The following is a 144,179-nucleotide window of genomic DNA, read 5'->3' as shown; positions in this document are numbered from 1 at the left end:
TGTGGGAAATAACAGCCAGACACCAGCTGATCTGAAGGCACTTTTAATGCTCCTGCATTCAAATGGAAAAAAGTAGTCAAACACAGGTCTTTTTCTCATCACAGTGTTCCACAACACCTTCTCCCTCAAAATCCAAACAGAAAGAATGCGATGGAGAGCATGGGAAAACCCTTCACAGACTATAGTGGCATTATCCATTAATTTGACCTTTTAAACCTCGAATTAACATTCAAAACAACAATCCATGAACTCAATATGTTTAACAGTAAGGATAATAGTTTACAATTTAATTCATAACACATTAGGTTTGAATAAAAATAATAATTTAGAAACAGAAGTTAACTGCTGCCTTACAATGGATCTGTCTTCTTTTCAAAATAAAATCTGCCGGTGCTCACATATTTTCCTACCACAATAACTTCTCACAATCTAGTGCATTTACATCACGCTGCTACACTAGCTTTAGGGATTGATCTGAATCCGATTTGCATTAAACAATGAAGTGTCCTTTCATTGAGTACCAGATTTAATCTTCAGATTAAATGGAATTTAAACAACTTTATAATAAAACAATTTGCAAAAAAAAGCAGTTAAAACAAAATGACTTCTTGATAAATGTATCCTGATTATTTTCCCTTCCTTTTTGACAAACCAACATTTTACTATTCTGTATTTGTTTCCCCTTGTAGAATTTTTTTAAACACAGCGGGCATTCAATTGTTTCTTTTAGAGTGGTGATAGTTGTCACAGATTTTGGCTGCAACACTTATCATATCTAAGCCAGAAGAGAGTGCTGTAAAAAGTTTGGACTAAGACATTCTACAACGAGGGCTAAGGCCACTGGTCAAAATTTTCAGTGGGAAAGAAAATCAGCATTAGGTTGGGAGGACCAGTAATGTTTTGATAGGTAAAAGTAATCTTTCAGATTCATAAAAAAGAAAAAAACATCTAATTTATTAAGAGTATGGTAAGAAGCTTAAAAAAGTATGCAAATATTGAGGTAAAAGTTTAAGCTAAAAGTTGAATATTACTTTTCTCTGCTGAACTAATAAATGTAGTAGTTAGCGTAGCTTTAGCAAAAAAAGATGTTGGTTCTCACACTGTCCTCGTTATTGGTTGTCACATTAGACAACCAAAACAGAGGAGATAAGCCATGCTATTCTACTGTTCAATTTTGAAATGTACCTCTCTATTTTATAGATAAAATGGGCAGAATATACATTAGGGAGACAGAGAGGGGCCAGACACCAGAGGTTATGCTAATGGAAGTCAAGGAGGTGAAACTGCATAATAAAAGAATCAGAGGCACAGCAAAAGCAGTTTAAACTGACTTCTGGAACTTAGCTCGAAACTGCAGTAAGTTCAGTAATAATGAGATTATGGGACAAGAAAACTAACCCACACAGGCTGTTGGTTATATCAAGAACCTTCAAGCTCTCACAGCTGAGCAAGAAAGGGAGTTGGTGGATTACTGCCTCATAATATTGAAGATATACTTTGGACTCTTCCCCAATGGAAGTGCAAAAGCTAGCTTACACCTTTGCCATTTACTGTCAAAAACCCACCAGTAAAAACTGGGAATAGAATAAGATGGTCAGAGCCACTCAGAGACACAGGGAGTCATTCCAAATACAGCAACAACTGGTATGGTATTTTTAAAGATTCCGCAGGGCAGGGTTTAAGATTTGATATCAGGGGGAAGGGCTATGTCAGAACACATCAGAAATATTATGTAGGAAGACGCCTACTAAAAAAGCATGTTCAATTTAATATAGTTGACAATGGACTTTTGAGACACATTTGTAAAGGGTAATTTATTCAGTGGTGTAAAATACATATATGGGGGTGGTTTTTAACTCTACCTGCCTGTGTTAAAAGGTTTCCTGTAGCCAAACAGTTTAAAACATCATTGGGCCTATGGTAGTCACTAAAAATTAATGACCTATTACAAGGGCATAAAATTGTCATTAACCAAATAGACGAACGAAAGCAGGAAGTCCCTGGCTGCTTACTGTAGCTATCTGACTCACTTGAAAAAGAGTGTGGCTGTGGGAAGGACACAATTACCACAGGTCATCTCCGGTCGCCCGACCAGGAAGACTTTACTAGAACTCTTACACAGGGTAAAACTCTGTAGGTTGATAGTCTGCCTACTGGTTTCACAGTCTAAACCCAAGAGTAAGTTATGTATGAGAGACTAGATTCTTGCACAATAACAGAGTGTTGCAGATTGAGTTGCTAATATCCATAAAAATTGTTATAAAATCAGTGACAGACTCCAGCAAATGAGATACACCTTGAGATATATTTTTCTTTTCTTTTTGGATCTCTATACTCTTAGTCCCTAGTATTGCCCTGTGCCTGTAATTCATTGAGGCATGACTGATAAAGGAATGCTTTCCTCCTCACCTTTACCTCTCAGCTTTCCCTAAAGCCTCTCCATCCTCATTTTACCTGCTGTCACCAGATGGCTCAAAACCTGCTTCTAACAGTCAACCAAAGCCACAATTATCGGTTATGTCCAACGAAGGAAAAATTATACCGGAAATTGAAGAGAGCCCATAAATTCACATGCAAGTTGGCATATTTGCGTAAGTTTGCTGCATATATGTTTCCAATTCACTGTTCAGATTATTTAAGTTCCTCTTCTACCAGGGCCACCTCAATTAGGAAGGTCATCATAAAAAGCGAGGAGGCTCGACTTCAAATAATTATACACACCATTAAAATATAATTACAGTTAGTTTGGAAGTGGAAATTTTATAACAAAGCAGGATTTTACTTGAATACGTTGTTAGAACCAACTCAAAGAATGGCTTTTCTGAGACATCTATATATTTGCTCACGTTTGCAAGTTAAATCCTAAGAAAAGTAAAATCTTTATGTTTAAGAGATAAATCATTGAAAATAATTTCAAAAATAATGCTGTTTATGCAAAATGTCTCATTAAAACCTCAGACAGTTGAACACGGGGAACATGCAAGGACACACACATTCATATATACACACCAGCACAACTGAGCTAATGATGGGTAGAGGAACCAAAATTTGTTAGAACTAGAAGCCTGTGTCTTTATACCTTAATGACAGTCATTATTCTGTCATACTGTGACTCTCACTATGCAGACACGCTACTGACTGCAAGATATTTTCCTTGCCGCACTATAATTACACATGACTGATTATGCACACACGTGGCACAGTATGTTTGTGAGTCATTGGGTTTGCAGGCAATTCCTCTTTGCTGCTCTTAATGACAGTGATGACTGACAGCTGTAATAAACAGAATCTTAGCTATATCTATTAGATTTGATGGCCCTTGGCAGCCAGAAATCAAAAGGAAAAAAAATAGAGATAAAAAGTAATTGTAGAGAAAGAATCTCTATAAAATATACATTTATCATCAGAAAAATTTTTATTGAAAGGAAACACAAAGAAAATATAACTGCAAGCAGCATTTGGCTGCCTTTGACATAAACATTTAAAATGCAATAAATAAACATTCAATATATAATAGGCCTTCACAGGGCTTGAGCCTAATAAAGGATGAGTATGGAATATGATATGCATCATTTATGTCCTCTTTTATTAGGAATGATTTCATCCTAATCAGCAGAGGTTATGAAAAAGTTTACGAGTAGGGAAATTCTTTAAAAATGGTCATGGACGTATCTTTGTCACTCATTGTCTAGGCATGTTTAAGAATATATGTTTTTTTCTTCACCTTGAGGTCTACTGGATGTTTTCCAGAACATATTTATTAACATGTTTGCAACAAACAAGGTTGGAAACAAACAAGACAATATGGTCTTCTTTTGATAATTTAGTGGGCCTAAAATGACTCGATTTCAGAGTAGTTGAAGAAGTATCTGTACAGTATCTGTTATTTTGCTGCCTTTTGATTGATGTCAGATGCACTTAATAAGGTTGCCATAAAGAAATTGTAATAAAGAAATATTTCCTACCAAATATGTGGCACTCAACAACAGTTTGAGTGTATTTAGCCACTTGCTGGTCACACAAACTGTGAATAACACAAGGTAGACAGATTTTTTATTAAGTGAAGTACTGCTGCAGTGACCAGTATGGCATTAATTTGAACACCTTTAATTATGAAACACCAGGAATGGTGTTGTTACATTCCAAATAGACATATACACTGACAGTTTTACTAATGATGTAAAAAAAATCTATGTCAGACTATCCCTTTATTAGTTAATTGGATTTAGCATTTACGATAAAAAATGTGCTGTGCGCTGCAGTGCCTTTCAATTAACTCAACTTCTGTAAATTCATGGCTGAGTAAAAACTGATTTCCACTTTATTGAGTAGTTTGATGCATGGCCTATTGATAACTTAGGCTGCCAGTGAAATCTCCAAGAGGAAGTAGAGTATGAGAACAACAAAAATGGAAAAAAGGAAAAAACATCCTGTACATGAACTTATCTCAATCCCCCTACCTCATATGATTTATTCTTGCTGATGGACATGTTAATCATGATTTATCTCCTACAATTTTTTTTACATCACATCTGCTTTTATATTCCTAAACATTTATTTTATTGGAACTTACTGCTTAATAATGCAAATTTGGTCACATATATGATTAACCGTAATATATTTTTTGCTGAAGGAGACGACTTAAATTTCCCCTGGTTCTAGAATTACCCAAAGCCTTATTACACTTGTTAATCATGTAATCTTGTGAACTAATGATTAACTTGAAATAGAAAAAGAAAAATGCATTTTGTATTTTGACATCTAAGTGATAAGATGCAGTACACATCATATCTTCTATAATTGTGTTTATATAATTGACACTGCTGACATACTTTGTACCCAGGCTGTTTATCTTTCAAACATCAATGTGTCTTAGTTCCTGCTTGCAGAGGGATTTGTACCTTCCCTTATTTTTTTTCTGTCCTTTTTGCCTTGCTTGTCTGTATGCTTGTTCCCTGTTGTCTATTTTTCTCTCTGTGCTCTTTTCGGGCATGGCCTCTTGATCCTTGGCAGTGTTGCTGTTGCTCATCTCTATGTCTTAGCAGTCTGTATCTATGCTGGGTTACCTTTTCCCTCTTTGCCAAGCTATTGAATTTTGTTAGTTGGTTAAGATTCAGGTTTTTGTGACTAATATTTGTTTTTTTTTCACCCAACTGAATTTTCCAAGCTAGGATGAGTTCAATGATTTAGCTTTTAAATGTACAAGTCAATGATGCTACTTAACTTTTTTGATTGTTTTTTTTTTTCTTTTCATCTCTAATATTTCTAATTTTCATTTGTTTGCAAGGAAAAAAAAGATTAAAGCAAATGTTTAATCTTTAATTTAACTTGTTATACTACAAGGATCTCTGAGTTTTGTTTCTTTTTAATCAAGGCCTTTTTCAGGGTATCACAGCTGACGCTCAAATGTTTAGTGGCAATAAATCCTAAGTCTATTTTGTTGGTTTGCTTTGCGTAAACACAGTCATGTATAAACAAACATTTGAGCTATTATATATGTGAGCCACCATCCAGAAACAACAGGATACACCCCTTTTTTCCTATTTATCTAGGATGCTTTGTTTACAGGGGGGGCATAATTATTTATAGGCGACAGTGGTTTCTGATGTAGGAGTTTGCCCTAAAATTGAAGGGTTGACCATTCAAGCTCTGGCTTTCAGTGTCTTTTGTCCTTGGGCAACACACTTCCCCCGCATTGTCTACTTATGGTGGTCAGAGGGCCCGGTGGCACCAGTGTATGGCAGCACTGCTTCTGTCAGTGAGATCTAGTGCAGATGTAGCTACAGTGTAGTTTGCCATCATCAGTGTGTGCATGAATGGGTGAATGACTGACTGTAGTGTAAAGTGCTTTGGTCAAGTCCTCTGACATGAAAAATTGCTATATAAGTAGAGGCCATTTACCATTTATAGAATGAGAAGTTGAAATATCACAGTGGTGGTGGATTGCGCTTAGGTACCAGGGAGGGTATCAGAAGAGATTACCAAAGTAAATATAAATTCAGAACAAATATTTCTCAATGTCTTTGTACAAGTAATTAATGGAAGTTATTCATATGGCCTATAAAAAGGGATCAATAAAACATTATAATAGTCTAAAAAGGCATTGCAACACATGACTTATTAGATGTCGAAACATTGTCAGGATAAAATAAACAGAAGTCCGGCCCTCTGGTGGTTGGGTTCCTCCTCCCAAGATCCAGCCTAACCAGGCTAGGAGAAGGGATGTGAGGCCATTCCATAGCTGGGGAATTTTTTTTTTTTTATTTCTGCATTAAAATCTCTAGTTCCAGTGGGGTGAAACTGGCACTTCTTGTTGCCTGTCGTCATGGTGACTGGTCAAATCTAGGATCCACTGATAATGGTTTGTGGACCTACTCAGCGTTGATTAAACTAACTCACAGCAGCTTTTATGAAACTTAAAACTCACAGATTCCAACCTTAGGCTAGATGGATTCAGAGTTCAGGATTTGAGTCTGAGTTTGTAAACCTACTTTTTGAAACTGACCCCTGTTGTTGATTTGATGCATTTTCCTGGTTTTGGTTAGGATGCTGGCAGCAGCATTTTTGGATGAACTGCAATTATTAAACTCTCAAACCTATAATTTACATCACGTTCGTACCTTTATGGGGATTAAAGACTGAAATAAGTTCTCTAGGATATAATGGGGTGTAATATAGTCAAAGTAATACACTTTCGTGAAGACTTTAGACATACCTTGGAGAACATAAGTAAACAAACAGCAGCACAAAGACTCAGAAGTCAGGCTGGTCAGGTTAAACAGGGCTAGATTATCTAATAGCATTTACATTTTTATCGTCTCAAAGAGCTTTATTTGATTAAGCTAGGGGGGAAAAATTAAGGTCAATGCACAACTAGCAAATGGCCAATGAACTGAACAAACACACTCAGCAAGAAAAGCCTTAAAGAAAAATACTTTGTTTTAGTACAGCACAGTCTGTGGTTATAGTATGACGAAACTTTAATAGGTTTAAGGGAATGGATACGTTTGCAAGATACTGATCATAAGAGGAATTAGCATTAAACATCCTGTCTCCTGGAAATACCAGCAAATTGATTGTTGCTGGGCTTGTTTAAAAAATGTGTTAATATAAATTTCTTTTTTCTTCTTTTAAAGCTGGTATTTACTATATTAGAGGAAGAGGGTTTGTGCTTTTTAGATTAAGTGCACTCTGCAACAGCCACTGTGGAGACTTATTTGGCTTTGAATTGGAGTGTAAATTCAATTAGTTGTCCATTGTTTTTGACTAGTGAATCAGCTAAAAGTAAAGTGGCTGTTTCACAAGTCAATTAAATCCATTTAAGAGGTCAGTAATTCTTTAAAACTGCCTCGGTTGATTGCATTATAAAAAATACAGTCAGCATCACCTGAACAGACTGTATGTGTGAAGTTGGAACGGCGTTGTGTGGGGATGGCTATTTGCAGTCAATAGCATATGCATGTTTGTATCTTTACTTTTCATTTATGTAAAATGTGCTGAAATTAATTCAGTGTGAAGTAGCTCGGCTAATTGTTCATCAAGTGCCAAGAAGAACAGATGCCCTGAAAAACCAAAGCTCACGGCAGGAGAAGTAGATGTGTGATTATAAGCGTTTGGCTAGAATAAGTAGGCATGCAGTTTTTCTCATGCTATTTGCATTTGCACATCTTCACTGCAGTAAAAAATGTTGGGTAACGCTTTACAATTACCATCATAACAATAATTTATAACATAAATTATTTATTCATGATTAACAGAAGGTCAATAGATAATATTACCCTGCCATGTTAGGTTAGCCCTAACCCTTACATCAGTGTACTTAAGAACTGAACCAAACCTTTATTTTTGATTTATAACTCTCTGTCATATTGGACTTCAATGGACTTACTTATCTGTTAATCATTAATAAATTGTCTCATTACTTTTTATAAGTGACTATCATAAAATATGACCAAAAATCTCCTAACACATGACAGTTCAGCTGGTCTGTATATCCCTTTTCCGCTTTGGCTTTATTGGTGCACAGTTAGCAAAATACATACAGTTTCCTGCAAATTCCTACAAATATTTCAATATAAGATTGTTGTGCAACTTTAGTATAATTATTGCCAAATATAAGAGTCCATAAACAAAAATTATTCAGCTTCAAGTAAAATATATTTATTTAAAACCCTTGACCATAAATAGTGAAACTAAACTAAGCTACTAAGTACAAAAAAAAGATAAAACATGGTTGAAAACCATAAATAATGAGATGATGCTGTCATGTTGATTTCCAGTTTCCTAACCCACATGCAGAACCAAAGGAGCACAGGTAGCAGATAAATGAGGTTTATTTGAACAGTTGAACAAACATTCAGAGATCAGAATTGGTTCTTTGCCCAAGGGGGTTTCACGGAGAACATGGCTGAGCAAAGAGAGAGAGCGGATACGTTTTGAGGTGGTTGGCAGCTGGATCTTAAAATGTTTAAAGAACAGATCTTACTTGGCTTGAGGTCTTCCTTCATTCAGAAGGAAGGAGGATGGCAGTTATGGTTTGGTTCATTTGTGGTTGTCCAGGATCCAGAGAGGATTTCTTTTTCACTGAGTGAATTCAGGTTCGTTTTGTGAAGGCTGCGGTGGAGGGCGGATAGGTATGCACAGGCTTGGAGGAGGAGAGAGAAGCAATCCGACTGCCAGCTGGAGATTCCAGGAACTGCTTAAGGTTAAACTAAGGAGTTAAGGGTGGAACTCTTGACTCTTGAACCATTGTGTCACTAGGAGAGTGGATCCAGAGCTAGGTCCTCACAAGGAGGGTCCACAGCATCACAAGGAAACACCTGAGGAAATGGCAGACAATGAGACACAATTACTAAGGGCTGTCTACAGGGAAAGATCACAGAGAAGTTTTTCCTTGGGAGGCTCAGAGTAGCATAAGTGACAAATACTCAGACAACGAGGTACGCAAAAGTAGCGCAATAGTTACTTTTACTAGTAACTGGCTACTTTTATTGTGGAGTAACTCAATTAGTAACTGTTACTTTTTGGGAGAAGAAATTAGTAACTATAACTAATTACTTTTTCAAAGTAACGTGCCCAAGACTGCTTTCAACAAACCTTTATTGAATAGCTCTACAGAAAGGCACATTCGAAATTACTTCCCTTGACAGTGCACTGCTGTGTGAGGTCCATATTCTCCTTCTGTCAGGTTGAGGGGGCGGTTTGAAGAGGACCCAAATGCAAGGACTGAATGTCACATTGGGCAACATAAGCAAAAGTCTACAAACAAAATACTTAAATTCAGGAAAACGGACATAAAGGGCAAAGAAATGACAAAAGAAAATCAGCAGTGACTGAGCAGGAGGTGCATATATGGGAGACAGAAACAAAGACCAGGCTAATCAGCAGATTGGGAGCAGGTGTGGACAGAGGAATCTAGAAGGGAGGCCTGGGAAAAGGAGACCAGCACAAGAGGGCAAATAAGAAATACCAAAGAACTGAAATAAAATCAGATATAACTAGAACCACATAATGGAAATAAAATGAACGAAAACGCAAAGATGAAACTTAAACAGAACCAAAACCATGGGGTAGGGTTAAGTTACCTTTGGGTCATAACTGGTCGCATATCCTTAGTAGTGTAAATGACCATGCAGGGGAAAATCAGATAAAAAAAAAAAAAAGGCCTTTGGTGTAACTGTTACGTTAGAGTGGACCCAAGGTAACTATTAGCAGGCAGAGGCAGCTCAATTAGTAAAAATATATATTTGTTATAGCAATCAGGCATGGAGTGGGACACAAGTGACAACCAAAAACAAACACCTCAAAATCAGGACTGTTCCAGCCACCATAAAATCCTAACTCCCTCTGTAGGGTCCTTTTCTGGGATAAATTTCTATGTTGGCAATTTATTTCATTGGAACACAAATTCAGAATGCATTCCTAATGAAAAAAAAATGCCTAAAGCGGCAAATTACTTCAGCATTTCATTTGTGCTAAATAAATATATTTAGTTCCTCTAAAGTGAGTCTAAGTTATTTTTACTCTTCCCCTAGATTTTTACTGAGAGTTTAAGAAATGATAAAAATAATGGTTTCACGTAGCATTATCGGATTATCTGAAGATACACAATTTAATGGCTGTTAAGGAAGATGTGAATATTTTTTTAACATTGTTCAAGCTGGTCATGGGGTTATTCATACTGTAAGTGAATCGTATTTACTGACTTAAATCACAAGATTCAACAATACTGTTTGGAAACAATATCTGCTCAAGTGATCTATATATTTCAGAAAAATATTGTTTAATTTTAACAGAATTTAACAAAATGGTCACAACTACCATAGAAAATGTACACCAGAGACTATAAATAAGAAGAATATATAGTGTTTGATCTTCAGGGATAGTAAAGCTTTCTCACAAGGTGATAAGACACTACTGAAACACTATAATATCTGCATTTGTATGACTAGGACTGTGATAATCTTAAATAGCCATCAGTCTCCAAAAGAAAATAATTATAATTAGCTGTGGGTAGCAGGTTAATGCAAGTTTCTATTTGTTTATGTGAGCCTCTATGTGTCTTACTTTCTGCTTTTGTGATGGGAATGTTTGCCCTTGAGAATATAAATCAATGTGTCATGTAATTGCTTGAGTGACCTTTGCTGATAAGAAACGGTAGCCTTTTGAAATCTCTATATGTCTCTGTCACTTTGGCCATCTTTCACCCCTCAACGACTGCTTTCTCTCCTAGACATTAGACTTGCATGCAGCCAAACTCTAAGAATTACTTCTATAAAGAAATCTTTGCAATAATTTGTTATTGTTAAAATATAATTTGATTATAATTCCACAAATTCAATTTAAACATTTCAAAGTCTGGGAACAATAATCTTAGCAATAAGGAGAAATAAAGACTTTTTGAGATATAACAATAATCACTAACAATCCAAAGACAAATACAATGATTAAACAGTATGCAAGTGCAAATTCTCAGTCAACGCACATTATAGCTGTGGTGTGGGCAGGGTAAAACAACCCAGATTATTAAAATCAAGTTTACAGTAAGATCAGCCAAGGGAAAATGAAATAAAATAAACAGACAAAGCAAACTGTCAGGCACAGATAGCCTAGGTCTTAGGCCAACGCCAATGTGAAATGTGTTAATTGAGTTAAACCTTACTTAAGTAACACTTAAAATGAAGTGACAGCAGAGGTCTGTATCAGGAAATAGGATTACCAGTTGAGTAACCCTCAACTGAGTGACATAACTTAGGTTAGGAAGAGGTTTAAGGGATATTAAAAATGTTGCAAAGCTTTGTTAAAAAACTCATATATCTCAATTGTTAGTGAAAAATACAAACAAACTGTTTCTATGATGCTGAACTAAAGGGCAAGTTTTATAAAGATCATTGAAAACCTTTGATGAGAGCAACACTGAAATACTTTGGCTTTTTCCAACCCCTTTTAGACTACACATGTAGAACGCAACCATCAAATAAATATCTACAAACATAAGGTCCTTTTTGTTACTTTACAGGAGCATCCAGAGATTTGCAGTGTTTCTCACCAGAGAATTGCCACCTCTGGTAAAAGGTTGTAATGAGACCAGTGCTGTACGCACTCAGAAGAGAACAAAGCACTGCAGTCTGCCACTGCAATTGTATTATGTAGGTGTTTTGGAGTAAGAGAGTTTTAAATAATGAAGTTACATTAAACAAAGCATCTTACCTTTTCAGCAAAATATTACAATTTATTGTGGAGATCTGAATATTCACTCTAATCTTATTTCCTCACTGATCAGACTCCAATTTGGCCCTTATTGTCACACTAGACAAAAGTTTTATTGTCTTTATATTATTCTAATTCTGTGATGTTTGAGGTGACACTACAATGGCTTGTTGTTCGGCTAAGGGTGCATCAAAACACTATACTTTAAACCACGATATGATTTGTTACAAACTGGGGGTCAAAGTTGATATTTGGCTTATATCCCATAAGCCAAAAGTAATTCTGAACGTCTGTTTTTAAACAGGAACAAAGAAGTTTAAAAGTATTTAGTTTACTACTCCTGACCAACATTCAGCTTAATCAGGAGAGTGTGCTTCATATACAGTAAGTGACCTCACACTGACATGGTACAAAGCCACTTCTTGGTAAGTATAATTTATATCAACTTCTAAGCCAAAAAGAGTCTGTAACATTTGTCATAATAAACACTTTCATATTTCAGAAGACACAACAATCAACAGACTAAAGACAACATTATCTCTTGTATATTATCTCTTTATTAACTCATGTTACATAAAGCTGAATGTTGCAACAACCTGGAAAACTGAAAAAAAAAGGAAAAACTGAAAAAAAAGCTGAATGTTGTACAAAAAAGCTCAAAACCATTCTCTGCATCAACCTGACCACATCAATTCGGATTTTCTTTGTTTTTTTGCGGCATGTTTTTCCCCCCCCAATGTTTACATTTGATTGCTGCTGCGCTTTAAGAAATGGAAATTTCATGAGAGACGTGACAATTTCGTTTACACTGTGAATACAAAATGACAATAAAGTTTGTCTAAGTCTAAAAAAAAAACGCTAATAGCATAAATGTTTTCTCATTGTGAAATAGTTTTGAAGGGTTTGCTACATAACTAAAAACAAACAAAGAAAACAAAACAAATGTACACTTTGACACCACAGAATATGTATTAAAGATGCTTGTTGCCAGTATGCGGCCCATTGAATTGTGAATTTTTCATATGAGCCTTGGGTTCAGCATTTGGTCAACACTGTGGAGAGCTCCAACAAAAGTGATTTATCAAAGAGTAAGCCTGAGGGCACAGTGCATATGAAATAATATCAACAGAACACTGCATTATTTGGTCTCAAATACTCCATGATTTAAAGTAATGTTGATAGTGTTGAATGTGGGTATTTGTGTATAAATGGCAAACTGAAGAAGGTGAGCACTCTGTTTTTATCTCTATAGTAATACATTTTTATTGTTAGTTAGTTATAACTAACAAGTCCACATTGGCCCATTAAGTTCTAAAAGTAATTAAACCAATTCATATATTTCCTTGATAAACATAAGAATAGAGTTTAAAGCTTTTTTCTTAATTTTGATATAAGTAGAATAAGATAGTGCTACACATCCCAGCATTAAGATCTGACAATGGCGTAACGACACAACAATAGGCCCATAAGCAACATGATCTGGGTGAGCCCCATATGTAGTACAACGATCTCTGTAACCTGATGTTTTTGAATCCTGATTCTAACCTGTCTCCTGTCTTCCTCGGTCCGTTGAGCTCTGGATTTTGCACCCGCCTGTCTCCCTGCTCTGAAGACTAGATGCTCAGATTGTGCTCTGGCATTCCCCTCGAGGCCCCTTGGTGCTACCGAGCCAGACAAGAGATGCCTTTCCTGGATTCATACTGCTTCTTTCAGCTGCTCCTCAAACCTGCCTCCACTGCGGTGCTGTTCCCACCTGTTGCTCAGCCACAGAACCCTTTCCTCCACTTACCCTCCCCAGATAGGTTATACATACCTGGAGGTAAGCAGAGCAACAATAACGCAGGTTTCTTTAGCTTTTTTTAGTCTTAATCAGTTTCCACTTTCCTCCCGCAGAACCCGAACACTGACGTTCCGAACCTCACCTACGGCTCCTGTTCTGAACCATTCTTATTTGTATGTAATCTATTAAACATCTTAAACTGCTCCTTGTTTTCCCATCTGTTTCTGCATATGGGCCAACGATCTTAAACCTGACAATATCAACAGTGCCCGCCAAACATTTTTGTGCAAGCACAAGAGGTGCAATTTAATTAACCTGATGGATAATTTAACAGAATTACGTTGTTTCTGAATGCTAAACACATTCCTTTAGGCCAGAGGTCAGGGATTGGCGGTCCAGATTCGCACCCACCTGCCAGCTAATCCCAACCAACCTGATTTAAAACATTTATAAATTACTGCATATTTTCCGACGACAGTGTCTAATTTTACCAGTGCTGCTTCTTCTGTTTGTACAGTAAAGACATCCAGAGCTTCCGAGACCAGGCTACACATGATACAAATTGGCCAATGAGCTGTGTCAATCTGGGCTGCTGTTGCTAGCTACTATTCGACACAGCAGGCAAACCTGTGGCTAGCCAGAGGTGGGAAAGGAGAAGACTATGAGAAAAAGTGAAAGGAAGTGTGTGGACTGCTGAAAGAACCGTGGTGAACTGGTGAAAGAAAAGTGCAATGGCATGCTCAAAGATGACACTGCACATTTTGAGTAGTTTTGCTCAACCTACTACTGTGAAGCAGGATTCTCCACCATGACCATGATCAAAAATAAATATCAATCCAGACTCACGAATGAGCACCTTGATGTTTGCATGAGAATGGATTTTTCATCATTCAAACCCAGGTTTAAAGCCTTGCAGGGAAGCCTAAAGCCCACTTCTCTCATTAAGCCATAAGCAAAATAAAGAAAAAAATAACAGTCAGTTCAGATGTTTTATAAAATATGTGCATCAGGAAATTCCCAATATACCAAACTGAACGATTTTTGTTCTGTACTTAAAAAAAAACACTTTAGATTTTAAAATGTGAAAAAAAAAAAATATTTTTTAAAATATTTTTTTATTCAAAAAATCAATTTTTAACATGTATGTCTAAACACCTAATTTTATTTTAGCGTAAAATTATGTTTAAAGTAACAGATTATAAATAAAAATGTCTCCAGACCTTTACTGGTTGTTGATTTTCTTTATTTGGACCCAGCTGACTTTTAATTGGTTACCCCTGCTTTAGGCTAATTTACTAGCAATCCAGAGGTTCTTCAAGCCCCACTCCCACAGACTGCCGCTTTGGCTCCCTGAGCAAGACCCCTAACTGCTCCCCAGGTGCTGCACAATGCGAGACCACCGCTCTCTAAGGGGATGGGTTAAATGTAGAGGTGGATTTTTTATTAACTATTATTAACAACTGGCTGGTAGCTACTGACTGCTTTTCACAGTCTGCTCTGTTTGAACCTGATCCGCCCTCCACCATGCTCTCATAACCTCTACAGCCACAACCGCCTGGGATTCAGTCATTTACCTCCAACATCAAGATCCAATCTCAACTCCTCCCTGGTGGATCCACCTCATCTCCCAAGAACTCTCACACTCTCTTCTTCAAAATCAACCTGCTGTCCATAAACCCTTTAAAGACAGGGTTGTCTACCTAAAACTATGGCACTGGCAAGCTGAGGTCCATTTCATGAAGCAGGTTTAAGTTTAACTTAGATTCAAATCCGCAACTCTAGTTTTGATTGATCTAGCCTAAAGCCGGGAACTCTGTGGTTTAGATTTCACAACAGATGCTATGTTTTACAGTACTTCAATCAACTCAGAGTAGAACCATGTGCGTAACAAGTATGATAAGCCATTATCAGCGTGGCACCCATTCAACGAGTCACCATGACAACAGGCAACAGGAAGTGGCAATTTCGCTCGATAGAACTAAAGATTTTAATGCAGAAATGAAAAAATAATAATAATAAAATAGGAGATAGATAAACACCACTACAGCTGTTGTTGCTCGAGTTATGAAGTTTATATGAAGTTATGGCAGGCAGTTTTTACACTTATTAAAAGCACTCTTTTCTCTGTTGTTCCATTTGGAGATCACTAAAATAATATTCTTTCTGATAAAAATGACACCCCTAGACTGAACTGTAATAACATATTTTCAAAATTAAATTTTTGTAGCAGAAACAAAATTTTAGAAAGTAAAAAAAAAAAAAAAAAATTATACTAGTAAAAATTAAGTTGTGTATATCTAGAAATGTTTACAAAATTTAAGTGGCCGTTTTGACATTTATAAGCTTGACTTAATATCTATTTATGATATCTGAATATTTTTTTGAACATCACTTTCTTTTAAATGGTTGTTTAGACAGAGAAACTTTTTTTTTCAAGTATCAGGAATACATTTTCAATAAAACTACTACATATCACAACACTTGCCATAGATTGTTATAACCTTGATAATATTACGGGATTATTTCTTGAATGGTATTAGATCAATGTATCTATTTAGATCAAATCTTCTAATTTTCTAGAAGATTCTAATATATAGACCCTTTGCATAATTACATGAGTCCCTCTTTATATTGATTTAGTCTTCTTTTACACAGTAAATACTAAGTGGCTGACTGCAGCCGTGCTTAGGATGTTATCATCCCACAAATTGTCATTATTAGCAGCTATAAGGCCCATAGAATGGCTTCAAATTGTAGGCTCATTAGGTTGTTATCATCGAGCGAATCCTAATCCTAACCTTAAAGTAATTCCTTTTCCCCCGTGGAATTTATACATCCATCTATCAGTAGGTCTTCATGTACTGTAGATAAAACTAAATAAAAATAAAATGATCCTCCTCTCTCCCATATTAAACAAACCAAAAAAAAGTAATCTCATGGCCTGTCAACTGAGTAGTAGATTTCTCTCCCTAAAAATATTTAAGTCTCTGTGAAAAATGCCAATCATTTTAAAAAGAAATCCTTGTCAAACGGTGTAACGGACCAGGTGAATGAATCAGGAAATAAAACACGATTGGCTGTAAATGAGAGCGGACACAGAGGACATTCCAAGTTCACTGAAGAAAACCTTCTACTGACAAGGTTAGCTCAGGGGAGAATGTTACTACAGTGACTAAAACAGAGGTTGCGAAAACTCTCTTTGTAAAATGGAAAAGTCAGAGTTGACCTGTTTTCAGGTTTAGAGAACTTATTCTCGATAAACATGCTTTGTGAAACAGACCCCTGGTCTCCTAACTACTGAAAGCACATTTCAGCACATGGATAAATCTAAGAGCAGCACTCTGGGGAAGGTTGCAACTTTTGTGTCTCTGTCTCTACACACCTTAATCAAAAGTTGTGTTTCCATTACAAATTTGCAAAACTATGTCAATTTTGTGCTAAATTCAAAAATGCTGAATTTAAAAATTGCCATGTTCCATTAAATAACAAAAACAATTAAAACTGCAAATTAATGTTTTTCACAAAATAACCCTGAAAACAACTAGCAGTGGATGTAAACACATAAAATATATTCATATTCCAGTCACTGCACAATTGGGTGCCAATCTCAAACCAGTTTTATTCTTTGCCTTTTTAAAAGCTGAATGCAGATCATGTAATAGGTCCATTCCAGTTTTGCCACATATAATTTCAATCCAACTGAAAAATGACCCCAACGATGCATAAACCCTTTTTTTTTTTACTTGAGTTTTTGTTTCCAAATTGAAGTGTTTGTGGTTAATGGAAATGCAGCTAGTGATATACAGGGAGGAAACAATTGTCAGGGAGTTCACCAGAACACCTTTTCTTTGGCAGCTCAGGACACGACTGTTTAGAATGCAAATTGTTCTCCTCCTGTTGTCATCCCCAAAATTTTATTTTTACTGGTTTTCAAGCTCAAGTGGAACAAATCTCTTTTGGAAGATTTCATCATTTCCAGTGGGTTCTTATTACAAGTTTATGTTCAGCATTCCCTTATTTGTTTGATTTGGTGGGATTGCATTTTGCTGTCCCTATTTCAAGTAACTTTGTATATAATAGTCTCCAAACTGCACAAACATACTGTAGATGTTTTCACCACATATGGAAGTTCAGTTTATTTACATAGCTCCAATTCACAACACTTCTTCTCAAGGCACTTTACATAGACATTTCAACCAGATCATAAAGGGTTAACGGGAGTCAAAAGTTAAGAGGGGCTAAAACAAATAAATGAAATCATGCCATCTGTCACCAAATCCATGGTGCATACATATAATCACAAATGTTAAACCTACTCACCATTCACACACACTCTTGCCCACATTAATAGAACACACAACCAAAATTGCAGAAACAGTCAGGCCACCTGTCTATGCATTTGGGGAACTATTTAGGCAAGTTGGGCAACGATCTGTCTCATTCATCTCCAACGTAAAAAAGAGCATTTGCCAATGATAACAGGTCTGTTCACATACAAGCTCTCGAGATTTTGAGTGACTAAGTAGTTGTTCTTTGTGTGCTTTTTATGTGTATGTTTGTATGCGTTGTCAAGCAATGATGGTTAGTGAATAGACTGAATTGAGAGGAAATTTGTTCTTGCAATAGCCCTTTTCCATTGCAGAAACTGTTGGCCATTACATGGTAATTGGAAAGCTCTCTGCATGTTTTAAAACCATTGGACTTTAGTAATTTTCTTTCCAGAATGAACATTTCCAGGATTAATGATCCCTGGTATTGGGATTAGACTATCATTTTGCCAGGATTGTTAATGGGTGGGGTCATGTGCCATATGTTATGATTCATTAAGGGCTGTATAGGATGGTGCAAACTGAAATATAAATAGAGGATAAGAATGATAAAAATCTTGATTAAAATTCAAAACATATTTTTTGTCACATAATTAAGTGGATTGTTTTACGGCTTAGCTCTGTCTTCACTAAAACAGACCTGTGCATTTGCATTACTGCTGGTTGAATGTTACAGATCAGACTGACAAGAACAAAATGTGCATTTGATAAATTGATTGCAATCTCATTAAAATTTCCTCTGACTAGAATGCTGAATAAGTCTCATAACCTAAATTTTGGTATCTGCTCACCTTTACCATTGCTGAGTACGATCTTAACAGATTTTCTTCAAATGTAAGTAAAAATTTGACAGTCTATCATTAACAGAAAGTAGAATACAATAAACATGGAATACAATAAACCACTGAAGGTCCCAAAAGGAAGAAGGTAAATAAAGAGATTAATAATACAACTAGCCGAAATACTTGCTTATATTCTCTAGTGTTTAATTTTCTACAGTTGAGTTAAAGCAACAATGAGCAAACTTATATGTGAAGATTCTCTGTCATCCAGGTCATTGTCAAGCTTGGAAACGTTCAGTCTAGGCAACTGGACTTCTAGAAGACTTTCTGCCTCTCAGCCAAGAGGCTTTTTCAGTTCTAAGAAGTGGTGGGGATTACTGAGATTAATATACTGTAGGTCTAACAAATAGCTAGGGGTGAAAAAAGGTGGGTTTGATTCCTCCCACTGGATTGACCTAGGAGGTCACAATGGGGGGTGTTAATCGTTGTTGGGGGGGTTCTGATGTGTCATGAACTCCCTCATCAGAGTAGTTTTGGTCATATGCCTCATTGAAGTGTGAGTCAGGTGTGGATGGATGGGAGGTGAATCTTCTGGGTAATGTTCTTTAAAGTGCTGTGTAGATGGGTGGAATATGCTGGTGAAGATTCTTAGTCATCCAGTTCATAGTCATTCCAATTGTTTTTTTTTTTTTACTTTTTGGAACGAATGGGTGGGTGAAAGGTTATGTCTAAGTACACCTCATCTGTTGAGGGATTTTTTTCCAATGTTAACAAAGATGGCTTCCTTAACCCTTCGCTCAAATCATCTTTCTTCCTATGCAAGAATATGGATGTTGTTGTCCTATAACGAGTTTCCTTTAGCCTCCAGGTGTAGGTAAACACCTAAATCCTGTAATGAGGAGTTGGCGCTCCTGTGTTGAGCCATGTGCATGTGTAGTGGTTGCCTAGTCACTCCAATGTAAAGGTCTGTGAACTCTTCACTCCACTGAATGACATAAACATTGTTGTTGGTCTTGTTTCTGGTAGTCTTGTCATTGGGGTGAACCCGTTTTTGTCTCAGGTTGTTGCCAGGTTTGAAGTGCACAGGTATCTGGTGCTGGTTAAAAATCCTTCTGAGTTTTTCAGAGACTCCAGCAATATTGGGAATGATGATGTTCCTTCTTCTGTTTTCTTCCTTCTTAACAGACCTCTTCTTGCTGGTTTTTAGAACAGCCTAAAGTGTGGGTTGTCATAATGTGTCCCTGTTCTCCCATCCTCCCTCTGTTGGTTGTTCATGATGATGCATAGTTTGTCTTCCAGTGGGTGGTGTAAGTAAAAACGAAGGTACTGTTCGGTGTGTGTGGGTTTCCTGTAAACTTCTATGTTGAGTTGTCTGTCTTCCATGATGTGAAACGCATAATCCAGCAAGGCAAGGCTGTCGTCTTTCACATCTTCCTGGGTGAACTTGATATTTCTGTCTATTGTGAATTTTTTTGCATTGCCTTTCATATTTCCAAATATATGCGACTTGTATGTGAACTCCTGTGTGAACTACAGTCATACAACGCAAGTGTCCCGCATGGGCAGTAGAGGACATGATGATGTCACAGGCCAGCGTGCTCCATGTTTACTTCCGTAGAAGTAGAACATCCAAACTTGATGAAGAAAGATCCTGTTTCTGAGATTCAAACCCAAGACTGCTCTGTACTATCAACTTTGCAACCATGTAGGTTTATTTAGTGTATGGAAAAACAGGAGGTAAAAAAGGTCTTCTTCATTGTGTGTTTAATTTAAGGAAAGCTATCTATGAATCAACATCCAAAATCAGTTATTGCACTTTCTTGGCCTCCCTGAAAAACCTGCTTGACTTCTTCCACATTGCTCTGCCAAAACCATGTTTATGGATGACAGTAGCACACTTTGTATACCAAAAGCCAAGCATTTAATCGCTGCATCACCAAAAATTGTATGCTTGGCAGTTTTATAAATGAAAACTGTTCTTATATCCTAAGCATCATCAGAGTAAGGGAAAATTTGCATTATGACGTTCAAATAAAATCAAAATTTCCCTTGGCATTGGAAAATTACAAGATCTTCACAAATCCTTATGTTTTATTCAAAAAGAGTCTCGGGTTGGACAAACTTGAACAAACTTTATAGGAAATTGCAAAACCAATAATGTCAACTAAGCTATACCAATGTTGCATAATAACTCAGACAGATAAAAAAAAAACTGCTTTGAAACAAGGATGCAAATAGGATGAACTAAGAAAACGGAGAATTTTCAGTAAATATCTAATTCATATTTAAAACATACTTTGTCAAGTGAAAAAAGTTTTTTTTTTTTTTTTTTTTTTTTACCTACAATATATAGCTTTTTTTCAAAGGGTTGTTGTTCATGTTGTCCACCTTTGGTCTCCTGCAATGGTCGGCATGAAATTAGATCAGAAGAAGCCTTTTAATAAGGACACTGTTGTTGTATTGCTGTGATGAAGAAATTGTCACTCTAACTAAAGTTATAGGAATTAATCAGGAAAGTTTTTAGCAAACTGTCTTAAAATGAAAATACACTACTCAAAAAAAATAAAGGAACACTTTGTAATCAGAGTATAGCATCAAGTTAATTAAGCTTCTGGAATATTGATTTGGTCAGGTAACTAGCAGAGGGGGTTGTTAATCAGTTTCAGATGCTTTGGTGTTAATGGGATTGACAACAGGTGCACTAGAGAGGCAGCAAAAAGACGACCATCAAAACAAGAATGGTTTTAAAGGTGGAGGCCAATGACATTTTTCCCCTCCTCATCTTTTCTGACTTTTTTTCACCAGTTTTGCATTTGGCTAGGGTCACTGTCACAACTGTTAGCATGAGGCGCTACCTGGGCCCTACAGAGGTTGCACAGGCAGTCCAAGTCCTCCAGAAGTGCACATCAATATGTACCTCTGCCAGAAGGTTTGCTGTGTCTCCCAGCACAATATAAGAGCATGGAGGAGATTCCATGAGACAGGCATTTATTCCAGGAGAGCTGGACTGGGCTGTAGGAGGTCTAAAACCCTTCAGCAGGGCCGGTATCTGCTCCTTTGTGCAAGAAGGAACAGGAGGAGCACTGCCAGAGCCCTACAAAATTACCTCCATCAGTCCACTGGTGTGAATGTCTCTGAGCAGACAATCAGAAACAGACTTCACGTGGGTGGCCTGAGGGCCCGACGTCCTCTAGTGGGCCCTGTGCTCACTGCTTGGCATGGTGGAGCACAATTGGCATTTGCCACAGAACACCGAACTTGCCAAGTCCACCACTGGCGCCCTGTGCTTTTCACAGATGAGAGTAGGTTCAACCTGAGCAAATGTGACAGTTGGAAAGGGTCTGGAGAAGCTGTGGAGAACGGTCTGGGATGGGAAGGCATATGGTCTGGGAAGGCATAACCATGGAGGGACGCACAGACCTATACAGGCTAGACAACGGCACCCTGACTGCCATTAGGTATTGGGATGAAATCCTTGCACCCATTGTCAGACCCTATGCTGGTGCAGTGGGTCCTGGGTTCCTCCTGGTGCATGTCAATGCCCGGCCTCATGTGGTGAGAGTATGCAGGCAGTTCCTGGAGGATGAAGGAATTGACACCATTGATTGGCCTCCACGCTTGCCTGACCTAAATGCAATAGAACACCTCTGGGACATTATGTTTCGATCCATCCGCCAGAATCCTGGCAGCGTTGGATTTCTATACAAATGCTGTTTAAATAATCCGTTTATAGTACTCAAGACATATGCTTATAGTGTTAGTTTTTGGCCATTTTATGGATGTAAACATGTGCAAGAATAATTAATAAGTTGATCAAAGTGATGACAGTACTCCAGTGTCAGAGACCGTGACAGATGAGGATATCATTGCAGATGTACAAGAGTGCTTTGGAGCGGGTACCAGTGCTGTGCGCAGCGAGGAGGGGGAGGATGTGGAGACTGTTGTCCCTACCAAGTTTCAAAAACTTTGACCTTTGACATCGTTTTGAAAAAGAAGTGAACTCGGTGTTGGACAACACTATGATCCAGGAAACCATGGATAAATATGTTAAAGGATTTTTTTAATGCGGCGCAGCATATCCGCAACACAAAACAGATATAGGCCCAGCTTTAATTTTCTGTAGCCTATGCAGTTATCTTCTCTGTTGTTGTTCTATGAAACCATTTGTTTCAAACATTAGACTGCACTGGTGGCACCAGGCTACCAGAGTTATGTCTGTGCAGTATACTGGAATTACAGATACATGGTACTGTAATAAAATTCAGTAAATGCGGACCCTATTCGTTTCATTTCATTTTTCTCATTGAATCCACAAAAATGGCATTTAGATGATATACTGCATAATCAACCTCTTATAGTATTCAAATTGGACCAACGTGATCACTATAAGTAGATTCCACTTTATATATGTATATATTGTATATCTATTGCATAAAATCTGTTAAGTTTTTCTGCTGATGCTCAGAGGTATGTCAGTTTTTTTAAATAACAATTCCGATGTGGTTCTAAAAGCACCTTGCTAATTCTCAGGGCTTTTGTCTTAACCCTTAGCCTGACGTAGTCCTACTCAATTCTAGTCAGAATATGAGTCTGATACTGCTCCATAGAGCTGTGATTATGGGGCGTGTTTTGAACGAATCAGGAAAAAAAATGCCTCTGCACTCAATTGGATAGACCTACAATCAATAAGAGCAACGGAGTGCGTGACGTATGTTAAGCGAAGCATAGTTGTTGTCAACAAAAATCAAAGCGTGCAGTTGCACGCCTAGAATAAGAAGATGAGCCTTGATCGCGTTTCTCTGTTCCTCTTTTTAAATTAATTTGCTGTCGATATCTTCTAGAACAGACCTAATAGCAGAATCTACTCATCTCAACTCTCTGGCGGCAGCCATTGTTGTCGTCACCCAAGCGCGCTTTGGTCACATGGTTGATTGCGTTACTGTTGATCATCTGTCCATCATCGTATAAAGCCCGCCCTGACAATTTGATTGGATCGCCAGAGAGTGGGCGATCATACTCGCGCTACTATGGAGCAATGCCAGACCGAACTTCCCGACCTCAAACCTTGTGGGCGGGATTAAGTTCGGAATGGCACCCAGGCTACTTAACCCTATCAAGTATGAGAAGAGCTGATAAAACTACTGCACCAAATGCAAAGCTTCCATAATCTAGAGATAACCCATAAATCATATCTAGCGTAGATTTCTCTGCTCCCCAGTTATGAACAAACCTTGGTGTGCATTATTAATCTTTTCACGTTTAAGGTCTTGCACTGTAGCATTAAATAGATCCCGTTAATTATGCAGCAACATCGCTTGTGGTGTTGGCCTCACCCATTGCCAAAAAAATCAGCAAATAATGTTGTATTGATTTGCACGTCTTAAACTCCTTCAAATGCTGATTATTTAAACTTAAAAATTTTGTTTTCTAACAGTTTATAATACTCTAGGGATACATTTTAACTCCAGACTGTACCTGCAGGAAGGTGTCATTTGCTTTGTGATGTTGTAATTTGACTTCTCAGCTAAATCTTGATTCAGCACTATCAACTCGCTTTCTAACTCAGAGAAGCTCAGACTAAAAGGCTTCTAATCTCTCTGTAAGAATGACTATTCCAATCTGTTAACAAAACCTCAAAATGAAAAAAATAAAACAAACTGTAAATAGTCAAATCACAAGTTGTATTTGTCCATTTTTCTCAGTTTTGTCTTGTCTCTACCCATTAACTGTTTATATAAAATGAAAACCAAATACAGCCACCTGGTACATAGAGATGATGTCCTTTGACTCAATGACCTTGCACAGATGCCTTCTAGGATCATGTCAACTCCCCTCCATCAATGTGATTAGACATCACTCAGCTTCTTGACAGTAAGTTGGGGTGAAAGGCAGTCCTGGCCTGTCTACTTGCTTTCCCATGAACTCTTATTGAAATCTTAAGCTCGTGGTAGGAGACAAGTAAATAAAACAATATTCAGACATCTGAAAAATGCAACACGAAGGGGTATGGACTTCCAACAAATGGACAAAGGAAAAGACAGAAAGAGGGATGACTAATATAGATGGAAGAAAGTTAAAATCAAAAGAAGTAGAAGTACCTCGGTCAAACAACAACTTTGTTAAAGAGAAACATACACTGCACAAGAGTAGAAAAGGATGGTGTAAGAGAATAGGTGAAACATGGAAAATACAATCTAAAATCTAGTTCACACTGTGAGATTTTAACATTGCTTGATTTTCAAAACTTAAGAGACCCCACATGTGATAAAAAATCAGTGATAGAAGAACTTTGGTCTTACAGAATGTTCTCGCCTGCCCCAACACAAGCACACTACACCACAGCCAAGCCCATTTTTGCACTCTTGACATGCATCAAGCAAGGTGTATAGATGCATCAGATGTGCATCTGAGCCTTCATTATTCACTTTGAAGAGTGGGGAAAAGGGTATTTTAAAGGTTTTTACCATGAAAGTGGACCGCAAAAGCTCTTCCGTGCAGTATGTGTATTAGGATTAAGATCCTACTTTTAAATATTATGTTGATGTTGTTTTTAGCAGCAGAACCACACATAGAGCCAGGATATTGCACTGGTATTCCTGAACAGTATTGACACATGTAATTGAGGAGTGAACATTGTTAAGGGTTAATCAAATGGTTAATCAAAACATTAAATATTAAAGTGCTCAGGAAAATTGAAATGGAAGGTTCAAGAGTCATCGATATAGTGTGCTGAATAGAGTGCTCACAATGTGAAGTGGTGGAAAACATAGTGATAGTTAGAAGGAAAACTTAAGTCCATTTATTTGTCATATTATTCTAACTGCAGAAATGAACCAGAAATGTTTAAAATGGGTAGAAGGCGTTGTCACAGCAGCAGGTAATGAGTAAAAATTTATTTGAATTTAAAAAATATGGATGCAGTTCAGTAAGGTACGTCTCCTCCACTTAATATTATAACCCCTATACAAAACTATGCACTATTGTCTAAAGACAGATCAATATTGAATTATAATATGTCATATCTTAAATCTCCTTTCCTGCATAAAATGTATTCTAAAGTCTCGTAAGCATCTTGGGCACAAATTTTCTATACCACGCCACCAGGCTTAAGAACCTCCTCATCATCCTCTTTGTAGTTGGGACTGGAAAGGCTTGAAAAGCATCCATCTTATCCACTTGCGGGTTTAGTCTGCTTAACCAATCATAAAACCCAGGTACTGCACCTGGCGATGGGCACAGCACATTTGTGGGTGTTTACAGTCAGCCCACCAGCCCTAATCCGAGATGGTGTAGATGCGGCTGAAAATAACCACATCAGCTAGGTAGGCAGCCTTAAAGCCTGACACGTCCCTCAGGACATAGTTGATCAAGCGCTGAAAGGTAACTTGGACAGAACTACTTTCCCGGCTACACAAAACATCTGCCAATTTGACACAGTGTCATTTAAAAAGCCATGTGACCTGCCCATGAGATGGAGTGGTCCAGTTCCATAACTAGCTGTCTGAATTTGTGAGGTAAAGCCAAAGCCTCAATTTTGTTGTTAATTTGAAACAAAATGACATTTTTAATTATGTATCTGCTTTTCTCCAGTTTGTGTCTCCCTTTTTAACTCCCTTCCATTGTGTCACCTTTTAAAAACCATGGTGTAAGAGATAGATCTTGTTTCTGCATGGCACCAATGTCACTGGGAAAGTCAAAATCAAGTGGACCATAGGGTTTTGGTAAGTTGACCTCATCTTTCAGATAACCAAGAAATTTATGCTTCCTTCTCTGAACTTTTGTCTTCCTAGGCTTTCCTGCCTTGATCTCAAACTCTTTCCCCCGGAAGGGAAGCTCTCTCAACATTGCCCTAGCACTCTGGGCTCTGGTGAGAACATGCACAGAAACAGGGACAGGTAGGGACTCTACAGGACAAACAGTATCAGCAACCCGGCTACTATCTTAATCAGTCCTTAGGTCTGGGAGGGTAGAAGCATCATTGCCAAGGATTACATCTAGGGTAAGTTTTCAGCTAGGGCTATATTCAACAGATATGTTTGACACTCACTGTCAGTTAAACTTCAGCTGTTGGGTCAGTATGTTCAACTCCATGTATACAAATAAGTGTTTTTTTCTCCCTAGACCACTTTTTTTAGGAACCAAACTAGACAGGACTACAGATAGGAAGCAACCAGAGTTACACAGTGCTTCTCTTCTTTAGCTATTTATAAGCACTGGTGTTGTGCACCCTTTCTTTTCCTTTGTCAGAAATACAGCTGGCCTTGGAACCAAACATAGTAAGAAAGGTTTGATTTAGGTGCCAGGCAAAATTGCTGTGTGGCCCAGAGATATTAAGTGACGAAGTACAAATACTTTGTTACTCTATTTAAGTATACTTTTTAGGTATCTATACTTTACTCCATTACTTATTTTTCTTCCTACTTCTGACTTCTACTCATTACATTTTCACACAAGTATCTGTACTTTCTATTCATTACATTTTTAAAACAAACATTACTCGTTACTCTTGGCTTCGGTTTAATGCAGAAGTCACAGATTATTTTTTTTTTATTTAACCTTTATTTAACCAGGAAAAAAAATGAGATTGAAACCTCTTTTTCAAAAAAACACATATTGGCATCAGAGAAATTTTGCTCAACATTATTGATGTACAAGATAAATAAGAGGGGGCTCAAAACAGAACCTTGTGGCACACCCTTGTGAAAAGTAATAAATTCAGAACAAAGCTCCTCACATTTTATACACTGGGACCGGTTTCCTAGATCATTTGAAAACCAAGCAACTGCATGCTCTGACAGGCCAATAAGAAGTAGCCTGTGTTTTAAAATAGCATGGTATACAGTGTCAAAAGCTTTTGAAAGGTCAATAAAAACTGAAGCACTTTTTATTAAGTGGTACACTTTTTATTAAGTGGTACAATTATATCATTTATCACCTTCATAGTAGCAGTAATAGTGCTGTGTTTTTTTCTGACACCTGATTGATATTTAGAAAGGATTTCATTTTAACGGAGGAACTCTTTCAATTGATCACAAACAAGAGACTCCAGAATTTTAGATAAAACACATAAATTTTATATTGGCTTATAATTGGTAAGAACTGATTGATCACCTCCTTTTAATAGAGGAAGGACAAGAGCAGATTTGCAAATAGATGGGATGTCCTTGTTTTCAATTGAAAGAGTAAAAAGAATGGACAGTGGCTCTGCTATGAAATCAGCTGCCAGTTTTAGGAAGTAAGGCTCAATCAAGTAAGGTCCAGGGGGCTTTCTGTGGTCTAATGCTTTGTGTACTTTGCTGCAAGAAAAAAAGGAGCAAAATTAAAAGGCTCTCCACAAAACATGAGGGATTCTGCACAAATATTCCTTGTGGTTGTCTCTTTTGAGTCAAATAGAGAACCAGATGATAAAAAATGCTGGTTAAAACAATTCAAGATTTTAGTTCTATCATAAACTGGGACTGAGTCTTTAAGTACAAATGTCGGAAGAGTCTGTGAATTTTTTTAACAGACAGAGATTAGATCACTTTCCAGAATTTCAGTGAATAATTGATGTTTTCAGTGATCATGGACAAAAATAATTCTGTTTTAGCCTTTTTAATAAGCAAAGTGCATTTATTTCGAAGCCGTCTAAAATATGACCAATCAATGGCAGAGTGACTTTGTCTTGCCTTGTCCCATGCTTTATTACGTTCATGAATGCCATTTGCCAGCTCTGGAGATAACCACAGATTTTCTCACCCCTTTACTCTGAATTTCTTCAAAGGTGCATGTTTATTTATTACTTGCATGAAAATGTCTGAAAAAAGTCCAGGCTAGCTCTACATCTGGAATTAGATTTATATAGATCGACAGATCATAATGAAAGGCTTGTTCATTAGAATTTTTAAGATTCCTTCTGCAAACTATACGGGGTTTGCACTTTGGAATCCTAGTGCTTCTACATGCAGCAACCACACAATAATCACTTAGGTCATTACAGAAGAGACCCAAGGAAGAGAATTTATGAGGTACATTAGTTAAGATCAAATCAATCAAGGTAGATTTATCTGGACTTTTGGAATTAGGCCTGGTGGGAGAATTGACTAACTGGGTGAGGTTACTAGAATTACAAAGCCTTCTAAACTTGTCAGAAGTTGCATTTAACCAGTCCCAGTTGAAATATCCTGCCTAAAGCAGTTCAGTGTAATTTAAAATATATAAAAGCTATTTTAATGAATAGAGTGCCTCTTTTCAAGCAGATGGGAGCCTGTAACACCCAGCCACAGTAATGTGCAGAGATTTAGCTAGCATACCGCTGTCCGGTGTTATGCCTAAAAGTGCATGCTTGCCGAGATATGCATCCCCAGTCGCGGGAGTGCGCCTCGCTCTTTACAACTGCGAAGGTCGATGAAGATAACAGATTAAAATATGACCAATGGAGCTACTTGTTGTTATATTAATGATATAAAAACGTTCAAATATACCTCTCGTGGGAAAAAAATTGTGGTTATTTTGCAGATTCATTTACAAAAGTACGGGTGTTATGAACAACATTAAATCCAAAGCTTTTGTGCGAGGTATGGCTGATTTATTTGTTGTAGTCTCTTTTTATTCACACACAACAATAAACAGTGATAGCCGACATGAGTTTTGAAACTGCAAAGCTTTGTCTCAAGTGGAAAATCAAATGTGCATCTACACAGCACACCATTCACAGACCAGTGTAATTCATTCCTGAGCGTGAGATAGCTATGGTGCATTTAGGAGCAGGTGACATTTAATGCCTAAATCATGGCTTAAAGTATTGAGAATGACACAAATATTATATTTTCACATGATCTGCTGCCCTCTGTTTTTCATGTGTGTTTGTCAGACGTTGTCATCACACACAGAAACACAATTGCAATCATATTATGAGTAACAAAAGCTTTTATTGACAGAATGAGTTAATGCAGCAAGTCAATATTTGCAGTGTTGACCCCTCTTCTTCAGGACCTCTGCAGTTCTCCCTGGCATGCTCTTAATCAACTTCTGGACCAAATCCTGACTGATAGCAGTCCATTCTTGCACAATCAATGCTTGCATTTTGTCAGAAATTCTAGGTTTTGGTCCACCCGTCTCTTGATGATTGACCACAAGTTTTCAATGGGATTAAGATCAGGGGAGTTTCCAGGCCATGGACCCATAATCTCTATGTTTTGTGCTAAGCTAGTTAGATATCACCTTTGCTTTATGGCAAGGTGCTCCATCATGCTGGAAAAGGCATTGTTCATCACTAAACTGCTTTTGGATGGTTGAGAGAAGCAAAGCTCTCGATTTACCAGTCGATCTACCTTCCTACCCTAATCTATATTCATGAGCTTTGGGTCATGACGGAAAGAATGATATCCTGGATACAAGCTGCTGAAATGAGTTTTCTCCATAGTGTGTCTGGGCTCTCCCTTAGAGATAGGGTGAGGAGCTCAGTCATCCGGGGGGGACTCAGAGTAGAGCTGCTGCTCCTCCACATCAAGAGGAGCCAGTTGAGGTGGCTCAGGCATCTGATTAGGATGACTCCTGGGTGTCTTCTTGGTGAGGTGTTCCAGGCATGTCCCACCGGGAGGAGGCCCAGGGGGAGACCCAGGACACCCTGGAGGGACTATGTTTCTCGGCTGGCCTGGGAGCGCCTTTGGATTCCCCCGGAGCAGCTGGCAGAAGTGGCTGGGGAGAGATCGGCCTGGTCCACCTTACTGAAGCTGCTACCCCCGCGACCCGAACCCGGATAAGCGGAAGAAGATGGATGGATGGATGGCATGGGGTTTCGTACAATACTGAATGGTCTATAATTGTATTTCTGTTATTTTTGGATTATGTACTGTACATCTGCTAGCTTTTTATTCTAAAAATTCTATAACATTACAGCAGCAAATATCAGTTTTTCAAAAGCCTGTTTTAAAGCTCCAAATAAGGCTTCAGATCAGACAGCTGTCATTTTTTTACAGGGCACAATGTTAATGGTTACCCCTGGTTTAATGTTTATGAATATTTATTTCACCTCATGTGCGCCATCCAATGCAGATCATTGGCACCATCCACATCTAGTGAAAGCTGGTGTCATTGGATGAGTCATATAACGCAAACACACATTGGTTAGCTGTACGTCAAATTTGTGCTGACACCAAAGGAAATCCAAAAGGAAAGCAAGCAGGTGTTCTTCAAACTGTAAACATTAATTGTCTATGCCATACTACAATGACAGATTCAGAAAAAAGATAATAAAATGTCTGAAAGGTTGGACACAGGTGAGAGCATAATGGGAGACGAAGACCAACGAGACCTCCCTCATCCTTGGCCCCATCTCAAAGAATTTTTCGATTTGCGAAAAATTGAGCTTTCTATTCATATAGTGACATCTGGCTGTTTTTTTTTTAAAGGTTACTTTATACTTTTATACTTTAAGTAGTTTTTGGAACACAAACTTTTTGACTTTTACTTGAGTAAAGAGGTCAAGTTAACACTTCAACTTTTACCAGAGTGTTTTTAAACTGCACTATTTATACTTTGCATAACACATAGATGGAAACCAATCATAGACTCAAATAAGCATTAGTTACTTATTCTGCTGTTTGACATGGTAGTTGTTTCTGTCATAAAATATATGCTGTGGTCTTGTAGCAACCCCTCATGTAACAAACAGAATTACAACATGAGCAGTGCAGTACTGGGAAAAAAGACCTGTCAGTGAAACACTTCTGCACACTCCTTTGATGGCTTGGCTGGTGGCTGCGGTTATGCGCAGCAACAGTCATGTCACTAATGAGTCTAATTTCCCCATCCTGCTTTTAGTTCCTTTAGCTCATTTAAAAGCAGGGTGCATAGACAGGTCATGAAGCGAACCTCTGCTTTATAGCCAGGGACGTGGCTAGACCTATTTTAGGGTGGCTGAAGTCATCCCTTCGTTGGTATTAGCCACCCCATAATTATTTTGCGATTTTTATTGTTATTTTTTTATTTATTGATTTTTTTTCCATATAACCCCAAACAATTGCAGTAAAGCACTGAAAACGAGCCACCAAGAAGGCAAGTTAATCTGAAGATAAGTTCCTGTTAGTTTATTTACAAACACAATTATTTATACAATTATTAATATCGTTAGGATATTCATTTCCTTCATTGGCTCCGCGTCCAGCGTCACGTCACGTGGTACACGGCCATCAACTGGACCATAGCAGCTGTGCAGTGCAGCAACAGCGCGCCCTTTGAATCTCCACACAGTCATCGAGCTTGATTAGGAAAGTTATGGTTGCGTGCAGATACATACGGTGAGTTTGCCATTTGATGTCAGCGGTTTACATTTTCTTCACTTTACCTGGAGTGAGGAAAGAGACAATATAGGCCTAATAGCTTGTCTGATTCAGTAGGAATTACGTTACCATGGTGAACAAAGTCAGTGGTGTGGGAAAACACGATGTTGTTGTAGCCTACTAGCATCATTATAATAGTTTTGTCACAGGAGCAGTGATGGGCAGTAGCGCCGCTACATGTAGCGAAGCTATTAGTTTAACTACATTTTCAAGTAGCTTGACCGTAGCGTCGCTGCTTTATTTATCAAGTAACTTTCCTGTAGCGACGTTATTGTTTTGATCAAGTAGCGACGTAGCGTCCACAAACGCTACAAAATCCAGGGCAAAACTAAGAAATGAAACCAGGTTTTCTATTTCTAAACAACAATCAGCCACAAAACTACTGTAAATAGCAGTTTCAGCTGACGCTTTATAAGTGGCGTAGTAGCACAGGCACACTCCGTAGGGTTAAACAAGCGCACCTTTTCCGAGGCTGTCGTTCTATTGGCTGGAAAGGTTGCTAGGCAACGATCCAACTGCAGTCTGAGAGAGCAAAACAAATCCGCAAGCAGAGCGTAACTGAGACCCGTGCAGAGCGGAGATGGAGGCAAGCGAGAGGAAAAAATATCTGTGATAATATAGAAAATATCTGTTTAAATCTGAGAGAAGAAACAAAGATTTTTGAGAGAAGAGAAAATATTTGAGAGAGAGCGCATGTTTTGAGTGTGAGCATTATAAGTTTTGAGTGCAAGAAGATGAAATTCTTTTCTCTAATTGAAGTTATGTGCTCTTGCATTATGGCAGGATAATTCTCCCATATCTATGTGCCACCAGTCTGATAGGGCGACACTGTGTGATATGGTAGTGCTTCCTTGGGTTGACTATAGTTCTAAGTTGTACGTTTCATATACTGTTGATTTTGTGTTTTCATTAATACATTGTACTTAAAAATACTTCCTTTATTTGCATTAAAACTTTGTCAGACTGATGTGAAAAAGTCTCAAGGATATCCTTCTTTGCAATGATGCTATTGCCTATTGCCTACTGTCCATTTATGCAACTTGTATTTTGTGGTTAAACTTTAGATTAAGCAGAAATCTATCAAAGATAATGCTGCATTTATTGTTAAGTTCCTCACATATATGTGTTTCTCTCTGTGCCAGGTGTAGAGAAAGACATGCCAAAGTCCAGGTCACACACACACACCAAGCACACACACAGAAACAGGGTTATTGCAAAGCAGACAGGGGTTCCTGACAGGTTGTGGGTGCAGGGGAGATGGGGAAAGATGAATGGCCAGGTTAAGGGTTTATGAAGATGTTGGGAGTCTGTTGGTTAGACAACTGTCTTCTGTAGAAGGTTTCCATTATGATGAGTGGCGAACCACTTGCCTTCTTCCATTTATGCAGTAATGCATGGCACCTACCATTTACTCTTTGTAATTTAGCACATTTTAACTGGTGTAGTTTAGTTGGTGAAGTAGCATTAGTGAGGGAAGTGTTTCCCAGGTATGTTGCTCTTAAAATAATGAATTTATAGACAGCGCCTTAGAAAGTGCACTGAAAAAATTTCAGCGCGCGCTTCGCGCGCGCAATATCTTACCTAGGGGCTAAGCCACCCATGTCTCTCAAACCTAGTGACGGCCCTGTTTATAGCCAAGTTGGCTGTCAGGTTTTTTTGTGTTATTTTACTTTTCATAATAGCGCCCCTACCCAGGACTCCATTATTTTCCTTGGGGACTTCAACACCCATGTTAGAACCGACAGTGACACCTGGAGGGGTCTGATTGGGAGAAACTGACTTCCAGCTTTAAACCCAAAAAGTGTTTCATTACTGGATTTCTCTGTATGTTCAAGAATAAGGATGTCCATCTGTTCCATGGTAGAAGAAGAGATGGGGTGCTGGATTCTACCATCACCCAGGTTAAAGTTATAGAGTTAGTCAAAAAACTCCAGATTGGCAAGGGGTCGGAGGTGGATGAGATCCAACCTGAGTACCGACACAAGAGGCTGACACACCTCTTGACATGCCTCATACCAGGGGACAGTGCCCCTGCATTGGCATTGGCAGTTTTGGGTGTTTTGTGGATTTGAAAAAAGGTGTGGATCTGGACAAGGTATTCCAGCCGCTCCATTTTTTCCCAGAGTATGCTCTAATGACTGTTCTGGGACCAGAAAATTTTAGATGTGCCAGCAAAATACGGCAGCAGATTGCCAGAAAACAAGGCGAACATTCTACTTCATGATGTGTTAGTAACGCCACTAGATTACTTGCATTCTGCTGCAGTGTGTTACTTAAGTGTACTCAAGGCACGTTACAGTTCACCAGATCATACAGTCAAATTGATTCAAAGTTTTCTATCTAAGGAAAACCAGTTGATTGTATCGACTCAATGACTCGAATGCAATCCCTCACATTGAGCATGCTTGTAACAACAGTGGAGAGGAAAAACTCCCTTTTAACAGGAAGAAACCTCCAGCAGAACCAGGCTCAGTGTGAGCGGCCATCTGCAGAGGCCAACTGGGGTTCAAGGAGACAGAAGCAGAGATAAAAAAAGCAGCTGTAAAAGGCGGTCCCGTCCAGGAAACACACAGCCAGGCAGACGAGCTCTGAGCCAGCTCCCATGTCGGAGGATGAAGATAGCACATCCAGTTAGTCACAGTCAGGGAAACAGGACTACACTGTAAAACAGGCCGATCTCAAACATCTACAAACAAGGGTGTTGATGGCAGCAGCACAGCTGATATTTCGCTCCAGGATGGTGTCATAGCCAAACAGGAACAGACGGGGCAAAAATACTATGAGAAAAACCTTTATATATTTGCATTAATTATTCACACTTTTGGTAACAAATAAAGAACTTCCACTTATTCTAGGGAGTTTAAACTCATAACACAAGGAGAGATACATATTTAAAGCATTTATTTCTTCCTATCATGATGAATTTATGGTAGCTTTACATTTCTTGTCTTAGAATGGTCTTTTTTTTGTTATATGTGAAGGCACATTTCTGCATCTGTTGACAATAATAATCAATGTTATTCTTATTGTAAAACACGAAACCAACAAATGAATCTGTTTTAAACAAGACTGACAGGCTTCAGTAATTTCTTTGCATTCAGTTATGTTTTTAGGCTTCCTCCTGCATCAGTGTGTCAGCCTCGGTATGATCAATCTATAGCACTGTCAAGGTTTAAAGGAAACCTAGGTTGCTTTCATTGTTGTATTTGGTTATCTGTTATTGGGTATTATCAGTTAGTGGGTAACTGCCATATCTTTTTGAGGTGTTGTATCTGGTATTTTTTTTTATCCTACTCTTGACAATATAAATTGTCCATTGGGGTTAAGATGATGTTTGATGACCATCAGGAATTAAACTTAATTTTGGAACAATTTGTTTTACAGAAAAGTTTTACAGAAAAGTAGAATCAGCCTCTTTTTCCGCTAATCTTCATTTTTGTTTATTTTTTTACTTTTTTATTTTTTATTTTCTACATATACTCAAACTTATCTTACTTATTTTATTAATTTATTAACCTAATTTGGAGTTGTTTATAATGTATGAAGTATAAACCTATCAATGGCAAAGAAAGGCTTAATGTATTTGCAATTAATCAATACAATGAGTTTAACTGACATCTGTGACAAAAAACTTTATTTTTTTATTTCTACTATTTATATTTTAAAAATATATTGCAAATTGCAGACTTTGTTCCTCTTTTTTTGTGGCTTCAGACTTTGTAACAATCATTATTCAAAAAATATACATAATCTAACAGCAACTTATTATATTTTTATCAAAGTGATTCAATACTTTAATAAAGTATTATCACTTCTATACCAGTTATTCAGTGCATTGTATTTATTTATTTTTTTTTTTTCGAAGAAAAAAGTTTTAAACTCAAGAAAATAAAAATGAAAAAAGCACTTGGGAGCCTAAGGTGAACTTAGATGGAGAGGGCATACTTCTGACTGATGCAACAACTGACACCCTAAGCTTGGTATTATTTATTTTCCCTGAGAAAAAAGTGCTGTCGTTCCTCTTTTCCGGCAATTACTTTTAATTGGATAACCTTTTCGTTTGCTGAGGAGCACTATTTTTAACTTTGATAGCACAAGATGTTAAAGAGCCACGCTTTCCCTCAGGAGCAGCTCACACAGATAGCTTGACTCTTAATATGGAAAGGAGATGCAAAAAAGGGGGAGGTAGACGAAAAGAACCATCAAACACATGGAAATTCCCTGTTTGAGGGTTTTTTTCATTTAGACAAATTGGCAGAAATATAAAGTTTGAAGAAAACATGATGAAAACCCTCAAAACATTTAATTGGTTGAATAAAAGATCACTAGCACAACATATCTGTGTTCAATGAAAGTAATTGTAAATACCACCCTGCAATTTCCTTATAGTTTCTTAAAAATTAAAACATTTTGAATAAAAATGAGTACCTGATTTTGAGTTTAAATGGCCTCACATTATAAAAAGTATCAAATGATGGTTCAATTCAATTCAGTTTATTTATATAGCGCCAAATTCACAACACGTCATCTCAAGGCACTTTACAGTTCAACCAGATCATACAGTCAAATTGATACAAAGTTTTCTATCTAAGGAAAACCGGTTGATTGCATTGACTTATTGACTCAAATACAATCCCTCACACTAAGCATGCTTGTAGCGACAGTGGAGAGGAAAAACTCCCTTTGAACAGGAAGTTCCAAAGAAACTGTAATTCAAAGTAAAAAGGATTGGTTGGTCCTAAGAAGTAGAACATAACATCAAATTTGAGGGTCTATTTGAGGCTCTACATTGGACAAAAAAGGTTAAAACCCAAGAAGATACAACTTGTATTTTCTTTCTGTATATGTGAAAGATATGGAGCATATCCAAAAATATGCAAGAAACTTTCAGGGATCCAACGTCCGTATATCTCCGGATCAGCACCATTTTATATCCGGAGATATGCAGACTTTTGATACTTATCCCTGCAGTATATGAATAAAATGTAGCACATATATTTTTAGAGGATCCATTTTAACAGGATTTCCAGAAGATCCCTCGTGGCAACCATATGTGTATGGTAATATCCTCAAACATATTCTCAGAGATCCTGGTGAGCATTTCTTTGGATGCGCCTAATTCATTGGACCCATTGTTTTCATTGTATTAGCTTAATATGCTATATAATGTAGCACGTTTTTCTAAATTTTCTCTTTCTGCTATTGGGGAGCTACCTCTTACACTTTCTTATGCAGCAATGCTTGCTCATTTTCATGTCTCTACAGTCACATTTGTCTTGTCGCTCTCTATTTTTCTGTCTACATGCAGTCTCTCACTTTCCCTCTTGATGAGGGCACCCCCTTCATGGTGATGAGGCAGACAGAGGGTGATTAAAGTGATGTCTTATCAGGTAGAAATACTGACCTCAATCAGGTCTATTCTAGCAAAAGTACATTCCCCTCCACTTTGTGACTTTCCATCCATCCCCAGAACTCAGTATGTCTGACTCCAATCTACAATCCTTTATTCTACCTCATCCACTCCTTCAACATGTCACTGCTTCTCATCTCTCACAGTTTCTTGCTTTTTGGACCTCTCTTAATTTCCAAATATACTTTTTTCCTAGATTTACTTTCATGACAAACTGACTTTGAGTTTTTGAAACTTGTTCTACAGAGAAAGAGAAAGTTTTTTTTTTTTGAAAGGAAATTTATGTAGACAGACATCCACCATATTTTTCTTCATCTCCCCTGCATTTTTTAATTTACAGTCATATAGGTTTAAATTTTAACGCATACCTTTTTTTTTTATTTATGCCTTTTATTAAAAAATGTGACCGAAATAAATGTGTTGAACACATGTTCGTTTTTACCCGTAAAATTGGTACAGAGTGATAGTTTATGGTTTGAAGGAGAAAATTTGTGAAAAAGCAGACTCAACAAAGAAACAAGGCAGGTCATAAATAAATATTAATGCAGGGTTAACTTATAAGGCAGTCAAAATAACATCTAATGTGGCATTGTGTAGTACATCACACAAGAAAAATATGAGGGCATAGTGTAACTTTAAATCTACCACAACATACAGTAAATGAATGCATTACTTATAAGAGCAACACAGAAGCTTATGGTAGTATTTGAAAAGCTGCAGACTGAAGACTGAAGCTGAAGACTGTGACTAAAGTAGGGGACTCTAGCATGAATGGAGGGGAGGCAAGAAGAAAGCAGTTGGAAAGAAGAAAGCCAGTTAACCACAATCACTCTAATGGAAACCAAAAAACATCTGTAATAAGAGGCTCTGCTAAGATAAGGCCAAAATAATTTTTTTTTGCCAGGGAAGATGGTTAGGGTTGATAGAAAAATAGATGACGCTATATAGAGGGAAATACCAGAAAACAACAAGTAGAGGGCTTTAACGCTGGGTTCACACTGACCACAGCACCATTTCTGTGTGTGCACCAAACAGAGCCAAAATCATTAAAAGCTGTGGCGCAGTAAAGTTGTGGTTATCAAAACCATTCAACGCAATGTATTCTGCTAGAAGAAAATGTCATCACATATCATGGATCAGGCTCTTGAATTAAAAGAGCCAAACAAAAAAAGTCAGGTCTATGACCAGTTCCAGTTATTTTCAGAAAATAATCAACCCGCCACCTTAAGTTAAGAGAGCATAGCCAAGGGAACTTTTCACAGGTTGATTTTTCACAGGTTTTTTCATGGCTTAGATGGGCTGGCTGCAGTGTTAGTGTCAGCAGCCCTTTTTAAGGCAACCCTACGTTGTTTGATCAGCACTTGAACCTAGCACGTACCATTAAACACATACAAGTATAATTGTAATGAAAGGTAATCCAAACATGTTTTGCAAGCTTTAGAGTCAAAAAGAAAAACAAAACAAACTGAAGCTATATCTCACTCTCCTTTCTGTTCAAGATTTCGTCCAGCTTAATATTGGTGTGTAACATTAAATACTAGTAAAAAGCTTTGAGGTTTTGGGCAAACAATTTTATAAAGTGGAAATGCTTTTGCACAGTACTGTACATCTTAGCATGCCCCTTATGTTAATTAGGGAAAGCATTATTATACAAACTAAATAAAGCGTTATTTACCAGCCCTTTTTGAATTGTACTCATATTTGTAAGATTTGTAATTGAATCCTGTATTTTTATTTATTTATTTTTTCACATACCAGGGATAATTTTAATCTACAATGAAGCAAAGACATGTTATTCTGTCTATGTGTTTCTAATGACTTGCAGCAACCTGATATGAAAGTATGAAAAAAGGAAAAAGACAAACTTAAAATAAACTGAGTAAACAGAGGGATATCACCTCCCACTGTGTATTTAATGAGCAGAGATATTTCATTTGTATATGGCATTTGGGAGCAGCTGCCACATCATTTTTCCCATATTCAAATGAGGCAATCTTAGAAACAAACTGTAATTCAGAGGTGTAGCTCCTTATATATTTAACTTTCAATGACCATGATGCCTCCGCGCAACCAGCACACACCTTATATCCTTGAAGACAGCAGCAAGTAATTTGATTTGGGTTTACAGGTGATCATGCATGCAGGGTTATTTGTGACATTATGCATACTGTCTGAGGTATTGAATTACTTCGTCACCAGAGGCATTTGACTAGCTCTGCTGAATCGGAAGTGATGCAATCAGTGTGGCCCCATTTTCAGTGATATTTAAATCCTTTTCTGCATGGATGGTCCGGCCAATTGGCAAATCTTTGTTCTGTGCATGCCCTGTTTCTGGTTTAATGCGTAGGGAATGTTTGCATTATGCGAGTGTGTGGGTGTGCCACTGTGCCCTTTGATGAGATTTGTGAATTTATGCGCGTGTGGCCATCCTTTGGTGCTTAATTCACAATCATTTGAAAGAAATGCATTTTTCTCATCAGTGCTCTATCCAGACAGGAAATCTTTCTCAATTTGCTTAGACATGTAAGTAACCTTGCAGCTTCATTTGCCAGTAACAATGTGCCTATTGAAACTGTGACCTGTTAAGAACAAAGGATGCCAATGCCTGTTTGCTTTCAAGTTACTTTTAATGAAAGTATTTAAAGTTTCCTCTGACATTATCGGTTGAAACTACAAAGACAAAGATGAAACAATTGTTATTCATGAATTGTTGTTCATGTGTTATTATTATAGTTTTGTATCATTATCAGTCTGTCTCTCCTTCTGTCTGTCTTCTGTCCGTCCGTCCAGTTCAACTTTATGATGACCTGAAAGTGGCATAGTTCTATCAGTAATAGAAATTAAACTCAATCTTCTCTATACAGAAAATGTAAAACTCTTACAAGCAATAAATAAAGTTATATGATTTCTGACTCCCAACAAAGCCAATGGTTGAATAGCCTTAATATGTGATTAAATACAATGAATATATGTTTTTTTTGTGCTCTTATGATTATCTTTTTAATAATTCAAGTATTGTATATATATATATATATATATATATATAGTGTATACATATATATATATATATATATATATATATATATATATATATATATATATATATATATATATATATATATATATATATATATATATGTATAAGTATTAGCCCAGATAACTTTTAGTTGCCATTCGGGCCATCCTGAAGTGGCAATGCTGGATTTTTATTTATGTCTAATCATTCATTGAATAAGTCAAAAACCAATATACCAATGGGTAAAATGTTCAAATCAACCTAAGACCTGCCAAGTCAGATAGCAAGAAGATCTCATTTAAATGTAAATCATTGTAAAATCCTCCACACATTAGCTAATATAATTATTTTTTTCCTGTATACAATTAAAAGAAAAACAAATATCAAGCATCTGTCTATTTTTATTTTTAATAATTATGCCCCAAATGTGTAAGAGAGAATTTTAGATGATTGCAGATTTTAAAGACTTTAAAAAAAAAACCACCTCTTTTTATAATATTTTACCACGGGGGCTTAATTATGAAACAAATAATAAACATTTAATAGGCAGCTGTTACAATTTCTAACAGAAGATAGTTGGTGCAGTGAGAACAGCATACGGTGGTTTATGTGAATGAGAGTAGCATATTAGTTAAGAGAGTTTAACATGTGAAATAGCTCATAAAAACAGGTATGTTGTTCGAGTGTTTGTCTTGGTGAGCTAAATGTGGCAGCCTATAAAAAAAAAATATGGAGGAAATAAATATGGAGAGTACTTCAGATAAAATGTAATGTCACCGTCAAAAACAGAGAAGATGACAGAAACAATTCAACATGAAACAATGCAACATGCCAAATTGATTATGACTCGTTTTGTCTGTAAAATGAGAACTTGATTGCTAGAGAATGCTTTATTTCACTGCCAAATTTGCAAATGCACACTGTAAATGCTTACATCATAGAAATAATGTCTGAAATATCTGCAAGCCTGGAGATGATTTGTTCTTTCATTATTTTTAACATTTTCTAGCCCCTTGATGGTGAATTGGTGAAAGTTGTTAAACTCTACTTAGTTCTGACAATAAAAACTAATGAAATGACTGATTGAAATGAAATATTTTTAATACATAAAAGCTTAAAAGATCACTTTACAAACACGTTACCACACACGGCAATTTTGACAACCTTCAGATTTTCTGAAGGTTTCTATTATCTCTTTTATGTTCATTTATGTTTTTGTTTCCTTCTTCATCTATGACACGCTTAATTGCAACTCATCTGAAATCATGTTGTCTGATCAGTCTCCATGAAAAAGGCATGGAAAATATTTTTATCCACTAAAAATTAGGGATAAAATAGCTAGTATGGGAAAAAGTTGGGACCTATTTTTTTTTTTTTTTTTTTACAAAGCATCAGGATATGTATGGAAGAAAAGCATTATAAATGTACTGTATTTGGATTGTTCCCATGAAACTTTTCTTTTCTTCATTGATACGAACCTTACATCCTGCAAGGTTCAAAGGCGGAGTGAAAATATCTTTAACTGTCAAAAAGATAAAATAAAATTATACAGTGTTGCTGCACAATAGCCATAGATATCTATTGTTGTATTGTGAGTTATGGTTTTATTTTGTTAAGCTAGCCTTTAAAGACCTGATATTCAACACACAAGAGCAGACCTGTACCATAGACCCTAAAAGCTTAAATCAAAAACAGCCATATACTTAAAATCAAGGTGTAGCCCTCAGCTCCTAAGTCCTTTTAATTTGACGGGCCACGCCCTGTGCGACATCACCCCAACTCTATTTACCTGCGGAGTCAGAGTGCCACTCCCTCCTCCATTCCCCACCTGTGGCTGTTGCATGCTCTGTTGGCGTCTCGTTTCAAAAAAAAAGCTACTGGATCTTCCTAAAGATCTAATATTATAAGCTGTCTTTTGGACTCGCTTCTCTCTCACAACTTGGGCCAAACCGCTCATGTTGTCTTTCATTAATACCACTACACAGACGGAGATCAACTTGTCATCCCTTCAACGGTCAGGTTTTTTTTTTATGCCAGAAAAAGGACATCACCCTCACTACAATCTGGTTCATAACAACTTTTTTTTTCTTCTAATTCAACTGAAGATGGCGAGCTAAGACCTCTACCTGTGCGGTAGGATACAGACTCTTCTTTCCTATAAGGATAAAAACTATTCTCTTCCCAACCCTGGATTACCATAGCGTATGGACTAACAATCTAACCTAACTGAACCTTGGGGACAATTAATCAAAAACTGTTTTGTTATTAATGTTTGTGTGTTTGTTGTTTTTTTTTTTGTGTGTGTCTTGGCCACTTTAATACAAAACTAGTTAAACCTTATTTTTGTCTCTGTGATTATTCACACCTCGGGCTCCTCAACGAACCCTCTTCTGGTAACATCTTTCTACATCTATATAGTCAGTTCCTTGTCATTAGCCTTTAACAAGCGTTACATTTGGCGAGCTAGCCAGGAGTCTGATGTGTGAATATTCATTGTGAATTACTGAGATTGTTTTTTGTTTTTTGACTAAACTTGCATCAGAAGTGTCTGAAATGGATTTCATTGAAAAAACAGGGGTTGAGGTTTCCCATTGTGTTTTTGCTACCGGTGTGACTAACACTCAAGCAGATGATGAGTTGATTGATTATTTGCGTACTTATGGGGATTTAAAAATGGCATTTACTGTTACAGATTCTGACAGTTCTTTTTACAAAAACCTGATTGTTGAATATGATACATACGCAGCTTTGAATAAATTGAAGCCTCTTTTGCCATATAAATTTGAATCACAGAGCAAGTCTGGTTTAGTCTGTGAAATAAAACTACTTGCGGATGAACTTTATGCCACAGCCACAGGGGGGAGTACTGCCATCATTCCTGCCCCCACTGTACCTTCCACTGATTACCTCCATGAGCTCAAACGCATTGCTTACCGATGTGGAAAACCCTTTGAAGAAGTTATTAAAGAGGTAATGGATCAAATAAGTGGACATCTGGCAGAAGTCGGAGGAAATGATGATGATGATGAAGATGAGGAGAGACAAGAGACTACAGTTGATGTACTGGAGACGGGGCAGACCATGTCAGGTTCAACCCTTGTGTCTCAGATGCCATCAACTTCTCAGTCGGTGGGTCATTCTTCCACTGGCCAATCAGCAGACCCTCCTCTAGTCAATACAGCTGCCAATCCAGGACAGCTGATTTCTCTTTCTGGACACGACTTGAATCCCCCAGAAGTACAGAGGGTTGTCGTGGAGCACATTGTGAGAAAGGACGACATGAGCCTCCAATCCTTGTCCCCACTGCGCCTACGAACATTTTCTGGAAGGATTCCTAAACCAAGTAATGAGGCAGATTACGACTCATGGCGTTCCCATATTGAACTCTTGCGAGCTGACCCTACCTTGTCGCCACTGCACGTTACAAGGCGCATTCTAGAAAGCCTGCTCCCTCCAGCTGCCGACCTTGTTAAAAGCTTGGGGCCCAACTCTTTACCAATCATGTTCACCCAAGTGCTCGACTCAGCCTTTGCCACTGTCCAGGATGGAGAAGAGCTCTTCGCTCAGTTCCTAAACACTCTTCAGGACCACGGAGAGCGAGGGTCTTCCTTCCTGCAAAGACTGCAACTGACACTGAGCACAGTTGTGAAGCGGGGCGGAATCCCAGCAAGAGACACTGACAAGCATCTATTGAAACAGTTCTGCAGAGGATGCTGGGACAATGTTGTCATTACAAAATTACAGCTTGAGCAAAAAAAAGACAATCCACCTACCTTCTCCGAACTTTTGTTCCTGCTCCGGACCGAAGAGGACAGGCAGTTGGCCAAAGAGTCCTTAATGAAGAAACACATTACATCCTCGAAACATCGTGCCAACCTGCAGTCTCAGAGTGCATCCTCCTGTGTCTGTGGCCGCACGGACACCAGCGCCATTGATGAACTGAAACAACAAATGGTAAAACTGCAAAATCAGATGTCTGCTTTGCTGGCGAAGAAAATTCCCGCCTCTGCACCAGATTACCGGCAGAGTAAGTTAAAGCCAAAAGTCAATGTCTCCACCAGGCCCAAGCCTTGGTTTTGCTTCAAGTGCGGCGAAGATGGACATATTGTTCCTGCCTGCACAAATTTAGCCAACTCCAGCCTTGTTGAACAAAAGCGCCGACAGCTGAAACAGAAGCAGCAAGCATGGGACGCTAAGAACTCCAAACAGTTAAACTAAATGCAGCTTCTTCGGAGGGACAGGTGGAAGCTGCTACTGAATTGTGTCCCCAAAATCAACGTTTTACACCACGAAACTCCTTTCCCAAAGGATTAATTGGAACAAAAAGTATAGGACAGGTCAAGATAAAAGGCTCAAACTTTCATTGCTTGTTTGACACCGGATCCCAGGTTACCACTGTCACTCACTCCTTCTATAACACATATTTGTCCGACCACGAGATCAAGCCCCTAAATAACCTGCTGGAGGTGGAAGGTGCAAACGGACAAGCTGTGCCCTACTTAGGATTTGTGGAGTTGGACATTACCTTTCCTGCTGAGTTCCTGGGACAGTCAGTGAATGTGAACACTCTGGCATTGGTGGTACCTGACTTCAGATCATCACAGCCCTCAGTCCTCATTGGTACCAGCACACTGGATGTGGTGTATGAGAAACACTCTGAGATCAAAGACTCCGAATTCCAACCAGTACCATATGGGCATAGAGCTGTGCTGAAGATCCTAGAGCTAAGACACAAGCTTGCCACTGATGATCACCATGGCATTTTAAAGCTACAGACCAACAGTCCACAGACCTTCGCAGCTGGAAAAACCATTGTCATGGATGCTATATCCATCGCTCCAGTGTTACAAGGTGAGAGGTCTGTCGTTATCCAGCATCCAACATCTTTCTCCCTGCCCGGCGGCCTGATGGTCCAGTCATGCCTGGTGGATCTTCCCTCAGTCCAACCGTGCCATCTCCCAGTTGTCATCACAAATGAGTCTGACCACGATGTCATCCTTCCAGCCCGTGCTGCTATCGCAGAGCTGTGTGCCTTCCAGTCAGTCCTCCACAAGCAACAGAGTGTGTGCCAGCAAGACAGCCTAAAGTCATCAGAGTCAAAGCTGAACTACAATTTGGCTGATTCACCCATCTCCCCAGAGTGGAAGCAACGTATTATTTCCAAGCTCGATAGCATTCCTGAAGTCTTTGCTCACCATGACCTTGATTTTGGTTGCACTGACAAAGTAAAGCACCAGATCAAACTTGCAGACCCAACACCTTTTAAGCAAAGACCCAGGCCCATCCACCCACAAGACCTGGATGCTGTCAAACAACATTTGCAAGAGCTGTTGGAGTCTGGCATAATACGTGAATCAGACTCACCATTTGCTTCCCCCATCGTTGTGGTGCGCAAAAAGAATGGCAGCGTAAGACTCTGCATAGACTACAGAAAGTTAAACACTCAAACCATCAAAGATGCATATCCTCTGCCAAAGCTAGAAGACACCTTTACGGCCCTGTCCGGATCAAAATGGTTTTCCGTCCTAGATTTGAAGTCCGGCTACTATCAAATCGAGATGGAGGAATCTGATAAATGCAAAACCGCCTTCGTCTGTCCTCTAGGCTTCTGGGAGTTTAACCGCTTGCCGCAAGGAGTTACAAATGCGCCCTCCACTTTTCAGCGGTTGATGGAGAAGTGCATGAGCGATTTAAACCTCAAAGAAGCACTCGTCTTCATCGATGATTTAATCGTGTTCGCTCCGACGCTGGAAGAGCACGAAGAGCGGCTGATGAGGGTTTTGCTGCGGTTAAAGGAGTTTGGCCTGAAGTTGTCTGTGGAGAAGTGTGTCTTTTTCCAGCCATCTGTGCGGTATCTCGGACATGTGGTGTCGAGGAATGGAGTTGAGACAGACCCAGAGAAAATTGCCACCCTAACATCTTGGCCAGTCCCACAGAACCTCAAGGAACTTCGCTCATTCCTCGGATTTGCCGGTTATTACCGACGCTTTGTGAAAGACTACTCATCCATCGTCAAACCACTGAATGAGCTGACCTCAGGCTATCCACCAAACCAGAAAAAACGAAAACCATTGATAAAATCCCAGACCTACCTGAACCCAAAAGAGCCTTTCGGTGGCCGCTGGTCCCCTGCATGTCAGACTGCCTTTGAGACCATCATTCAAAAGCTCACTTCAGCGCCTGTTCTCGCCTTTGCCGATCCTAGCAAGTCGTACACCCTGCATACAGATGCCAGCTGCACAGGACTTGGTGCTGTTTTATACCAAGAACACGACGGCAAGAACAGAGTGGTTGCTTATGCCAGCAGGGGCCTGTCTCGGAGTGAAGCCAGATACTCTGCACACAAGCTGGAATTCCTAGCATTGAAGTGGGCGGTGACCGAAAAGTTTAATGACTATTTGTACGGCACACCTTTTACAGTGGTCACAGACAGTAACCCTTTGACCTACCTCCTTACCTCTGCAAAGCTGGATGCAACGAGCTACAGGTGGCTCTCTGCCCTTTCCACCTACTCATTCAAGATTATTTACAGAGCAGGAAAGCAAAATGCTGACGCAGATGGTCTCTCTCGTCGACCGCATGAGGTGTTGCCAGATGACCACCTGACACAAAAAGAGCGTGAGAGAATTTTAAGGTTCACCCAACATCACCTACAAGATTCCTCACCTGTCTCCATAGACCAGCACACAGTCCATGCCATTTGTGACCGACAGCTTGTGTATGGTTCCACTGCTGAAGACCAAGTTCTTGCTCTGGTCCAGACACTCACCACTGATCCAGGAAGTCTGCCAGACAGTTTTGTTGATGACATACAGTTTGCCTCACCCGTCATACCTGCATTCTCTCCTGATGAAATTGCAGCCAAACAGCACACCGATCCCGTCATACAGCATGTTGTTGCACAGTTGGAAAGAGGAGAAAGTCCACCTACTTCTCTGAGGGACGAACTTCCAGACTTACCTTTACTCCTGCGAGAACTAACAAAACTGGAGCTCCACAACAATGTTCTTGTACGGAGAAGGCAGATTGGGAGTGAAACCACATACCAGCTTGTGCTACCTGAAGAATGTCGCTCTGAAGCATTATACCAGCTGCATGATCAGATGGGACACTTGGGCATTGAGAGAACGCTTGACCTTGCAAGATCACGGTTTTACTGGCCTCGTATGTCTGCAGATGTCCACAACAAAATAAAGAACTGTGAAAGATGTGTCCGACGGAAAACACTGCCAGACAAAGCAGCTCCGCTGGTTAACATCAAAACGTCAAGACCTTTGGAACTGGTATGCATGGATTTCTTGTCGTTGGAACCTGATCGGAGCAATACCAAAGACATACTCGTGATAACTGACCACTTCACAAAGTATGCAGTCGCTGTTCCCACGCCAAACCAAAAAGCGAAGACCGTAGCAAAGTGCTTATGGGACAACTTCCTGGTACATTACGGCATCCCTGAGAAGCTCCATAGTGACCAAGGACCTGATTTTGAGAGCCGTATTATCAAAGAACTCTGTGCAATGGCAGAAATCAGCAAGATCCGTACCACCCCATACCATCCTCGGGGTAATCCAGTAGAACGGTTTAATCGCACCCTTCTGGACATGCTGGGAACTTTGAATGATCACGACAAGACACACTGGAGAGATTTTGTAAAACCACTGGTGCATGCGTACAACTGTACCCGGAGCGATGTCACAGGATTCTCCCCTTATGAGCTTATGTTTGGACGTCAGCCACGCCTCCCAATAGATCTCGCTTTCGGACTGCCATTGGGAGAGAAAACGCACTCCTCTCACTCTCAGTACATTGAAAAGCTGAAAGCCCACCTCGAAGAAAGCTACCAAATTGCCATTGAGAACTCTGAGAAGCTGATGCTGAAAAACAAAACCCGTTTCGACAAGAACATCACTCCTTCAGAGTTGTCGGTGGGAGATCGTGTGCTGGTGAGAAATGTGAGAATAAGGGGAAAACACAAAATTGCTGATCGGTGGGAGCCAGATGTGTACACAGTCATCAAAAGAGCCAGTCCACTTCCAGTCTACACCGTGAAGCCAGAAAACAAGGACCGTCCTGTACGTACACTCCATCGAGACCTGCTATTACCCTGTGGTTTCCTCTCAGCCCCTGCCAAACAAATCAAACAGAAAGTGACACATTCCCTACCGTCAGAAAGCACACCTCTCAATCCTCCTGATGATGGTGGTGAAGATATCCTGTCGGAAGAAGAACTGATTCCTGTTAAACCTCTCTCCATCTCAGAACCAGTCAGATTCACATCCATAATCGAATTGCCCACTTCTGCTCATCCGGCTGAGTCAGCTGTGGTCCCGCCTGGCCAGCAACCACAGTCTGCCCGGACTGAAGAACCTCTGATGGAAGTGGGGCCTCGTGTGATTGAGAGTGAACCGGAATCTGAATCGTCACAAGAAACCATTGACCACTTAGCTGAAGCTGTAAATACTCACTTAGACTTAAGACCTGCTGCTAACCTGGAGCCTGAAGAAAGCGCTTCCTCTGATCCGGAAACTCCAGACCCCGTCAGCATTGTCTCTGAATCTGACTCACCCTCTGAGCTTGAATTGTCCAGTCCCGGGTCCGAACCACCAGGCCATCGACCTATCCGAACACGTCGTCCTCCTGAGCGGTTCCAATACTCCAGGCTGGGCCATCCACTGCTCCAAAGTATCCAATCTTTGTTCCATGGACTAAGCACCGCCTTTAATTATGTTGTTGAAATTGATGAGGTCCAACCTTCCCTTACCAGTAAACAAGCCGTCTGCCGTCAGCCCGCTGCATGTACAGGGCCGTACATGAGTTCAGGGGGGGAACGTGTAGCCCTCAGCTCCTAAGTCCTTTTAATTTGACGGGCCACGCCCTGTGCGACATCACCCCAACTCTATTTACCTGCGGAGTCAGAGTGCCACTCCCTCCTCCATTCCCCACCTGTGGCTGTTGCATGCTCTGTTGGCGTCTCGTTTCAAAAAAAAAGCTACTGGATCTTCCTAAAGATCTAATATTATAAGCTGTCTTTTGGACTCGCTTCTCTCTCACAACTTGGGCCAAACCGCTCATGTTGTCTTTCATTAATACCACTACACAGACGGAGATCAACTTGTCATCCCTTCAACGGTCAGGTTTTTTTTTTATGCCAGAAAAAGGACATCACCCTCACTACAATCTGGTTCATAACAACTTTTTTTTTCTTCTAATTCAACTGAAGATGGCGAGCTAAGACCTCTACCTGTGCGGTAGGATACAGACTCTTCTTTCCTATAAGGATAAAAACTATTCTCTTCCCAACCCTGGATTACCATAGCGTATGGACTAACAATCTAACCTAACTGAACCTTGGGGACAATTAATCAAAAACTGTTTTGTTATTAATGTTTGTGTGTTTGTTGTTTTTTTTTTTGTGTGTGTCTTGGCCACTTTAATACAAAACTAGTTAAACCTTATTTTTGTCTCTGTGATTATTCACACCTCGGGCTCCTCAACGAACCCTCTTCTGGTAACATCTTTCTACATCTATATAGTCAGTTCCTTGTCATTAGCCTTTAACAAGCGTTACAAAGGCATGGTTCTATAATTGAATTTGACAATATTTTTTTTTGAAGAATACTTAACTGGGCTGGGGTTAAAGTTCTTTACTATTCACTTAAAATGTTGCACTTAGATTCTTTTGTTAAATAGATTTGAGATATCAACAGATAGGAAAGAAAGTGAAGAGGTTCATCTTAAGTATCTTAGTCTTTCCAATCATTTAAAGCATGCATTTTCTTCATTTTACCCAATGGTGGAATAATTTCAAACTAAAACAACTATAACTAATATGTTTTCTGTCATCTAAAAAATGTGGGCCAATTCGTTTTTAATCTATAACAAAGCATTTTAATCCACATAAGTGCCATACACTGAATATTTAATTTTAAACTAATGGCTTTTAACCTGAGGGATGCTTGGGATTTACAATCCAAATAGATGAGCAGGAGCTCATGTACTCAGGGTAGAGTCACCAACCACTGTTTAAGATTCAGTTACTTAGTCCCCTCTTATTTCATGAACCACTGCTCGACTTGGAATTTGTAATGTTATCTTAATGATATGTAGATACATTAATGTATCTAAGTTGATGCCCTGCGATTGTCTAATTTACCAAATTTGGTGAGATGAAAAACAGGTGTATCAAAATTCAGGCTGATTCTCCAGACATGCAAGAATCCTCATTGTGCATCCTTGCATTGTGTAGTATACAGGGGGTAACAAGGGGTTATTAGCTTCTCACTACAACTTACCGATCAGGAATTGTGAGGTTGGGAAAAAATCAACCCTGGAGATGGTTCCAGTGATGTGGATGACCTCCTGCCTTGTTCCAGTACCAAAGCCAACAGTCATCAGTGATTATAGACCTGCTGCTGTGTCATCCCACATCATGAAGGTCCTAAAGAGACTTGTTTGTTCACCTCACCAAACAACCAAGCAGCTATCAGGCCCCCCTGCATTCTACTTATTACCATGGAGCTGGAGTTAAAGACACCATCATACACCTGCTTCAACACACCTACTGTCATTTTGACAAGGCAGACAGTACTGTCAATATTATATTCTTTCATTTCTCCAGTGCATGCAACACAATTCAGCCTTTATTACTGTACTTTGTGAGAAACTTCATAAGACTCAGGTAGATGTATCAACAATCGCCTGGAACAAGGACTTCCTCACAAACGCACCACAGTTTGTAAGACTTGAAGGGTCAATTGTCTAATCAAGTAGTCAGCAGCACTGGAGCACCAGAGAAGACAGTAGTCTCACCATTGACTAATATATTCTCTCTAATGTAATGTTTGTGTTGGGATCCTCAGGCTTGCCCACCAGAGGGCGCCGAGGATCCTCTGCTGCCCTTTGTATTTTCTCCTTAGGGCTGGAGTTACTGTTGGGATCTGGAGATTACCCTCTGTCTCCAGCAGAGTGCGCCGTGGGTATTCTGGAGCTAGAACCTTCCAGCACACCTGATTTCCATCTACTCAGCAGGAGACCTCCCCTTTATAAGCTCCTGCCAGACCTTGCTTCCACGCCGCAGTGTTGATCTTAGTTGGTTAGCTTCCTGAGCCTCTGTTATAGATTGAATCTTAGTTGTCTCTAGTGTGAGATCAGATTCTAATCTCTCCTTTGTCTGTGCCTCACAGGAAACCTGTCTCTGGTCTGAAGCTCAGGAAGAGCTGCCTCACTGGAACCCAGTCCCTGGTCTGAAGCTCTGGGAGAGCTGCATCTCAGGAAACCAGTCTCTAGCCTGAAGCTCTAGGAGAGCTAACCTGCTAATCTGCCCTGGTGAGCCAACCTGAAGATTCCTATGTGGATTTAACCTGAAGACTTCTGTGTGGAGGGATTCCTATGTGGAATCAGCCTGAAGAATCCTAAGTGGATATTCCCTGTCATTCTCTGCAATGAGCTGGAAGCTCAGCCTGAAGAATCCTATGTGGATTTTCCCTGTTGTTCTCTGCAGTGAGCTGGAAGCTCAGATCAAGGTCTGCCATGCTAAGCCTGAAGCTAGATGCTTAGCTTCTCATAAACTCTGCTAACCAACAGTCTCCGGTCCCCGTCAAGACTTTAGTGAACCAGCCCTGAACCTGTTCCAGATTAAGTTCTTTATCGTGTGCTTGTGAACCACAATAAACTCTGTTGAACTTTTACCCCGTTTCCGTGTGTGTTCTGCATTTTGGGCTTTATTCAGATACCCATCATGACAGTTTGGTTGCCAAACCTCTGACGCTTTGGTCATTACGGAATATACGCTGTATAGAAATAGGCTCCATGTTTTAATTTCAGTGAATACTGAAGGCTATCTGTTGGACCGGATTTTTTTAGGAGTACCATGACTTTTAGGTTAACAGGTGACTCTAAATTGTCTTTATGTGTTCATAGTTTTGTGTCTCTGGTTTGTCTTTCTATGTACCCTACATGACTAGCTTCACTGAAGAGAAAACAATTGTTGTTTCTGTCAAAAATCACCAGAGACACACTTATTCATTCAATTAATGTTAAAATGAGACTTCCTGTTTATACATGCAATATGCCAAATTGATTTTTTTTGTTACCACCAAATCAATAGGTTAAGGTGTGCCATTTATTTCCTTGATTGCAGGTGGATGGTTTAGTGTAACTTGCCTGTCCTGCACAGTCCCAACCTCAACCTTACAGAACACCTTTAAGAACTACAGTAGATTATTGAATTCTAGTTTTCAAATCTTACTATGAATCCCCCACAAACCTGGAGGTAAATCTTTACATAAAAGTTATAGCTTCTTTGCTGGGAGTGCAAGATATTTGATCCTATAGATGCAGAACAGGATTTCATAAAAGTTTATATACATGTTTAAGCAGATTACCAAACATGTTTGGCAGTACATTCACTTCTGTAAGTAATGGTTTATACATTTTATGTTGGACATTTATTTTCAATAAAAGGGTCCCTATGCCTGAATTTCACATTTTTTAAATGATTTTATAATTTTTAGTTCTGTCAGGATTCTGTGTGCCGTGCTCTGCTAATTCTGCTAATAAAAATATTTAGCCTAGTCTTCAGCCTGAGCATGCTACTCCAGAGAGTACCCGTGCTGTGGAAGACGTCCTGCCTTGTTCCGTTGCCAAAGACTCAGGACTACAGACCGGTAGCACTGACGTCCCATATCATGAAGACCTTTGAGAGGCTAGTGCTGGAGCAGCTAAGGCCCATGGTCAGGCCCTTCACTGATCCACTACAGTTCGCCTACCAGCCCCGCCTGGGAGTTGAGGACAGCATCATCTTCCTGCTGAACAGAGTCTACAATCACCTGGACAAGCCGGCGAGCACTGTGAGAATCATGTTCTTTGACTTCTCCAGCGCCTTCAACACCATCCGCCCGGCTCTACTAGGTGAGAAGATGACTGCGATGCAGGTGGAGGCCCCCATCGTGTCCTGGATTGCTGATTACCTGACGGGCAGACCACAGTATGTACGCCTACAGAACTGTGCGTCTGACAGGGTGGTCAGCAAAACTGGGGCCCCCCAGGGGACTGTCCTCTACCCCTTCCTCTTCACCCTTTTCACCTCGGACTTCAGCTATTGCTCTGAGTCCTGCCACCTTCAGAAGTTTTCTGATGACTCAGCAATTGTTGGCTGCATTGAAAAGGGTGAGGAGAGTGAATACAGGACTGTGGTGGGCAACTTTGTCACTTGGAGTGAGCTGAACCACCTGCAGCTCAATGTGACAAAGACTAAGGAGCTAATAGTGGATCTGAGGAGGACAAAAACACCTGTGACCCCTGTTTCCATCCAAGGGGGTTCCTGTTGACACTGTGGAGGAGTATAAGTACCTGGGAGTGTACTTTAACAATAAGTTGGACTGGACTAGAAACACAGAGGCGGTCTACAAAAAGGGCCAAAGCCGACTATTCTTCCTGAGGAGGCTGAAGTCCTTTAACATCTGTGGGACCATGCAGAGGATGTTTTATGAGTCTGTTGTTGCTAGCACGCTCTTCTTTTCTGTCACATGCTGGGGCAGTGGGCTGAGGGTCGCTGAAAACAACAGACTGAACAAACTGATCAAGAGGGCCGGTGATGTTGTGGGGGAGCAGCTGGACACCCTGACCACCGTGGTAGAGAGGAGGATGCTGTCCAGGTTTCAGTCCATATTAGACAATTACTCACATCCTCTCCACGACACACTGGTCCAGCAGACGAGCTCCTTCAGCAGAAGACTCCTCCTACCCAGATGCACCACAGAGCGCCACAGGAAATCATTCCTACCTGTGGTTATCAACCTATATAACGCCTCCCTCAAGTGATTCAGTCCCCCCCCCCCCCCCCCCCCCCCCCCCCCCACATGCACTATTTTTGCAGGCCACGTATCACTTTACTTGGAGTTATTCACTTTAATTGGACTCTTCACTTTATTTGGATTTAGTTTTTACATATACATAGATATACATACAGATATATATACAGAAGAGCTATGTGTATATATATTTTATCTCTTTTTATTCTTATTTTTATCTTTATTATATTGTATAGTTGGATGTGTGTATATATCATGTAGAACTGTAACTAGAGTGTGTAACAAAAGTAATTTCCCTCTGGGATTATTAAAGTATTTCTCATTCTCTTCCACAGGTGGCTGTTGTTGACAGGTGGGCGTGGCCAGTGTTGGGAAAGTTCTCTTTCTACGTGAACTAGTTCAAAGTTCAGTTCACACATTTTAAAATGAACTAGTTCAGTTCATAGTTCACAATTCCAAAAAACGAACTAGTTCATAGTTCTTTTTTTTTTTTTTTTTTTCATATATTGCTCAATTACACCATAGCCTACTGTAGAACCACAGACAGCAATTATTTTATCAGTTGTAACTCTGAAACTGCGCGTCAGATTTCATCTTCATATCCAGTTTTGAATCCTTATCCAACCAGGGTTTACATTAGCATTGAGGGGACAGATTTCCCCATTGTTGCTTTAATGCTTTGTTGCTGTCCATTCACTTCACACTAGTAGCAGCTGCAGCTTTCACCCCTACAGTATATTCTCAAAAACATCAGGAAAAATGTGCTGCTTGAATGGTCTTTTTTATGAGTAATTATTAAAAGAAAAATAGGAAAGTAGTCTTTAAGGTGCAAATGTTTTTTTTTTTATTTTAATAATTTTTTCCATTTGAAATTCCATTTCAATACATACTAAAAAGGAATCCTGGAAAATTATACCAGGCAGGTTTAACAAACAAGTTACATGGATAGTAAAACCCTCAAGAACAGGGGTCTTCTTTTCCAGACCAAGGACCCCCATACTGATGGCGAGATGGAGCGGGGACCCCCTATTTATATATATTGTATGAAATTGTGTCCTATAGTCACTCTATTACAGATGGAGTAATGTAAAGAAATTAATTTCTCCCTGGGATTATTAAAGTTTTTCTGATTCTGATTCCTGGTTGATGGGACAGGTGTTGTGAAGGAAACGGTGCCCAGCTTGAAAGAGCTCCTGTGTGTCGCTGAATGTGAGCATTGATTACTGAAAGACATCTTCTGCCTCCATTTATCTGTTTACTACAGTGTGTTGATTTCATGTTAATGAGTATTTAAAGACATTTCAATTAGTGGGGGAAAAAAATGCAGGGGGGGAATATAAAAATATCAACTAACCATGCAGACCCTCATGCAGTACCTCCGTAGACCCCCTAGGGGTCGCGGATCCCCTGTTGAAGACCTCCGCTCAAGAAGATTTTACTAACACAAACTGAGGGACCAGGCTGAGGTAGGAATTTAAGGTTACTGAAGTGCGGATTTTTTTACTGAAAGCCGGCGGGCAAACTTGTTGCCATCATCCTCACCGACCACCTGGTCATAAACCTGTTTTAAGTCGCCTCCATGCTGCTGTGGCTTCCACGCTGCATTTTGTTTTGATGACGCACGCGGCTGTAGGCTACGACGCTGGTAGCTGCTGTTGCCAGATTGGGTGTTTTTCCCGCTACATATTAAGGCCTGTTTACGGTGTGATTTAGCCGGGGTTTCGCCTGGAGGGCTTTATAGAAATCTGGCAACCTATTGAACGGAGTTGAACTGAGAGAGCGTGCCGTTCACAGACGCCAGAATGAACGAGTTCACAATAACGTTCATCAGGGAGTAATGCAGTACGTTCAGTTCACGTTCGCCCAAAATATGAACGAGTTCATGAACTTTCGTTCAATGAACACGTTCAGGCACAACACTGGGCGTGGCCCGCACCTGCGGCTTGTTGGGCTGCTTTGGCTGGAGCTTAAAAGGAGTTTTTAGTCAGCTGAAGGATGCCAGAGTGTCATTGTGGTACGACTAAGCCTCTGTTCCCGCCTAAGTTCCACCACTAGCCCACCTTTCCCTCAGCCATCTCCTCCCATTGGAAAGCAGTGAGTCACAGAATCCCCTCTTCCACTCACCCTCCCTGGATAGGTTATCCTTACCTGGCGGTAAGCGAAGCAGCATCAGGGTAGATCTCCCCAAATCAACTACTGTTAATCAGTTCCCTCTTTCCTCCCGCAGTGCTCCTAACTGATGTTCCCGAACCTCACCTGCAGCTCACATAGTGAGCTATTCTTATCTTTGTATAGCCTAAATAAAAATGTTTAACTTCTCCTTGTTCTCCGACTGTGTCTGCATGTGGGCCAAACACCTTAAAACCATGACAAGTTCAGTCTTTGAAAATAACATAATTGGAAAAATTCTCCCTTGACTACTTGTTACTCCAAATCAGGGGCGTGCATACATAGACAGGTGGTGCTAAAGCACTAGGAAGTTTGCCCTTTATCAAAGAAAATGCCCTTTTGAAACTTGTTTTTTTTTATTAATATTATTATTAATATTAATAAGATTTTACTGAGGTCGGTTTTGAAATGATCTTTTGAAAACCTGAGCCATTAAAAACGACTGAAACAATGCCCCGAAATGAGCCACCTACTTGCGCACAAACGACCCTCTCTCACTTCCTTTGTCACGTGACCTCGCTCGGTCGCCCGCAGGGCATGCCAGATGCGCAGCATCATAGCAGTTTTCAGGTAGCAGGGACGGTCGCTGACAGGCTGCTTCTCCCGTGCCCCATTAGCCAGGTAATATACAGATCAAGCAAAATCATTTTTTTTGGGCATTAAAATGTCTCATTCAGCAGCACCAAACATGCATTTTTGCCGATTGGTCACCTGATAAACATATTTTTATCTTAAGTGTATATATTAGTCTATTTTATTGCATGACGTATACCCACAGTTTATAGATATTTTTATAATTTTATTTACCTATTCCATATTATATGTTTCATGTTGCATGATTGTACCACAAAACATTCCTAGTTAGTGAACTCTTCACCAACAATGGCAATAAACCTGATTCTGAAAGTTTTACACTGTAGCCCAAGTCAATGACAGATAACATGAGGACGACCACATAGGCTACAAATAATTTTAGTAGAGCTTGCAATTGCAAATACGGAAGAGGATTAGGGCCACTGAAAAAAAAAAAATTAACTGATTTTTAAATTTTATTTCAGTTTAGTATGGGAAAAAAGTCAGAATTCTGACTTTAATCTCAGAATTCTGTTGTATAGGTTTTGTTAGGCAACTTAAATTAACACATTTTGGTCTCTTTATTGTCTTAATTGTATATTGATTTAGTAATTGCAGTACAATGCCAAGAAAGGAGGGTTAATCGTTTTGAAAAATCTTAGAAGCTGTTCACATTTTATTTTTAAGTGGTTTGTGAAGCAGGTATTAAAATAGCTATTATTTTGTAGGCTACCATAAGTTATATCCACGTGACAAGACTTCCAGTCATGTTGCCCTAATAGTCCATTATTTAAACTAATGTGGCATATTTGTTAAAGCTATTATTATTATTATTATTATTATTGTCATGATGGTTATTATTATTATATTGTAGCCAGTCACAGCAGGGAAGCTCTATACCATCAACATCTACCAGGACAGGAGATGAGGAAGAGTTCAGGGAAGACACAGAGACAGAAAAAGACCAGGGTGAGGGAGAACAGCAGGATGAGGGAGAACAGCAGGATGAGGGAGAGCAGATGGATGAGGGAAAACGGGGAGATAAGCCAGATGAAAGAAAAAGAAAGATGAGCTTTAGTCTGTTCTGTTGGTGGTGTGACTTTTTTTCATTGAAAACTCACGTTTAGAGAATGTTACAAATAAAAGTCAAATTTCATTCAACATGCGTGTATTTTTTTTATAATTAAGTGTTCCACGTGCGCTAAAAAGTGCCCTCCCCCCCCTCCTGAGCACCTGCCCCCCAAAATGTCTGTGCACGCCTCTGCTCCAAATTGAGGAATAGATCTGTTGAGGTAGTGTTACTGTGTGATATTTTCTTTCTTTTTTTGTTACTCTATCCCTCTGTGAAGCTAATTATTGTTTTGTATTAGTAAAAATGTAATTATTCTGGAAATGTTAAAAGCTCACTACTTAGAAGAGATGTATCTATTTTAATCTACTGTATATGACAGCATATAAATAACATTGTAACAATACATTTCTTCACACAAATGCAGTACAGCATATTGAACTTATTAGTGTATTTCAGAGAAAATAGAAAAAAGGAGAACAGAAACTTAAGGCAACCATTACAGTTTTTATTTATCAGATATTGTTTCTTCACATTACAGTTTAAGGTACATCCATAAAAAAAATAATGCTTTTTAACAGAGTTGTTACTGATTGTACAAATTAAAATATGACATTTGACATCATATATCGTTTATTTGCATAAAATACATTTTATTTAGGATAAAAATTTGTCTCATTGGATCAAAGTGTACTCAACGGCCATTTTATGGCCCTCAGCCCGTCTTCCATGTTAGTGAGAAAGGTTGATGCACAGGGATAGCTGTTGAGGTAACATCAATAATCAGCTCCTAAGGAAAGAAAATTAGAGAAAAGAAGACTGAATGATCCAGAAAATTATGTGCTAAATGTGTAAAAATAATGATTACATAATTTTAACCATATCCGTTGTATATTTTTCCATCTCCAGCCTCCTGCACATTATTTGCTTTAATAATAGCTGTGCAAGCCTGTGTCTAAATGTGCTCCTTATTTTTTTTTTTTAAGCTACTTCACTGACGGGCATATATAGACACTGCTCAGTTGGTAATATCTCTCCTAATGTACCGTTCCAATAGCCAGTTTTCTGCACGGTATAACTGCCCTATTTTATCCAGGGCACATATAACTTCCATATGTCATTGTTTTTAAATTAGATCACTGGTTCAAGTTGTTAACCAATAAGACTGTCATTATGTATAATTGATTGTCTCATAATAAAAAAATACTGTTGTTGCTCACATTAATGCACTGTAATCTTTAATCCTTTTCTCTTATTTTCCTTGTCTCATCTTGTCTTCAAATTAATTCTCTATCATTTGTATCCCCCTCTCTAGATGGGTAAAGTTTGTACTTTTTGCTCATTCACAGCTGATCTTTGCATCCCAACACTGTTTTTTTATACATAGAATTCTTAAATTCTGGCTTCTATCTATTTTCTCATACTTTTCAAATTTAAGATACGAATATTGGAGGCTTTTTCAGCTGTTTTTATAGAGTGACACCTGGTATTTTCATATTCCAAAATTGGCACAGAGTAAAGGTACACAGTATTGGGAAAAAAAATAATAGCAGCCAAAAACGAGAACCTTGATACACTATCTTCAGTCATTCTATATTTTGTGCTCTCTGTGTCTGAAGATAATATTTTTACTAACAATATCTCTAACCATCTTTGCATTACCTGATATTTTCCTGTCAATTCTTCTCTGGGTATTTTTCAAACAACGACTGGGCTTTTTTCACTCTCCCATAACCTGAAGCCCTGATCCTTTCATTCCCAATCCCACCAAAGCACACTTGAATTGAATGAAGAATTCTTTCCAATTTTCACTGACACCTGTGCGCAACGACCCTTTATGTTCATTGAGCGCCACATTACCAAAAATTAACTAAATAATAGATTTAAGACTAGTAACTACAAATCAAAATTATTTGAACTTTAAACCATTTTAGACAGCTATACGACAATGTGACCTAATATGAAATAGTCTGCAAACTTGAGTTAATTTTTTTGTTTTGTATTTCAAACTGGCTTGCAAATATTCACTTAACTCAAATAGTTGTGAGTTTCTGCTATTGAGCTGAGAAAAAATACTGTGATGCCCAGCAAACACAGTGTCAGAAACGGATTAATTTGTTTATCTTTGAATTATTAGAGCAGAAACTTAGCCAACTTATGCGTCCTAGGGGAGCATTAAAATGGAACTTATGTTATTTTAATCAAGTCTTTATTGTGGTAAAGATTAATTATAAGAGAAATAAGACAAAATACAAAAACAATTTTTTTGATAATTTTGATCTATGTGAGTAGAGTAAATTTGTCCAGGCCGACTCGTACATATGAATGTTACACTTTACAGACAAGACCATGTTATAAAACTTTTAATACAAGAACAAGAGGAAACAAGAGGCACCTAAAGAAAATGTCCCCGAGAACAATGAAATGCATTATCTCCTCCTTTATTATTGTGCCCAATCTACTTTCAGTTTTGCATATATGTTGTAGCTTACTGACTTTGCACAATGACAAAAATAAAATAATACAAGAATTAAACAAATTCACTCATGTGGAAGCAGAAGATAAAAGTTATGACTAAACTTAAGGTTTTTTAAAACACTTCTTACCTCAGTCACATTGTTATGCTGCACAGTGAGTGAAGTTCCCTTTCCTGTCGAGTCTGTAATGGTTGCTCCTGTAACCTTGGTGGTGCCTGCTCCCCAAACCTTCACCACACCCAGTTTCAGCTGATCAGCAGCATTTAGTTTTTGGTGTATAATCTTACTGGTCAAGTTCCTCTGAAGGAAGAATCGGAAAGTAAGAAGATAATTATCTATTTATTCAGAACAACAAATACAATAAAACACATTATGCACATTAGATTGCTAAACTGATAAAATACAACTTGTGACACCATTTATAGCAGCAGATTGCGAAAAAAGATTTTTTTATTACAAACATATTTCTACTACCAATTTATCTCAATTTTTCCTCCCATGCAAATGATTTAATTCTATATAAAATTTAATTTGAAATTATTGTTTCAAAACTTTATTTTACACCCTAACTCTAGTAACAGGTGTTGACATGTAATGTGATGGATCACTTCCCCTGAAACCGTTTATCTTTTACTTAATTCAGTTAACTACATTTCCTCACAGTAGGCAATGGTAGATTGAAGAAAATTGATTCAGTTCATTGTCACCATGGCAGATGGCTCTTTTTTTTTCAAAAGGAAAAAGTTAAGGTTAAAAGAACCAAGCCTTTGCCGTCCTTTACTGCAAAACAGCCATTTACACATGCTCATGCTTAGTGAGTCCTGATGTGAATGATGCAGTGTGTTTAAATGCATGAATATTTTTTACAATATGATGCAAACCTTTATGTTTACTTTTAAAAGACTAGTTAAATAAACAAATCCTATAACTTCCAACCTTCTCAAATGCACTAACGTAAACATTTGCACTCAAAGCCCAGTAAAAATGGAATATCAACTGTTAATCTGCCAGACAGCATTGACATTACTGCCCGACTGACTCCCATCTTTTATCATATGCACACATGCACATGAAAAGGGAAACACACATGCGCACTTTATTTCTCTGCTGCTATGTCTACTTTTAGTTACTCGATACTGTGTGTTTTTTTTTTTTTTCGATTTATATTTCGGTTTGTATAAACAAAATAACAATAAAATAACAATGATAGGAATTGTTATACATTTGACTCAAACTGAGATCTTGTAAATCAAACACACAGGCCTATTTTGGTAAATGCAGAATATGAAAAAAAGTATGTAATTATATTTAATGTATCATAAACAGCATTATGTCAAGTATCATTGTGGAGGGTTTCTTCAAAAGCACATAACGTATCTGCTGTAATGAACAGTAAGTTTACTCTGAGACCATGTCCTTGTAAGGTTGAGTAAATTTTTTTAAAGCATATTTTTCTTCTCTGTTTCAGTCCTCTTTCCACAGTGAAACACAATTCATTCTCCCTTGACAATAGAGCTATCTCAAAACTGGCTTTTTAGAGAAAAATGCCAGCTTGATGTGGCTTCTTTTTGTAAAAATGAAACTCTGGACTGTCACAGGGATGATGTAGAGGGTATTCTGCTCTCCTTTAGTAAACAGTGAAGGACAAATCACAACCTTGCCAATTTTTATGATTATTTAGAAAGACAAAAACATCATTGACATTGACATATTTCTTATCATAGTTTCAATCGTATAGCGGTGATACAATATAAAATTTTTAATAAATAATAATGCCTCATACTTGTTCATAGTATTTCAAGGGCAGGGTACATATTGCGTTTTCTAGCTAACCTACTCTGCCACTGATTTGTTTTGTCATGTTAGAAAAATTCTTTGATTTTTAAAGTTTCATATCCTTTCATAAGAATAAAATGCCAAATTTAGGCATCAGGACATTGAAAATGTGTTATTGTTTTTAGTAGACTACTATTTGCAGAGGGCTATCACAAAATCTATTAGAAAACTCCAACTTGTTAAAATGCTGAAGCAAGAGACTAGCACATCCATCCAGTTCAGAGGTCTTTACACTTCTTTCCTACTGCTCAAAGATTAGAGTTTAGAATCAAATGTGTGGATTACAAAGCACTCACTCATCAAACCAAATCGCTGATTTCAAGACTCAGAACAAAATACAGTAAATGCGGCCTTAATTTTTAGGCTCCAATAATGTTGAATAAATTTCCTGTAGACTGTAGAACCTTTTTATGTTGCTTTTTCTAAACTGTTTTAAAGGTATAGAGGAGAATCTTTTATTTCCAGGTGAATCATCTAAATAAGTGGTCCTCCTAATTTATTTATTTATTCATTTATTTGATAGGGAGAAATATGTTTCATGAATTATGTCACACACTACAACATTTTAGCTAAGGCTAATTCTCAATGCCTGTCCCCAATTGTCAATCATTCTGGTGATATGTTTACATAAGGCTGTCCTACATGCTCATCATGTTAGCTATGTTTTTCTGTGCATGCGCCCTTTCAGGTGTATATCTGTGGTGATTTGTTTTCAGACAGTCACTAAAGCTCGCCTGTCTCACTGCGTTTATTTTAACATGGCCAAGGGTCATAACAGAAAAAGAGTCTTCGAAGTGTATGAGAAGAAAAGAATGGCCTAAGAAGGTTCAGATAAATCCCGGAGTGCTTTACATGGAGAGCTCTCCTCGCAAAGCATTATTGGATTTGCTGTCACAGCGGCCCATTGTCACTACCCAGCGGTGACTATTATCAAGATGGTTTAGGCAATGAGAAATGGAGGAGTTACATTACCAACACAGCAAATAGCAGTGATCATTTCTCCAAACGGTCAGTTAACTGAGTTCACTATAAAGTCCACTATATAGTCGCCAATCTATTTAGTGATTGAGGGATTTAGTGATTAGGGCGGACGTTCAGGCACTGTAAGCTTGTAATCGCAATAGACACGTAAGCCATGTAGTTGTAGTGCATAATGAACTATCTGGGTAGTTAGTACATAATAATAAGACACCATCTATAGCTCTGGTGATTTGGTTTTTAGAACATGTACAGTTTAGCACAAATTCTGCACCCTTTGCTGATTATGAGTATGCAAATTTAGGTTGCTATACAGATGCCACATATTATACATTCTAAGTGTTCAACTGTTGTTTGATGTTCATGGCAATTTTGAACTAAAGTTTTCACACACACTAACTAAAGTAACCTCTTGATTATAGCTGGGCAATTAATTGTATTTGCAATATAATCGCAATTTACGAAAATGCAACTTTCACATCGCAGTCACTTAATTTTAGTCACAAAACATTTAACACGAGTAAGACACTAAATTTCCCCATTAGGTGGCTGTAATACGATTAAAGTGGATATGCTATTGCACAGAAGGGAATATAGAGTTCCAGCTAGCAACTAGATCTATGCATTATTGTAGAATTAAGAATTGTTTCTGTAGAAGCAGTTTTATATTCTTATACATCCTTATACGTGGCCCTATACTTACTTAGCAACAAAACAGTACATGCTGAAGGTCAAGTATGAGTCTTAGCAATAATAAAGTCCCTAATGCCTTATTCGTACACAATTAGATGATATATTAACAGTGTTGGGCACGTTACTTTGAAAAAGTAATTAGTTATAGTTACTAGTTACTTCTCCCAAAAAGTAACTGAGTTACTAACTGAGTTACTCCACAATTAATGTAACTAGTTACTAGTAAAAGTAACTATTGCGTTACTTTTGCGTTTCTCGCCCCCGTAACCCTCACCACCCGGCCCCAACCTTCTCGCCGTGTGTTTCCAAAGCCAGCTGAATAGAGCGGACGACAAAGACAAGAACCTGCAGACAGTTTAGCATTTATTGCAACTCAACGTAAATGACATCAGGGGGGAACGCCATGTGAAGTTTTATAACAGGACATTCAGATCCGGTGAGTATATGAAATTAATAACTGGGGATGTCTAATTCTGAAATCCTGTGTGTTTGGGTTGTTATAGATACTGCAACATCTATCTATCCATCTATCTATCTATCTATCTATCTATCTATCTATCTATCTATCTATCTATCTATCTATCTAGATCTATACTCTGTGTGTGACATAAAATATGGATCTCCATCCCTGCCAAAAAGGCCATCAAATAATGTTTAAAATAAAAAATACAGTAGGTTGAGAAGGCAGAGTATCCATCCATCCATCCATCCATCCATCCATCCATCCATCCATCCATCCATCCATCCATCCATCCATCCATCCATCAATCCAGATTTCTCCATTTCTCCATATAGGCTATCATTTCTGGCTGTTGTCAGGTTCATTTGATCGTTCACGCTCTCCATAGTTCTCCTGTGGCGCGAGCACAGGGCGACTGTTGCGCGCCTTTAGCGAGCATGCGCGTTTCCTGTCGCTTGCGCGGTGACTCTTGCCGCCTGCGCTGTGTGGAGATGCAGAGGAAACCGTTATGTGATGGGGAAACGCAGCTCTACGTAACACCGGTATTTCCATGTGGAAAACGCTGTTTTGCTGCTGGAGTCATCCTCACTCTCCATCTCTCTGTGTGTGCTGTACGTTAACACCCACCAGCAGAAACACCCACCTACCAACTGACAGACGGAATCTCATCCTCCCCTCTCTCATGACAAGGCGCGCACCTCTTGATGACCTAAAAAATAATCTTTAATATCTCTTAAACAAAAGTAGCACAAACAATATTTTTTTCTGCACAAATCTGCACTAACGTTGCACTAACCATTCAGTCTATTTGCAGAGTTTTTTGACGTGGGTGGGGTGTCAGCTTCACGCAGCTGCGCACGAGTCCTATCATGAAAAAAGGTTCATTGTGCGACCTGAGTAACGCGCAGTAACGGGGTGTCTGCAATGGTAACTGCGTTATAGTTACAGTCAAAGTAATTAGTTAGATTACTCGTTACTAAAACAAGGTAACGGCGTTAGTAACGCCGTTACTTTCAACGCCGTTAGTCCCATCACTGTATATTAAGAGGTTTGGCATAAACAGAGAACATCCGTATAAACATTCTTTGAGGGTCGAAGTAACTTTGGTGCAGATCAGCACACGTGAATTCCAGTAAGCGGAATGAAGGGGGGGGGATAAGTGAATTGTGACGATGCATTGCTGGATGTATGAAGTGTTTAAGACAGCTGTATGAATTTGGTTTTGTAATTAAATGTGTCCCCCCTCCGGATGATAAAATGGTGTGAATCGTGGCCTTCTTTCTGTCATAAGGGAATTCTACCAATGAGCTTCCATATTTCATGCAAATGTTACAGCAAAGTCCTGCAGCACTTTATTCTGGACAAGCAGGCTTTCAAGGTCATGGAAAAACTGAAACCCTGAAGTAAAACATCCACATGGTTGTGCTTACTGAAAAGGAAAAAAGCAATAAAATCGAAATTGGAATATTGTTAGAAAAAAATTGCAATGTTGATTTTTGGCAAAATCATTCAGCCCTACTATTGATCCAAGTTGTTGGTCTACTGTCTCTAATGATTCTTTGTCAGCTACACCTACATGTACTGCATATTGTTAAGTGAGTCTTATACATGTAGTTTTTACATTTAAGCTTTCATCAATTTTTTGTTTGTATAACTACAAGATTGAATAGGAGTAAAATGTACATTGTGCAAATCTGTTACATCAAAATGCTTTTCATCCTTTCCAAAGAAATGCACTTACTTCCGAAATAAATAACATTAATAAGAGCACATTGATCAGTTAAGGAGAGTCATATCAAAACAGCCTATAAACATGTTAGTCTAGTACTTTAGTAAATTACTGAGCATGGAAACATCTGAACGTCACAGAAGCATTTAGAGGCATGAATTGTATTATTTTTGTCACTTAAACTTACCTCATTAACTGTAAAGTCAACCAGGAGATATTGGGATTTGGCAACTGTGTCTGTTGGTGGAAAAAAATGGAAGCAAATTAAAACCAGAGCAGAGACAATGATGGAGAAAAAATCTGTAATGAATTAAGAATGACTATCATAGGGGAGATTTAGGATAACTATTGAGTTGATATATGTTTTTATTTTTGTTGTTTGTATGAATGGGGGTTGACAGTCAATGAGAAAGAAGACAATCTGAATGAAAGCAGAGTGATCCAAAAGCAAAGCCCATCAGGATAAAAACTGTAGAATACTACATAATGCAGGTAACTACAGGACTACAAAAGGCAAGGAAAACATAAAAGGACAGACGGGCTACATGGCAGATAGACACATGAGAAAGGAGCAAGGGACAAGATAAAAGAGGAGTGATGGAGAGCATCTCTCCAGGCAGCGACACTTGAAATTACTATAACAGTTTTTTGTTACTATCAGTTTCTCAGTTTTTATCCAACGCAAACAATCCTGCCATAGAGAAATGCATCTCTCCACAGAAGCCCTTCGCTTTTCAGGGTCTAAGTAGGTTAGAGATATTAGACTAACACACCAGGTGTTCACCTCAGGGTTTTTGCCTTACAAAGCCTACATTTTCAGGTATATTCAAAAACCACTATTGGATTTCATGCTGCAAGTTTATTTACAACCACAACTTCCATGCAAAAAAAGATACTATTATATTTTGAGATATAAAACTCATTCCTCATAGTATGGATTTATAAAATTGTAGCTGATGAAAATTAAATCATGACAAATGGAAGATAAAAATGAACAAAACAGTTGTTGAGCAAATCAGACGGAACAAACTAGATTTTCAAAGTGCTGCATTAATCATAAAAATCGAAAAAAGGAAAAAGTGTAATAGAAAACTAACCTAACGATATGGTTGGAACATGGACATCTTTTTTTAGGAAAGCCAACAATTATCGGCTGAAACACTTTTAAATCTACTTAGTTTTGTGAGAAAGTTATAGATTTATAGATTAATGTAAGCCATATTGATGAATTTGACAAGAATGAAAGCTTGAAATTATGTACTTCATGTGTACTGAATTTAAAATAATATTAGATTTCTTAATCTTACATGAAATAAATTACTAATCGTAACACATTTCATTAATAATGATACTGTAATTCACTGATTTGCCCTAATTTGGGGTTTTTTTTCTATTGTGTGGTGCTCACATGGGGCACATGACAAAACTACAACTTGAAGAGGACGGTAAAAGTTAAAAACAACCATGGTGAATATGATCGATGTTTTGCATTTTGCAACAGCATAAAGAGGTTATAACATGTGGACTCTAATTAAGCTTTCAGTTTATTAAAAGAACTTCATAAAGACTCAAACGATTTACAGCTCATGCTATGATATATATTAGGATCAATAGAGCGAGCAAGCAATCTAATGCAAGAGGTTTGGAGCAACCTCTAAAATGGAGTATCACAATGCAAAGTTAGTTTTGTGTTTGTGTGAGTTTGATATATTTTGATTTTCATGAAAAAGTACATCATAAATATAAACACAAAACATGAAAACACAAGCTCCTTTGGGACTTTTTTCTCACCTATTCCTTCCCCGTCATCCCAGAAGAATGATCCTTTGGCAGTTCCACTGTCACTGAGGGCAACAATGAGTCCCAAAGGATTCTTTCGACTATAAGCAAAGAGAAAGAAAGGGTTAGAGCTACAGAATCCTCTCTATTTATACCTGCTGCTTTGGGCTAAATTTATTTCCATCTCTGCTAAGAGGATCCACCTGATCAAACTGCTGCAGAGCAGTTAGTGTCGCTCTTAGTCATACTCAGTGACACTCGTTGTCCCACATGTTCATGTGACTTAGCACAGGTCAAAATGAGTTCCAATAGCAAATAATGGACTGTTGTTTGAAAATGTTATATTTACACAAAGTAACAGTAAATTTTATTATAATATTATCTATTAAAATTTATTGTACTACCCAGTCGTCGGTTTCAATTTGCATGTTTCCAAGCAATACAAGGCCTTGTCTATATAAAGACTCTAATTCACTGCGGATCCAGACATTTGAATTGAGAAAACTTCCTGTAGGGGAAGCGAAATGTCTTCAAATATTGGAAACCAAGTCCAGTGGATTGTTTTTTAAAAGTTTTAAAAACATTTTTTAAACTTTTACAGAATTTATTATAAGATCTTTGGTCTTTACTACAGTGTTTTCAATTAATATCAACAACAGAATGCATTTAATATAATCAAGTCGCAAGCTTTTATTTATTTATACTGAATATGTGAATAAAATGTATCACTGTGTGCTGTAACAATGTGTCAGAAATGCAAATAGGCTTACCTGTACACTGTGTTGTTCTCTGGTTTCTGACAGGGTAGGATGTATCCGCCTCTGACATGAAGATTAATATGATCTAATGGTGTGTCCATAGACAATTTTTGGGCACGAACACCAACATATTTGGCCTGAGAAACACAATGAGAATTATTCAATGCTAGAGTGGTTGCAACTATGAATTTTGTATCCTTATACTATTGATTCAAAAGTCTTATTTTATTCTTGGTCCTTATTTTACATTGAATTAGTACGATAAGTTGCTTAGGCTTTAACCATAATCTTGAGGTCAAAGGTTATAAAGGAGGCAGAATGCGACTATGCCTCTTGAATTTTAGCTTAAATTTTCAGCGTCTGATAAACAGATATTGCATTTCTTTTAGCAATGTTGTCTTTCTGCTATAGAGAATTTTGTTAACCAAAGGCCACATTTTAATTTTTGTGCACAGCCTGACTCATAGAAATAACCATAAAATATATCATGTAGATTAGTTTGTCTGTCTTTAAGGGGAATTTTAGCCAGATACTTACCGTGTGGTAGTCATACCAGCGTGCATTTGGAAGATAGCCTTCTACTTTTGTAACTCCCTATTTACACAAAAAGAAGCCCCCAAAATAAGAATATAAACATATATCTTTTTATAAGAGGCAATGTGTGTTGTATTTTAAAAAATCTGTCTGATTAAGAAAAATTAAAGATTACTGAATAAAGGGTTAATCATACTTTGTCAAGAGCAGGGGTGATAAGGAGAGCAGGTCCCCAGAGGAACTGTCTGTGGATGTCCCATGTAGCTTTGTCCTCTACAAACCTGTGAAAAAGTTGCAAAGAAGCTATTAATCCTGACAGAGAAGGCTTGATACCAAAGCTTACTCATGCATCCTTAGCCCCAACGCTGTTCAAACACTTATACCAGAATTCAGTGATTTCAAGATGCAAGCCAAATAACCCTGCCAGACTCATTCTGGCAGCTTCTTAAATACCATCTGTGACTTTATAGGAGTCTCTTCAGATGAATAAATACATCTTTTTCGAACTATTTCCAACAGTCTCATCTGGGAGCTGCCAAGTGCAACCACAGGCCTCTGACAAATGGCTTTGAGACAGAAATAAAATCTCTTAGAGTTCAAAGCTTTTTTTCATTTTAGCTCTTGGTAGTGAACTTCTCAAATCCCCACCTATTCAACGAAAAAAAATTTTTTTCGTTGAATAGGTTCGAAAAATGAAACAATATTGTTTCGTTGAAAGATAAATACAATATAAGCATTGAAAATATTATTGCAAGCTATGATGAACAAAAGTGTGAACAAATGTAGCATTTTGGCTTACTCGTGCAGTAACGGTCTGACAACTGTGTTTCCTTTAGTGTGTGCCTCAAACATCAGCTCGTACAGGTAAGGCAAGAGAGTATAACGGATGTTCAAGACATCTCGGGAGATATTGGCAAATCTTTCATCCCAGGCAACAGGATCTTGTCTCTACCAAAAAGGAAGTGCAGAAATATGTGGATGAAGACATGTTAATTAGAAAATTAATACAAAATATAGGTGTGTATTTAAGACAAAAACATTTATATGAATTTTAAAATGCTGTACTTGTATAATACTTTTAGTATTTTAACCTCAGCCTAATCATTTTCTGTTTCATATGTACTTAATTTTCTTTGCTCAGTGGCTGTTCTAGAGAACTTTACATGCGGGGACACAAGAGGTAAAAAGCTCTCCAGGCAGTGTGGTTTGGCTGGATTTCTTTATGAAAATACATAAAATAGTTTGTATGTAAACAAAATCTAAAAAAATGAACAAAAAAACAATGCTTTAGTGTGTCATTTTCTTTTTGATGAAACTTGAATTGAAACAATTTTAGATATGAGTTAATGAATGAAGAAAAAACAAGTGAAGAACTTAAATTATGAGAAAGGACTAATTTTATTCATATGTTTCACAAATTCCTAAGTAGTTGATTGTTGTGCTGTGCGGCAAGACATCTAAAAAAGACAATCACATGTAATATATTTGTTCCGAAAATAATTATAATTCGGGTAGGTGAGGGGGGCAAAGCCTTAGAACAGGGAGGAATGTTGGACAGCCTTTTCCCTGTCCTGTAGATCCACCCCAGTCTTGGGTTCATTCTCTGTTCTGGTCATTTGTGATCTAAAACATGGGTGACATACTGTAACAACTGTGTATTTTCCATCAGCAACCAGAGCTTTTTACTTCTTCATAAATCATTCCTAAGTAAAATTGCCTTGCAAAAGTAACCCTGACCCTTAAGGTTTTCAAAGCTCTGTTGCTGCACAACACAGTTAGTTCAAGAAATTAAGTAACAGGCCACCATGAATACCTTTTAAGTAAAAGTTAAATTATATATTTTTAATATCTTACAAAAAATGTAAACCTGTTGAAATAGTTCATGTTTAATTTTGAGGGATTCAGTTTGTTTGCTTCCATGAGAGCTGCAAGGCTTATCTCATTATATTCTGTTTTTACATGTTTTTTGTTTTTTTTTGGCTTTCTGGTTTTAACTCTTCCATAGCTGTGTTTACTTCTCAATTATATTCCAATAACTTAGCATATATATATATTTTTTTGTGATCCTTTTCTGTGTTTCCTGATTTACATGGAACCAGTGTCTCAGCTCCCTGCACTTCCCTTCTCTTATCTGCTTATTGAATCTGTTCACCTGTCCAGCAGCTAAATAAATACTACTACTAAGTCTGTGTTCCTTTCTGTTTTTGCTATTGCCACATTTCTGTATTTTCTATTACAATCTTCCTTTCTTGGAGGTTTTGGATTTATCTACAATTTTAACGCAACAGTTTATTTTCACCTGCTTCCCTCTTGCTTCTTATTTGCATTTAGGTCACATACTTCATAGTGACATGACAGCTAGTCTTCTCGATATTTGTGTAGACAACAGTAATACGATTTACAAAGTAGCTCAACTCCAAACAGAATGGACAGAGAACAGCAAATGTGGCCGTCGCATTCTGCCAAATGTTTCAAAGTGGGGGATGTTATTTTGAGGGGGATGTGCATCCTCGGTTTTATGCTATTAATAAAAAGGTTTAAAATTATTTAAAATGTTTTTTTTGTTTTGTTTTGTGTTTTTAGGAAACATTTTTCAGCTCTTTGAAACAGTAGTACATTTGTTGCTGTTAAAAATATATAAAAAAAACAAGTCATTTTCCTCACTTGACAAATATGCAAAACTTATATTTCCTATCCAATAATATTTTGAACATATGGCAATGCGTTGACATGTGCGACATAAAATGTAAATAAGTTCCCTAGAATTTGATAACAGTAGGAAATTAGCAACAGTTAAGCAGTCTCTCCAGCAGAGAAGGGCAGTTAAAGAGCACAGGATGTACTGAGATTTTTCTGCAGATGGAGGCAAATCTAAAATTGTTCACTGCTCATTATAAAATTGCACTCATTTCCAGGGACTGCAGTGTGGACAATAATCAATCTGGTCAAGTTCACACATGTAAACACACACACCCTCCATCATGTGGAATATTAACTGAAGCGTGTCAAGACCGTATGTTACTCCTTATGATGCCTCTTTAGTGTGGTGTGTATCAGATATGCAAACAGCCGGTATTCTGTAGAAGTATTCATATATATATATATATTTATATATACACACACAAACCTTAACAGTCAGCAAACAAACAACTGATATTAATTTCTTATTTACCTCAGTGACAATGCTGAAAGTGACGATACGTCTGGCAATGATATTTAACTGAAGCTCACTGGTCATTGAGTAAAGGCCTAATTTCATGTGACTTAATACAGCCAGTTTCCATTCTTGTATGACCTTAAAGATCGACTAAATTATTATTTCACTTTCCATGTAAAATTACACACTTCTAATTAGCAGGAGAGCAAAGGAGTTCTGCTTGCCTCACATTTGGTGAGCCCTTTTCTGCCCTAATGCTGAACAATCAAATGGGTTGGAAAGTGATATTTAGATTTAGGCTGTAAGCATTCACTTCTAAAATACAAAGAGAGAGGAAAATAAAGTATTCTATATCAAGTTTGAACCTATTTGTTAAATTATTTATATGCCAGATATATATTTTTTGCAAATAACTGTTTTGACTGCTGTTCTAACTTAAATGTTTTATGATCACACATAATCCTTTTCTATTATAATTTTTTTTAAATGCTTAAACAGAAAATGCATTATATTTAACAAATTAAATAAAACTAACATCATTTATATCTTTACATTTCCAGAATAAGCAACTATGAATTCCTTGGTGTAGTGGTGTTTTTGTGAACGATGAAATAATTTTGTGAACTGACAAACTAAACATGGATCTTTAATGACGAAAACATGACGAGTCATGGGTGTGATTTTTTTGTTGATGGGAAGAAACGGGATGAAAGCATTAGTAGGTGGTCTGTCAGACATTTAAAAACGCTGTTACTGTAACTGTTAGTCAAAAGCTTAGAAGTGTCAGCTTTGTTCCTGTGTCCTGTTTGGTCATGCATTTGGTCATACCTGGCGTGCAGCTGTGCACACTTAGCATGGCCGCAGATTGACCATGGTCCAGTACTGCGCTCCAATCGAACAAACTCTGTTCTTCCAGCTGTGCTTGCGAAGAAATCCATCTTTGCGCGCTTAGCTCTGAGTGTGTGCTTTGTGCGCAACACTGATGGTTCACTATTAGCAGTATGGCTCTTCCTGCCCTCGCTACTTAACAACCTATATTAAATATAGGGTTAAATCCAAAGCAAATACTTAACTGCACACAGTTTATTTTTGGATAGAAACCTTGATGAAAAGGTACATAGTATACTGCTCTCGCAGTTCTTGTTTCTTTCTATTCAAACATAATCTAAATGTTTGCTTTTATTGTCATTAAAACAATACCGTATTACAATTTCATTATACAGCAATGTTTGAAGGTTCTGTATGTTAATTTTTATATCAGACCATTGGGCATTTAAATCTACCTTAACTCATGAGCAGTGGCCACCAAGGGGTAAATTCTTAGAGGTAAAGACAAATTTGCCAAAGTAAGAATGTTTTTTTTTTTTTTGCCCTGTTTTTTTGTTTGATCTGTGTAATACATAATTCATAGTAGATAAGGAAGTATTTACTTTGGGATGGAAACCTTGTATGTCTAAAATAATTCCTTTATTGTAAATTTTGTTAGTTTATCTGCCTGTTATTTTAAACAATAGGATGTAGAACTAGACCTGATATTTTTCATAACTTTTGTGAGACACTTTTGTATAAATTAGGACATTAATTAATAACCAGTTTATCTGAATTCTAGAAATCCAAGTTTTCTGCCCAACAGCAATGATGAACTGCATCGCACCATTGTATCTCCAGCAATTATAGTAGTTAGACAAGAGCTGTCAGTCTGATAAGGAACCTGGTTATTATTTGATATTATAAAGTTTAGCTGTTTTATGAATTGCAACATAAAACTGACTAAAACCTTTTAACGTTTTACTCGACTTAAATTGGACAAAATCCATCACATATAGACATACTGACTAGAATGTGGTTAAAACTAATAATATTTTGTTCTGAAGATGAAAATTAAGCCTGAATCTAAGATGACTGTCAAAATAACACTGCTTTGGTGAGATGAATATTTTACATTTTTACATAAAAACACAATAAAGAAAATAAATTTGAGATCCAAAAAATAATGAGCAGATTTAGCTAACAACAACACTGAAATTCTGAAGAAACGCCCATTTTTTAACTTTTGATAAATAATGTTGAAATTCATATAATTGAGGAAGGTATGAAATCTGATTACTGTGATAACCCCATGGTATGTTATGAAAAATGAACTGAAATGTGCTGCATTTCAGTCTGCTTGTCAACTTGCTTAATTAACTGGGCTCTGATTTGACCGTGGAGCCAGCAGTGTTTGGCCAGTATACTAAAATTATCTGGAGGTCAGTGCTGAAAGTCTGTCTGAGGGCAAAGAGAGTGTGATGGGAATGACTCTGCAAAAATTCCCTCTACTTTGCCTCCACAGTATCTGACTATGCAAAGCATATCTGTTTCTGTCTGTCTGTCTGACTGTCCATCTATACACACTTATGTATATATATATATATATATATATATATATATATATATATATATATATATATATATATATATATATATATATATATATATACATATATATATACACACACAAGCAAACACTCCCACATCTCTCTTGTTATCGGCCTCAAGGTTACTCTCTTCACATGTCGAAAATATTGTACAACTTGCAGAATTGTTGTTTTTCAAACTATGGTATAGAGTTATTTCTCCCACCGTTTATTGTTATATTCTCTTTGTGTTAGCTGAAGTACCTTTCTGTTTCATAAATATTTTCCCTCTTCTGTTTTATTTATATTTTTTCTTGTATAATCCTCATATCTCTTTCCTAGTCATCTTTATATTATGGATCAAAGAGCAATAATAAGAAATAATTAATTTTACTTAGGTTTTAATTTATGTTGCAATGCTATTATTTCTTCATATTCATTTTTTTTTTCCATTTTTTCCCTTTCAAATATCTGCTTTTTTTGTCAGTTTTAGCCTCTGTTGTAAAACAAATTTTCACTATTACATGATTATAATCAAATTATCCATGTAGAATGTGTGTTTAATGTGCAGGTAGGGTTTTGCACTGTGTTAGATCACCTTGAGAATTCAATTACATCTTCACTACATGTCGTTAAAAAGCACAGACATGGACACACACACAGTCATTCAGGTGCCCTGTCTAGTACTGCAGACTCTGGTGTGGAGAAATTTCACCCTATGGGATCGATCTCTGGATAGGCGTTATTGGATTTCTCAGATGTGTTCCAACGTTCTTAAAGGTCACCACTAAAATGAATGCCAACAACACCAGACAACCAAACAAGTCTTTTTTCATGTGTTGCTGTGGGTGTAGGTATGTATGTAAGACCCAAATTAAGAGAGACACCATATGGGAAACAGGTGGTTAAGTTGATAAGGTCTAGATCGTTGCTTAAGTGTGTTTAAAAAACGTAATTCAAAGGCTGAATTAGATATCTAAGTGGACAAGCATTGGGTAAACAAACACAACAGTTTGGATCTTTTGAAGTGGTCTTCTGTTGACTTGTTATCAGCAATTTAGACCTCCTATTGAAGTCTGGGGTTATTTACACCAAATAACATCAGACCTGCTACAATACATGTAGACCCCACGAGGAGATGACAGAAAATATTAAATAGACAAGACCAAGAATATTTCATAGATTTTTCTTTTTTTAAGACTAAGTATACATTTTTATTTCTTTTTCTATGTTTGTAAATATAATAAAGTCTGTTTTAAAACATCTTAAATCAGCATATGATCATTCTGTCCAGATCTGGCTGAGATTTATTAAATAAGGTAGAAACTAAACAACTTGTTTTGCCATGCAAAGTGCTTCCTGTAGGGACTTCCCCCACTTGTTACCTCTCTGCCCCTTTCCTTTCTGATTACTGTCAATAAAGGTCACCAGTACCAAAAAACATTATGGAAGAAAAGCTTTGAAAGTGACTTCAACTAGATCACTAGACCATAATGTAAATAGGAGACGGCCTGAATGTATAAAGTGATTTTCCTTAGTCATTCTGACGACTCTATAGCAAATATATACGTATTAATTCATTATCTATCAGTAAAAGGTTAAGCTCTCTGAGCCGATTAGATAAAAGCATATGGACCCTTAGCTAAACCTTTGGTTGTCAAGCTCTGCAGCTAAATATAGAATCAGACAACTAACAGTACATTCTGGGTTTGACCAAAGTGGAAAAAAAAGTTCAGTTTTGTTGTCACATTAGATGATACAGGATAAAAAGCACATTACTGTTTGGTTTTTTTAATATCTATTTTAGAAGTGTTTTTCAAATAGCTTACCGGGTTGCCCTTGCCATTGTGGTTACGTGAATATGGATAGAAGGCACCAAGCTGCATCCACCGAAGACACAACTCATATTCAGATGGGTTAAAGAATCCACATATGTCCGCACCAGTCTACAAACAACAAAATGAACAGAAAATGCATCAGAGAGCAGTTTTAACCTCACAGAGTACCTTGCAATGATAACAATAGAGATCACTTCTCTTTTGTTGCCAGCAATGTGTTTTTTGAGTGTATTTACATGTTTTGACCTTATTGCTAAACCAGGAGCATGCAAATGATTCTCCATTAAAATGGTCAATACCATGTCAGATTACGATTATTCCTAGACATATTGAGATGATGAGATGGGACAGAATAATACATGAGGAAGAGGCAGGAACAGAAACAAATAAAACAAGGTCGAAAGGGTGAAAGAGCAGAGTCAAAGCATCTCCACACGAGTTTGAAAGCGTAAGTTACTTCATGCTCAATTGATAACAGACTTTATAGATTATGACAGACTTGCTCAAACTCTTGCAGATGGGGTAGGGTTTATAATGACAGGTTTCAAATATTATTTAGAGATGTCCTTTGATCAGTAGGTCGAGCAAACAAAATCAGATCACTTAAGCTGCTGTAATCCATTTAGAAAGAACAAGGTCAGATCAATAAGATTATGTCTGGTCATAGCTAAGATCAGATATTGATACTTACGTAAGGAATGCCAAACAGACTGAATTCCATCATGCCTGCAGGAAAATAGGAGATGCTTTATCTAGCTTCTGCATGGTCCTGATACAGTCAGATTAAAGGCTACCAACTGCAATCAGCTATTATGGACAAGAAGCTACAGCTTATACAGTCTGGATCTGGACATACCTATGATGGATTTGTATAACTGATCCCAGCTGGCGTTGTTGTCTCCCAGCCAATGTCCTGCCCATTGCCCACTGGTTGGGTAGGTAGACCTTGTCACAACTATTCCTCTTTTACCAGTCACACTAAGCAACGCACTGCATAAAGAAAGAATATTTGAAAGAAAAAAAAAGATATCAGTGGAATAGTATGTTCCTTAATTCATAACAATGATACATTTAATGTAATACACTGATGAATATTTGTATTTGAAATATTGAGTCACAAGAAATTAATCAGTCCCTAAGTTACAGTTGATGCCCTCAGTGCCTGAGAAAAAACATTTTATTTCTGATTAAGTTTCTACACTTTTTAGAGCAGATACCACTGAGTAAATACCATAATGAAATGTAATTGTACCATAATGAAATAATTGTTTTTCCTGATACTACTTATTTATTCACTGTATCACAGGAAGAAAGAAAAGAAAATGCTGAAAATTTACATTGCTTTGCATATTTCAAGTTTTTCTTTTTTTTTTCTCTTTGAGTATTGAGTTGAAGTCAGACATCCAGAAGAAAAACCTCTAAACTCCAAGTCCAAAATAGCTGTCATGGAATCAAAATATAACAGCTCTAATAAACAGTTTGTTCAAACCTCTTGTGGTTCCTAATCATAAAAAGGTAAATCTTAAAAAAAAATATATATATAGGCTATATATATTTTTCAATTCATGAAATGTTTTAAAGGGAGAGAGAGAGATACAAAATTGACTAGCATTCCTCTCATTATTTAGCTTGGTTAGGGCCCTGTCGCACCTTGGCAAATTTTTGGTGTATATATAGCGTATTCATAATGAGTCCAGAGTGAATGTCTAGCGACAGCCTTACTTATGCATAACGCACGGCAGCGTAATGCCCATGAAATGTCACAAGAAAGTGTCCTGATGTGAGCAGTGATGCGCTCTGAGTCACCTGGTCTGCATAAAAAGATTTATTTGATTGTGGTATTAACCTAGCTGCTGTTTACCACCCGCCAAAAAGAAAATAAATAAAAGAAAGAATAAGAATGTTTGCAATCAGAGCAGATTAAGCGTCATATTTGCAAGGAAGTATGTTGGTCGTGGCCATTGGCTTGAGTGCAGGGAAGATCCATCACACTCACCTTAACGCACACCCTATGATGGGGAGGAAGTCTGGAGAGAACTGATGGTTTCCTCCTGTGAACCCCCTTTTATGACAAAACTCTGCCAATATGCCATTAAACAGTTGCTGTACGTTGGAAACACGTTCAGCGGTCGTCTGGAACACGTCAAATATGTTGATATGCATTGAAAATAAGTTCTTGATATGTTACGCATATCATAGGTTTTGGATAAGCTAGACACCAGAACGTATGAGTAACTTACACTTAACGCAAGTCAACGATCAGATAACCTACTTGTAACTTATGGCCCATGTATCGCATACGCTTGCATACATTGGAATATTTAGCTCAAAATTTTCTGATGTACTGTACGTGTTTCAAGCGTGTGTCAAGCGTACTTCAGCGTGCTCATAACTTATACAAAACGTACCCATAACTTATCCAATGTATGCCAACGTTTTTGCCAGATTTTCTGCACGTCAGGCATAAGCAGGTCTAAATCGCCATGGTGTGACAGGGGCTTTAGTAGGGGCAAAAGTTTCCTTTGAATTCTTAACTAGAATATGTTGGTTTATTTGGGTTCAATGTTATTCAGAGATCTATATTCTGACTCAAAGATAAATTGATCAAAAAACAAATTGTTGCTGCCATTTAGACGTATTTGCACTGTTCCAATTAATTCACCACAATTTTCACCTTGTAAAAAGCCGATCCTAAAATCCAGTTTTGGTACCACTAAATACCAAGAAAATTATAATTTGTCTTAAATAACTTGAAGAACTAAGGCCATAACTACTTAATTCTGTAGTGTAAAAAATTAAAATCTTTTACAGGGACCAACAGGCTTTTACACTGTCAATTATTTCATTACAGTTTGATGAGACCAGGATAGACTGGCATATATAACTCCTAACACTGGGTTTTTTCCTTTATGTTTCTTCCACTTACCGGTAGATTTTCTTTTCCCTTTTGTTAATGGTAGGATTAATTGACATTATAGTGGTTCTTTGCTATGCAGTAAACTTATATTGATTGAAAGGAAACCGATGTTATTACCAGTGTTGGGCACGTTACTTTGAAAAAGTAATTAGTTATAGTTACTAGTTACTTCTCCCAAAAAGTAACTGAGTTACTAACTGAGTTACTCCACAATAAAAGTAACTAGTTACTAGTAAAAGTAACTATTGCGTTACTTTTGCGTTTCACGCCCCCGTATCCCCCCACCTTCTCGCCGTGTGTTTCCAAAGCCAGCTGAATAGAGTGGATGACAAAGACAAGAACCTGACAGTTTAGCATTTATTGCAACTCAACGTAAATGACATCAGGGGGGAACGCGATGTGAAGTTTTTTAACAGGGCATTCAGATCTGGTGAAATTAATAACTGGGGATGTCTAATTCTGAAATCCTGTGTGTTTGGGTTGTTATAGATACTGCAACATCTTTCTATCCATCTATCTATCTAGATGTATACTCTGTGTGTGACATAAAATATGGACCTCCATCCCTGCCACAAAGGCCAGCAAATAATGTTTAAAATAAAAAATACAGTAGGTTGAAAAGGCAGAGTATCCATCCATCCATCCATCCATCCATCCATCCATCCATCCATCCATCCATCCATCCATCCATCCATCCATCCATCCATCCATCCATCCATCCATCCATCCATCCATCCATATTTCTCCCTTTCATTTGATCGTTCACGCTCTCCAAATTTCTCCTGTGGTGCGAGCACAGGGCGACTGTTGCGCGCCTTTAGCGAGCATGCGCGTTTCCTGTCGCTTGCGCGGTGAATCGTGCCGCCTGCGCTGTGCGGAGATGCAGGGGAAACCGTATCTGATGGGGAAACGCAGCTCGGCGTAACACCGGTATTTCCATCAGGAAAACGCTGTTTTGCTGCTGGAGTCATTCTCACTCTCCATCTCTCTGTGTGTGCTGTATGTTAACACCCGCCAGCAGAAACACCCACCTACCCAACTGACAGACGGAATCTCACTATACATCAGCCAATCTCATCCTCCCCTCTCTCATGACAAGGCGCGCACCTCTGGATGACCTAAAAAATAATCTTTAATATCTCTTAAACAAAAGTAGCACAAACAATTTTTTTTTCTGCACAAATCTGCACTAACGTTGCACTAACCATTCAGTCTATTTGCAGAGTTTTTTGACGTGGGTGGGCTGTCACCTTCACGCAGCTGCGCACGAGTCCTATCATGAAAAAAGGTTCATTGTTTGACCTGAGTAACGCGCAGTAACGGGGTGTCTGCAATGGTAACTGCGTTATAGTTACAGTCAAAGTAATTAGTTAGATTACTCGTTACTAAAACAAGGTAACGGCGTTAGTAACGCCGTTACTTTCAACGCCGTTAGTCCCATCACTGGTTATTACACATGATATGATCAGGAAACATGAGAACATATACACTTACTCATAGGTAGGTTTGGTGTGAGACCATCCATAGAGGTTGTGGACGTCGTAATGCTTGACTCTCTTTCCATTGCTAAGTATTTGTTCACTGTTCATACATAGAGTCTTGTGGTTCAAGCCCATATGTTGGGACTCCAGAGCTGAGTGGCACAAATACAAAGCACATATACACAGAGGAATTCACACAGTGTATTTTGAAGTTCTTATTCTGTATATAAAATATCTTTAGAAAATAACAAAGAACAAAAAGATTCTTTGTTTCTTACGGGGCATATATGGAGGGTTCTCTAGTAGGGGATTACCCAGGCATTTTCCACCAACTGTGCCATGGACAAAACTTGCAGGTTCATTCATGTCCTTCAGATAAAAGACAGATCGGAATGTATAAAATGGTACTTAAATCCAAAGGATAGCTTTGCAATGGTCATGGAAACACTGTGAATTTATTAGTTATACTCACAATCCAAATGCCATCAAACTTCAGTTTTCCATAAAATTCACTAATTTCTTGTTTCCACCATGCTGCAGTACTAGTACGGAAGAAGTCTGGGAATGCAGTGTATGCACGATAGAGCTGGATGAAATAATCAAATGTTAAAATGATTAAAGTATTCCTTGCAATAATTTACACTGGCCTACATTTAGAATTATGTCATAATGCTATGTTAATGAAAAGTGTTAGAACATAACTAAAGATGGAGTTTAAGTAACAGAGTTAGGTTCCCCAGGCTTCCCAAGGCACCGTACAAACATGCCACTCAAGATTCTTCTTAGAGACAGATTTACAAAAGAAAATAAAACATTATTTCTAATTTGATAGAAATTATTGCTCTGTAAACTTAATTTTCATGGCTAACATCTTTCAAAATACTATAATTATAAAATACTATAAACCCTGAAAAAATCAGCAGGTTTTGTAAGCCAAAACAAGGCTTTCTTTGGTCCACTCTGTAAAGACTCAATGCTATTTCTGACATTTTGAATAAAAAAAAAAAAGCTTCCTGGGTGGGAAGCAAAACTTCTTCAAACTTGGAAACAAAGTCCAGTGGATTATTTTATTTATTTATTTTTTTTACTTTTTTGGAATAACTATAAATTCTAGTGTTACAAGGTGAAAATGAGAAGCAGTTTACTTCTACTGCGGTGTCCCAGTCAAGGTTTTCATCAACTGTGACATTTGGAAAATCAGGCCAGACCTAGAAGAAAAAAAGGGTCACAGAAAAGAAACAAATAATTTTTTTTTTTATCTGTTTTTATCATTACACAAGGGATATTTAATGAGTTTGATTTGATCTCTAGTCAACTTTACCTTTCCCCACACGATATCGTTACCAAGCTCAGCGGGCCATTTGATGAAGACATCAGCCTCTTTCCCTCGTCTAAAAGCAGGGTAATCTGTTGTTTCATTTCCTGAAATAGCTGGATCCTGTAATTAAACACACTCTTAATCATAAATACTCTGTCTGCACTAAGCAATTTCAGTGATATACAACATATGGTTATAAGTTTATTACTATTGCTATTCAATACATCATTTATTGCCCATTACTTTTTGACCAGTAAAAACAGTCTCAAGTTAAAATATTAGAAAGCTATGTAGAAAAAACACTTGGTGATAGAAAGATTCTGTCCTAACAAAAGAGATTATTATAAACAGATGTGTTATTGTGTATTGCTTACCAGAATGAAGATGAACCTCATGCCTTCTGCTCTCATTTTGTTAACCAGGTCTGGCAATCCTCCAAAGTTTACTGTGTCCAAGACAAAGTCTAGCTGACGCTCCATGTAGTCAATGTCTGCGTATTGCACATCCTGTAGTGGATGCAAGGTGAACTTTAGGTAAATTTATTTTTAATTGACTGCAAAACGTTTTAAAAATTTCCTGCTAAATTGCACAGTACATGTAAAATTCCTGTACGTAAACTTCCTGTAAATTAAACAAACAGTAAAGTCACAGAAGTTGAATATCCTTACAAACAAATCATTACAATGTTCTTGAAATTTTGTTTTGTCCTTCAATTTTCTAAATTAAACAATGTATTCAATCTATTTATTTGGTATTTTATATGGCTTCTAAAAGCTGATCTGTATCATTTGCCTAACTCATTTGAAAACACCTAAGGGTGGAGAACATCTAAAGTGGTGCCTTTGGTGGTAATATGGGGTTGGATTTGCTGCAATGTGCTTGTTGTGGGAAAGACCTTTATAGAAGCTGTTACGGCCCCTTGTGTTAAACTTAGTCTGACTGGTTTGGGCAGTTTGTAATTTTATTTAATTCTTAACCATTCTTGAATTTTGTTTGCCCTTTTGTTTTAATTGGGTTAAGCTGTATTGTGTTTTAGTTCTGTTTAACCATCTTTTGGAATAAATCATTATTACATTATACTTATTTGCTCTGGACACATTTTTATGTTACCTCCCCAGAACCCCTAGACCTTGGGAGCGTAACAGAGGCAAAAACATAACTTGACAAAACACCTCATGCTCTGCTAAGCATGTAGCAGATTTGGGGTTTAGGACATACAGTAAATGACCTAATATTACATTTTTTTTTGTTTTTATTTCGCTTGTCCTTTGTTGCTGTTAAATACTGTTCATAATAATTTTATGTCCAAAGAGGCAGTGTGTAGAGACCTCAAATCCTGCAATGGAAATTATTTCCTCTGAAAACTGAGGTCACCTTTGATCAGGTTAGATTGGGAGTATCAAAATAATCTGCCATGTCTCTTTGGCTTCATTCAAATAACTAATGACAGTATTATTCTAACACATCCAATTTATGTACATTACACCTTTCAATAATTGTACTAAACCTGGGGAGCATTAAATTAGATGTAGTGGTTTCCTCTGAGGGCATGACAGCACTGTATATATCGGTGGGCAAAACCAAAGACTTAGATATGAATTGTGCAGACAATGGCACTGAAACTTTCATATGATACATGATTTTGGGAACTAATGTGAGTAAATGTACAACCAATTTTAACTGTTTTAACTCTTTTTTTAATTAAACATCAAGCGACTTTGTAATTGTAGAAAGTCTAAAAACTGTAATTTCATATGTACGACGGAGTATTGGGGTCAGGCTACAGGTTTTTTTTTTCATTTTGAGAATAAAGTTGTAACATTAAAAGAATAAAGTCTTAACATTACGAGAATACAGTTGTAATATTATGAGAATAAAGTCTTAACATTACGAGAATAAAGTCGTAACATTATGAGAATGAAGTCATCATAAAACAACCTGTTTCAGAAAGAAAGCTTCAAGCTCCGACCAGCATATGACAGCCGACCAGCACCATCAAACAGCAACCTGAGTCCACTTTGAATCCTGCCCAACTTGATGCTGGTGTGCTAAAAGATTTCCCTATTTATGAAACCAGAGCCAAAGAAAAACTTCACATAATGCTCAACATTCCTCATTTTAGGGAAGAAAGTGCTTTTTGTAAGAGTTGCCATAAAATACAACTTGTTTCTCATAATTTTACGACTTTAGTCTCATAATTTCATGACTTTATTCTCATACTTTTATGAATTTATTCTTGTAATTTTATTACTTATTTTCATAATTTTACAACATTCTCGTAATGTTACGACTTACGAAAAAAAATCTCTAGCCTGGCCCTATTACTCCTTCATTCATATGGATATCAGTAAAACAACATATAATTTTGCAAAAATTAGGTAAACAAGTAACCAAAATGTTGTCTAAATAATGTTGGAAACCAAGTCCAGTGGATTGTTTTTAAACTTTTAAACAAATTATGACCTGGATGACTGAGAATCTTCATCAGCATGTCTTAATAGGTAAGCCTTATTATCCTGATTGTAATTATTGATAAAGACTTAACAGTCTTCAATACAAAAAAAAAATATTTTAAACTCACATAGGGTATACCAGCTGCTCTCATGTCATTGTATAGATCTTCTATTTCTGCATCATTGGCATAACCATAGCGACAAAGCTGAAACCCGAGGGACCAGTAGGCAGGTAGAACAGGTCGTCCAATCAGCTGAAAAGTAAAAGAGTACAAACAAAAAAGTCAAAATAATTTCTCAAATAAAAATAGTTGCTTTGTGATCAAATGTGGCTGTTATTTGTTTTGTTTTTGTGCACACTTACTTTGTGTGTGTGTTTGTGTGCATGTGTGTCAGAACTGGCTAAATGAAAGTGTGCAATGAAGCAAAGAACTCCCAGCTGCTGCAGTCCATCACCAGCGACCCAGGGCCAATTGCAATGCACACATGCTAACAGAGCTAAAGCCACATATATGAAACAAAGTAGAAGACTCACTGTAGTGTACTCCTGGACAACCATCTCAGGTGTTGGTCCCAGGACCATGTAGAAATCCAAGATGCCTCCAAGAGTGCGGTAGGTCAAAGCAGGAGTTGGCTGGAAAGTTACATCTGGACACACACCAAATATGCTAAGCTGAGTCTTTTCATTTGAAACAATAAAAGCAGTGTATTTTTTTCCAAAAAATTGTTTGGTTTCCTATAAAATATCTAAAGTCAAAATACTTAATAGTCCCTTTTGCATTGCCTGATTTACCATGATAATCATTTTTTATGTATTTATTACTGTTTTCAAGGCTGCACTTAAAAAAAAAATGAAATTGTCTAGAACTGTTTTATATGAAATTTCTTTTGGTATACACTCTTGTATACAAAATAAATCTGTCTAATTCTAAGTCTAGTTTTACTTTGCTGGGGGCTTGATTTTACAACCCTATGGGCCTTATCTGGAATAAGACTTTTAACATCACCCCAGGGTTATTAAAACCCCTCAACAGTCAACCTTGGCAAAATCCTTATCAAGGGTTTCCCTACTTTTGAAATGTTCTTTCAGAGCAGAAGAGCTCCACCCCTACACGGACTGGGATCAGACTCTATTTATGAGTTTCATTGCTAATGTGTGCATATTTCTCTCACCCATTGCATTACTGTTCAGTAGCAACACGCCATGAGCATCAGCAGAGTCTTCAAGGCCCATGTAAAAGGGATGCACTCCATAGCAATTCATCTTGTACTGAGGAGGAAGAAAAGGAAAAAGAAAAACAAATCAAGTGTTAAAGAATGAAGCTAAATCCTGGTCAAAATTTGGAGATCTGCGCAGTTTCTATTGAGCTCATGTTATTCACCACCGTATAAACAGGTTAATGTTTGTCTTACTTAATGAGTTTAGTTAAATATTTTCTTTTGACAGCATTCTGAATTCTTTCATGTAGATCAAAACACGTGGAACACCATATCATTTCTGAATGTGTTTTGGGCCTAATTTGGTCCTCATGAAATAACTGAAAAAATACCAGTCATGTCTAGAGTTCTTAGATGATGATGGAACTTGGGGAAGGTTGAAAAAAGGCAGATGGAGTGGTAATGAAGGGGAAATTTGACACTTTTAGGGGTCACCATCCTGCAATGATATCTTCCACATAAGAAGCTGCTAAATTTCAGCTCAATTGCTCACAACTTGTTTGGACGTGTGAATGGGTGTCACCCTGCTAGTGGTCTGGTGGCATAAAAACAAGAAAAATGTTTATCAACAAAAAGCAGCAGTTTTTTTAAATGTATCTTTTGTTTTTTAACAAAAATTGAAGTATAAATAGAATTGAGCTTGCAATTTATTGTCCAACTTCTGTTTAAAAAAAAATGTAGACACATGAAACGGCTGTACTGACTTTCGTATTTGCTGCACAGTGCAAATGTATTTATATCACTTGAACCTTTCGTCTGTCTGTCTGTCAGTCCGTCTAATACATGTGTTGTTTATTCAGACCAAAAAGGTCGGATTTATATTTGTTTTTAAAATACTTGTCCTTTGTCCTCTTTAGGGTTTCTGTCAAATTGTTAAAGTTTTTTAGCGTCCATAAAGGCTAGATAAGATTAGTTGTGTCCAGACCAGTATTTGTCAGTCTACACATTATTCCACAGTTGCCAAGAGGTTGTTTTTTTCTATTTATTTGGTCAGTTTGGGTGAATGGTCATGTCTTTGCAAGTTACCATTTGTGCAATACTGTTTGCATTTCAAGAAAAAGGAAAATAAAAGTACTTAGCAATATGTTTAAAGTTTGAGATTGCTTTTTTTTCTTATCCAATAAACCCTTTATGTTATAACTTTTACAAAACTTACAAAACAGTTTTAAGGATGCATTTTATTTTCTGATGTTCTTAAATGAAACCCAGAGGCTCCCACAATAAGTGTAATTAAGGTGATACGTTACAGGTCGGCTCCATTTATATCAGATTTGAAAAGCAAAAGGCATTACATTACATTTCAGGGTAAGTAGGGTATAATATGCTACACTTGTATGGATTTTTGTTCCACTTGACAGTTAACTTCAATTTCTATCAATTAAAATGCTAGTAAAATGCATCAAAGTGTGTAGGTGAACCACGATCCTCCCAAATAAGTTCAAGAGCTGGTATTTATTGTTCTTTATATTGTTCTTTTAATCTTGCACATTTTTATCCTTATTCCACCCTTTCTAATTTGCTTCCCTTGCTCTGTAAGGGGAACCCTAACATTTATATAAACTATGTAAAATTCTCCTACATGCTCAGCAATTATGCTTGATATTGCTGATCTTGGTAGAAATCTCATTCTGACTGACCTTAAAACTATTTTTGACGAAAAAAAGACAGTTTATGCCTTCTATGAACAGAAACACATCAAAGTTGCCTTTTAGAGAAGCTTGCATACTTTGCGCAAAGGTTCATAACGGGTCACCGTTAAAAGGGACCAAAGGGTGACAATAAGAGCAGAAATTCAGACAGACCTTGCCAATGTTTGTGGCTGGGGGGTGCTACTTTTAGACTTTTCATTAAATTTATGATTCATTTAGAAGAATACTCACACCAGGAGGTTGATCTTTGGAGAACATTCCCCAGGTATGATAGTTGAGATCATGTTTATAGGAAGGATGCTCGGTTTCTCCAAAGCCATAGACAAAATTTGATGACAGTCGTGTTGACACTTGGATGAACAAGTCTGAGAAGGTGAAACCCGGCACAGCAGAGTCCCAACTAAGAGAGTTGATGGGAGATGAAATCAGTGAGAAATAGGGTGAGGGAATTATTGTCAGATGCAATTATTCACTATGTCTTTTATCAAACACAGGTAATTGTCCAAAGGAACTATTACAGCCCTTAAATTATATTTCAATATTTTACCAGTAAGTTTGCAGAGACCCAAAAAATTTTAAGATCTTAACAATAAAATAACACACCTTTTCTTTGAAATAGGCTGAAATGTACCTGCTGCTTTGTATACCACCATGATGACTGCTGAACAACAGATAATTACTTTATCGACTGACTATGATGTACTTTATTCAGCTTTCTCATTTTAAAATCAACAGTATTTCAGTGTTTTTGGGAATATGAAACAGATAAGTTCAAGTAGGATGATGCTGGTTTGGGGACTGGATTGTATTGAAACACTTTTGTATTGAATTTAACATTTCACGTTGTAATGATCCCATTTAGGTTTTGTATGTTTAAATAACTTAAAATGTGATATATTTTACAATGCATTATAACATTGCACAATTTTATCTGCATACTGTAGTTATTTATTATGCATTTTGTTTTTAATAAGTTGTAGAAGGCAGTGTGGTCACATATTATACTTTTTTTTTGTCAAAAGACTTAGACATTATTATTGAGCAGCCACTGAATCACACAGGGCTTTTTGTAAGCCTGAGAGTAGAAATCAGATTTCAAAAGTAAAATGCTGTCTTCACTTAGAACTGTATGTTTCTAAATAAGGTTAAAAAACTGATCTAAAAATAAGTTGCCTTAATTGATAAATAAGATAAGATTTATGCTATCCGCATAGTTGTAGAAATTGAAGTTATACTGATGATTTAATTAAAATGAAGTATGTAAAGTGAGAATTAAAAACAACATGGTGCCCCAAGAAGGAGTTTTTGTGAGACAAATATGTTATTGCATTAACCCTCTCTTCAAGTGCACTAGCAAAAGCCTTATTCAAGTACAAACACCTTGTTTTTGCCATTATGCTGATGGTTTCAAAAAGCAACTGTATCATCATTACTTTACTGAAAAATCTTAGTTAACCAAATATCTACCAGAAGGGAAGTTCCTGGGGCAGTCAACTATAAAAGGGCCATACATTTATTCTACCTAAAGCAAGAGTTCATTGTAAAATACTCACATTTTGGTGCCTGTTTTCTTCCTTATGACCTGAATTCCAAATGGATTCTGACTGATTTTCACCTCGTAAAGTCTTTTGCCCTCATCTGTCTCAGGCGTTGAAGGCAGTGTCAGAGGTACTGGTACCTCATAGCGTTCATTTGTTGGGTCCCAAATCTGAACACAAGGGTTTTTGTATTATATGGTATGAGAGTCTTTAAGATAGATGTTATGTACAAAAGAAGCCTAGTTGAGTGGAAAGCATTGTAAGTTAAAAACTAATACTATAATGATAAATAAACACAAACCTTGAACTGAAGCATGTCGCTTTTATGATACCAAATCTGGACGCGGAGGTTATTAATGTCGGGTGAGTCTGGACGGCTACTGATCCTTGTGTTCCGAGTAAGATCAAGCGTGATACCTGAACTGGTGCTGCTGATTACTTTAGAAGAGTAACCGTAGTCATTTGCATAGTAACACCAAGGAACCCCAGCAGTTTCACTTTTCTACACATGGAAAAAAAGATAAATTAGCAAGTTAATCCTTATTTCACAATAAACTTGGAACATATAAACATCATCTAAGTAAATCACTGCTCACTTTCCACAGACAGCCCCTAGCCCTGCATTTGTTTTCATCTGCATTCTCCTCTGGATGGCAGTCAAAACGTTCAAGCTCAGGAATCTCTGGGCTTGCCGTCATCGTCCATTGAACTGTGTAGCTCTTGCCAAGTTCCAGGGCCAGGTTGATTATGGAAAGCACCTGAAAAATTATGAGAAATGTTGTGATAATTTAGACAAGGTGATCCAAATTAAATAGCAATCATGTTTTACGCTTTACAGTATCTACCCTGAACTGTGTTTCAGTATTTATAATCTTTAGCCCTTTTTTTGTATAGATCCCTTTGGAATCAATTTTTCACAGATTATTTTATGAATGCATGAATTTAGCAATGCATCATGCAAAGCAAACATACATGATATTATATTTAGAAAAAGCGGAAAATATGCAAATATGCATTAAAAGTAAATAAAAGCATTATCACTAGTTTATAGACTAGTAGGACAATAAATACAAGAAACATTGCTACCTTTACATCGGAATCATTTCTTAAAAAGTCAATAAGAATGATGAAGCTTCAACCTACTCTCAAGGCCCAGTCTACAGTTACAAAGACAATTTCTCATGACAAGTTTAAATTTAAGTCCAAAAGTACATTTATCCCTCTCCCCCAGGAAATTATTGCTACAAAGAGTAATTTGATAAATGTATGCTTGTGTGAGTGACCACAGAGACCTTGAAGATCCTCAAGAGAGCCTCTGCAACTGTGCACATACACATACACAAAAGCGTGTGGTTACTCTTAAATACACAAGTGTACAAAGGAAAATATCTCCCACTCCACTACCAAGGGCTTCTTGATTGTTTATAAACTCTTTCTCAATGTGAGCATGAAAGCTTACAGTAAAGTTATTGCTCTTAACTGTTATCCTCTGTCTATGTTTTGTTTCCTGCACACATAAGCACCCATGGAGGCCACCTACGACCCTCAACTACCGTAACAATTGTTGTCATTTTTTACAGTTAGAGGCCATCCTTGAAATGCATACCTATGGTGTATTTCCAGGACTTATTGAAACAAACGATAGAACTCTGGGTGTTGGAAGAAAATATTTATCCTGTATGTCTAAGATAACAGTACTAAATGCTATATGTCCTATGGTTGCTATCAGACATAAATATACACACAACTGAGTCTTTAATGCAAAGTTTAGTATGTGTAGATTTATAGCACCAGCCATTAGCTCTATACATAGTGCAAATTGGTTGCTTTAGTTTACACAAAAAAAAAAAAGTCAGTAGACTTTATATTGAGAAACTATCCTCCACACCATTACATAATTTTTGCCACCCTGAACCATTCATAGCAAGTGGTTATTATTATTTTTATGTTTTTGTTTTTTTTGTTTTTTTCGATAATCACCTTAAAGGCCAAAAGCTTATATTTTGATGCATTAGACCTGATAATTTTTTTTCCAATCACTAATAAGGTTTTTTTGTCCACACGACTACAGTGCATTTAGTATTTTCCTTTTTTAGTCATTTACCATTAAACTAGAAGAAGCCTATGTATGAAAATTTTAGAATATGAATGAATTAACTAAAAAGATTATACTTAATTAATACCACATCATAAATGTCATGTGGACAGATACCAGCATTCTACGGAAGCAACTTATGCATTTGCTTTAGTTCATTTTTCTGCCTTTATTATAAATGTAAGCTTGGTCTTCATTAAAGCCTAGGAGGAAAATGTACCTGTTTAGCTGCTATTTTCCTTCTAGAGGTTTGCAAACAATTTGTTAACTTAGCATGCTCTTGGGTGCAGGAAAGTTTGTAGAGTGCTCCTAATAGTGTTCCTGCAAAAACAATCCCTAATTTATTTGCTTTTAAATTGTAATGATGTTAAATGGAATCAACAAATAGCCCCAAGTTAGCAAATTATTTACAATTCAAATGTGAATCAGGTATTTTGATTTTTAAGTAAAACCACAAACATATATATTTCTGTGACTATTCCACTTAAAATAATGCAATAAAGGATTAACTGTGTGTCTTCAGCTTGCTTATTTACCTGTGTGCCTGCATTATGGGTAAAACTGGAGTCTGGTAGTGTTATAGAAGAACCTCCATCAGGTGTCATAGTGATAGATCCTGGTTTAGCTGGCACTCCCAAGACAGTGATCTTCTCAAACTTTAGATTATTTGGATCCTTGTAGCCATTATTGGTCACCTGTAACTTCAGTATTCCCTATGATACCACAAGAATAAAAAAGTCAGATTAAGCATCCAGCACAGGTCTGCAAATTATAAAATTTATAATATACCTACATTTATCAGTAAAATTAATTACATAGTTTAATTTCAATGAAACAAATATATTAAATATTTTCTCTGAGTAAACTCTACACATTAGAGCACTGTAGCATGAAAAATATTCCCATAAACACATTAAATATATAAGATAATCCTGTATGCCATCAAGTAGGATGTTGTTTTACTAGTAAAGTTTTACAGTGCAACCATTATTTGGCCAAGCATTGTGATCTGGACTCTTGTAGCCAGTTTACAACAATAACTGTTTTTCTCCCTCTGGCTGGATAGAACAGGTTGTTTTATTGTGGTAAATATACAGTAAAAAATGCACATGGTTGTAACTTACATTGTCAAAAGAGAACTGGTAATGGATGTACTTGCCATCTTCAACGGTATCTGCAAGAAGAGTAGATTTTAATAATAACTTTCCCCCACTTGTTGACGCAGAGTTTTTAGTCTATGAAATGCTATAATTGACTCATACAATTCTTTGAACTCTAATGGATAAGTGCTTCTATTACATGAAGAAAAAGGAAGTAATCAGTGATAGTAACTGAGTTTTGGCTACACAAACACATTTGCTGAAAATGAATGAATGCTGCAGTACTTCGGGAATCTCCATCATCCCAGAATAGCTCCCCAGATGCTTTGTTGTTGTCATCAAGAGCAATAATCAGACCCATTGGATTACGTCGACTGTAGAAATATACAAATAAATAATCAAAAGACTGGATATATACATAGAACAGATTAGAATTGTATTCATTAGAATAATAAAATAAATTGCTTTTATTAATAAAAAAAATAAAAATACATCCAGCTTAATGTGTGACATTATGATGGAGACAGTTCTGTGCCTGTTTGGGTGATAAAAGAATGATGAGAGTACCTGTATGTTGTAGTGACTTCAGGTTCCTGCGTGGGAAGGATTGCGCCTCCTCTGATGTGTAAGCCAAGCTTTTCAGCAGGCAGATGCACATTTACAAATGCTTTGCGGTCTCCCCTCTGTACCATCTATGTAAAAAAAATAATAAATAAATACATAAATGAATGAATCATTTTAAGCAGAGGTCTTTCTATCTGTAAACTATATATCAAAAAGGTAACCCTCACAGCTCTGTATTAGGTGTCGTGCTTTTAACAGTGTGGGTCCAAATGCAACCTTAGACTATTGAGCTAATAGCTAATAAATAGCTAATAAATTGAGCTGATAAAACAGTTCTTTGCCGTTATAATTGACCATCAGCTTGATTTGTCACAGCTCCTTTTTACCATACATAACCAAAATTTACATGAGTTTTCTGACAGGAGATGAACCTATCCAACAGGTTTTTGCTATCCGGTTATCACGTCTTCATTATCCTTGCAAAGAATGTTGCAGTGCTATATTTTTGTTTTTATATCAGCAACATCTATAGTAATAAAAGGATAAAACTATAAAACTGTGTTTTCTGTATGTGTAAATGACTGTAGGTCCAGTTGTTTCTACAAACTACAGTTTTTTAAGAGCTGTAAATCATAAAATACAAAAAAAAACTATTTATTTATTATTTATCTTACATTCTCACATAAAGCAGAAACACAAAGGTATTCCAATAGGAAGCATTTGTCATTAATTTTTTTTTTTTCCTCAAAATCAATATACGTGTCAGTCATTCTTTAAAAATGGGATGTTGTTAATCTGATTGGTGGATTTAGATGCAAATTTTAAACAGAAACATGACAATCTGACTAAAATTACTGCTATTCTGATCCCAATAAACTATTAATTGACATTTCTTCCTTAAACTTTATTTAATATACATATGTTGCGCTGTAAAACAAACCTCTTTCAATGCCTTCCATTAGCATAGATATTTGGAGTAAATTTGATACTGCTAGTTATCTATGGCTGGACCGGTCATGAGCCTCAAGCTTCAATATTGTAACATATTCCTGGCTTCAGTAGGATATTTTCCTCAGTTTATTTTTGACCTGTGTGACAATTTTTCTATCATCTTTTTGCTGCTGTAACACCAGAGTTTCCCCATTGTGGGACAATAAAGGGATTTTCTATTTTATTCTATTCTATCCTATTCTAAAGTACCTAGATTACATTAAACTTAATTATAAAAGGAAGGATCTCTGCAATCTGCCCTTTTAGCATCAACACCCAAAGAGTGTAAACAATCTTTTAATTTAGGGAAGTAGATATTTCTCCACATATCTGTCCAGTTATTATCTTTTGCTTTCTGCACCTCACCTTTATTTCTAAAAGAACCCTTCATGGTTAATTTGTGAACCCCTGAAGACTGGATCCTTAGAGCAGTCTTTAAAACACACTCCTCTCCATCTCATCTCGTTCTTCTTATACCTAATTCCTTTTCCACATCCTGTTTTTCTGTCTTGTGGTGCTCTAATTCTTTTTATCACATTTCTACCTATTCCCACTGAGAGTGCGTCTATCCATGAAACTGTGTTTGTGTGTGCAGAGTGTATTTTGCTGTTACAGTATAGGTGCATGTGTGGGCTTGGAACTAGTGGAGCATCTACAGGCAATTTAATATCCCATCTTCTTCCCATTTCTGCGTTAAGGTGGTCTTCTTTAGCCTATCTTGGTCTCTTTAGTTTTACTTCCCAAATATGTTTTCTCGCCACTTCTCCAAAATCTGAAATCCTCATTGCATTCTGGTTTTTAATAATTTCTTGTGCCTATCATGCTTTCTACCCTTTTTGTTTTGGCAAAGTTTCTTTTTTTTTTCTTGTTTACTAAAACTTCATCTCTGTTCTCTTTACCAGTAGTTGTTTTTTTTCTTATTTTGAACTCTTGCATTTTTTGACGGGTGTTTTTCGTTCATGGTCATTTTCACCAATATCAAAACTCCTCCACCCTTCCACCATCCTACTCAAATAATCACAGGGGACCAACCAGGACAAGGGGCCAGCAACACACAGCCAATCTAATCTCTCATCTGATCAGTGGGCGCCTTACATCACCAGTGACGCCCAAATAAGGTCTCAAAGGAGTGCAGCACCTCTTTTATCTCTCTGTTAGCGAGATGGTCTCTCCTCTGTCCTACTTGTCCCCACTTTTACTCTAGCTTTATCCTAACTATTATCATTTCATTTTCTCCATCACAAATAAATAGCGCAAAGCAAAAAAATTTTTGAGAAACATGCCCTATATGTTATTTAGATAGGAGCAATATAATATAGTAACACTGTCTTGAATGCCTTGCCTATGATGTTATTCTTATACATTTTTCTAAGGTCTGTATTTGTGTGACCATTTTTCTATTCTATTCTTTTCTATTATACCAATGTCCTTTTAGCTAATTTGCAATGCTCGTAGGCCAGTAACCTTTAAATAGGATTAAATTGTTTACATCATGTTCTGAGGTTCATACTTATGTTATTCTAATTTAAAGTTGAACCTTCAATAGGAACAAGATGTTCAGTGCTTTGGTGTCAACTGTTAATAGTTTAATGATAATTACTTTACCATTTCTTTAAAACTTCTATAACTCATTGCAATAAAATCTTGCTGTCAAACATTTTGGGAACAATTTCACTTTAAAAGTAGCAATTTCTAATATGTTGAAGAATGATGGTAAACCACTAACTGTAAAGTATCTTATTGGAATCTTATGTTAACCCAGTAAGTTTTGCACAATAGTGAAAAGCAGAGGGTAGGCCAGAGCCAGTATTACACACAGATATTTGGTTTATTGTCTTGTAGCTCTGGTTGTAGGCTATAACTATTCTACTGCTGGGAAGTAAATCTGTCTGCTCTCTTCACTGTTCTGTTTTTAGCTTCATCCATCTTCCCATCAACCGTGAAGAGCTTCCTTATCTCCCCTAAAAACTAACATTACCATAACATGATGCTGGGTCTAAAAATGGCAAGTGGAAGGTTTGGTATGTTTTCTTTTTATTTTATTTTTTAAGATGCATTGGATGTAAACAAGGCAGGTGGTGTCATCTGACCATCTTCACATTTATTTGTCTCCTAGAAAGGCCTGTAGCAATAATGGAATCAAATGGACTTTCTTTCAGAAATAGCTTTCTCACATTCATCTTTGGATAAATACCACATTTTTGAAGAACATGGCTAATAGTGATTCTTTGAAGAGATTGTTCCACCTGAGGTGTGAATCTCTGCAGCTTTACAATAGTTACCAAGGGACTCTTGGGTTGCATCAGTTATTAATGAGACAATGTTCTGTAACGGACCTTTGAGGATATCAAAGAGCAACTATAAACATTTCTACCTAGTAAGGGGTATAAGATACAAACAGTAGAATGGATGTCATGTTAATCAGATTTTTAGTGTAACAACCTTGTACTATATGTGTACATCCTTTGAAAACCTTGTATTCAACCCCCTATCCTGTGCAGACACAACCCACACCCAGGTGATGCAATTCCTGGTTTTGGTCTATCACAATTTCAAAATGATATCTTTAAAATTGAAAAGTATTGAAAAGTGGTGAAACAAATGTACCAAAGCGGGGATGATTAGAAAACATTCTTACCGTTTCATAGTCATACCAACGTGCATCTGGAAAATATGCCTGGACATCTTCCACACCCTGTATGAATAAAGGAAAACAACATTTTAAATAGATCCATATGTGCAATATCTATGTTTTCTGGTATAAATCAGTCTATCATTTAGTTTGTAGACAAAACTGGAGATCTATAAAAGATGATAGAGCTCACTGTTCCAATCCTGACACTTTGATCTTAAGCGGATTAAGATAAGAACAGAGGCTGTATTACAGAAATTAAGGGGGCAACACACATTTAATAAAAAAAAATAAGACCAAATGTTCACATCTAGAAAAGCCATTTTATAACTGCCCATCATGTAATATAAAGTTCTTTGACACAGTCATTGTCACACTTCTTCCATGGTGTTAGGTTGCAACAGGTGACAGAAAAGACGGCACCAAGAGACGACTGATAGGTGACAGCCTTTGATGGCTTAAGGTGGTGCACAGACAGGGGCAATCAATAGACGTACGCAAGCCCTTTGATAGCATTGTCACTTCCCTGTTCTCTCTGTCAGTGCAGAACAGAGGGAAAGGGAGATATAAACACAGAGGGCACAGCAAAAGGAAAGGCAAACTGTATGTCCTTCCCAGGAATATCAAATTGGGAAATACTCTGTGTCAGGACCAAAATATAATTTATAATAAGTAACAATGACACAAGTCTTCTATTTTCTGTCTGACGTACAAGTTGCATTATTTTTTCTGATGTCTTTTAATTTCGACAAAAGAAAATTGAAAGAGAACAGCTTAGCTCCTTCCTTTTAAGAGGGTTAGGCTTTAAATATGCTCTCGTTTTCCACTACATGCCGGTATTATATGGAGGATCCATCCTTTACCTAGAACTACCCTAAATATTTGTGTCCAAATTATTACAAAGTTCATTCACAGCCATGAAATGATTCCCCTTTATTACATCCCTAAAGTACTCTACTGGATTGAGATCTGGTGGAGATGAGTGTTGTACAATAAATTCACCATTTTAATGGCAAAAAACAGGTTGAGCTAAATTGAGCTATGTGAGATGGCACATTATTTTGCTGTAAGTAGCCATTTGATACAGGATGTGGTCACAAAGGGAGGGTCATGGTGAAGTTTTGAAACTATGGGTAGGAAGGTTAAACTATGGTGGTAAAATAGATAGATAGATTTTTTTTTTGTTCTTAAGTAAAGAAGGGATACTTTCATTGATAAAAAGGTCAAATTATGAGAAAAAGGTTTCTTAAGGCCCCTTCAAACTAAATGAAAAGACATACTGCAACTTTTAGGGCTCTATCTGCAGTTTGACATTGATTACCTATCACAAGTGCTGCATGTAAATCCTACCTTTAAAGCTCATCACATACAACTGCCTATCACTCACGTTTCTGACTACTGGTCTTTGCCAGATCTACCTTGGATGCTAACTATAATTAAAGGGGACAATGCAAAAGGCATGCATCCTTATTTTCAATGCTGAGTTAGCCAAAGGGTAAGATTTAATCAGTTTGGCTAAAGATTTGATCTGGCAGAATGATCAGATACTAAATAGGATGAAGAAAGCTACAGAGCATAAGTGTGAGAGTAAGTTAAAGAGAAAGTTGATGCAATGGAATGTGATCACAAGAGTGAGTTGGAGCAGCTGATTAAGAGAATTCCGATGGGAGTCAACGTTTGATGAAAGGTTGAGTTTAAAAGAGAAGGGAGATATTGGCATGAAGGCAGAGCCGAAAGCACTCCGAAAATCAGAGGGGACAGCATGGAGAGGCAGTACAGGAGATCCTCTCAGTTTATCACAGATCAAGGTTAAATCATGCATTGATTTGTATGATATACAAAGACTAACTTTAGAGAAAAGCATAGATAGAAAATGAGATAATTAAGTGGGACAGAACAGAGAGAGAATGAAAAAAAAAAGCCAGACACATCTGTTCCACGTGACAGATACACTGGTCTTGTCCTGAATTGAACTGAGACATTACAAGTTACCTCATACTGCATGCAAGATAGATGTGATTTTGACCTAACCGCTTGGCTGAAGTTTCCACCTATGTTAAAAGGTTAATTAAAAAATGTTTCTCCCTTTGCTCTTTCAAAACTAGATCTTTTGGCCCTACTGAGAAATATGAAAAACAGTTGAAATCAGATATTTACATGGATTAAAACTCTAAGACTAATTTTCTACAAATATCCTTCTCATTGTCTGACAACAAATCTGAAATCTTGTCTGACAACAAATTGTCCACATTTATTCCAGTTTATATATTTTACATGAGTGAGACATTATTTTTGATATTATTAGAAAGCTCTTTGTTTCAGCTTCAGAAGTTTGCATTAACATATATAACACCTCTCTAAATATTTTTAGATGAAAGCCAAAACGGTGATGTCATGGCTTTGCAAGGCTCATATACTTTAACATAATATCTGGCTTAAATTATGACATTTATTTGTGGATTTATTTTTAAGCAAAACCTATGAAATTGTTTGATTTAATATCTGATGGTACAAAACATTTTTTTGTATTGTATCTGGTTTTAAATCCAGTGCAAATACTACACTACAATTACCTAAAAATGAGGTTTGATCTTCCCTGTAAAATCTATCAATGATAATATATATCTTTCATATTATGCTTATGTTTACATCTTGATGTATGCAGTTTATTTTCAGTTTTAACTGGTTGAGCATCACTATTTTAGAACATGCATGTTTTGACTTTTAAAATCTCCAAATTATGTTTAAGTGAAAGTTTTATGCAAACTCTTTTTGTCTTTTTTATTATTATCAAGATAATAATGGATACAATCCAGTGCAAAGAACATGAAATCCTGTTGGTTTAAGCAGTAGGGGTTTAAGTAAAAGTGAGCACTACGTCCAATGAGGAAAGCCTTCAATTTTAAGGTTAAAATGTCTCTTACTTCTTGGCTAATGTGGTTAATTAGGTTTATTATTTATTTATTATGTCCTTCTTGTGTTTCTTCTTTTCATTGCTGTGATGTATTGCGGATTGTCGTACAAAATGGCACTTTTGTCACATTTGCTACTATGAAGAGTTAGACCATTTAAAGCTACAGTGTGTAACTTTTAGCAACATCTAGCGGTCAGACTGCAGACTGCAGCAACATGAACATCTCCCCTCCACCGCTTCTCCCCCCCAACAGTACGGCGAGCGTTACGGGACAAAATGTCTTCCACGACGTCCGCATCACCTACCTTCTCAAGTGATGAGGTTTGTTTACATAGATAATTTTACAGATAGTATTTCATTAGTCTGTGTAGGGTATAGATTTCATGTAGACTTAAGATAATAAATATACCCGTTATTTTTTCTACATCGTTGTGACGTTTTGGCGATCTCGCAATCGCTAGTTTGTTGGCTCTGCGCTGCCGTAGAGCAAAGATGTCTGCCTCCATGGCTGCGAGACCTCTACGTAATTATAAATAACGAATTCTAAGGCAACGCAAATATTAAGGTTAAGAGGCTGAGCTCGTAGATGAAGATAAATAACATAGTTTTGTATAATATATTACATTTCTGACTGAATATCCCTGTAATTATTACACTGTAGCTTTAAAATTTGCTCTGAGCCAAATACTCTTTTCAACAAGTTTCATTTATCTGAAGAATAGCATTACATTAATTCTGTGTAAACAATTCAGTGTTTTCTTAAGTGCATCGTCTTGGGCAATAACCATCATCCATTTGCATGTTGGTCCAACCCTTTGAGTTTGCTAGAGCAGATATCTATGGTTATGTAATTCAATTAATTGTTTGGGAGGTTACTTCAAATTTGAATGTTTTTTCTAAAAATAAAAATCAAATAAAAAAAGAAATACTTGCGTTATAGTAACATGAATACGAATAAAACATTTTCCGGAGCTTAATTCTTACAGGCCTGTCACCATCAGACAAGGACAATGGGACATGCAAGTTTTGAATCCAATTCTGGAAGACATTTAGCTAATGTACTGGAAATTCATTAATCAAAAATACACACCTTCATAAGTAAGGTCGTTAATTTGCTCTTTGGGGATGAACTTTTATGGCTGATTTTCTCTGTATTCAATTATCAGGGCACAGCGATGGAAAGCAATTACTACTTAAGAGAAGGAAAATTAGTTGTTGATCAAACTGATACCACTGCGGTGCTTCCAGACATTTTCTCTTTTTTGAAATTCTATTCTGTTTCCGGATAGACTCCTAAAACAGGATTTCATATCTGCCTGAAAAAATCATGTCAGGTCAAAATAACATCTTATTCCGGCTCATCTGTGTCCATGCATTTAGCGTTGCACTAAGCTTTAAACTACTGTAACCCAAATGTTAACTTTTTTTTTAACAGGATAACTTTCCACAGGCCCTCTGAATAAACTTACAGTGCACTCCTCCAGCCTTTCATAAATCCAGTTTCCTTTTCACAACTTTGTAATTCCAGAGGGCATTAATTCAGGCATGTTTGATACAACAGCCAGAATTTCACATGTGCTGTAAATGTAAGCTCTAACAGACATACACATTTACATACCCGGACAATTATATGGACACACAATGGCATGCATTTACGCTCAGAAAAACACAAGCACACACATTTCTATCTGCATTACTAATCTTCTAGTAATGAGGTCAGCGCTCTCATTAGAGCTGAAAGAAAAGAGGGAGGGTTTGGAGGAGAAATGAACGACGGATGAGAAGAGTAGAGGGCAACAAAGAAAATCCGATGTCATGTTTTCTCATGAGAGGTCATGGTTTGCTCGTATAAATGGCTGATCACCTCATCAGCAAGACATTTCTCTTTGTGTATTAGCCAGGTTTTCTTTAGTTTCGCAGGATTTAATACATCATGAACCGCTGTATATAACACAATACTTTCAATGAATGTTTGGTTTATTTTAAAGATTTTCTTTGTTCTTTTTGATTATGAAAGTCAAGTAACTTTGCTTCTTAACTAACCGGATCAAGCACTGGTGTTATGAGCAGGTATGGTCCCCAGAGAAACTGGCGATCCACTTCCCAGGTGTTAATATCATTGTAGAACCTTAAAAGAGAGGAAAATGCATGTTGTAGTCACTTATATTGTCATAATCAGAATTTTGAAAGACATTTATCTTGGGAAATGTGAAAAGCAGTGCAATTAAGAGAGTGATAGATAGATAGATGTAGAAATATATTTATTATCATAGTATTTGTTATATACAGTACAGTGTAATAAAATGTGTACTGTAGTTTACTGGTGGCTGCTAAAGCTAAAGTTTATATTTGTTTCACAGTCTTCTATAAAAGAACTATTTTAGTTTATTTTCAATAAATGCAGTCAATCCCTCAGTCGATCTGAAGTGTTGAAAAATCAAGAAATACTCAAGTTAGTGAAGAGCCACCCTTTGACAGACATCAAAAATTGTAGGGGTAAATTGACTCAATTTGCAAAGCACTTTTCGAATCATACTGGCCACACAAGGACTGATACTTATAACCATACTCTCCAAAGGTTCAGGCACAGTTTTCAGATCGGTAGGCAACAATTGGTAAAATTGATTTGTATTTGTTTATCAACCATAATTTCACAAGAAATCTAAAATTCTAAAAGTTTTGTCAAGATCCTAACCCAATCTTCTTTCCACTTTGTTTTAAACTTAGTAAAGTGAAATAAACACTGAATATCCCGATAAAAAGCAATTTAATCTTTTTTGGTAAAGCCATATGCAGTCCGAGTCCATCAAAATATGTATATACATTATTTTATTACAGTCCAAAGAAAAGTATCATGCTTGTTGCACACATTCCAAGTTGTGAAATGAACAGTTAGTTACTTTGCAGGGATTAACCATTTCATAAGGGAGGTTAGCTATTAAAAGAGATTCATAATTTGTGCTTAAATTCAGTAGGAGCTCTCTAAGGGCTTTGGTTGTCATACCATCGTGACCATGGGCCATAAAATAATAAATTCTCTGGATATTTACTTAAGTCTGAACTGAATTATCGTACAATATATCCTTTTAGAAAAATGTTTGCTTAGTTTTGAAATTTTATGGGTTTCTTTCTTTTTTTAACACAAGAAGCCTTCAGGCTTCTTTGTTGAAATAAGAAAATAACAGAAAGTTAAAAACGATTTAGTTTTTCGGATTCACGTCTTTTATTTGTTTGTTTATATTAACGTATTTTCTTTTAAAACATCCAGGATGCATTCTAACGATATTTTACAGTAGCTTAACGACATGCTTGTTGGTGGTTGCTCAAATTACTTTAGCAAGGGGAAATTATCAATTCATGGTTTATGTAACTAAATATAAAAAATATATATATATATATATATGAAGATAGAGAAGATTAAAGTAGATTTTTCAGGGATAAATTTCTATCAAACAGGTTGAAAAGATTATATGAAATATACATTTTCATTAGAGAGCAACAACAGTTATTTGAATGCTGCACTCTACACTAAAAATGTTATGTAACATAACTGTGTTTAATCCAGTACATAAAGACAGCAGTAGGAAAAATGACTAACTACACCACAGCAAATGTGTGAATTGGCACCAAAACAACTTAACTCAACATAATGAATGACTTACTCGTGCAGAAGAGGACGTACAACGGTGTCCCCCCTGGTGTGGGCTTTGTAAAAGAGTGTGTAGAGGTAAGGCAGGAGAGTGTAGCGTATCCTTAGGTAATGTCTGGAGCTCTTTACCAGCACTGAGTCGGCACCGTAATAAGCGGGATCCTGGGGCTGGAGGCAGAAAAACAGATTAAAGCGTTGGGGTTGATGAATGGGAGAGGATAACAAAAAGAAAACAAAGATTTGTCTTTTACCTTCTGGGGAATAAACTGGAAATAGATTTGGAGTGCCAAAGAAACAACTTGTTTGAATAAGGCATGGGAGTAAGAGGATGGTGAAATTGAGTGAAAGTAGGTCAAGAATAAAACCACTTTTTAATAGGATATGTAAGTGGACCCTAAATTTTGCATAATTAGAAAAAATTGAAACGGACTTCATAGATATAGCAAAGAAAACGAGTGAGAAAATGCACTATAATTTAATTTCACAACATTGATGAGTGAGAGGAGTGTTCGCCGCTAACAGGCCATGCTTGTGACATTAGCTAATCATTTCTGCCCCCGGCACCTCTAAGAGGCAGATGAGCAACTAGTGCGAGCGAGTCTGTGTGCGCTCGGTCTTGGCTGCATGGGCATTTGATGAGGGCCATGATTAGGGCAAAGTAAAGGTCACACATTAGCTGTCTTGTTTAGTGGAACTAGAGTATCAGATTCATCATCATCATCTTGCCCCGTTCCTCCAGCAAGCACTAACCCTCATAACATACTTATAGATGACATTTTATCCCCCCCCCCCCCCCCCCCCCCCCCCACCAACACCACCACCACCACAACCCCCCCCCCCCCCCCCCCCACCCCCACACATATCTGCAACCTTAGTTTGAAACTGCTATTTTTTGCAGCAGTAATGAGCATTGAAGGAGCATTAAAGAGTCTAGTTAGAGCATCAGTTTTCACAACGTTTAGTGTCTGAGACTAGCTTTTCTCACAAGTTATAAGTGTCAACTGCAGAAATAGCTCAGTTTCAATCTAAACATAGACACAGGCTCAGAGGCACTTGTCCCAGGTCTCTTAGCAACAGAAAGTCACTGATTTGGCACGCTATCTTTAAGTTAAGCTTGTTAAATGAGAAATACAAAAAAAACAAAAACACAACAATAGATTTATATATAATAAGCTGATTAATCTCTAGATCAATTTCCTTATTTCATAAATCTGGTGAATACACAATGCAGCTCATTTGGCTTGTAACTAAAGCCTTATTCTAGCCAGACATACCCCAAAGAAAATTATTTTATAACTGAATCTGCCAAGAAATCTACCATTTGGTTAGTAGATAGTAAGGTGGGTAAGGTGGTCAGAATCTAAAGAAGGATTTTACTGCTGTTTACACATAAGAAAATGGGGTTCACACTATATTTAGTCATTCACAAGCTGGTGGTTGTAACCTACACATCTGCCTTCGGGCAGACTGACAGAAGCAAATCCCTCTGATCATCAACAGCAGATCAGGTAGTCATAGTGTCTTGCCCATGAACACAATTCTGGAGATAGACAGCTTCAACTGGCAACCCACCCTGACAAAACCCCACCTCTTGAGCCTTAATCACTACTAAATCAAAATTAATTTTATATAACAGCAATTATGTATTGTAACCAAGCCTTTTAAATTACATATTTCTGGCCAGCTTTGCCAAATTATCATTGATGGTATTTATTTATCAATCTATTCATTTATTTATCTTTTATTTAGAAACACAATAAAAGCATCCGGAATATAACACCAATATATCACTTCTCTTACAAATTAGTAATTGGAATTCCTCACCCCATCTGTGAGCCAGATCGTTTGGATAAGATTAGCAATAAATGTTGGCTCCTTTTGTTCCCGAATGGTTAGTCATTTAGCCCCACTCTTGGCTTGTGTAACTAGGCTAAATTCAGTATTTTATTATCATTTTTTTTTAAGCAACGACTGCTGCGGGTGCCTTTTTAAGTGCATCCCAAAAAGTTTTTTGTGAAATCTAAATCCAAAATATTTAAGAAAACATATTTTTATTTTACAACATGTTTTGTTTCAAAACCTTGATATAAAAATAATGTGTGCAGAGCATGTCCTGATAATGATCATACAGAAAAATAATTGTCTTTGTATTTTTGTTGTACATTAAAATATACATTAATATAAACCCTGTTGAATGGTGGCTGGCTCTAATCTCACATGCAAAACTGTTGGTTTATGGCGATGATTCATTTCTGACCAGGAAATCCAGCAAGGCTCACAGCTGGATGTGAGGGTGTACAGGTAGAAAAAGTAATTCTTCCCAAGTCCATCTGTTGTCAGTGGGGGGCCTTCCATGCTGAAACTGTCTTATATTTTGCAACATGCTGGTATTACATCCACCATATGGCACATCATATTATGCTAATCTGACATACTTCAGCAGAGCTGTTACATTTTCCTTAAGCATAAAATCCACAAATACTGCTGTGTGAATCTACCTTTTTTTCTTACTTTGCCCCCCTGAGAGGCTATGATGTTTAACAACTGAAATTTTAAGCTGTAAATTGAAAAATCAGAGATTCCGCTCTTCATATAGCAACTGTACTAGTTTTGGTATATGCCAACAGCTGTGGACAAAGAAGGTAGTTTATTATTTTTAACCGCTTGGACTTTATAGCACCAATGTACTGTTATAGAATGTACTGTTGTAGAATGAAGAGCACACCCTGCAGCTATTTAGACCTAACAGGCAGCGTGGTACATAAATCTAAAAGTGACATTCACATAAAAGAACAGCAGTACAAAATGGCTTTACTGTACCTTGTATCCCTCAGCATTGTGGTTTCGACTAAAGGGATAGAAAGCTCCAACCTGCATCCAACGACGACACAACTCTTCACTTGAGTCGTCAAAGAATCCACAGATGTCAGCTCCGATCTGAAAAGCACAGGAAAAATGTCAGGTTGACATTTCACCAGAGCCTACGGTGTGTCTACGTATCTCCATAATATTGTTTTACTGAAAGCAGAGAGCTGGAAGGTCATTTGTCAAACTCAGAGTGATAAACTCTGTGGATTCATGCTGTGGATTTCAAGTTTGATTTATTAAAATGTAAACTCTAAATGTTATAAACATAAGTCTAAAAACCTGAGGTGTCAAAGGAAAATGCCTCAAACTGATAGAAATAGATCCCCTGGAGCGTAAAAAATAGGCACCAATCTGATACCTGTTCACAAGATTATGTATCTGAAAAAAACTTAATTCAAATGGGATGTAATGGATGTAAGTAAGCCACTTGCAAAGTGTATCTTCCAGCCCTTCAGTCAGCTTCCACATACTCCCTTTTTCTATTATCTACAACTTCCCATATTTTACTGAGTTAATGAGAAGGAAGGTGTCAAAATCGTACATTTTCTTTCCATCTTCTTTCTTTGTAAGGTATACGTGTGTTTATGTATTAGCAGAGGCCCATAAAATCCCTTTGACAGAGCCCTACAAGGAGTATTTGGCATCTGTAAGACCACCTGATGTGCACTGCTGGAAGAGTATGTGTGTGTAGTTTGCTTCTTGTTTTCTCGCTGCTTTTTGCACTTTGTACTATGGGGAAACAAACACTTGGGTAGTTTGCGGCAGTGCTTTTTCATTTTTTTTCAATAAGATACTATTTTATAAAGTGGGTGATGCTAGTCTTACAAAAGTTTTAGATGACATAAGCCTGGATGCTTTTGCCTATATTAACATCAGTCAAAACCAACATACAGTATTAAGAAGCTTCATCTGAGATTAACTATTACTTGAAAATTAAGAAAAATATTTATGAGAGCACAAATAGGAATATCATTGAATCATGATTTAATTCAAGTTACTCATCTTGACAGGTTACCTCGTATCCTATAGATTAATTAAAATCAAAGCAATATTTCTGTTTATTTTATCAATTGAACATCTTAATAGCTCTATTTTTATGAATTATCATGTGGACATGGGTGCCATTAGCCTGTGGCTCGGCTGATGAAGCCTAGTATCATTCTTCTCCTCGGCCCAAATAGTTTTTCCTAATTCAGGAGAGGCAAAAAGTAAGGAATGTGAGAATTGTAAGCTTGTGTTGGGGGTTCTTGGGCATCTGACTCCAAATACAGCCCATGCCTTCTGAAATTCCTTCAAATTATTCACTGTGCTTTTGATTTACAAATCAAAAGCTAGCTGCCATTATATCTGCTTTTGAGGCCTTTTTTCGCCACGCTTTTTCTTTCACTGAACTCCCCAATAATATGCTGGGCTACAGCCCTCCAAAAGGCCAGCTATCAATTAACTTTGTGATTGAGTCTCCCCTCTGAAGGGGAAAACTGACTGCTGTCCATCCAACATTTTTCTGCATGTTTCTGTAGGATATAACATGGCCATGACATCAAAGTATTAAAAATATTTTTTTTCTTGCTCTTTGGCACAATTCTAACATTCCTAGAAAATGAATTTGGGGTCTTGTATGTAATTAAGAAAAACAAATAAATTAAGATATAAACTTAAAAAAAATCTATTTCTTAAAGTTCATCCAGGGAAAAAATCAATCAATCAATCAATGCTTTTTTTTTATTACAATGTATAACAAACATCAAATATTTATTTGTTTACACAGTGGGTGTGTAAAGGCTTTTTGCTATGTAAAGCAAATTGTATAAAACATATTCTGTAAATAATATTGTGTAAAATGTGCGGTGTAGAAAATGATCATCAAAACATTTTCTTTATTTTATCTTCTCTCAGATGGAAAATGTCCAAAAAACTAAATTATCGTAAATCCAACCTTGTAACTTTTTTTTTTCAAAGAAAGATAGTCATAAAAAATCTCATTGCTAGATAGCGGTGAACTTTAGAGATGCATTCTATCCCTGACTTTAACTTTTACAGCTTATTTTAAATTCTTTACAGGCACAGTAAACAGTTAACACTCAGGCACGTAGTGACAATTTTAACTTTTTTATATGTGCTAACTCTTTGAGTTGGAAAAAACTAAGAATATCAACTTATATCCATATCAACAGTCATGGCAACTGCTTTATTTATTTTTTAGGTGAATCTTTTAGTTCACATGTTTGTCTATGTACAGGTACGAACTGGCCATGTTCTACTCACATAGGGAATTCCAAAAAGCCCAAACTCCAGCATGCCAGGAATTGCCCATTTTATATCATTCCAGTTGGCACCATTGTCACCCAGCCAATGTCCTGAATATTTCCCTACACCTGGGAAGGAGGAGCGTGTCAGCATCAGGGTACGGTTTGACCCAAACACACGCCGCAGGGCTCTGTAAATGAAGGAAAGAATCATGTGAGGTATGTGGTGAGGTATAATAATGCAAAGAATGGTGGAACCATAAACAAAAAATTACAAAGAGTAAAAAAAAAAAAACACAACATTGCAAGCATATGCACCCTGAGATTAATGCTTGCAGAGTAAAACACACAGAACCATAGACATGTTGGGCTTTTCTTCCCTTTCCTGGCTGTATGCTATTGTGTAACTTTGGAGAAATCGAAGCTGCATTGATTTCCATGACAATTCAAAGTCTTGCTGATGTTTACAAATCTTGTCTTTTGCCAATACTACATTGTAATGAGAGGAGGGAGCGAGAAAAACGGGGAAAAAAAAGCAAAATAGACACATGAATGATGAACAGAAGTAATGATTCAGCAAATTGTCATGAGTGGGATTATTTTTCCGACTCTCAGGTTGGTTTGTGTTTGAGTTGCATGACTGTGGAAGTAAGCACATATAGTCTTACAGTTTTGATTTTTTTTTTTAACCAAGCACATTTCTACAGCATTTTATTATAAATGAGTATCCTGATCAAATCGGCTGGTAATAACATGACTTCCTAGTTTTACCATAGATCCATAGGCCATGTAGGACTACTAATATGCTTTTATGATTTTTCTTTATATATTTTCAGTAATCTAAGCTTTTTATTGCACTTCTTAAAATGTTATTTTATTTTATTTATGCAGCTGAGGACTTTTAGTGGTATTGCCACTACCTTTTCCAGCAATGTTTTTGCGACATGTATTACAAATTACTGCCTTTTGTTCGACATCCTCGGCGTAAAAAATTCAAACCACTGCCATACTGTATATTGCTCAGTTGAAACACCCGCTGTCGCCATATTTAGTTTGCCTGTTGCTGTAGTGTGGGTGCAGTGCAGAAAATAATCCTGTTTGGAGGAGGGGTTTATGATGCATTCAAAGTGTGTGGGAAAAATAAAACTTTCAGTGAAATAGATGCAGACCTTGTCATGTGAATTTATACTGGTTCCTAATTATCAATCATTCTCTTAATATGTTTATGCAAGTGCGTCCTACCGGCTTCTACCATTAGCTATCTTTTTCTGAGCATGCACACTTTCAGATGCATATCTGTGGTGAGCTACCGTTTCAGACAGTCATTGAAGCTCACCTTTCTCACCACGTTTCTTTAAAAAATGGCCAAGGGTCGTAATGGAAGTGTCTATGAAGTTTATGAGTAGAAAAGAAAGGCCTCAGAAGAGGCAGATATATCCTGGAATGCTTTTGGTGGAGAGCTCTCCTTGCAAAGCGTTATGGGATTTGCTGTCACAGCGGCCTGGCCGTCTATTACAAAGGCTACTAATAACAAAAAGGGCGCAGGCACCATGAAGTGTAGAAAGAGTTAACTGACCAATGGAGCAAAAAGCAGTGATCATCTGTCTGAACGGTCAGTTAACTGAGTTCACGATAAAATCCACTATATATTCCCCGCTCTATATAGTGATTAAGGGGGTTAGGGGGGACGTTCGGGGAAAGTAAGCTTGTATGAGCTTTGAGAACAGCAATTTTTAAACAGAGCATGCACATGGAGAAATGGGCTCATGCATGGTCTCACACGTGCATTTTTGTTTAGGTGGAGAGGGCAGGTCTTTTAAAAAAATCTCAAAAATCCTCCACATTACCTTTAAATCTTCGGTTCTAATCTGGAATTGTTTCCCGTTTCTCTAACTCTGACAAAAAAAGTATTGCTTATTTTATCTCTTTCAATCACCAATAATTGCTCAAAATAAAGCAAATGATGCCACATTTGTTTAGGTTGCAGAATTTCTTGCCCTGACATAATATGAGTTATTTAAATGTAGGTTGGTTTCTTTCTCTATATTTATTGAACAATCTGTTTTAAAACTAAAAAAGAGCTGAATAACATCAGCCAAGTATTCAAAAAGAATCCATCACACTAAATGTTACTTTAATGTGTAGCTCATCTATTTTTAAAATTTTCAAAAAAGGTCAAAATTGGCCTGCCAGATGCCTATAGAATAAAGGGTGCGTTGACATGATTTTTTTAAGCATAAAAGAGCAATATGTAATAAAGAAAGCATCTGTGATTTCTTTTGGCAGGTATCCATGATCCACATGAATTTCCGTTCTCCAGTGATTATTACCTCTACTCACTGTGGTTCCCCTTTCTTGGTTTGCAAACATAATGGGCCATTACACAGTTCTGGTGCCAAAACTCATAAGAAATTCAAGCACCCAGGGAGAGGGGCTCATTAAAACATATTTCTGCAAATGGTATTCGACTTACAAATTTCCATAGGATTCATTTTCATGATGTGGAGCAGGGCAAAAGTCGCTGCAGTGCAATGAATTAACAAAACTTTAACATGCCAGTTTTTGTTTTTTTTCCAAACCCACTGCACAAAAGTGTCTGTTTAAGCTTGTTTTTCATTTTTGTTTTCTTGTAGTTTTTTAGTTATTTAAATTAAAAATGTATTTTTATTTTTTTTTTGACACTGCTTTATTGCTCTATGGAGGAAGATGGCAGGTTTACTTTCAATCATCTTGCTATCCATACTACTCCTGTCACTGATTATTGATGCACTCACTGTTCAGTTGCCAGCACCATAGAGTAGCCGTACAAACTGTGGACATCATAGTGGGTCCCCCAGGCCTGCTTGGCATCCATGCAAAGAGTCTTACTGTACATCACCCCGTCCAGAATTTCTGTGGGAAAAGAAAAGATAAAGACTGTAAGAAAGTGGAAAAATTATGTAGGAAAATTTTTAAATAAAAATAAACTGATTTCTGATCAACTTTTGTGATGTGTGTGGGCTGGGTGTGTGTGTTTGTGAATACTGCATAAAAAAGGTTAAAAGGTCCAGCAAGATCTGATTAGAAAAGGTCTTACGTGGAGTATAAGGAGGATAGTTAAGGTTGTTATCAAGACAGCCTTTAGCTGATCCTTGCTTAAAGTTGGCCACTTCATTCATGTCCTGGAAGCATAAAGATTAGAAACAAATATATATGACAGCTAGAACAAATGCATTAAATCGTGTTGTATAATAAAAACAACATTTATCTTGCCTTTTGGGTATCGGGGTTCATCTACCGAAGTGTTTACATCCTTAAAATGTTTTTTTAAACTACTTTTTTTCTTTTTTTTTCAAGACCTAGATTAATCATGGACTCCAGAGAAACTTTAGATAAACACATCCCTTAGACTTGGTATCCATGTGTTTTGCTTAAGTATTGAGAGTCCAAAACCCCATATTTTAGTGAGAAATCCTTAACCATACAGATTTCTGCCCTGTTTTGTCTCAATCATTGCTAAGCGCTGTGGCACTCAACCCAAAGGAAAGCAGTTGCCACAAAATGTATCACAAATTCAAGCACTATTGGGACACTAAATACTGTGATCATTTTATGCTCCTAAATATCTACTTACAATCCAGAGGGCGTCATGTTTGATCTCTCTGGAGAATCGCTCATACTCATCTATCCACCAGTCAATGCAGCTTTGGCTGGTGTAGTCTGGGAATACTGTCTCACCTGGCCACACCTACAAATGAGACAAAGCATCAAAATTACTTGTTTTTAAGCAATACAGTTTAAAGTTGCACTGGTTAAAACCTTGGGAAAATGTGTCATGTGTTTGCCTTGCCGATTGTAATTAAGGTTTTCTCTCCAATCTAAAGACAAAAATATTTATAGAACTCTGTTATTTGAATGTATCTTGAGTGTATAAGTGTCTTTCCACACTGCTAACAGTAAATGATATGCTAATATTGTATACAGAGGTGGACTCCATGGAAATTATTAAAATAAAAATAAAAGACTGTCGCCTGTGGGAATGCTGGAGAAATAGCTCCAAGATGCGGGAATGAGAAAAAGAGGAAAATATAGATGAACTAAGAGAAGGGGTGGATTGATGAGGGAACGGTGGCAAAGGGGAAAGCGGATAAAGAGCCAGACGAGTTGAGGAAGAGAACAGAGAAGAAAAGAAATCGATAATGCAATAGAAATCTGGCGACGTGACTGTGTGTTAGAAGTCATCCTTAATGACATGTATTGAGAAAAATGATTAATCTACACAGGGAGAGGGAGATATTTTCTATGTGTGTATGTGCCAGTATGTATGCAAGTTTTGTGTGTAAACACTGCTGTTGATATAAAATCTCAAGGTTGCCCCACTCTGGCGATCTTTTAACACATATTTATAGGTGGATGCTTTCGGCACACGTTAAGGACTCCAAGGTCAGAGCTTATTGATAGACCGTTGCAGATGCCATCTTTCTTCTATGAATAATTTGTTCCCTTGCTCCAGGATTTTGTCATCTACAGATCTCAGCTAATGGTTTCTACAGGGGAAATACTTTAAACTAATCGGGTGGTACTTGTCACTGCTTACCTCTTGCTGCATTTTTTTTTTGTTTTGGTTTTGTCTCCTTTCTTTTGGCTGCCTCTGCCCTCTCTCCAAAAGTGATATCATTGCTTCCATCTAGTCTTGTTCCAGGTACCTGATTTTTTTTTTTTTCTCTTATGTCTCATGGGTCCCTGTGTAATTGTCTTGTCAGCTGCTGAGTTAGACAGACAGTCTGTCTCTGTATACATTGTGGTCGATTATCTAAAAGCCCCCTCTGATCCATTTACAGTCTTATCTTTTCTGTTTTTTTCTTTCATGCTACCTACCCTTTCTATACACTATCAGATGCTTTGTTTCATCCAACTAATTTTCCCTCCCTTACTTATGAAACATGTGTTGGCACAACTTAGATATTTGACCACACACGGAAACGTGACAATAAATCCCCTTTCTGTCAAGCAATTAACTATTTTAAATCAAAATTTGTTCTATAAATTACAATAAAAAATTATAATTATTAATTTTTGTTATAATGAAAAAAAATTATCATTTTCTTTCTTTAAAAGTAAGTCAAGAAAAAAGAATTTATCTTAGATTAGGGGGCAGGAGAAACAGAAATTGGTAAACTGCTTACTTTAAACACCCAACAAGGAGCACCCAGTGAAAACAAGAATGTTTATGCTCCTCACTGGCTGAACATTTAAATATTGAAATTAATGTAAAACTTTTTTTCTAAATATCTACTTTTTTAAAAGTACACACAGACTCAACATTCTTAAGTGATGAATATTCAAGTGTAACTGCTAAATGTAACTGCTGTGAAGTTGTGAAAAGTTCGTGTCTACAATGATAGGTTTTATCACAATTTCTTTTTCTCAAAACTTCAAAGGAAAGTTGGTCCAAACCTCTTTAAATCTCCTCAAATTCTTATTATAAATATATATTTATATATATATATATATATTTTTTTTTTTTATAAATTATATTTATATTATAAATATAAATATAATTTTTTTTTTTCTTTCAGATTTACAACCATCTATAAACTTTATGAGTGTGTGCGTGAATGGTTGTTTGTCTCTGTGTTGCCCTGCGATGGACTGGCAACCTGTCCAGGGTGTACCCCGACTCTCGGCCGTAGACAGCTGGATATAAGCACCAGCACCCCTCACAACCCCACTTGGGATTAAGATTGTCAGAAAATGGATGGATGAACTTTATAGTAATGTAAATATTTGCTGGGTCCCAATAATCTTTTTGAAGTTATTTGTTTAAAAGCATGACATGTATTTTCATAATGGGAGAAAAGTCTTTCTCCTGATCTAAGTTGCTACTGTACAGTATTATGAATGAATGCTCACTAAAAAAGATCAAGTTATATGCCATTTCTCTAAAAATATGTTTTGTGAAAAAGACAAGTTTCTAGTCAATCAGACAGCTGAAGCTTATCCAAAACGCTGGTGCACGTGTACTTACTAAAACTAAGAAAATAGAGCACATTAGACTGGTTTTGAAATCCTTCCACTGACTCCCTGTAGCTGAGAGAATAGACTTTTAAATCCTTCCGTTAGTCTATAAATCACTGACTGGATCAGCACCTCAATACATAACAGAAGTGTTGTCAGTGTATCAACCTCCCAGACCCCTCAGGTCTTCTAGTTCTACTCCAGTCAACACTCTGTACACCCAGAACTAGAACCAAACATGGAGAAGTAGCATTTAGTTTCTATGCTCCACTTATCTGGAACAAGCTCACAGAAGACTGCAAAAGTGCTGAAAGCCTGAGTTCTTTTAAGTCAAAGTTAAAAACCCATTTGTTTAGAGATGCCTTTTACCATTGAATAAAAACTGCCAAGTGAGGCATTATTGGTTTAAGGTTGTGATCAAACTGTTATACTTTCTTCTCTACCTGCTTTTACAATGTTTCTTTTTACTTTTTTTTTCTTTTATTCTGTATTTTTTGTGGTCCCATAGTTCTATTAGTCTTACAAATGTTGTTGGTTTTTTTCTGCTTTTATTTTACTTCTATTCTATTACATCTAATTAACATAAAGCACTTTGAATTATGCTATACCAATAAAATTGCATTGCCTTGCCTTGCCTAGTTCTTATTATCAAAATGCTCCTTTTGTGTCATGGAACCAATCACAGCAAACAAAACAAAAAGAAATTATAGTTTGAGCTGTAGCAGACCTGTTGCAACCTAAAGTGTTTGATGCTTGACATGATTAGGGTGCAGTTCTAAGAAATTCTACATAAGTAAAGGTTTGTTAGGGTACACACTCATGCAAAAAACTATTATGAAGAATAGTGAAAGTGACTAATGCGTGGCATGTAGCTTTGCATACTATGAGCCCACATTGATCAATTAAAATTCTACAGAGTCAGAGCTTAAGTGAGAAAATTAGAAAAATAAAAGTCCTGCTATTCTGCATAGAGCTTGGAGAAATGACTGCAACAGATGAGTTGGATTTAGATGTGCTCTCAAATGTTTCGTCAGCATAGTGTGTTGGATGTGATGTGGGGTTAGGGCAGCAAGTTATTAGGAGCAGGATATGGAGAAGAATGGGGCACACCCATGACACCAATGAATGAACCACTTTTTAACTAGTGCAAGATTGTTTTGAAAGAGCTAGGCTTTTTTTTTTTTTTTTTTTCAAAAGCCAGGGCATTTTTAGTTACATGAAAGTTAACTATAATCAGTCATATTCAAGGGTGCAGTCTGCTTCTACAGACAGCCTAATATAGCTTTCCATTTAAAAGTGGGTACAAGCAGCAATTTTTTTTCAGCTCACAGATACACACATTTGCACATGTTTGAACACCCCATCTGTCATGCAGTGACTCAGAAAATTTTAAGATTAGGTACTAATGCAGAATCAATGCATATGTTTGACCTGTTTATAAAACAGCATGGAAAGGCAATTATGGTTTGGATTATGCCTAATTGTGTGTATAATCAAAGGCTACAATATAAAAGCATGGGAGCTACATATCTTGCTCCATATGTCGACACTCTGTGGGAAACAACTTTACAAATCTGTGCTCTGTGAAAAAAAATATATAATATATGGCCTGAGTATCTGGTCAGAAATAACAGCTAGCTTGGTAGAGGCACTGAATTAATTCTACAAACATGTATAGTTGTGGCTGTGCATGTCCTGAGAAACAGGAAAGTTAAACTACAAAACATTTAGTAAGTTTTCTAGAAACTGTTGGTGGTTTTGGGTCTCATGTTAAAAACATGTTTATAGGAAAAATAAATATTCTGTCACCTAATTAATAGACTTGCAGGGCATGTAAAGTGTTTTAAGAAGTTAAAGATGTGAGAAAACTGATCATCCATGGTCAGTGCTTGTGACGATTTTGTCAGTTTTTTTTGTGCTATATTAAAGACTTGTTAAAATAATAAAATATGTAAATTTGCACAAAATAATTTTTATATGTACTTATTTCAAAACTTTACTTGCAAAGGATAAAAAACTGGAAGATTTTTTTTTTATTCTAGATCAATACCACATTATTAAAATCATTCTCTTTAGAAAATGAAATAAATAAATAGCTTACCTCTCCAATAAGAGGAGTCTTTCCATCTGACTCAAATACCCATGCGTTCTTTGCAGTACCACGGTCATACGACTCATATGCAGCACCCCCTACCCTTTTGCTGGTGGCTATTGCAGGGTCCTGAAGAAAGAAGGACATTTTAAAAAAGAATACATCATGCCAAAAATATACTGCAATTTCAGATTTCAATCAAAAAAACAAGTTTTTGTTTCAGGTTACAAACTATATTTTAATTCACAGGGGTGCGATAAATCATTGGCAAATGCTTGTTTGATTTGCAAAATAAAACAAAATGCAGGTTACAACCTGTTTCAACCTTTTAATATTAAATATTGTTGTGCAGACCTTTTGAACTCATATACATTCATCATATACATTTTAAATGATTTTTATTTTACATGAGGTATTTTTTTTTTTTTTTTTACTGGCCAAAACATAAGAATTACAGTTCACTACAAACCATGCATTTTTATATTTCCCAGATGAATCTTTGGATACTCATTCTAGTGTTTAATTTATAAATGTGTCTTATGCAGAAATACTGTGAGCTGTGGATTGTTCTTACCAGGATGAGGATGTATCTCTGTCCCTTTTCATGGAGGTAGTCAGCAAACTGAGGCAGTTCCTTAAATTTCTCTTTGTCATAGGTAAAATCTTTCTTATCTTCCATGTAGTCTATGTCAGTGTATTGGATATCCTGTCAGCAAAAAAAGAAATAAAATAAATCCAATGAAAAATTTGCTGATAACAATAAAAGTTCAGAACTAGTGTAAGGTTTGCATTTGTGCACTCCCCTTTACATCAAAATGTTAGAGCAGAAGAAAAAAGATTAAAGGCCTATGTGTCAACTAAGGATGTTTTTAAGGAAATAAACATTGCAGCTGTTAACATATTAAATAATTTTTTATGTTGAATAGTATTTGGGCTCTTTTAATATAACTTGCAAGATGTTGGAATAACTTAATGTAGAATAAAGATTAGGACAAACGATGAGTATTAACTCATCGTTTGTCAAGAAAACAATCTTAGATTCAGCAGTATCAGACTGATATCAATGCCTATTTTGATTTCTGTGTAATATAGATTAATATTGACCCCTTGTTAGAAAAATATCACAGTTTAGGCTTTATTTTAAATTATTTATCAAAAAGGTTAAACACAGGATTTCTTTCCTGTTTGTGGCTACTTGTTTCCAGTAACCTAGTAGATTTCTGAAATTATATCGCTTTTCTTCATTTTCTGCTCATTTTGATACACATAAAGAAAGATACAGTTAATATTTTTCATAAGCATTCTGCAAATATCTTATCGAGACTTTATATCTTTAAATATGATTCATGTTTTTACTAGGAGGACTTTTTTTGAGCTGGTCTGCTAGGCTTCACTTCAAATGACATGTCCGGGTGTTTTGAAATCCTACCAGATCTTTATTTCTGACTTTGTTGACATCTTATCTGTTTATCTAATGCTACTAAACCATATCTGTGTGTACAGCATGACTGCACTCAGCTTGAACCCATTGTCTGAACATGTGAGAAAGATGCATGAACAGTATATTTCTGCAGGAACAGACCATATCCAATTGAGATATATAATGGTGAAATCTCTTCCCAATTTTGATATTATTCTACATGTTGGGAAATAATAAAGGTCAAATTAAATGCTGTCTGACTTAAAGGGATTTTTTTAAAATGACACAGAATAACTGTTTTATTTATAAACAAAAAAGATCTTCTCAGTATCACTCACTATCATAAGGGACATGAAGATAAGAAGTGAGGCTCATTTCCTAGAAAATGTCGACCAGAACTGGTATTTATCATATGGCTTAGTCGGAACAAGATAATGGAGTATTTTTAACATTCAGTTGAGGATGAATGAGATAATAAAAGGAACCCAGTCGATTGATCTTTGATCAGTGCTAACATTGGTTGACGCTTGAAAAATTGTGGCTCCTGGATTGAACCTGTACAGGCCAGAAGACTCTCCATTATTTGACAGAGAGCTGGATTACCCAATCTAAGCTAAAGGCCATCCCTATCACTCAGGCTGTCTGTCGAACTCTTGCTCCAACCTTCATATCACGTCCTCACACATAGTGTAGTGGTTAGAATGTCTTACCTGGGAGCACACAGGTTTACAAGGTGAGTTATCAGTTGCGCCTGTTTCCTTTCCAAGAAGCTATGAAACAGTGGTAACAGTAAAAAAGAAGGCCTGTTTTTTTTGTTCCCAAGATTGCCAAAACTTTTCATTCAGTTGTAAATTATTCATTTTTAAAATATATTTTTTCTCAGTGTTGTCAAATCAAAAAAGAAAACGGTTTTGTATTGAATGGGATGTTATGTTCTCAATCTAAGCAGTGCCTTTATCTAAGGTTTACACCTTGCATATCCAACTTAATGAGAGTTTATTATTTACTCATATTGGAACTCTAAAAGCTGTAAAAACAACTTATAACCATATATGACAGTTGTTAACGCCGACATATAGATAACAAAACAGATACCATGCTAAGCAAGAGCAAACATTTCATATAACCACATTATTGCATAAGAAAGCTTTGGTACAAAATGTTAATCATTGCTTTTTATATTCAAATATAATAGAGAGTGAGAGTTATAACTCTGAGTTATAACTCTTTGAAATTATTTTATGTTAAAAATCCTGTAACAGGATATTGAAGAAAACCTGGAAATTTTAAAGTAAGAGAAGTATGAATTGAAAGAAAAACAGATCTTACATATGGAATGTTCACAGCCCGATTCCTCTCCACTGTCTTTTTCACTTCTGCAAGACTAGTGTAGTTCCACCGAGAGAGCTGGAAGCCCAGGGACCAGTAGGCAGGAATGACAGGCTTGCCGATGAGCTAGGGAGCAGGGTTTGGCATGATCTTATAGCTGTAAAGCTTAATATGAATAAAGCCCATCTATTAAAAATGAATGAATGATACCTCAAGGAACTCATAAACAACTTGCTCTGGTGTGTCTCCAAACACCAAGTAGAAGTCAAGGATTCCTCCAATTGTCCTGTAGGTCACTGCTGGGGCAGGCTGCAGAGTCACCTCTGAATAAAAATAATTTGTAAATTCCACTAATGTCTTAAAAAGATTATTACTGGTTTACAAGAAACAATAAAATAAACATTTTACTTTATATGTGGGTCAACATTACAGTGCAGCTTTTTGATGCTTTTCAGTCTAATTCAGCTACTAATTGTTCTGTTAGATTTGTGCACACAGATCTTTGATTGAGGCAGCGGAACCTCTATTTGCGTCACCGGGGTGAGGTATAAGTAAAGCTCATTGTGAGTCATTGTAACTGACCTTTTTTCCTGTTAAATATAAATGTGTAAAACCATTTTAATGTTGTTTTGTGTTGACCGATATGCTAATGCCCTCAGCCATTACTTGTTGTTTTTTCGTGTTCCAGTTTTAAACTTTTTCTTTTTGGTTGAGTGTAGACATGAAGGAGTTTGAGTAAAAATAATTAAAATACAGTCCTTTTCATGACTTTTGAAGTTTAATGCAAATATGCCTTATTGTTTAATGGCATCTTTTATTATTTTTCCCCATTTAGGAGAGTGGCTAGGATAAATGTGCCTTTATTTTAGATCATATTTAACCTAGGATACAAATAATCGGGAAATACTAATTAGGTTTTCGGAAGAGACAGATCAACTAACATAGCTCAGTTAACAATTTCTGTAAAGGCTGCAGTTGAATTTATTTTATAGAAATTATTTTTTGTGCCAGTATATAAGGCCTTGACTTAATAAATGTATTCAAATTAAAGTTGGATTTTTCTAAAACCTGATTTTTTAGATTATCTTACCATACTAGAAAAAACATAAAGAATGCTTAATCTCTGTTGTTTTACTCATCATGTACATTGCAACTGCAAGATCATACAGACTCTGCTCTTAAACACATAGCTGCTTTTTCACACTGTTTTTTCATGGTCTCTGTGAACATCCCTGAGGAGAGTGAAACACATAGACAAGTGTGTATCCTGTGTGTACATGTGTTGGTGTTTATCTTTACCCATGGCATTGCTGTTCAGCAGAAACACCCCAAAAGACTTTCCTGTATCATCTTCGAGACAAAGGAAGAAGGGATACTGTCCGTAGAGATTGTGTGTTCCCTGCAGGGAGAAAGGATGTGGGGAAAAAAACTTTGAATTGCAGGAGGAATGTAGGAGACTCACTGCAACTGAATAAGGGGGGATAAGTATATTGTTAATTACTGTAGGTCATGATAAATTCAATTAAAAACCATTTGCGAAGCAATTTGAAAACATGTAGAGGTCACACATGTGTGCTAATGCATATATTCTTCAGTTAATTGCTCTTGCACAGACATTATTAACTTTTTAAATTTTCATCAACAGAGTTGTGTCTGTGTAAAACTCCTTACCCCATTGGGGAAAGCATCCCTGGTAAAAATGGGCCAGGTTCTCCAGTTCATATCATGTCGATATCTTTGATGTACATGTTCACCTAGGCCATAGATGTATTGAGATGGGAGCTTAGCAGACAGCTGTATGTACTGGTCGGCAAACACAAGTGGAGCCATGGTGGTGTCAAACCTGAATGTATTTAGAGAAGAAAATATCACAGATGTGAGAGATTGTGATGTGAAAAACTGGATGGGTGAGAAGAGTGAGAAAAAAAAATGTGAGAAAAAAAACAAGAGTATGCGTTTTTGAGCGGAGATAGCAGAATTGGACAAGAATTGTGAAGGACTTATTGCAAAAAAAAAACCCAAAAAGCACTTGATCTCATCAAGCTTTAATAGGCCTTCTGGGTAGCATTTCTTCAACATGAGACATGAATTGATAGTTGTCAAAATCTGCAAGTAACAGTGATGCATGCAATAAACAGACCTTGCAAATGTATAATCATAATAACCATGTTGGTCGAAACAGAGTTTTTGTGGTCAGCCATTATGATCTGTTACATAACATCAGTGCAATACTGACCCTGTAAATAGACATATCTTTTTATAAGAACATTTCATTACAACAATAGAACACCCACATGCCAGCCACACAGGCAGCAGAGCATAATCACGACTAGCCTGCGTGCACAATCAGTACTTGGATTTTAAATTGTCGTTATTGCCGCAATCAGATACCGCAATCAACTTTTATTGATCATATAGTCCCGTTTCTAATAGTTTAAAAGTAAATATTTAAGCCTGATTGCCACTCAGTACTACCAGCCATTGTTATCAACTTGATAATGTGTACTCTTATCGTTTTTGTTGTCAGGACATCATGTCAAACTTGTGCAAGGTAAATGGTGAAATGTTCCCAAAGTTCTGCTTGACTGCTAATGTAGTGCATTCACTTTGTATATTTAAAGGAGAATTCCGGTTTTTAACACTTTTAGCCCATTTTCTGTAGTGTGTTTTATTTAGCATTTTGTAAATCCCATTGAGTTCTGTTGGAATAGTCAATATTCCCCTGCCACCGGAAACAGAAATGGGGCCTGTTTACACAGTTGTAGTCTTTTCGCTTCACTCTGTGTACTCCGACGTCGAGGTGCTAACGTCTCTGTTAAACACTTTAAAAAACTCTGAAAATGGAATACGAAAGGTGGATTCTTGATTCTCGACGTCGGAGTACACAGAGTGAAGCAAAAAGACTACAACTGTGTAAACAGGCCCCATTTCCGTTTCCGGTGGCAGGGGAATATTGACTATTCCAACAGAACTCAATGGGATTTACAAAATGCTAAATAAAACACTACAGGAACGTTTTTTCTTTACGAAACTTTTTTTGGAACGTCATTGAACAGCGCTGACGACCCGGTGAGTAGCATATTTTAAAAAAAGAACGTTTAAGGTTGTTTTAAGGACATTATCGGACATGCACTATGGAAGCCATTCTGAAGCAGCCAGGGGTGGATTCTAAATAAGCCAAAAAGCAGAGACAGGACCAATTGTCAAAATTTTGGTGTCGATCATTCGATTTCATCCTGGACACTACAGAAAATGGGCTAAAAGTGTTAAAAACCGGAATTCTCCTTTAACATCAACTAAACATTTGAAAAAGACACATCTGCATGGACACAATTTAAATAGATAATAAAGTAGACTCCGAAATCTGTTAAATTTAAAACAGTATTCCAATTCAGCAACTTATCACATATGCAACATCAAGTCTCCTAGTTCAAAGCAAGAGGATATGGTGGGGAAATTACAGATAAGGCAGGACGTTAGTTTATCCTAAAGCAAAGGTTGGGCTGTGACTTTTGGATGATTGTGTACCTGTGTTTTAGATATTTCTTGTGATTAGAAATAGGATTTATTTAGTTCGATCTTTACAAAATGTTCTGGAAACAAGGAATGTTGGTAAATCTATATCACTAAATTCCAAGGAATTTAAAGCATTCATATGCTTTTGATCATATAGTCTGGCTATATTTTAGAGTGAATATTTTCAAATCTAATTGCAGCATGTTGTTAAGATAAGATGTTTTTACCAAGTCTTATGGGATTTATTTAATCTAAAAACTATGTACATTGCTTTCTTTTTTAACAACCAGGAAATGTGGTTTAAAAAAAACACTGAGCAAACACTCAAAGCCTGACCTCTGACTTCTATGCTTTGGCTTAATTTCAAAGGAGGGAATCTATGAACTAAAAAAGGTTAATTTTCTATTAGTTTTTAGGGGCTACAGCAAAACAGACTTACTTCACTGAGTGAGTTGACTCAAAATTGACCTACATCTAGATATTATTTTCTACAAGTCAATGTTTGACTTTAGCAAATAAATAATTAAACTTTATTATATACAAATCTGCTATTTGGAACGGAGTGTTTGAATTTTAATTGAAGTACAACCTATAAATAGACTTTTTTTGGAAAAAACTTTAATAAACAATTTGGAAACTGTACGGCCTCTAAAGGGGTTTAGCTGAAGTTGCTGTTCTTTGGTTAATCTTTTCATGGATAGCTTTCCTTTTGTTCTGCACCATATCTACAGTATATGGTGATTATGAAAAGATATTTAAATTATATTTTCAATAATACGGAAAATATATTTTGAGTAAAGAAAAAAACTCAAATAACTTTTATTTTATTTTATGTTTCTATTTACTTTAGAAAAATACAGCTAAAGTCAAGGTCAAGGTCCTACAAAACTCTTCCCCAATGACAGGATATTTTTGACAATATAAAACTTTGTACATGGCCAATTGAATGGAAATGAAACTCATTGGAAATGTAAATGACCAAATTCAGATTATTCAGTGTTTTCATTGCTTTTTGGATAATGTTTTTAGATAGATGTTTTCATTTAACGTAGGAGACAGAATTGGCTTGATGGTGAGGTCTCAAGTTTATGTTGTAATTGTAGTATTGTTATATGTAACAGAATAGCTGTAACTGCATAATTACTGTTTTATTGGTTGCTAGTAACGCATTGCATACCGTGCTTAACATATATATTAAGAAAATCCTAAATAAACTAGGCCCTAAAGTGTTTTAAAAAGACATGTTTATTCAAGGATATGTTGTATCTCCACTGGCATACCTAAAACCACATAACCACATGACACAGTTGTTTCAATGGATGAGGGTGGTTCTTAGAAAGCTATTCTCTAACATGATGTGTCACTAGCTTTGAAGTCATAAATTTCAGGGCATATTGTGGGTAAATATATTTGACAGCCTGTGCCTAACATTTATTTTATGTACCCTGTAACAAATGCATTTTAGAGATAGATACTTAGACTCTCATAATTCCTGTATTAATGCACAGCACAACACCTGCAATACCAACTTTTTTCATTTCTCTTTATCAGTATCAACCCAATATATTCCACTGTATAGATTTATTTAGGATTTGATTAAAATACTGTGATCTGTTTTATACACATGGTCTACATTTAAAATCCAACTTTTGTTTTCCTTGAGTGACACCACAACAACCTAAGTCCTCATGGTTAAATGGATGCAAATAATGAGAGGCAAATTATGTCAAAAAAGCCAAAAATTAATTCATTTTAAGGCAAATGAAGGCAAATCCTGTATTATTTATCAGCTTTTGTATATGTTTTGTTTTTTAAACATACCTGTTATGTAGAGCAGTTATGGCGGTAATAATTTGAAACCTAATGGGATTGCATACCAGCCCTGAGGGGCAGTTAAATATTGTAATATTAACATTGTTGTCTGAACTGACTTTAATGCTATAAATTGGCGAAATTATAAAATTAGAAGGAGTAACCTTTCAATACTTGGCATTAACACTCATATCTTCAGTTTATCACCTTCAAAGTTTATCACCTTCACAGTAACCTTCCTGGTAAGCTGAATTCTTGCAGTATTTGTGAATTTACAAACACATGAGATTTCATCTTGTACCGCTTCAGCTTAAATGGTTTGAGTCCAACCCAAAGGGGGTCAGCCAATCATGTTACAGTATAATGGTTTAAGGTAGGACATATACCTGTGATGAAAGAAAGAGTAGTTGAGCCCACAGTCAAATAAACTCAGAAAATGACGCCGCAGGAGGACGTATGCATGGCTGCTGCTATCACCTCTACTTTGTCAAAATTCATGATTTAATTTGCTTAAGAGCAATAGCTAGAGTGTAAAATAATAATTTGAAGTGGTTTCTCATGGTTTCATTTGTTACCATGACTGGCTGAAACCAAACTTTGGTAGGCAGGAACTAGGTTTTGCTTTGCCCAATCAGCTTCGGAGGTTCTGCAGTTTATCCCCTTTTGCCCAAGCAGAATTATTTGAAGAAATTCCATACTATTAATGTGTATAACTAGACCAAAGTGCTAAACATGATCAATCTGGCTTTCAATGTTATTCTTATAGAGGTATTTAGACAACATAACCCCTACAGGACTTGCTTAGATTATGGTAAAACGGATGAAAAGAGATGACTGACTATATCAGATGTGGTTCAATATTAAAAAATATAGAAATGCTGTTATCTACTCAGTAATTTTATTCCATGACATTGAGTTTTACTTTACCCTGTTTAATTTCAAGACAAATCACAAAAGACCCCAATGGCAATACTCACAGTACTCTGTTGTTTCTGCTGACAGTCAGGCCAAAAGGTTCGTTTGTGATCTTAAGTGTCTCGCTGATAGGGGTGGTGGGGTTGCTCTTTACTGTAGCGATGTGCTCATGAGGGACCTCAAACCTCTTGTTATTGGAATCGAAGATCTATGGGGAAAAAAATTGTCAATTAGGCAGTTTCTTATCTCATGGCCATTGACAATTTTTGATTTACAGTTTACCTTAACCTTTTAAAGGAAAGAAAGGGGAAGGAAGAGAAATAAAGGAAGAACTAGATAAGCTGATCAGTCACCTTAAAATGAAGTCGGTTACTTGTCTGCATTTCTGCATGCAAAGTCAGCTGCTGTATGTCGCCACCGAACATAGAGGGAGATTTCATTCTTGTCATTTCAGCATGAATCACTGCAGGATAAAAACCAAGAAATCACATTTGTTAAAACTGTAGCAATTAATATATTTACTTTAAAAAAGGAAGTCATACAAGGCTAGATATTAAAGAGCTCCCTGCAGCTGACTTCCTTCTACCGGAATAAGCAGAAGATGACGAATAAAAGTAATAAATTATTTCATATCTAAATTCATTTATCCTGTATGACAAAACAATTGAATGGAATCTTTGGAACACAGAGTAAGCTTGTGTCAGTATTTTCATTTTTTTTTTTTATTTATTTATCATGTCTATGTTTTTTAGATTCATAAAAAACATAGACATTGTACATCTCTGTAATTGAAAAATCACGATGATGTTGAACAACAAATCGGGTCTAAACTAGAAAATAATCCACTTTAGCACTGTAATCACTTAACCACAATTATAGTTAAAATACTTTGAACCAAAAATGTAGAAACTTGGTGTCAATATCTATATATGTCAGCTTATACAGGTGCTGGTCATAAAATTAGAATATCATGAAAAAGTAGATTGATTTCAGTAATTCCATTTAAAAAGTGAAACTTGTATATTATATTCATACATTACATACAAACTCATATATTTCAGATGTTTATTTTGTTTAATTTTGATGATTACAAATGACAACAAATGAAAATCTCAAATTCATCATATCAGAAAATTAGAATATTACTGAAGACCAATAAAAACAAAGGATTTATAGAAATGTTGGCCAACTGAAAAGTATGAACATGAAAAGTATGAGCATGTACAGCACTCAGTATTTAGTTGGGCCTCCTTTGGCCTGTATTACTGCAGCAATGCGGCGTGGCATGGAGTCGATCAGTCTGTGGCACTGCTCAGGTGTTATGATAGCCCAGGTTGCTCTAATAGTGGCTTTTAGCTCTTCTGAATTGTTGGGTCTGGTGTATTGCATCTTCTTCTTCACAATACCCCATAGATTTTCTATGGGGTTAAGGTCAGGAGAGTTTGCTGGCCAATTAAGAACAGGGATACCATGGTCCTTCAACCAGGTACTGGTAGCTTTGGCACTGTGTGCAGGTGCCAAGTCCTGTTGGAAAATGAAATCTGCATCTCCAAAAAGTTGGTCAGCTGCAGGAAGCATGAAGTGCTCTAAAACTTCCTGGTATGTGGCTGCGTTGACCCTGGACCTCAGAAAACACAATGGACCAACACCAGCAGATGACATGGCACCCCAAACCATCACTGACTGTGGAAACTTTACACTGGACTTCAAGCAACGTGGATGAAGTGCCTCTCTTCTTTTCCTCCAGACTCTGGGATTTTGATTTCCAAAGGAAATGCAAAATTTACTTTCATCATAGAACATGACTTTGGACCACTCACCAGCAGTCCAGTCCTGTTTCTCTTTAGCCCAGGCAAGACGCTTCTGACGCTGTCTGTGGTTCAAGAGTGGCTTGACACAAGGAATGCGACAGCAGAAACCCATGTCTTTCATACGTCTGTGTGTGGTGGTTCTTGAAGCACTCACTCCAGCTGCAGTCCACTCTTTGTGAATCTCCCCCACATTTTTGAATGGGTTTTGTTTCACAATCCTCTCCAGGGTGCGGTTATCTCTCTTGCTTGTACACTTTTTTCGACCACATCTTTTCCTTCCCTTCGCCTCTCTATTAATGTGCTTGGACACTGAGCTCTGTGAACAGCCAGCCTCTTTAGCGATGACCTTTTGTGTCTTGCCCTCCTTGTGCAAGGTGTCGATGGTCGTCTTTTGGACAACTGTCAAGTCAGCAGTCTTCCCCATGATTGTGTAGCCTATAGAACTAGACTGAAAGACCATTTAAAGGCTTTTGCAGGTGGTTTGAGTTAATTAGCTGATTAGAGTGTGGCACCAGGGGCCATCAATTTTGAACCTTTTCACAATATTCTAATTTTCTGATATGATGAATTTGAGATTTTCATTTGTTGTCATTTGTAATCATCAAAATTAAACAAAATAAACATCTGAAATATATGAGTTTGTATGTAATGTATGAATATAATATACAAGTTTCACTTTTTAAATGGAATTACTGAAATCAATCTACTTTTTCATGATATTCTAATTTTATGACCAGCACCTGTATAATAAATTAAACTTGAGTTGGGGCAGACCGAAATCCGTCTCAACATCCTCCATAAGGGAGTCCATTTTCTCCATATAGTACTTTTTTTTAAGAAAACAAATTCGTCATATCAGTCATAATAAGTTAAAATAAGCACATTTAAACTTATTATTCTTCTTCAAGAAGGATTATTGAAGTGGGGAAAATGGAAAAATACTGACTTAAACAGCCAGTGAGTCACAAGCTAATCTGTACAGAAGGTCTCTCCTTTATTAAAGGCCAAGGGGATTGTTAGGAAGTAAAAGGAAGAAAACAACAGTAATTGATATTGCAGTGGACCAAATCAAAGGTTGTCAGGCAATACTGATATGATACATGTAATCTATAAAGTGGCAGTTTCAAAGTTTGTCATTGATTTTTGTCATTTTAAGTAAGAAGTGAGTATGGACAGTCCATAGTAATCAAAGTAAGTTTGTGGTCCTTTGGAAGACAATGTACTGTTAGACTTTTTATTTTATTCAAGGTTCAGCTTGTAATACTGATTAAGATAAACACCCAGTGGACTATTTTGCTGATATGAGGTCTTGTAGCTTCTTTCAAAAATGGAAATTTTGAATGATGAAGGGTTCGAACACATTGTTCCTATGAGTGCCCACAAAGCATCATAGAAAAATAGGTAGGCATAGTGAATATCTGTTGTTAACAGATGAGACCCTTTGTTGCAAACAGAAAGTTTTCTTTACCAAGGAGGTACTCAAATGAAGTTAGTCCAGTTACTTCAAAAGCTGGAGCTTTCAAAAAATCTGGGTTCTTCCACTTTGGACTCTGTAAGCATTGGATCTATCTGTAAGAGCATCAGACTGATACTGCACCATTTTCTATAACTTTTTATAGTGTTAAAATGTATTTCTTCTCTCAGGTGATTCTTAAATTGTGGTAATGTGGATCTGATACAGGAATTCAAGTATCTGGGAAAGTTCAAATGAATAAAGGGTGTAAAAACTACAGTTTACGGTACTAAAATAAGATAACAGTTCCTTCTTTTGGCCTCAGTGATCATATAATTGTGACTCATAGGTATATCTAGTACGCAGTTGTTGTTTCTAGCTATCTCACATGTTTGCACTTCTCAGCAATAGATAATTGTATAACCTACCCAATGCAAACAGCATATATAGCATTTCTAACACACAAAACTGTTACACATTTGTATTGTATCTACTGTTTCTTCTTTCAAATGTGCTCTTATTTAGTAGCTTACAAACTAAATTAGTGCAAATATAATTAGATTTTTTTTTTAAACACAATGATTCGGCAAACTTTGGGCAGAGAAATGACACACAAATAAAAAAACAAAAACAAAAAAAACTTACATTTACTTAAGTCAATCATATACTCTAATGTAATTCATTGCAGTTTCACTAAAAAATCATACCTAGTTCAAAATTGGCAAAAATAAAATAAATTGCAGATGCAATGAGAGAATAGATTACCTCTCCGTGTCATTAGGATAATGAAAAATACAGCTAACACCTGTAATGGTTAGTAAACATGAAAGGTTGAAGATAAAGCTGTGAGGTGGGAAGTATGGCTTTTACCATAGTCAGAGTTGTGTACTGATTCCACTTTATATCCATGGTTGGTTGGAAAAAAACACCAGGGAACACTTCGCTGATCCAGAGGACTCCAGCAACAGCCGCGCTGCTCACATCCTGACTGTTGATATAAGATAATGGAAATGTAATACCTTTAACCATACCCCTCATTTCATCATTAGTCAATATAACCAATCATACTATTAGAACTCAGTTATTTGCTTATAGCTGGCAAAATGTAATAGATATAATACTTGTATTATTTATTATTCTTTGCAATTGTAAGACTAAGAACTGAAAAGATGAACAGAATAAGTATCATTTCCACGGATGACAGATTATTTATTTCTACCTTTGAGGCTCCAGCATCAGGGTAACAGTCCACTCTTTCAGCCATAGGAATGTTGGGACACTGAGGAACAAATCCATCTAATGTTTCTAAAAAAAACAAGTACACCCACAAAACCAGATAAATTAAAATTGCTTTTTGTTACTCAAAAATTGTTTCAGTTTTGTACTCTCTGGTTTTGAATCATTTGAAACACAATATAGTCATTCTCTCACCATTTCAGAAAATGAGTAGGGTTTCACCAGAGGTAAAGCAATTTGCATAAAAAAAAAAAAACATCTAACCCCTTTGTAAAGAATTGTCTCAATTTACATAATTTGCCACAAGTTTAGTGGAATACATTTCATTTATCATGTTAAAAGAGTGCAACATACTTAAGATGATGCAGCTTGTCGTTATCTAAATTTACTAAAATCACCTTTTAATTCAAAGCTTTAGAAATGTCATGTTTCTTTCTCAATGAGTAAAAAAAAAAAAAAACCTTCTAAACATAACTACTCCCTTTGATATTCCCTTAGCATTTATATTAGTTTTAGAGATTAATTTACTTACCATCTTTGCTTTCACCATTTCCTTTTGTTGCAAAAAGAGCAATAAAAGTGATGGCCAGTACGGTCATAACGACAGCCACGACCCCAAGGATCACTGTCACCACTTTCCCCATCTTAACACCCCAAAAAAAAGTCAAAAACACAGAAATATGATGATAATAGAAAACATCACTAATGTTTAGTTTTTCTTAGCATCTTCATTTCATCATGTTATCAAATATTGTGTACACAAAGAAATCTATAAGAGAAATGTGGCGTACTTGTAGGAATTAATCTATAAAGTTTTTCAAAGGATTGTTTGGCCTGACATAAATGTTTTTGTATGTTTTTGAGTTTTCTCTCTCTTTAAGGATATCAATAAGCCAAGCTGTCATTTTGTTTAAGAATGTGGATGGAAAAAGTCAAACACCCAAGTGAGTGGATGTGCCTGGTGCTATCAATTTCACATAAAACACACACACAAAAATCTGACTAACATGCAAGATAGCGCATAGCTCCAAAAAAAAAAAAAAAAAGATTATCAAACAAATTAACAGAAAGAAAGAAAGCAAACTCCCTAGTCCTTGTTTAGCTTCCACTTATCTAAAAATAACTTCAACACAGTAGATCATCTTACTATCTCCTACACAGACTGACTAATGAATACACAGACTCTCAACAAAATGAAACTTTTAACAAATTCATTCCAGTGGAAGTTTAAAAGGTTTTGATATTAGGAATTAAAATATTAACAAAAATACATTAATACTGATGTTGACCTAGAATGCTGTTTATTGCAGAGTGGACAAAAAATTTAAAGCCAAAAGCTTTTCTGTAGGACCAATATATCTAATTTTATCATATGTATTTTATTTTCCATTCCATTCAATCCTTGCAGCATTCCAATTTTTTAAATGTGCAATCATGCTATATATCAAAACAAGGTACAACATTGCTGAATTTCTTTGCTCTAGATTATAGAAACTGTAACCCCTTGAGGAATGTAACACTCTGTAATCCTACCTTGGCGCTCTGTTGTGTCCAAGAAACAGTGATGACTAGTTCAAGACAAATAGCTGTTTTATAAACCACTGGATTATTGTGGTCAGAGGGTATCACCTCCTCCTCTGCTCGCAATGCAAGTCATGGGTGGGTGTGTATATGCGTGTGTTTTACAGTCTAAGCATGTGAACCCCAAGGTCACAGAGTGTCAGATAACAATTTGCAGTGTACAAAATTTCTGAATCAAAAAAATATTCTTATCAGCACACTGCTATCTATCATGTAGCTTCCACCTGCACCAGTTTGAACTCTGTTTGGCCTTTATAACTGTTTTAATAAGGGCATATCATTAGCCTATAATCTCTCAAACAGAAGAGTAAACTTTTTGTGGAGATATGTAAGATGTGACTCAACTTAATCTTTAAACCATTATGACCACACTGCCACTTCTTGGTAATCAACACTCTTAGCTATATAGGCTGGTAGGTTCACTTGCCCAAATCAAGAGAATTAAAAAGTAAGATAAGAAGACAAATGTTGAATATATTACTCCACTGTGGCAAATATATGTCCAGAAAATAGATTTTTTTTTATATTGATGTTATTACATTAAAATAAGTTCCTAGAGCATCCATATCATTGGCTTCCTCCTCAATTTAGAATAGAATAAAATCCCACTTTTCACTTCTTAAATGGCCAATTTCCATCTTATATCAGATATCCAATCATTTCCTATGTTACTAATAGAGCACTTCGACCCCAATCTGCAGGTTTACTAGTCGTTAGAATTTCTAAAAGCAGAATGGGAGGCAGATCTTTTAGTTGTCAGGCTCCTCTGTGGAACCAGCTTACAGATTTGGTCCCAAAGAAGCCTCAGGTCACCTCACTCAACTGCGCAGACTCCCATCATGATGAAGTGCTTTAAATTGCTGTTTAAAGAACACATCATCTCCAGTCTCCCCCCAACATTCTGCCCATTCCAGTTTGCCTACCGACGGAACCACTGCACTGAGGACTGTATCTCCCCTGCTCTTCACCTAAACCTAGGACACATAGAGGAGAAGAACGGCCATCTGCAGATGCTGTTCCTGGACTTCAGTTCAGCTTTCAACACCATCATCATCCCACAGCATCTGATAGACAAACTGGAACAGTTGGGCTTCAATACACCCCTTTGTATTTGGCTTCTAGACTTCCTCACACTTTAATAAATTGAAATGTCATGACAGCTGCACAAAAAAAAAAAAAACAATAAAGGTTATTTAAGTTTAAGTCTGAAGTCAAACAGACCTTATCTAAATAAATATTTAGTGAGTAAATTGGATGCAATGGACATGGAGACGGAAAGCGATGTGAGAATGAAAGAGGAGATAAAAACTAAGGGGAGAGAGAAAAAGATAAAGACAGTAAAAAGTGCATGAAAAGAGTAAAAATAAAACAAAACACATGATTTATTGTATCTACTAGAAGTTTGCTTCACACCTGTATGAGATGAGAGGAACAGAAGACAAATAATAGCAGTAGGAAAAAGAAGACAACAGACATACAAAGTAAACATCAAAACAAGCTTCAAGAGAACCAGGTATACCTTCAATATCCATGTGTGAAAAGGCAAATCCTATGGTGATTACACAATATTATTCAGGGTGGTATTTATCCCTAGCTGCAGTTTAATATTTAGATGTAGTATCTGTAAACAAGAGGAACCAAATTACCATGATATATATGCGTGGGCATACATACTTACAAAAATTCTTTCAGAAGAAAAATAAATAGCATTTGTGGGTGTCACGATATGACAAAGGGGTGACGTGAGCCCCAGATATCAAAAGGCAACCCAGATCACTGGGACACAAGGAGAGCAGATGCAGGGGTGGCTGCACCAGCTTCTCCTCTTCAACAGTGAGGATTAGAAAAGAGCACCCGAAGGAGCCAAACCCAAAAAGTGCCCAGGCCCTGAGGGGCGTGATCTCAGAGTACATAGTGTCGAGGTCCCATGTAGCTGTGCCAGCTAGGCCAGTCAAGCTTAAGGTGGGCCCGCATAAGAGCCAAGAGCTCTGAGGTCCCAACACTGCACCTTGAAAACCATCAGTATCCCAGCAGACACATGCACCTGTCACTGGCGGATGGCATAAGACAGGGGAGGAGGCAGGCCCTGCTTATGCTTGGGGACTAGGATGTAGCTAGGGTAGGCAAGGCAAACACCAAAGCTAGCAAGTAGACAAAGACAATTTCACATTCATCCAGTAACATTCATACAAGCCCACCCTTACATCCATACAGACAGATCATCATTTTGGGGGTACAAAGTTGTTGAAAAAGGGCCTGCCTGTCCCTGTTTTGCTGTGTCTTGTCTTTTCTGAGCTCTCTCTGCATACCAAAGGAACTCAAAAAAAAAAAAAAAATTATCTGTGCAGCTGGTCTCTCAATGCAATTGATCACATGTATTCAACTGGAAGACAGGGAAAAGGGGACCAGTCCTGTCCTGCCGGGACTTACTTCGTGTGATACACCATGGTCTCCTGCAAAGTGTGGAGGACGGCGTGTTTCACAACATTGTCATCGGAGGATATCGAAGATGTATGGATTTTTGGTTTTATGATAAATGGATTTATCCTTGTTGGATTTGGAGGATACCTAATATATCTTCAATTACAGAGGATGTCAGCGGCAATTTGGGCATTGATCAGGCTGCCGGCAGCGGTTGACGCCCTCACAAAGGCTGTGAATGAGCAAGATTGGTAGCTGAGCCATATACTGGGTGCAATTGAACGCAGGCTGGCTGCGGTGGTTGAACTCAAAGGTGAGATGGGATAACATCTTGGATGTGCACGCTCGCTTCAAGAAGGACAAGCCCAACACATTTGGAATATTGGATTTCGCCCACAAAGAGCCAGCAAGAAAAAGACGCAAGGCTGAAGGAAATTCCTGTGCAGCCTGCTCTCCAAACAAAAGTGTAATTCTGGATTCGACCTACCCCCTTTATCTAATCTCCCCTGGATGTTATGGCGAACGGGCACAGAAGACTGCTCCACCGTTCCTTACCCGTGAAAACATCTGTGGATGTGCTCAGTGACTGTTGATAAACTTCCATCTTATCAAGGACATTGCCTGTTGTCAGTATTCATGGACAAATTGAACATACTCATCATACACACACAACTTATGTCTCAATACGTCAGTTTAACTTCGTGTGACTAAGCCACCGATGTGACCACTCTAGTGAAATGTCTGTCTTGTGTTTACATGTGCTTTTCTTGTGCAGAATGTTTTTTGATATCTTAAACTGTATCCTGTAAAGGATAAAGTGCTTAATATGTTTTTTCTCCCCTCTCTTCCCCAATGTGGCTCCTATCTTTCCACAGAGACAAAGGCAGCTCTATTAGGGAACTGCCTGGGACCTGGGAAGCGATTTTTGCACACACAAGCAAATTCGTTTCAGGAAAGAAATGTTCACTTTTTAATATTCAGCTTTTGTCTCAGAAGTAAATGTAACTAAAATGGGCTAAAATCCAAACAAAAGTAACAAGGAACATAGGAGGAATAACCAGTGCTTTTCATTCGCTCTATAGGATTTTTTTTGCTTTTGTTTTTTTTACTTTCTGCCTTGTACTTAGATAATGCTGCCTGTATTTTAGATCTCTGTGCTTTGAATTACGACAAAAAGAAACAACAAATCAAAACAAATACAAAAAAAAAACAGAATAAATCAGTGGAGGCAAATACTTGTGCAGTCAAGCATATGTCATGTAAGGAGCAGACTGGGCTTAAATTGGATTCATTCATTTTTGCACTTTGATGTTTTTATGGTGCTTCCTGATTATTTTACACACGCTATCTCTCCTTAGCCTGCTAAACACCCCTTAGATAAAACCAGTCCCTCACACGAATAAAGTTTTGAGCCAATATTTTAAACTTCAGATGAGCTCCTAAGGTTACTGTTGCCTTCTCATTATTTCCTATATATATATATATATATATATATATATATATATATATATATATATATATATATATATATATATATATATATATATTTATTTTTATTTTTTTATTATTTTTGATATATGTCTTAAACCTATCACACTTCTTTTTTAACATTAATGATAGGTGTATCTTAAAAGTGTTGTTTTTTTATATAAGAGTAATGTTTTTATAAAGGCAAGATTCAACATTTTTGATGTGTTATATTTATTATTGTTTGTTATAGTCCTTCTTCGCCTGGGTTGCAACATCAATGCTGGGCTGGGCTTGCCTGGAAAGGGGGAGTGGTCTTCTGCTTTTGAAGTCTCTGTTGCCAAAAAGAAAAGATGTATTTTCAGGGCTTAAACTGTTCATAGAAGCTGTAAAGTTTCAGATGGGAATACAACAGCTTGTAAAAAGTAAAATGTGCGTGGTAGTTGTCCTTTAAGCTTTTTAAGTTGATGTTTAAACAGATTCAGAGGCAATTATTGACAAAAAGTAATGCAACAAGGATGAGCTCCATAGCCTTTTTCTGCTCACCGTTAACTTGTCACAGTACATCACAACATTCAAAAACAGGGGATAATTGCAAGGTGACACTTCAAAAAAAGCTGTTTTGTTAAAAAAGTAACAAAAGATTTGATTAACATGTGGCAACAATCTAATGTGAATATTATGCTGTCTAACTAAGAAAAAGACAATCCCAGACAAAATAAAAGTGATATAAATGTAGAAAATAAGCAGAGAGTGAATTAAGAAAACACATTAGGAAGAAAAATCAGATGAGTAGCCTATACAATGCCAACTCAAGAACAGGTGCAAAAAAGATATCAAAGGAAAATTTCGTAAAATAAGAAAAGCTTTAAACTCACCAAGGCTAAAAAACATGAAAAGGTAAATGAATGAACACAAAGCCAGAACAATAAATTCATAGGGTATCATAAAAGAATGAGTATTGTAACAATACTGTGATCCATTAACAAGAAATCCTTATAAAAGAAACTTTAATACCCACCTTGCATAGATACAAAGTAGGAAAGGCAGGTACACTGTGGTGTAACTACTGTTTACTCCTAAACATGTGGCTGTGGGAGTGAAGTTTCCTATAGTTTGTATCCAGAATTAAAACATTGTTTTTAAAGACATTTTAGCAACATTGGCTGAGAAGTATTGACATGCAAGTTAAATCTCAATACTTTCTCTAGATTTGGTTTTATCTGTTAGGTTAAAATTTAATTCATTATAACCAAATTCCTTTATTTTTCTTATCTTTGGGTGAACTGGACTTCAGTCTATACAGAGAGTGAATAAAAGGATGATAAAATTCTGTGTTAAATAGAGTTACAAGAGAGGAATGATTTCCCCTATTTAAGCTATCAAAGAAGGCAAGATTTCATTTTATATTTTTAGTATTGTTAAACTTTGTGAAAGGAAAAAATATAACAACATATTTTATCATGGAAACCAAAGATTTTTGTCACAACTTTGACAGAGTAAAACCTGTATAGGCCAATTACATAGAATGATTACATACAGGGTGAAAAAATGCAGGGTTTCCTGTTGCAAATGATCTGTAAAGAAAAAGATTCTTGGGTATATGATGAAATGACAAAAGTGTAGGGATCTAATCTGAGGACCAAAAAGTTCAACAACACAACAGTTGTGAATTTCTATATTTATTTAAAATAAAAATGGAGTTTGGCTGGAGTCCACCAGCATTACAGTGTGAAACCAGTTCTCAGAACCCATAGATGTTCAAGGAAGCTGAATTTCAGCTCCGTAGCAGGCTGATGACAGCAGAGGAGGTCATCAGGACACTGATAGTGTATGAAAATGTCTTCTTGGCTAAAGATGAAGTTATATCCAGGAACTCCAGTTACAACTCACACAAGAGTGATTCTATGGTGAAAGGGACATGTAAAAGGCAAAACTCTGTGTTTGAGTAAAAGGCATTAAGTGGGATCAGAAGCAAGCAACAAAATCCAAGGAACAACCTCAAACCATTAGACGAGCGCTGAACATGTAAAAAACTAATGATAAATGGTTGTGTTGGCAGGGAACTGCAGAGAACACAGTTGACCAACTTAAGCACGATATGGCACCACAAATCATAACAGACTTATTCTAGGGCTCTTCAGTTTTCCTGATCCTGTGAGCCTAAATTTTGCAATGAAATGCATTACTTTCATTAGAGAAGATAACTTTTGACCACTGCAAAATATTCCAATTATTTTATCCTTATCCCAGATATGATGTTTTTTGCCCATGTATATGATTCATCTTTGCACAGTGGCTCCAAATATACTAGAGCTTGAACCCACATGCATATAGATTCAGAAGACAAGTCAGATTTTAACGGTTTATTCAATAATAAGAGTTGAGGATAATATACAAATTTTAGGAATATGTCATGATTGGTTCAGAGTGGCCCAATATGCAGAACACCACGGGAAACAGGGAAAAGGTTTAAATGAGTTTATTGACAAAAGCACATGGAAATGAGTCAGGTACTGGTTCACGCCTGGTGAACTGGTTCACAGGAGACTGTAGGGGAGACAGTTCAGTTAGCCACGTAGCAGATGAATGTGGAATTGTTATCTTCTGAGATCTACCTTGAGGAGTCCGGGTTTGGCTTTGAGAGAGGCACTGTTGGGTCCAGAGACTGTTTGATTCAGCAGACTTCAATCTCAGCTTCAGCGTCTTGCATCTAACGTTTGGACAGACCTTGGTTTTCCAGCTCTTAGTCCAGAGCAGCATGAGAATCCAGAGGAAGGTCTTCAGGTTTGGCTCAGAGGGCAGGCTCGACAGGTTAAGCTCATCCAGAGCTTACAGGGCAAAAACAGGTTTCCTGTAAGCAGAGACAAAAAGGGAATTAGAATCCAACTAGGAGACTAGAAGTAGTGATGGGCTATCTGAAGCCAGGCTTCGAGGCTTGTACCGAGTAATAAGGGGGCGTGTCAATGAAGCCCCGCTTCGAGGCCTGTGTTGTCTTGTTGAAAACCACGTGACTGGCAAATAACGAGGCCTCGCATTGCATTGGTCACGTGACTGCTTCATTTTGCGTGTCGGTTTTCAAAATAAAAGCGCGATGAATCCTGTTGCTTCGTGGGTTGTAGTAGGTGGTTTGGTATCGGCAGAACAGTTTTCATCAGCAGTGGTTGAAATGGAGCCGTCAAAAAAGAGAAAAACCTCTAATATGTGGGAGTATTATGAGATGACAGATCACAATCACAATCTGAAACAGTGAAAAAAGTCCTATTCCTAAATAAAAATAATTAAACCTAAAATCCAGAAATTATTATATTTTCTTTTGTTTAATCAGGAGATGCATCAGAATCACACATCAAAACCAGACTAAAAGCCATTAGAAGAGGCAAACTCTATGTGTAACTTAATATTAAGAATCAGAACTAGAACTCCTAGATGATTTTAAACAAATTCTGTCTTTAAGGAAGCAAGTTTCATGCTCAAAGTATACAGAGTCTGCAGCAACAGTCACTCAGTTCTCAATACATTAAAGTAACACATATCTTCATTGTCTAATAAGTCCATGACATAAAAGAAAACCACTGATGGTCAAGGATTAGATTGGCTACAAATCATTTTAATCATTAAAACATGACAATTAAATAGGATTCTCCTCTTACTAAACATGAGTTTGATGAAAACTTTGTGACAATATTGCATTTCCTAATATTTGGAAGTATGATCCAACTGAGTAACAAGGCTGTTACAGTTTCACCAGCAGATGTCACTAGTGAGTGATGAATGAAGCATCGAGTAATTAACTTTTTTCAACACTTTGCGTTGGAAAGCTTCATTGCTTCATGAGGCTTCACTTGCCCATCACTAACTAGAAGCAACAAAGATTTCACAGAGGTAGTGAGGCTCAGGTGCTAACCAAACTGGATAAACACTGCGGCGTTGATGCGAGGTCTGAGGGCTGCTTATATAGTGGAGGATCCTCCTGATGATGAGATGGGCTTCAGGTGTGTAGAAGGCTCAGCTCAGGAGGATCCACAGCGAACTCTGCTGGAGACAGGTGGAACTTCTCCAGATCCCAACAGAATAAAGCCTGAGAAGCAGTCTGGCTTTTTATGAGAAGGAATGTTTTCTATCCCAAACAATCACTTATAGGATGGAATTATCTCCACTCACTCAGACGCCATGTAGCATTGCTGTGAGGCCTAAGTGAATAATTTTAGAATAAAATATGACGGGATTCTGTAAGAAATGTTTTTTTTTCCCCACCAAAGTTCGATTAAAAAAAGGATATTATCCTATATAAAAAATAAGACCAAAATTATTACCCTGAGCTGCTAAATGTAACAGAGTGGCATGTAAAAAGTGATTCCTCTGAGGGTAAAAATCTGTCCATAAATGTGCAAGACCTTCAAATCTCCACTGATCTCTGTGTGGAAAGCTTGAGTTTTCTCTAGCATTAGCAGCAGACCAGAAGGCCACACATCTCAAGGGTAATATCAGCATGAAGAATGTCCTCAGTGTCCTAAATTAATATCATGGTAAATGGCAAAAGTCTCAAAAGATGTTGTTTACAAATGCCTGGAAAATAGCTTGAGCCTTGCACAGATCAAATGGCTAAATACTCTAAATATCCAAGCAGTGTCTAAGATGCCATTTTGCACTCATCTTCTTTTCTTATACTAATGAGTTGGTAAGCATTCCTGAGATATAGCTTGGTGAATATAGTTATAACTATGAACTGATTTAAAGGCTGAATCAAAAAGTGACAGGGGTTGTTTTTTCTTAAACATGATTTGGCTAAGACCAAGGTAATTAATAGAGGGCAGACGGAAACCAACTCTTGTTCGGACAAAGAAAAACCCTGGACCCAAAGGAGACAAGGAGGGTCTGATTATCCCTGCAGCAAGGGACTTGTTAATGTAAGTGTAGAGATGTTGTGGAGCTGCTGTACACAGGACTAAAGGGTAAGGGTGCTCCGGGTAACATTGATTACACAGTGATATGGGCAGTGAGGAGGTTTAGCACAGGTCTTAACTTTTAACTAGATACCTGGCTTATGACTTGTACTTCTCTGTGATGGCTGAGAGATCTGACTAATCTTTAATCACTGGAGACTGTGGGACGGTGTGTTTTTGTGGGACGGTAGACTACAAGCAGGTAGAGAGACAGGTAGAGGACTTCTTGCTGAGCCTGTAAAACCAACTTCTGATCAATTAGGTTCTGCTTGCATCAAAAGTCTGTTAGGGCATTGAGCTCACATCTTGCTGGCTAAATCTGAGTAGAGCAGCAACAAAGAAGTGAGAGTGTCAACGGAGTGGAATAGTCAGTCAGGTCTCTTAGTTTTTTTTTTTAAAGATTGTGTTTATTTAGTTTTTCATTAAATGTCTAATAATTTTTTTTCCCTCAATGATAATTTTGGTTCTTCACTGATGCCACTAACTGTTAGCTTTGCATATAGATCTCACACATTGTTTAAGAAGGCAATTGGCTGAGCAACTACTGCTTCTATTCTCTCAGAAAATAAATTAACTGTGCAAATACGTGACAGAAAGAACAAAGCTTCAAAGATAAGAGATGATAATAAACAATCACACTTAAGTCATAAATTCTCAGTCACAACCAGAAATAGATTTAATATTAACCATCAAGTCATAAAAACTGAAATAAAAAAAAAATACACTTCTGCCAAGAAAATAATTTTTAATCAATGAATTCATTACTGACCATAATCTTGATGTTACATTTTTTAACAACAACATGGCAGCAAAGTCTCTTCCTTACTGCAAATCAAAATATGGCACTCCTAATTTCCAACAGGCTACAAACTAATTTGACCATAGAAGATAACATAAAAGCAATTCACTGTTTCACAACTTGATCCATCATGGGATTCAGGGGTCTCTGGAAGGCAGAGAGCATGCTCAGGGGTCTCTGGATGGCACAGAGCATGCACAGGGGTCTCTGGGCAGCACAGAGCAAGCTCAAGGGTCTCGGGGCAGCACAGATAGTTCTCAGGGGTCTCTGGATGGCACAAAGTGTGGTCAGGGGTCTCTGGTTCAGGAAATAGCCCTCTAATGAGCTCTGGCTTGGGGACTGGTACGTTATGGGGCTTTATCTCGCTATATGGCCCACTAAGGGGCTTTGGCTCGCTATCTGGCCAGCTAAGGGGCTCTGACTTGGGAACTGGCCTGCTAGGGGGCTCTGGCTCAGGAAAGACTGAATGGCAGGGAGCTGATATAGGTGAAAGAAAAGGGAAGAAATCCTCATTATAAAAATCCTCATAGAAAAAACTCAAAAGTTCAGAATCCTTAAGATGTGGGGTATCTGATATTATGATTTGAAGCTGTGTGGGGCCAATTGAATGTTTAATAGCCCTTAAAGGTGGGGACAGTTGGGAGTCATGAAGGTAGCGGCTGAAACACAGAGGAAACTGACATGGTCTTTTATGCAAACAGTGCAGTTTTTAGAAAGTTTGTTGATTTGTCCACTCAGACCAAGCCATCAAACTGTCTCTCTAGGGTATTCTTTGCATCAGGACATTCCTGATGTCCCAAATGTAGGGCAACAAGAACAGCATTCCACACAGTGGTTGGATTAACAAAAAGTCTGTTGTTTTTCATTAAATGTCCATCAAGTAACGTGAGAGTGTGTCTATGTGGCCAATAACCCTAACACTTTTACAGGGCCAGTAGGAAAGCTGTAGCCTTGCCAGTCTCTCTGACAAAATGACATAACTTTTGAACAGCTATTGTCTCTTTTAAGCTCTTCTTTCAGCTGTGTGATGTACACCGCATATCTTTCACATCCCCACGTTAGTCAAAGCGTCTCCGTGTTGTGCACAGCTCCAAACCCATGGGCTTTTCTTCGACAGGAGGTCATGCAGTGGTTTCTCTTTGTTTGCGAGTCCCCGAAGTCTTTTAAAGTGGTAGAGTCCAAAAGGGGTAATAAATGCTGTGTAGTGTGTCGACTCTGTTGACAGTGAGACCTGCCAAAAACCTCTGTTGGCATCTAGCTTATTGAAGAGTTTTGTTCCGGCCAGGAATCAAAGTGTCTTTTGACAGAGGACAGGATGTATTTTTCCCTGCAAACTGCTCCATTAAGGTGGGTAAGGTCCATACAAATGTGCACTGAGCCATTTCTAGTTAGCACTGAGACCATTCCTGAGCACCTTTCAGTTGGCTCTTTCACTGTTCTGATGACTCCCATTGACTACATTCTCAACAGTTCCTGTTTGACTTTTCTCATCAGAGGGATGGACACGTCTTTTTGTGGCCAGGGAAAAAGGTACAGCATTAGCTTCGCTTTAATGGTATGCAGTTGCTCTATCACCCTAAACCATAAAACAGTTTGGGGTAGTTGTCCTTTGACACTTGGATCTTACAGCTCTACTTAACAGAGCTACCTGTAAATTTTCTATAACATACGTGTTTTCTTGTATTCCCATTTCCCCTCTACAAAAAGTTTCTGTGAACATACCCACCACATTAGGCTGAATACCACAAGGTCCAAACAAAGTTCTATCTGGTCTATCAAAGGTCCAGGCATTGTAGCTGCAAAGATAAGGGAGCACCTGGATCAACACATTGCAGAGGCACAGAAAGGCATTGGTAAACACACCAACGAAAAAACACTAACTGCCGGTAGATGGAACAGTTGCCCGAGACTGTAAATCCAGCCTGGGTTGAATACATGAACACCTAAGACTCAATGCCTACGGCATGCTTACGGGAGTCCTACCTTGTCTGGAAAAACTGTTCACTCTTGTAAAAAATGACCCTTCAAAAAGCAAGGGCAGCATAATATGCCCCATTAATTGAGGGGAATAAGATAAATACTAGATTTATTTTTAATACAGTTGACAAACTACCCTGAACCATAGCTCCGTTGAACCGTCCATCCCCCCTGCTTTTAGCAGTAATGATTTTATTGGATTCATTATAAAAAAGAAATTGATTCTATTTAGAAATAAGATCATTAACAACCCCTAAATATGACTGGTATATTCCTGGAAGGTGAGGCAGAAAATTAGGTGACAATAGAATCCTAAATGGGTTTTGACTATTTTGATCCAGTTAAACTTTCTGAATTACTAAAACTATTATGTTCATGTAAACCTTCAACTTGTTGTTAGATCCAGTTCCAACCAGGTTATTTAATGAAGTATTCCCTGTAATTTCCATCAGCATTTTAGATGTGATTAACCTATCCATTATACAAGGATATATACCACAGGTTTAAGGTAGCTAATATTAAAAATTTACTTAAGAAACCGTATCCTGGCCTAGAGGACTTGGTCAATTATAGAACTTTTTCCAATCTTTTTTTCTTATCTAAAATTCTTGAGTACGTAGTTGCCTGACAAGTGTGTGACCACCTACACCATAATTAACTTTTTGAAGAGTTTCAATCTGGTTATAGAGCTCATCATAGCACTGAAACAGAAGGTGAAATTCAAAAATGATATTCTCATAACCTCAGAAATTAGACTTGTATCTATACTTGTCTTGTTAGATCTCAGTGCTGCATTTGACACAGTTAATTATAATATTCTTTCAGAAAGACTTAAATATTTTGTAGGAATTAAAGTAACATCATTAGACATTTGACAGGTTTCAGTTTGTTCAATTTAATGATATATCTTCTTCATGCTCTGGGTTACCTTTAGAGTACCACATGAATCAGTTCAAGGGCCAATTCCCTTTACTATATATACTCAGAATTGGTCGAATTACCAGACAGCATGGGCTTAATTTCCATTGTTATGCTGATGATGCTGTATCTTTCTAGAAATATAGATGAAATTAAACTATTACCTAGACTAAAGGCATTTCTTGAACAGTTTAAAACCTGGATGACTCTTAACGTTCTGCTTCTAAAAGCAGACAAAACAGACAAAACAGAA

The 144,179-nt window shown here is 37.1% G+C and overlaps 1 protein-coding gene across 1 annotated transcript; it reads right to left on the bottom strand.

Moving 5' to 3' along the window:
• Nucleotides 1–58,532: 58,532 nt before the first annotated feature.
• On the bottom strand, nucleotides 58,533–131,461 carry si (sucrase-isomaltase (alpha-glucosidase)). The gene is made up of 48 exons (XM_038273165.1): nucleotides 131,351–131,461; nucleotides 130,350–130,461; nucleotides 129,801–129,886; nucleotides 129,452–129,569; nucleotides 125,671–125,780; nucleotides 125,380–125,525; nucleotides 120,746–120,917; nucleotides 120,374–120,473; nucleotides 119,285–119,397; nucleotides 119,075–119,200; nucleotides 116,900–117,031; nucleotides 116,335–116,454; nucleotides 111,850–111,963; nucleotides 111,313–111,397; nucleotides 111,011–111,128; nucleotides 108,256–108,427; nucleotides 105,943–106,059; nucleotides 103,136–103,290; nucleotides 101,517–101,601; nucleotides 96,566–96,622; nucleotides 92,941–93,065; nucleotides 92,659–92,747; nucleotides 92,398–92,447; nucleotides 91,810–91,986; nucleotides 89,775–89,936; nucleotides 89,480–89,680; nucleotides 89,194–89,348; nucleotides 87,872–88,040; nucleotides 85,947–86,043; nucleotides 85,309–85,421; nucleotides 84,902–85,027; nucleotides 82,695–82,826; nucleotides 82,324–82,440; nucleotides 82,148–82,210; nucleotides 81,475–81,588; nucleotides 81,281–81,371; nucleotides 81,016–81,154; nucleotides 77,461–77,594; nucleotides 77,296–77,330; nucleotides 76,596–76,712; nucleotides 70,013–70,161; nucleotides 69,410–69,494; nucleotides 69,217–69,273; nucleotides 68,692–68,816; nucleotides 67,934–68,022; nucleotides 66,330–66,379; nucleotides 60,576–60,746; nucleotides 58,533–58,759 (listed from the first exon to the last, which is right to left on the bottom strand). The coding sequence occupies exons 2-48, from the start codon at nucleotides 130,459–130,461 to the stop codon at nucleotides 58,685–58,687; spliced, it is 5,445 nt and encodes a 1,814-aa protein (XP_038129093.1). The 5' UTR covers nucleotides 131,351–131,461; the 3' UTR covers nucleotides 58,533–58,684.
• Between the last annotated feature and the right edge of the window lie 12,718 nt (nucleotides 131,462–144,179).

Source organism: Cyprinodon tularosa, unplaced genomic scaffold, assembly GCF_016077235.1.
Source record: "Cyprinodon tularosa strain WSP-4 unplaced genomic scaffold, ASM1607723v1 ctg86, whole genome shotgun sequence".
Lineage (NCBI taxonomy): Eukaryota > Metazoa > Chordata > Actinopteri > Cyprinodontiformes > Cyprinodontidae > Cyprinodon > Cyprinodon tularosa.
Note: the sequence above shows the minus strand (reverse complement) of the source record. Positions and strands in the feature narration are given on the sequence as shown.

What these genes read in the sequence shown, in the direction of transcription:
- si (XM_038273165.1), bottom strand. Translation starts at nt 130,461, where the DNA reads ATGGGGAAAGTGGTGACAGTGATCCTTGGGGTCGTGGCTGTCGTTATG. An exon ending in ACAATGCTGAGGGATACAAG is followed by an intron (nt 103,291 to 105,942) that starts GTACAGTAAAGC and finishes TTCTGCCTCCAG; the next exon opens with CCCCAGGATCCCGCTTATTA. An exon ending in TAACACCAGTGCTTGATCCG is followed by an intron (nt 96,623 to 101,516) that starts GTTAGTTAAGAA and finishes TTATTCATACAG; the next exon opens with GGTGTGGAAGATGTCCAGGC.